This window comes from Poecile atricapillus, chromosome Z (assembly GCF_030490865.1).
Source record: "Poecile atricapillus isolate bPoeAtr1 chromosome Z, bPoeAtr1.hap1, whole genome shotgun sequence".
NCBI classification, from domain to species: Eukaryota; Metazoa; Chordata; class Aves; order Passeriformes; family Paridae; genus Poecile; species Poecile atricapillus.
This window is the reverse complement of record NC_081289.1, coordinates 66,549,961-66,694,139: the sequence shown is the minus strand read 5'-3', so window position 1 is coordinate 66,694,139 and position 144,179 is coordinate 66,549,961. Positions and strand designations below refer to the sequence as shown.

General features: G+C 43.5%; 3 protein-coding genes across 3 annotated transcripts; 1 reads left to right on the top strand and 2 right to left on the bottom strand.

Moving 5' to 3' along the window:
• Positions 1 to 46,523: 46,523 nt before the first annotated feature.
• Positions 46,524 to 59,092, bottom strand: LOC131573356 (V-type proton ATPase subunit S1-like protein). Its single transcript, XM_058827248.1, has 7 exons — positions 58,987 to 59,092; positions 54,050 to 54,090; positions 53,194 to 53,249; positions 50,713 to 50,954; positions 49,629 to 49,679; positions 48,538 to 48,781; positions 46,524 to 46,973 (listed from the first exon to the last, which is right to left on the bottom strand). Exons 1-7 carry the CDS (start codon positions 59,085 to 59,087, stop codon positions 46,671 to 46,673), a joined length of 1,038 nt encoding a protein of 345 aa, XP_058683231.1. The 5' UTR covers positions 59,088 to 59,092; the 3' UTR covers positions 46,524 to 46,670.
• Positions 59,093 to 65,315: 6,223 nt separating this feature from the next.
• On the top strand, positions 65,316 to 67,136 carry RPS23 (ribosomal protein S23). Its single transcript, XM_058827115.1, has 4 exons — positions 65,316 to 65,463; positions 65,710 to 65,869; positions 66,671 to 66,791; positions 66,944 to 67,136. The coding sequence occupies exons 1-4, from the start codon at positions 65,460 to 65,462 to the stop codon at positions 67,088 to 67,090; spliced, it is 432 nt and encodes a 143-aa protein (XP_058683098.1). The 5' UTR covers positions 65,316 to 65,459; the 3' UTR covers positions 67,091 to 67,136.
• Positions 67,137 to 70,503: 3,367 nt separating this feature from the next.
• On the bottom strand, positions 70,504 to 131,256 carry ATG10 (autophagy related 10). Its single transcript, XM_058827114.1, has 8 exons — positions 131,170 to 131,256; positions 129,067 to 129,192; positions 123,343 to 123,462; positions 92,059 to 92,185; positions 85,553 to 85,650; positions 72,713 to 72,810; positions 72,322 to 72,435; positions 70,504 to 71,997 (listed from the first exon to the last, which is right to left on the bottom strand). Exons 2-8 carry the CDS (start codon positions 129,178 to 129,180, stop codon positions 71,985 to 71,987), a joined length of 684 nt encoding a protein of 227 aa, XP_058683097.1. The 5' UTR covers positions 129,181 to 129,192; positions 131,170 to 131,256; the 3' UTR covers positions 70,504 to 71,984.
• Between the last annotated feature and the right edge of the window lie 12,923 nt (positions 131,257 to 144,179).

The window sequence follows — 144,179 nt, the reverse complement described above, 5'->3', positions numbered from 1 at the left end:
TCCTGAGGAGAGGACAGAGATAAAACTGAGAGTCCAACACCTCCCTGGCTCCTGCAGCGGTGCCTGCACCTGTTCTGAGCACACCTGTCAGCACAACAGGTGTTTTCTGCCCTTGCAACACCTTCCCCCTGATACAGGCGAGCTTTTGCACAGGTAAACCTTCCTGCTTTCTTTTCCACTGCTTCCATTCACTGCTTTCTGCTCATATTTAATCTCAGTTCCATGACAGACTCTTTCCTTTAAGCAACATCATTCATAAAAGCACAGAAGGTGTGCTAACGTTTCCTGAAGTTCATCAGGCTTTTTTAGCACTCACATTTTAGAGTTTGTATTTACACTCCAGTTATTTCTCTTTCTTTACCATTTTTTCCCCAATGTTATATGAAAGGAGCTTCTTATTTTCAACTTTAAGTTTCAAAGAGGGAAAAAAAAAAAAAAGAAATTACTAAGGGTTCATTCACATCTAAGTTCCCAGCTACCTCATGTAACCACATTTTATGGAATGTCACTTGAGGAACTCGAGGGATGAGCAGATTAGGCAGTCACTCAGGGATCAAATCAGAAGGCTCATAAACTGCTCCTCCTGACATCCAAATGAACCTGTTACTCAACTTTTCTGACAAAAGGAGATTTTATCTTACTGAAGTCAGGGGGAAAAGAGCAATAGGGCAGAGTAATTATGTCAACTATTCTTTCCAAGCAGCATTACAATGAAGTTGACTTCTGTTGTTGTTCTTGTGACTCATTCTTGGGATGTTTGAACCAAAACAGTGCTGACCTGCATCAAGAGAATCGGCAATTAGAAACAGGAACAAACATATTGCAACTCTGGCAGTTACTGAGAAAGGCACAGTTTTTTTACTTTGAAGTAGAAATTCTGCACATTTATAATCTGCTTTACAGAAATAAAAAGCAAACAAACACAGGAAGTAATAGAAAAATAGACAGAGAGCAAATTCAAATGCTCAGCTGAGATGTACCAAGCAGACAAATTTAATTAGGCACACAAATATTGCTGAACTAATATTTTAGTTTATCAAGCCAAGAAGACAACAGTAATACATGTACATAATGTGGAAAAAAAATAAAATAATTATTACTAAAATGATTCTATCCCTCTATTTCCAGGGCCAGGTGCCTTGTGCTTTAACATGGAGTTAGCCATTACCTGAAAACAAAGATAATGGAAACTTTGTGGAAAATGTGATTGATTTGAAGAGTAAAGCTGAGCCCAGGGAGCAGAAGAGGATAAATATAGGAATGTCTGACAATACCCAGAGCAGGACATCGTGTTCCCTGTTTTTGCACCAATGATTCAGCCACTTATGATCATTGGTAGAGGCAAAGAGGTGTCCCAGAAGCAGAGTTTCCTGACCTTGGTTCGGGGAAAAACCCCATCACACGACGTGTCTGAACTCAGCAATGACCAAAACGTTTTCTCCTGTTAAGACATAAAGGAGAGAGTGGTAAAAGTGGGAAAATCAGGGAGAGAAAAGCCCTCCTGGTGTTTGGTAGGTATCAGAAGAGAACCAGCAGGACGTGGCACGTGAGTGCCAAGCTCTACCCCATCCAGTTATTTTGGGAGAATTTTAAAGAGCCTGATGACAGCCCACAAGTGGTTTATGTCACCTCAGCCATGTGCACTGAGGTTTGAAGCCTCTGTTCTCAACCAGCTCACCTGCCTTGCACCTGGAGGGGTGTCACCCCTGTCACCACTGCTTTGGGAGTGGGACAATTGTTATTTTTCACACACCAAACCAGGGCAGCCAGTCTGGCTTGTGCTGGTGCTTGGGAAAGGGGGAAAACTGGACCAGAACCAAAGTAAGGGTGCAGAATGCCCTTTTTGCAGGGATTAAAGCACTCCCAAATTCATGTTGTAATACTGTGATATCCTTTTACAGACCACATCCCAACCCTGGCTGCTCACTCACAGCACAAGCCTATCTCTCCATCAGGGAACACCTTCCATTATAAATAACCTCCTACTTCAAAGGCTAACAAATTACTTTGATGCACTTTTAAAGTCAATTCTCCAGCGTTTTTGCCTGATGGGAAATCATTAAATAGCTCAGAGCACCTTGTTTGCATTTCCAGCTGGTGCCTCTGTGAGGAGGCTGTGGCCCCTTTGCCCTCTGAGGAACCACTGACAGTAGCATCCACATCAAACAACCCCAGAGTAAACTAGAGGTCCAAACACTGCACGTGCCTGTATTTTTCCAGGGAAGGCTGGGATTCTGCTGTGGACATCACCAAATCAATGAAAAATCGTGGCTAGGAGTGCTTTGTAATCAGCAGAGCAGAAGTGTCACGAAAGCACAGTAACCAGCTATTAATCACGTCTCTTTGATAACCCTGACCCTGCTAAAGCACAGCATCTGTCTGGTGTTTTTTGTGGCTGGGAGCCAAACCCAGGATCAGGAAACAACTATTTCACTGGTCAGATGTTAACATAGCACAGCATGTTGACTTTTTAACCACCCTATGAGCTCAGAGAATTTAATGGAACTGTCTTTTATTTGGCTCAGCCCCATTTATTAATACTACTGGGGTGAGTAACTCATATGATCACACATGCACTTGAGAGAGACATGTCTAGACAGACCCAGAAGTGCCCACTCTGTGTTCCACAACCAGGAAAAACCTGAAGCTTACAGCCAGGAAAGCTGGGATAGCTGTTTGAGCTCACACCAAAGGCACTCCCGTCGTTTGCTGTCAAGGTAGATACATGTGAACAGTAGCAGGCAAGGCCTTTCAACCGAGAACCAGATGGTAAAAATTAGTGGCATTTATGCCAGCTGAATGCTTAGGGGGAGAGAGAAGTGATGATCAAAGTAGTCACATCACCAGAGGGGGAAAAAAAATAATAAAATAAAATTAATTATTACAGTACTTGAAAGTGGAATTAGCTAGTAGCTATTAATCCATCTAGGTTCACAAAGCCAGCTGCCACTTCTAGATAGCACTGTGGCTGCTGTTGAGCCAGCCCTGGTCTGCAACCTTTATAACACAGCCAAGACCTGGTTGTGAGATCCAGAGAGATCCAGAGCTTGTGCTCCACCAGCAGCTCCTCCTTGTCCCGTGTGGGATTCCTTCTTGCACCATTCTTGCTGTTTTTGGCATTTGGTGCTGCAGGAACAAACTTTGAGTGCCCAGCCTGGGCAGGGTGGCAGCAGCTGCCAGGGCTCCAGCACCAGTGGAGATGAAGGGATGTGAGGAAAGATGATGAACAAAAGAGGCTCCTGACGGGCACCCAAGCCCCTGGTGATCCTGTTCCTCAGCCTTTCCAACACCCTGTGAGGCTCCCCAGGCTGAGCTTTCACCTGTCTGTGCTCTGCACTCACCTGGGCTCATGCAAAGGGAGGGCACAGGGAGAAGCAAAAGGAAAATTCTCAGGTTGGCTGTGAGAAGAGTTTCAATTAAAGATCTGTCCTCGTTAAATCACGCTCTGTGCAAAGGCTAATTGCACAGCCCATGCATTATGGGTTTTGGTTTTTTATTTCACATTTAGTTGTTCATGCTTGAATATAATATGCCCATTAGAGTAAAATTGGAGATTAGAGAAAACAAAAACATCTTGCAAACACTTGAACCCCTGCCAACTCTTTCACCCACGATGCCTAACACAGCCTGCTAAATTCCCCTGAATAGTCCTGTCCTTGTCTGACAGAGGCATTTCTCTGATTGTCTTGTCTCTCTTTTCCATTCAACAACCTTCACTTCATGATTTAAATAACACAGGTGCAACCTTGCATTGTTTTGCACAGGAGCAAACACCTGGGAGCCTTGTGCTGCCAACCCTGCCCTGTGCAGTTACTTCCATATGCTGCCAATTCCCAGACCAGAATTACCCTCCCAAATCACAGTTACCCTCCTTTAAACATGCAAAACATTTAAACATGTGATTAATTGGAAGCATTAGAGGTGAGTGAGCACTAAAGCATTCTCCTGGGCCCCTGCTGGATGACAACTTTGGTTACTGGAGTGAGGAAATCATTCTGCTTCAGCAGTCTATTGCTTTGGGGCCTGATCCTTCCTTCTAATTGCAGGATAAATCCACAGGGCGAGGGAAGGGAAGGAGCTGATACCCCACACACACCACAAAAAAAAGGAAACCAATCCAGTCCATCATCTCAAGAAGTACTTGTGTCACTTTGTACCACAAAAATGTTTTCTGTGGAATCTACCAACTCCTTTTGATGGTGTTTCCCAAACATTTAAGGTCCTGAAGGATCTAGTACAAATTAGAAGTCTCAAGGTAACCATTATTTCTATTTAATACAATAGGGTTAAGAGCATTTTTCCTTCCTTCTGCAGCTCCACTCAGCTCCCCACACAGCACCTGCAGCAGGACAAATACCTGGAAAGTAAAAACACGTGCCAGGAGGGTATTTAGATAAAATCTGCAGTGTGTGAGCCACAGCTGATGCTGTCTGTCAGCACTCAGGTGTGCACCTCACCTGCCACCCCTCCCATGGCCAGACAACCTGTCAGCAGAAGCTGGCAGCCAGGAGAGTGGGAATCAGAAAGCAGCTGGGCTCTTTTTTTTATATATATATTTTTCCTCTTTTTTTTTTTTTTTTTTTCTTTTGAGACAAGGGTATAATTATCCAGATGTTCACTGCTGGAATTTGTTGTGGGCTTTTTTTCCTCCCTCAGCAGAACTGAATTCCTTATAAATCCGAGTGGAAAAGGGGATCTGGAGTGGAAGAACAAACACACACACAAAAAAAACTCCACCCAAAAAAAACCCCAACAAACCAAAACCAACCAAACAAACAAAAACCAAAAAAAACCCAAACAAAAACAAAAAAAAAAACCCAAAAAACCACCACCTCTGGCCACACTGAAGGATCCCTATTCAAAATTAGCGGAGTGCAATCAGCTGAAAGAAAATCAGGCAGGTAAAATTGACTGTTTGGTTATTTTAAACATTCCAGGATTTATTTTCTAGCATTCATTGGTACAGGAAATCTTCAGTGTTTGTCTAACCCACATTAGAGCAGGTACTGAAACACTAAAGGCTTTTTTGAGGTAGAGCAGCCATCTCCTGGGTACATGTAGCAGGGACAGAGACCTTAGGGCAGCGAGGAAAGTGTCAGAGCTGGGGAGAACATAAACCCCTGCTTGTAAAACCAGAGAATCATTAAGGTTGGAAAAGACCTCTGAGTTCCCTGAGACCAGCAAAGAACAGAAGAGGGGCAGGAGGCCACTTGTGAGACCATAATGCATGGGCTGTGCAATTAGCCTTAACAAGGACAGATCTTTAATTTAAACTCTTCTCACAGCCAACCTGAGAATTTTCCTTTTGCTTCTCCCTGTGCCCTCCCTTTGCTTGAGCCCAGGTGAGTGCAGAGCACAGGCAGGTGAAAGCTCAGCCTAGGGAGCCTCACAGGGTGTTGGAAAGGCTGAGGAACAGGATCACCAGGGGCTTGGGTGCCCCTCAGGTGCCTCTCTTGTCTAATTTGACTCCATTATTTTGGGTGGGATGCTCCCAAGCAAGCAGCCAACCCCTGGGCTGGCCAGTGCAAGGAGGAGTGTATTTTAGTGATACACCAAGTCCTTGAAGTGAGGAGTTTCCCAACGAGAAAATCAGTTCAGGATCCATCTGCCCTAAAGTGTATGGTTGCTCCTGTTTTTTTAAAAGACAGACAATGTTGAGGGTTAGGTGGGAATTTTTACCCATTATGTGCTGGGAAACCTAACTACCGGTACTTAAGGGTGCTCACAAAGGACAAAGAGTAGCCGGGCCCAGGGTGGCAGGGGAAGGGGGCAGAAAAAGGAGGGTGGGGACAGTTTTTAGCTGTTTTTTTCCTCGGCTTCGGGGAAGAAGGACGTTCGTGCGCTGGGTCGCGGAGCTGCTTCATCTCCTTCTCCCCTCTTGGTTGGTGGCCTCGCACTCCCTGTCCTGCCAGGCATCGCCGTGGAGCTGCTGATACACCTCATCCACCAGCCCAGGATCTCAGCTCATCCCTGCTGTTCCAGCTGACTGTTTCCTCGGAGCCCTGCAGGAGCACCGGGACTGCCCGCCCGAGGGGTTTGTGAAAACAAAGCCTCTCCTCCATCCCGTCTCAGCCGAGAAAGCTGTCCCGGGGTCCCTGGTTCTGTTTTCTTGTTATTGCTGTAGTTATTGTTTGTTTGTTTACTTGGTTATACTAGTAAAGAACTGTTATTCCTATCCCCAGATCTCTGCCTGAAAGCCCCTTGATTTCAAAATTATAATAATTCGGAGGGAGGGGGTCTACATTCTTTCATCCCAAGGGAGGCTCCTGCTCTCCCTAGCAGACACCTGTCTTCTGGAACCAAGACAGATTTTGGCCGCCCATCGTGGGGCACTGAGAGAAAAAGGGCAAAAAAGGAATAACAGTTCTTAAATAACCTAACTTTTGTGTGCTGGATTTAGAAACCTTGTTAGGTAGAACCATGTTGTTTAGCTTACCCAGGTTCGGGGGGCATGTGGTCACAGCTATATTTCTCCCATTTGCTGCGCCTTACCTAAATATGGGTCCTATAACTAAGGCTACTGTGGCTGTTATCCAGTTTGTTTTGTGGGTTGATAAGGTGAGGAATTCATGGATGTTTAATGTCCTCTGGACGGCAGGCTCATGGATTCAGAGCTGTCACACACTAACTGGATGGTTTTCAGGTTACTTTAATAATGGTACCTACTGGGAGAAAAAGACAGCTGGGGAAATTTTCTCCCAACCTTTCACCCAGTTCCTTGGGCCTACCCCGCCAGTTTTCAAAGGGTTAAAATCTTCTCTGGATGCTAATGACATCATACAGTGGCTGGTGTTGCTGATAGGCCTGTTCTACTTAGCCTTCAGAGACAAAGGGAAAGAGACCGGAGGTGCTGCTCCAGAGCCTGGCACAGCCCCAGAGCGAGGGGGTGCTGCCCCAGAGCCTGCCCCTGCCCCAGAGACAGGGAGTGGTGCTCCAGAGCCTGCCCCTGCCCCAGGGAGTGCTGCTCCAGAGCCTGCCCCTGCCCCACAGCCCACCTCAGAAATGAACCACCCAGGGTGGGTGGGGGTGCTGGTGAAGGAGATACGTGAGATGGGCCAGATGCTAAAGGAGTGCATTTCCTCAGCTGCTGGGAAACCCTTCCCCTGCCCCAAAGAGGGAGAGTCTGATGGTGCAGCAGTGGAACCCACAGATGTTACAACCATCCAGGTTCCAGCTGAACCACAAGGGCAGTCACAGCCAGCAGCTGTTGCCCCTGTGGAAACGAGGAAGTCTAAGATGAAGTCACAGCACCCTGCTGATAAGGATAAGAAGGGAGGGTCCTCACAACCCACAGGGGAGCCAGAAGTTGAAATCATCACTGAGTCTCTGACATATGACAGTCTCCGTAAGTTACAAAAAGACATTGTGAGGCGGGGGCGTGAGCCTTATACCACCTGGTTACTTCGGGTCTGGGACCTTATGGGTACAGGCGTGCAGCTGGATGGTGGTGAGGCAAGGAATGTGGGACCCTTGACCCAGGACTCAGGTGTGAATCAGATATTTGTCAGGGAGCAAGGGCCCCTTTCCCTCTGGGAGCGGCTTTTGATGAGTGTAAGAGAAAGGTTTGTCCATAGAGAGAGAATGGAGGAGCACTATCATAGAAGGGAATGGAAAACCATTGAGGAAGGGATCCAACAGCTGAGAGAGGTGGCGATATTAGAGGTCCTTTTTGGAAGGGGTGGACAGCATGATAATGACCCCGACAAAGTCAGGTGCACTGGGCAGATGTTGTGGAGTCTGGCAAATCTAGGGCCACGTGACTACACCACCTATATTGCAACGATTAATGCCGATAACGGCTGAGAGACGGTGGGTTCTGTTGCCACCAGGCTTAGAAATTATGACAGTATGGTCCATGGCCCACATCAGGCTAAGATTTCTGCTGTGATTAAGGAACTCAAAGAGGAGATGAGGGAAATGAGGGAAGAGATGAGGAAGAGCAGTTCCCATATGGCACCAGTGCGGGTCACAAGCCCAAAACTCCAAGCCCCACGTCCCCCAGCTAGAGAGAGAGGGTACACCTCACGAACTGAGCTGTGATTCTTTCTACGTGACCATGGGGAAGACATGGGAAAGTGGGATGGGAAACCCACTTCTGCCCTGGCAGCACGAGTACATCAACTCAGGCAGGGAACCAGTAACCAGAAAGGTTCCACTAAAGTGAAGGTAGCCTCAGCCTCCCGTGACGAAACTGCCAGATATTACAGAAAAGAGGATGATCCCCTTGAAGGAACCTCTAGCATGTATGCCCAGGGAGGAGAGGATGACCAGTGCTAGAGGGGCCCTGCCTCTAGCCAGGAAGAGGCATGGGAAAACCGGGTCTTTTGGACGGTGTGGATCCGATGGCCTGGCACATCAGAGCCACAAAAATACGAAGCTTTAGTTGATACTGGTGCACAGTGTACCCTAATGCCATCAGGACATGTGGGGGCAGAACCTGTTTCCATTGCTGGGGTGACGGGGGGATCGCAGCAGTTGACTCTGTTGGAAGCTGAGGTGAGCCTGACTGGGAAGGAGTGGCAGAAACATCCCATTGTGACTGGCCCAGAGGTGTTCTGGGCATAGACTTCCTTCAGAATGGCTATTACAGAGACCCAAAGGGACTCAGGTGGGCTTTTGGAATAGCTGCTGTGGAGGCAGAGGACATTAAGCAATCGAACACCTTGCCTGGACTGTCAGAGAACCCATCTGCAGTAGGACTCCTGAAGGTGGAAGAACAGCGAGTGCCAATTGCCACCTCGACGGTGCACCGCCGACAGTATAGGACAAATCGAGATGCTGTGATCCCCATCCACAAGATGATCCGAGAACTGGAGAGCCAAGGGGTGGTCAGCAAAACCCACTCACCCTTCAACAGCCCCATCTGGCCTGTGCGCAAGTCTGACAGAGAATGGAGATTGACTGTGGACTATTGTGCATTGAATGAAGTGACTCCACCGCTGAGCGCTGCCGTGCCGGACATGCTGGAGCTCCAGTACGAGCTGGAGTCCAAAGCAGTGAAGTGGTACGCCACTATCGACATTGCTAATGCATTTTTCTCCATTCCCTTGGCAGCAGAATGCAGGCCTCAGTTTGCCTTCACGTGGAGGGGAGTGCAGTACACCTGGAACCGACTGCTCCAGGGGTGGAAGCACAGCCCCACCATCTGCCATGGACTGATCCAGGCTGCCCTGGAAAAGGGTGAGGCTCCAGAACATCTGCAGTACATTGATGACATCATTGTCTGGGGGAACACAGCAGTGGAAGTATTTGAGAAAGGAGAAAAGATCATCCAGATTCTGCTAGAAGCCGGCTTTGCCATCAAGAAGAACAAAGTCAAAGGACCTGCTCGAGAGATCCAGTTCCTGGGAGTAAAGTGGCAAGATGGGCGGCGTCAGATTCCCACTGAGGTCGTCAATAAGATCACTGCAATGTCTCCACCCACCAGCAAGAAGGAAACACAAGCTTTCCTAGGTGCCATAGGTTTTTGGAGGATGCATATTCCTGAGTACAGCCAGATCGTGAGCCCTCTCTACCTGGTTACCCGAAAAAAGAATGATTTCCACTGGGGCCCTGAACAGCAGCAAGCCTTTGCTCAGATCAAACAGGAGATTGCTCATGCAGTAGCCCTTGGCCCAGTCAGGACAGGACCAGACGTGAAGAACGTGCTCTACTCTGCAGCTGGGAACAATGGTTTGTCCTGGAGCCTTTGGCAGAAAGTGCCTGGGGAGACTCGAGGCTGACCACTGGGATTCTGGAGCCGAAGCTACAGAGGGTCCGAAGCCAATTACACTCCCACAGAGAAAGAAATCTTAGCTGCCTATGAAGGAGTCCAAGCTGCCTCAGAAGTGATTGGCACAGAAGCACAACTCCTCCTGGCACCCCGACTGCCAGTGCTGGGGTGGATGTTCAAAGGAAAAGTTCCTGCTACTCACCACGCCACCGACGCTACATGGAGCAAGTGGATCGCCCTCATCACGCAGCGCGCCCGTATTGGAAACCCAAATCGCCCTGGGATTTTGGAGATAATTACAAACTGGCCTGAAGGTGAAAACTTTGGTCTCACTGATGAAGAGGAGCAGGAACAAGTGACATGGGCTGAAGAAGCTCCACCATACAACCAGCTGCCAGCAGAAGAAACATGCTATGCTCTGTTCACTGATGGTTCCTGTCGCATCGTAGGGATGAACCGAAAGTGGAAAGCAGCCGTATGGAGCCCCACACGACAGGTCGCAGAGGCCACTGAAGGAGAAGGTGGATCAAGCCAACTTGCTGAACTCAAAGCTGTTCAACTGGCCCTGGACATTGCTGAAAGAGAGATGTGGCCAAAGCTCTACCTCTACACTGATTCATGGATGGTAGCCAATGCTCTGTGGGGATGGTTGGAAAGGTGGAAAAAGGCCAACTGGCAACGCAGAGGAAAGCCAATCTGGGCTGCTGATGAGTGGAAAGACATCACCACCAGGGTAGAGAAACTGTCTGTGAGGGTCCGTCATGTAGATGCCCATGTCCCCAAGAGTAGGGCTAATGAAGAGCACCAAAACAATGAGCAAGTGGATCAGGCTGCAAAGATAGAGGTGTCAAAGATAGACTTAGATTGGCAACACAAGGGAGAGTTGTTCCTAGCTCGATGGGCCCATGACGCCTCAGGTAATCAGGGTAGAGATGCCACCTATAAGTGGGCACGAGACCGAGGGGTGGATCTAACCATGGACAGTATTTCTCAGGTTATCCATGACTGTGAGACGTGTGCCACGATCAAGCAGGCCAAGCGGTTGAAGCCCCTCTGGTACGGTGGGCGGTGGTCCAGATACAAGTATGGGGAAGCCTGGCAGATCAACTACATCACACTGCCCCAAACCCGCCAAGGAAAGCGCTACGTGCTCACAATGGTAGAAGCCACCACTGGATGGTTGGAAACCTACCCTGTGCCTCATGCCACTGCCCGGAACACCATCCTGGGACTTGAAAAGCAGGTCCTTTGGAGGCATGGCACCCCTGAGAGGATTGAGTCAGACAATGGGACTCATTTCAAGAACAGCCTTATAAACAGCTGGGCTAGGGAACATGGCATTGAGTGGGTGTATCATATCCCCTACCATGCACCTGCTGCTGGAAAAGTTGAACGGTGCAATGGCCTGCTTAAAACCAGCTTGAAGGCACTGGGCGGGGGAACTTTCAAGAACTGGGAGATTAATTTAGCAAAAGCCACATGGTTAGTGAACACCCGAGGTTCCACTAACCGAGCAGGCCCTGCCCAATCTGAGCCCTTTAGAACGACAGATGGAGATAAGGTTCCAGTGGTACATATGAGAGGTATGCTGGGAAAAACTGTTTGGGTTAATTCTTCCTCCAGCAAAGACAATCCAATCCGTGGGGTTGTCTTTGCTCAGGGACCAGGTTGCACTTGGTGGGTGATGCAAAAAGATGGAGAGACCCGGTGCATACCTCAAGGGGACCTGGTTTTAGGGTGAAGTACCTATGACACTGTGCTTGTATCTGTATCTGCATGTACATATGTATATAGTTAAAGTAGTATGTGTTAGTGTATAATTTAAAGGTTTAATATTTGATGTAACAATTTGGTATGGGAAAAAATTCGGGGTGGATAGTGTTGAGGGTTAGGTGGGAATTTTTACCCATTATGTGCTGGGAAACCTAACTACCGGTACTTAAGGGTGCTCACAAAGGACAAAGAGTAGCCGGGCCCAGGGTGGCGGGGAAGGGGGCAGAAAAAGGAGGGTGGGGACAGTTTTTAGCTGTTTTTTTCCTCGGCTTCGGGGAAGAAGGACTTTCGTGCGCTGGGTCGCGGAGCTGCTTCATCTCCTTCTCCCCTCTTGGTTGGTGGCCTCGCACCCGCTGTCCTGCCAGGCATCGCCGTGGAGCTGCTGATACACCTCATCCACCAGCCCAGGATCTCAGCTCATCCCTGCTGTTCCAGCTGACTGTTCCTCAGAGCCCTGCAGGAGCACCGGGACTGACCGCCCGAGGGGTTTGTGAAAACAAAGCCTCTCCTCCATCCCGTCTCAGCCGAGAAAGCTGTCCCGGGGTCCCTGGTTCTGTTTTCTTGTTATTGCTGTAGTTATTGTTTGTTTGTTTACTTGGTTATACTAGTAAAGAACTGTTATTCCTATCCCCAGATCTCTGCCTGAAAGCCCCTTGATTTCAAAATTATAATAATTCGGAGGGAGAGGGTCTACATTCTTTCATCCCAAGGGAGGCTCCTGCTCTCCCTAGCAGACACCTGTCTTCTGGAACCAAGACAGACAATTAATTTTTCATTATTATTTAACTCATTATATTCATTAATATTTCATATTAGCACAAGACACTGACATTTTAGGTTTAAAATGAAGTGCCCTTCCACAGCACAAGGCTTTGTTTGCCCACTGTATCCCTTCAGCACACGGATTCAAATGCTGATGGACAAGCAAAATGAACATAAGGGCCTTCAAACTCTGCAATTCCCACCTCACATCCACTTCCCCACAGTCAACCCTCTCGACAGCTAGCAACAAAAGACATATAAATGCAGAGGCAGTGGATCTGGGGGTATCTCTGTTAAAGCTGGCACAGCCTGGGTGTTTGGGCAGCACAGCTGCTTCCAGCTGATAACTCTGTGCCTCCGATCACCACCGTGCAGCCCCATCCCTTGGGGGAACATCTGCCATCCCAAACGTGGTAAGAGTGTCCTGCCTGGTTCATTAGTTCATTAGTTTATTTATTGGTTTATTATTTATGAGTTCATTATTATTATTATTATTGTTATTATTATTGTCCTAGGCATCTCCAAGGACCACTTGGACGTTCCAGACTCGCTGTGTACTCAAGGAAAGCTGCGGGGCCTTGAGGCAGCAGCGGATTTCAGAGATGTCCTGTAATATTTCCAGGTGAGATTGCCATCCTTTCTGCAGGGATGCAATAAAAAATGCAATAAAAAATGCAATAAAAAATGCAATAAAGCCCAGCCAGGAGGCGGTGAGGAGTGACTGTCAGTCCCCAGCCACACACAGGGAGGACAGGTAAATTAACACACAGGCAGGTAGATACACACACACATACTCAGTGGCTCAGAGATGCAGGAGGAATTGTGAGGAAGGATAATTTACAAGCCATCAGAAGCATCTGGCAGCCCACAGAAAGGTTTCTTTTTCTTCCCCTCTCTCTCACAGGAGCCCAAACCTGTTGGAAAAACTCTTCACCAGCAGTGAAACAGAGGCTGGGTCCTTCTCTTGTCACCTTGGTTCATTTGCAGGAGTCAGGGGATGGAGCCAAGAGTGTGAAAAACCGAGATGAATCCACTCCAGAGGTGTCCATTCCCTGCAGGAATGCAGGAAGAGCCAGGGCAGGGGAGATGGTGTTGTGAAGAAACTCTGCTTGCCTGCTCCTGGAGGGCAGAGGGTCCCGAATCTGAAGTGAGACTGCAGGGCTGATCCACAGCATCTCTGCATCGTCCCACCAGGCACACTGCTGATGCCACAGTACTGGATAAACTAAAAAAGGAAAATTCCAAAAAATGCCCCAGATTCTTCCTGCCATCCTTTCCTACTTTTGAAAAGGGTGGCAGCTGCCTGTGTGTGAGCCCCAGTGAATATTGCATTGATGTGGAGCTCAGGAGACACATCCTGGAGGTAATTCATCTGTGCAGGAGCACGCAGTGAGCTCCTGATGTGTTGCTTGCACATATTGTCTTCTCAGATGCTGACATTTCGTCTTTTTTCCACAATAAATCATCTTCTGAGTCGAACTGAGGATTTTCTTCTAAATAACAGAGCTGACAGTGATACATTTCAACACAACTGGATTATGAAGCTGTCAGCCCCAGCCCTGCTCCCAGCCCCTATCCCTGTCAGCAGTGGCTGGATGTGGAAGTTTCAGCCTGAAAACCACTCTGTTCTTGAGCAGGTTTCTGCAGATCTGCAAAGGGAAGGGGAGAGAAGAGCATCCCCTTTTCTCTGTGGTCAGTCTGGAGGCACAGACCAGGGCAATCAGACAAATTGGAATTACTAATTACCCTCCACAACATAAATGGCATTTTTGTACACCTTGGCAGGCTGAGTGTTGGGCGGGTGCTGGTGCATCATTAATCCCCACCAGATAGATTTAATCACCATCCTGGATGGCTGCTGGGCTTGCCCTACCGAGGCAGTGGCACTGCTGTTGTGTTTGCCTTTTTTAATTGCAGGGGAAGCCGTAAAATCCGCTGCACAGGAGGAAATTGTTCCTCCAGCTGCCCCCCAGCCAGCCAACCCCTGTGTGCAGTCAAACCACAGCCACCAGCAGCCTGTGGAACTCCAGCCCCACCCCAAAAACCCAGCTGAACAGCCTAAAAAATGAAGTCTGGGAGGGGTGGACATGGACCCAAGCCACCCTCTGCAGCCACACAAACTCATCCCAGCCCAGAGCAGGGAGTGGGATCTTACCACAGACATAAACACATCTCCCTCAGCCATGGGAGACTGCAGAACAAAGCAGGGGACAATGTCCAAGCTGTTTAAAAACCATTATTAAATGAACTAGAATCCAATTAAACCCTTTTTCCACTGAAGTAAAAGTCCCAAAGAGGACAGTGAAGCCAGGAGCACGCAGGAACTTATAAAGAAATTTTCATGCTACAAGGGGTCTGACAAGCACCAAATGCTTAAAATGAGGATTTACAATCTGTTACACAGAGCCAGGATGGGTGATTTGCTGACTAAAAGTCTCTTACTCATTGCAAGATATTAGAGATTAATTTAAAACCTCAAGAGACTTTGTAGCCAAGTCAGAAGCATCTCTCTCCAAATGTTCTTTTTACAGGTGTGACCTTGGATTTTTCCTTATTTTTTAGACTTAGGAGCATCCCTAGGCAGTGAGTCCACAGGTGTGACATGCTACTGGATAAAGTATTTATTTTTTGTGTTAAAATCTTGCAGATTCAAAATTTAACACCTTCCCTCCTCTCTGTTACACAAAGGAGAGAAATGCTCTCATCCCTTCTGAACATCCTTCTCCAAATTGCTGGTCCTGTTAAGACCTTTTACCATTTATTTATTCCTCTCCTGCTGTCACAAACCACTTCAACCTCTTCAGCCTCTCATCAGAGGAACAATTTTCCGAGTTCCCAAGCATTCTTGTCACTTTCTCCTCAACCACTTGTAATGTATAAAATGAAGTCATTTGTCCCAGAGCAGTGACCAGACTCTAAGACACAAGAAAAAGTATGTTGAAGGCTTCATGAATCACAGTTTTTTTACTGTGTCCAGGTTTGCTTGCACCTCCTTCAATAAATTTATTTGTCCTCTTCAGAAAATGTCAATTTTTTTCATCAGCAGAAGTTTTTCCGCTGCAATGAACTGCAGGAATGTAGAGTTCCAGTATTTCTTTTTGTTAAGTTTGGGGATCTGATCCCTGGGAAAGAGTTCTATTTATCTTTGTACATCAATACCATTCCATAGTTATTTCATATTAATCCTTCCTCGGAGAGAAAAAAAAAAAAAAAAAAAAAAAGAAAGAAAAGAAGGATACATTCCTCTCAATTATGCATGTGGGGTTAAAAATATGTCAGCATGTAAAAAATAATTATTGATTTTAGCAAGCTGTTTAGCAGGTGAAGTCCAGCTGGAAAAAACCAAGCACATACCCATGTAAGAAGAGTGTTTCCTGGAAATCACAGAATGGTTTGGGCTGGAAGGGACCTTGAAGATCATCCAGCTCCCTCATCCTCCCTTCTCTTTGCTGAACCAACTCCTTCTCTGACTGTCTGATACCCCCTCTCCTGAGCCCAGGATGTGTCACCAAAAGGCAAAGCTACTCCAGACAGAAAAAGGAAAAATGTTTTGTTCACTCCTGCTGTGTAATATGGGGGTTTTTTTTTTAAGCCCCTCCAAACAATTCAAGAGAATCTGTATCCCCAGCCCAGGCCCTGCTCCAGGGGTCTGCCAGCATCACCAGACCAGCTCCACAGTGGCTTTGGTCACCCACTTCTTGTCCACCCCCATGGGAGGAGATTCCTCTGGGTAACCCAGAACAATTCTGAAAGACCCTCCTGGAGGAGAAAAAACCTTCCTGAACCCTGCCCAGGGTGTTTGAAAAGGAAGAAGAAAGGCTTCCAAAAACCAGGGTGTTCTCTCCCTCTTTTCTCCTCCTCCAGGGCTGCACCTTCAGGTTCACCCTCAGGAAACATCTTCATTTGCACCCCAGTTTTCCCAGGGGTGCCTGGACACCTCTCATCACCTGAGGGGCTGCTGCCTTTTTCCCAGCCTGGAAATGAAACTGGAGGTAATTTCAGTGGGGAGGCAATATAAGAGTGGATCTTTATTTGGAGGCTTTGGGGGCAGTTATGGAAGGATGACCACCAAAGCCCACCCACACAGGGGTGAGTACATTTTTACAGGCTTTAGGAAATGGGTATCATTGATAAAAAAGCACCAGTTAGGAGGACAAGTGGTGATGCAATTCCCTCCCGGGCCAAGCCCCTTCTCTGGAGTCTTCCTCTCGGTCCTGGCTGGGCTTTGTCCATGAAATGCATCTCCAAGAGCTGCTCTCAACCTTGGCAGCCAGCAAGGACTAAGATGGGACAGGGGCTTTGTACCTTCTGGGGCTTGGAGCTGTGGAATTTGTTTTGTCTTTCTCCCTAGGGAAAGGGAATGGAAAGTGACTGGGAAAGCCAGCCACTAATACAACAGGACTACAAATGTATGTGTGAAGAATGCAGAGAACAGGGAAAGAAAAAAAGCAAAACCCAAACTCAAGACCAAAACAAAACTCAGGACCAGCTCTGGTCTGGAGCTGAGGTGAAGCCACCAAGAGTCACAGCTGGTGCCTTGACAGCACCAGTCCTCACTCTGGTGATTGTTAATGAGAGAAGTTGGGCTCTTAATTGCAGCCTCTCCAGATGTGACATCACTGCACTTTCCAGTGTCATTTCTTCCTCCCTCAACAAGCAGCACAACAGTTCCTGAGCTAAAGTATTCACTGCAGCTACAAAAACAAAATACTGACAAGTAAAAGCACTAAAATAGATGTGCAACCACATAGACGGATTTTCCCATGAAAGATGAAGCAGAAAAACAAATCTGGAAAAGGGTTTGGAAGAAAACTCCTGTGATTTTTGTTTCTTTTTTTTTTCTTTCTTTCTTTACTACCCCCCGTTTTTCTAATGACAATAAATTTTCCACACGATCCAACCACGTGAAAAGTCTCTAGGCAAGCTCACCAAATAGAATAGTCCCTGAAGTCCTGAGGGGAAAAAAAAAGGAAGAAAACAAAAACCCTTAAAACTCAATGGGCACCCATTATTACATTTTGCTTAGCAGCCAAAGCAGCTCCTAATGGGGGGTGGGGGGGGAAAAAATAAAAAAAAATTGTTTTTCATTGCTGGAGGCTGGAAGCAGCCATGCTCATGCATCTCTTGCTCCCTGTAGTCAGATCAGAGTGACATGTCTGTGTGTCTCCACGGTGGATGCACCAGCGGTTCCTGCTCTGCCTTTTGCTGCTTTACGACCCCGCAGCTCCTAAACCCCCTCAGCCACCTCCTCCTCTGCAAAGAGAAACAAACCCACCGCTCCTCCTGCCTGGGTGATCCACCCTCCACGGCTGGGGGGGCTCTCCAAAGCCACCAGGGGTGACCCAGCTGTGCCAGCTGCTGTCTGGGGCTTAGCGAGAGCGCTGGTGATCTCAGCCGTGACCTCGTGTTGGGAGTTCCAGAGACGCCAAATGTTCCCCTTGCTCCCCTGGCAGTTGTGGTTTATTGTTCTTGCATTAATAGGATGTAACCCCGGCTCTGAATGACACAAATATTCTAGATTTCAGTGCTTACAGGTGGATGGCACCACCACAGCCACCTCCACGTTCCCTTTTGCACCCTGTTCCTCTCAGTTCCATCGCAAACGTGTTCCGTGTGGAGAACCATGGAAGGTGACTGGATTTTACTCTCAGCTCTAGCAGTGGCTGGGGGGGAGGCAGGGCCAGCCAACATCAGCATGTAATTGGCAGATTTAAGCTATTCTTGATGTCAGTTGGGTTTACCTCACCAGCAAAATAGCACCCCACTTAAGGAAAGATTGCTGCTCTCCTCTTTACTTAAACTCTTTTTTATTATTTTAGCATGAAAGTCAACTGCAGAAGAAAGCATTTAAATGTGCTATTAAAGAAACTGCCTTCAATTTTCGCTGCCACTCCTAGCCACCAAAGTGAAACAAAATGCCCAGTTCTGGTTTCATGTATATTTTTCATTTTCACGACTCAATTGCAGCGTTTTTTATGATTTAACTTTCGTGCCTCAGTTGAAGCCCTTTTTTTATATTTAGCTTAGAAATTAAAAATTACTCCCAAGGGCACAAAAAGTCACAAGGGAAAGCTCAAAGGATGGGTAAGGACAGCACCTCTAATTGAAGGACTTATCATCACAGCCCAGCTCCTATTAAAGAGCAGATGAAAAACACCAAGGTCACGCAGACAGAGAAGATTTAGGTACAGCCATCCCACCACCTTCCCCACAACCACCTTTATTCCATGCTCTGATAGTCATTTAGTTTGCAAAAGACAGAAATGTTGCTAGCTATTAATCCTGAGGATAGGAATTCATTGACATTTCCAACACATTTTAAATAGGAACAGAATATGGAAACAGATTTCGCTGTCAGTTACAATCTTTGAGTTCAGAGCCGGAGAAGCTACTGTCATCTATTTCAGCTTCAGCCCAAGCAGGAGCAGAAACTCGTCCAAAATAATGTGCAAAGTATTATTTTTGACGTTCAGTATCATCTCACTTCACCACCAGTTTCAATCTAATTAATTCAGACCAGCAGAAAACAAAAGAATGGGACAGCTACAGAGGTTGTGCCACAAGACAAAAGCCATGACCCTCAACACTTACTATTTGTTGTTACTGCTACCCATAAATGGCCTTTTGTTCACTAAAGCTGTTGATAATCACACTAATACACACAATTGTGTGAAGTAAAGGAATTAATTAATTCCTCTACATGTTGTCCTTCATTTGCTGTCAACATTTTTTTGTTTGAAGCAGAAATCAGTGCCCTGTGATCCAGGATCCATCAATACAGGGGAACTGTGGAGATCTACTTCCATCAGCATGGAAACAATTGGCTAAACACAGTCAAATAAACAACTTTAGGTTATAATTATTATTTAAACAGAGATAAGAGCTCTGTTTTCTTAGGCACTGAAAAAGCACGTAGCAGTCCTCCTCCTAAAAGCTCTATTATTCCAGTCAAGGAAGGACTATTTATTGACTTAACATTTATTTCTGATTTAACATGTGCCAAAAGACAGCAAATGTAAACCAATTTAAAGAGGGTCCACAAAAGGCAATTGAATTAAGATCAGTACCCTCTGACTGAGGATTGCTTCAGCTTGAACACCCTGAAAGGTGTCACAGCAGCCACTTCCTGAGCACATTAAAATTAACTGCAGACCTGCTTAGAGCACCCAAGTTCTGCATTTATTCACAGGAACACTCAAGAAAGCCCCAAGCACTGAGTTTCTTATCTTTTTGGATGAATTTTGTCACAGAATCATGGGGCATCCCAAGTTGGAAGGGACCTCAAAGCGTCACTTAGTCCAACTTCTGTGGGACAAGGGCCCTCCATGAGATTATCCAGCATCCTGCCCAGTCACACCTCAAAAACACCCAGGGAGGAGGTGCCTCTCCAGAGATGAGAGATTTCCCCCCCAGAAACAGAGATTTCCCCCCCAGAAACAGAGATTTCCCTCCCTCCTCCATTCAGAGTCCAGCCCCCAGGGAGAAGATGCAGTGATGGGTTCCTGCAGTCTCTCCTGCCAGGCATCCCTTTCCCCGGAGCCACGGAGCTGGGGAAAGCTTTGTGGAGCTGCTTTTTGTCCACCCAGAAAATCAGGTTTGAGAGCAACCCAAAGGGATGTGGGAGATACACCTGGAGCCAGTGCTGGGAACTGGGCTCAAACCCCAGGTGAGCACCCAGCTGCCCTTGGTCTGGCACTTCTGTTGTTGCTTTTCTCTGTATTTGGAGACAAAACTGCCTGAAAACAGAATGTGCTGGGCTGCAGCCTGGAGTTTATGTGCCTGGCCATGGGATTTTGGGGTTTTTTTAGATTTATTTTGTACAGAGCGGGCTCTTTCTGGCAGGAGACAATGAAAGAAACCCACTGTGAATAACCAACAGCGCAGCCATCAGAGCATCTACCAGGGACTCACCCCAACGCTCCCTGAAAGCCAGGGAAAAACAGAGGGACCAGGAATGGTCACTCCCATTGATGTCTAAACACTGGGATCTTCCCAGGGCAGTCCCACCGTGGAGGAGTAAGCATGTTTTGAATATTTATATATGTATATTTATAGATATGAATATAAACAGAGAGTTATTCCTGGAAGAGCGAGGAGAACCTGCTTAAATCACCCCGATCCAAAGGGATTGCTGCTGTCCCCAGGGTGGGTGTGTGATGGGAACCGGGGTGTTTGTGGGGTTAAGTGGCATCCCACTGAGGTGTTAAAGGGTGCCTGAGGCTCCTCCCGATGGATTGGAGTGCCTGGGAAAACGGAAAAGGGCCAAAAAGGATGAGAAAAGGGGAAGGGAAGGGAAGGGAAGGGAAGGGAAGGGAAGGGAAGGGAAGGGAAGGGAAGGGAAGGGAAGGGAAGGGAAGGGAAGGGAAGGGAAGGGAAGGGAAGGGAAGGGAAGGGAAGGGAAGGGAAGGGAAGGGAAGGGAAGGGAAGGGAAGGGAAGGGAAGGGAAGGGAAGGGAAGGGAAGGGAAGGGAAGGGAAGGGAAGGGAAGGGAAGGGAAGGGAAGGGAAGGGAAGGGAAGGGAAGGGAAGGGAACAGGAATTCTGCTCCACCTCAGGGTACAGCTGGAAGCCTCGTGCCCTCTGCACAGACCAGCAGAGCTCCACAGGGGCAGGTGAAGCCAGGGATACAGGGATATCCTTTGCCTCCTTCTGGCCCTTTGTGCAGTCTGGCAAAACCACCCTCCTGAGTCCCACCTCTCTGACAATGAGCTCTGGAAAAGGAGGGGATTTTTAATATCAACTTCCTTCCTTGCAAAGCTGCTCAGGCTGGTGTCTCACTTCCCTGGCTTCCCACTGGCTCTTTCGAGCCTGAGCAGGACATTCAATCTCACACCCTGAATAAAATCCTAGCAGTCATCTGGAGACTTTCCCACTCTCATATGGGAAGCCCTTTCCATCCAAGGACATGGTTATTGACTGGTGCGTTTACTTGAGAATTTAAAACTTCTTGTAACACACTCAATTAGCTTTGAAACACTTGTGTGGTGCTTTTTTGGGGTTTGTTTTTGGTTTTTGGTTTTTGAGTTGTTTGGTTGTTTTTTTGCTACAATGACAAACTACTTCCTGAACAAAACAATGAGATGTCAGCATATTCAAAATATTTCAACATCATGTGCTAATCCATTTGTATCCACAATGACGCTTCTAAAAAAAAAAAAAATAGTAGGCCAGCATAGTGCCAAGGCTACTCTGACTTGGGTTTTTATTTTTCCTTTTTTTCCTTTCTTCTTTTTTCTTTAATTTTTTTTTTCTTTTTTTCTTGTTCAAAATATTCCAGGCCCGCCTCATTCTTGGTAATTGAATAAGAAATTAAACCAATTTGCTTCTCAGGATGGGCAGTCTAAATAAACAAAGATAATATCTGTCAGTTCTAAAAAGCACTGCCCTTTTTCTGAGAGGAGAACAACCTCATCAGAGCTAAGGATGTAAATATTGCCTTTCCTTCTCTGTTCCAGACTCTTATCACCTCCCAGTTATTGCTCTGGAGCCTAAATCCTGGAGGCAGATTTATTTTCTCCAAAGTTTAGGAGGCATCCATATTCTTCAATTATCTTCTGATTTGGCTAGTTACATTAAAACATGAAATTCATCATGAAAATATATTGAAAACTGTCTTTTTCTACTTGGTATCTTACCTAGCACAAAAGAAACAAACCCTGCTAACCAACCCACTAGAAAATTGGGCCCATAAGCCAAGAAGAATTATTCACTTTTGAAGATCTCCATTTGGGAAAACCTTTCCTGAGATTCTTTTAAAAAAATGTGTCTGGGAGAAGGTAATCATGAAAAGAAGAAAGAAGACTCAGCTCAACAATAGGAGCTGGATGATTCCCACAAAAGTGATTACTGATCCTTGCTTCCAGGAAAAAAAAATAAATCCCCTCTGGAGAAATTCAGCTTTCTGGAAAAGGGTTTAAACTTAACACTTCCATTTTACTGGTGTTTTGCTTTCCAGAAGAGATAAAAGATAATGAGTGACTGAATGGCATGAAATCTTCACGCTTATCCACACCTCTGGAAAATATGCTGGGCTCCACTTCCTTCCCTTCCCACATTTTCATCCTGACATAATCTTTCCCATGTGTTCAGAAAAACTGAAGGGTTCTTTGTATCTGGAGAGCAACCGAGCACTCACATGCCCTGGTGATGCAAAAGCCAATTTGAGTCCAGGGAAGTTCTGCTGGAATTTAGGAGCAGAACCCCTGTCGGGAGTTGTCTGTGCCTCTCCTGGCGAAACACCCCAAAAAGCCTCGGAAATCCTGGCACAGGGGCAGCCCCTCAAACCCTCCTCTCCCCTCTGTCACCTGGGGCAGGTCCTGGCAGCCCAAAACGGGTGAGATGATGCTGGAGGTCAGGTGAAGGCTGGGAAGGGAGGGAGTTTCTTGTAGTGCCACGGGAGCCTTGGTGTGAGAGCACCAAAGTCAGCTGCAGTTGGCATCTTCTGGGAAAGAGCCTGGGCGTGGGGGTCTTGTTTGGTGTGATCCTGAGCTTGTTATCGCACCTCAGGATTTTAGTTTTTTTATGTTTCAGCTGCTGCAGTGCGTTGGTGCCCAGCTCTGAGCTGCATGCAGAGTGTCAGCCACTGTCCTCACACTTTGCTCACACACAACAATCCCTCTGGGCCCGGAGCTCAAGGACACCCCACAGCCTCAGGCCCCAAAAGCACAAACAAAAGTGACTTGGGGGGAGCAAACTGGGGCTAAATGACTTCATTAGCTGAAGCTGTAATTGCAGGATTAACCCTGAGATGTGAATGGACCCAAATTAGAATTGTCTGAAACACTCTCATCCATTTTGGGTGTAGCCCTTGGGAGGTTCTGCCTGTCCAAGGTGCATCTGTTGAAGGCCTTTAATAAACATATTTATATAGATTTATGTATATATCCTTCAATAAGTATCAATCTCCCAACAGGTTCTCTTAAAAAAATCTCTTCCATGAGCAGTTTTTACTTCCTTCCTTTAATGCCAATTAATGTTAAACTACCTACAACCCACCCATCCTTTTATTTCTGTGCGGGCAAGGCAGCACTGTCACACCTGTGGCAGCCCCAGGACGGGGATGGATGTGCTCTGTGCTTGCCAGGAGGAGCGATGCACTCCAGGACAGGTTCCCACAGCCCTCTGCTCCCCACAGATCCTGGGAAAGCAGCCCCCAGCCCGGCTGGAAACTGAGCTGGTGACAAATGAGACCCTGGGACAGGAAATGTGAGGGCAGTGCCTGTGCCTCTGCGAGCTCCTCTGAACTGTGGAGACATTTAGTTCGCATTTCAGGCACCATTTATTTCACTGGCATGTGTGGTTTTGTCTTCATTTGCTTTTCCTCGCTGAGCATCACCCTTGTAGTTAAAGTATCAGTTGCTGGGGGATTTAGAATCAGAGGAAATGCAAACATCTCTAAAGAAAAAAAAAAAAAAAAGATGCTAAAACTTGTGTATTTTTACACTGGGTTTGATATTCTAGCAGTCCTCCTATTCCTCTGCTCCACTCTGAAATGCAGGAGGAAGAAAGGCAAAGAAGAAACTGCCTCATATCCCTATGAGAAGAGTAAATCCATCACAACAAAGGGTCATGGCCACCACTTTCACTTCTTGAAGCGGAATTTCATTGCCTAGCCCGTGCAAACCGAGGTTTTTCATCTCTTTTTGTATTGACAAAAAAAAACAAACCCTTGCCCTCAGGCTGCAGGAGCACTGCTGCTCACCCTGGGGGAACACGGGGTGCTGAAAAGGTCTGGTTTTATCCTCATTTAGGGGATGCGAAATGCAAGGAGAGGCGTTTGCAGCACAGGAATGATCCAGGGCTCTTTGTTTCTCTTTTCCCCAGACTCCCTGCTCAGAGCTAGACAGGCAGGGCAGATTTCTGAATGTCTGTGGCTGCAGCCATCTTACAAACCTCCATTTGTGACAAAACCCTTTAAAGGAAAGAGCAAAGGCCACAGCGTGAGGGAAGCTTGGCACCATCCCCTGTTGCTCCATCCGCTGGTCCAAGAACCTTCCCAAAAATCTGCATCCAATTTCCAGGATGCTGAATGGTGACAATGCACCAGCAGCTCCATAAGCTTTTTATTTTCCGTCAAGAAAGCGATTGCCTGGGATTTTGGAGGAGGATTCCAGCCAGCTCCCTCTCGCTGCTTGCTCATTGTTCAGGGGCTGTTCCCCATTTGCCCAGCCATTGTTCTGCCAGCATAAACTCGAACCAGATTGCAAACAGCACAGAATTAAAGAAATGTCTTTGTTCAAAGCCCCCGGGGGCTGCAGGGTGACCTGTCCCGTTCATCTCCCCGCGATGTGCCGGGGCACCGTGCGCTCGCTGCCCATCCACCCCCGAGGATGCTGCAGCCCTTAAAACCTCCCTGGGGCTGACTTTATCGGGGTTTGGGGGTGCTCCGAGGGTTTCCACGCTCTGCAGAAGGCAGCATTGTCCTGCTAAGCGCTGGCAGAGAGCGCTCCTCTCAAACGCAGGCTGTGGATGCCCTCTGCTGCTGCTCCGCTGTCACTTTAGGGGTTTCTTCTCGCTCCTCCTGCAGATACCCTGTTCTTCCCGCAAGGATTAACCTTCTGGGTATCGTTTCCATCCCGAGTAAACCCGTCAGCAGGCCCTGGCAGCTCCAGAAATCTGCTGGCAGGCAGAAGAGCAAGCTGCTGGTCGCGGTTGGAATTGCAGGTTTTCTGTTTTGGAGGGGTGAGGCGCTGCGCTGGTGTTTCAGCGGCCCCTACAGTACCATGGAAAAGGAGAGGAAGGCCATCACGGTAAAAATAAAAGTAGAAAAAAGTAGAAAAAAGTAGAAAAAAGTAGAAAAAAGTAGATAAAAAGTAGATAAAAAGTAGATAAAAAGTATATAAAAAGTAGATAAAAAGTAGATAAAAAGTAGATAAAAATAGAAATAGAGCTTGTCAGATGCTCTAATTCCACCAGCTTTTACAGACACCACCCTGGGCTGGGAGCAGTGAGGATCCCGGTGAGTGCTCTGATGGAGAGAGGGAGCCCACGGCATCCAGGGGTCCCCCAGCCAGGGGAGCAACCTGCTCTGAGCCCCGAGGAAGGGCAGCAATGGGGAGAGAGTGTTCAAAAAATTAACTTCTCTCTCCTGTGTGGACAAGCACAGAGCATGGGGAGAGCATCCCTGGGCTGCAGCAGGGGGAGGTTGGCTCTGCTGATCCCACAGCACTGCCACCCTTGGCAATTCCAGCAGCTAGCCAGAATTTCGGGACAGACATGCTGTTTCCATTAGGAGAAGTAATTGATGAAGAAATCAGATACTTTGCCTGATGCACTGCTATTTTTCTGCAGTGAATGTACAAAGCCCCATCTCCCTTCCCCCATTGTGTTCCAGCAGCGGGAGACGAGACTTTTCCGCTCAAAACCCCAAAACTCTTCCCAGCCAGGACCCTTCCTGAGTGCTGCTTTTTTGCCCTTCTCCTCAGGGATGCTTTGCAAATGCGGCTCTGGCTGTCTGTGGCCTCCCTGTCGCTGGGTTTTGCACAGCTCCCAGTGCTGTGTCCCACAAGGTTTGTGGGATCATCCCAAGATCTGCATTTCTGCCCCCAGTGCCTGGCTCCTGACCAGCCCCACACCTGGCCTGCACCTTCCTCCCACCTGCTGCAGTGGAAAAGAGCTCCCTCGGGGGCTGTTTTCCTCTTTCCCCACCCAAAGGGTGCCTCTCCACCTCCTGGCTGTGAGATCTCTCTCCAACACCAAGCCTGAAGAAGAATTTTCTGTCAGGGCTTGGTCCTTGAAATACAGATTTCCCCCTGCTAGCAGGTACTAAATTAAAAGGCAACAACCAGGTGAAGAGAGCAGCATAGGGGGAGATGATTTCTCCCTGCAGGTATAAAGAAATCTTCTGCTGCAGGACAAAAAAAAAAAAAAAAAAAAAAAAAGGGGAAACAAAGTCTTAGAGCAAAACAGATTAAATAAACCTTCCTTCACTTCTGCACCCTACACACAGCTGTAACTTCAGAGCTTTCTGGAGAAGGTCATGGAGTCCATCTGCTAATGGGTTTCCTGCCTGAGGGTATTTACAGGGAGAGCAGGTTTGATGGACAGGGGCCATCACGGGTGAAAACAATCTGACAGCGCAGAAGATGAAAGCAGAGAGTGACCAGAGCAGCTGAGAGCGGTGTCCTTCGAGGACACGGCACAGAAACAGCTCGGACACCGCGCCCTGCTGGCTTCTGGACAGGGAAGGATGCTGAAGAGACGCATGTGACAAGAGCTGTCATGAAATCTGCAGCTCTGAGCAGGGGAGGGACAGGGGGAGGGAGGAAGGAGCCGGCATACGTGGAGCCATGCCTGTGTCATGGGGAGGAATTCAGCTCAGGAGATGCTTTTCAGGTGAATGAAAGGTAGATATGCAAGGAAACAAGGCAAAATAAAGCAATAAAATGAAAATAAATAAAACAAAGCAATAAATAATTGATCAAGCTTTTATCAATAATGACATGATAAACCTATTATTATTATTATTGTTATTGTTATTATTATTGTTGTTGTTGTCATTGTTGTTATTGTTATTATATGAATTGCTTCATTATTATACAACATTTATATGTTGCAAAATGTTCAGAGCTGGGGAAATTGGCCACACAGGAACAGTGCACATGGTCGGGTTTTTGTCCTCCAGAACACAGGAGCTGCACGCTCTGACCATCACCCCCTGGCTCTCAATATTCATGTTTTCTACCCCTTCAGTTGCCAGCCACCTGAAATTGCTCTGGCCACCCTCCTTCGTCCTGTGCCCCTGCACCTCCTTCTCCTGCTGTGGCATGAGCAGCTCCAAAATCCAAATTCCAGCGAGCATCAGGACTCCACCTGACAATTCCCGACTCTTCCCTGCTCCCTGTGAGGGTACAGCCAGTGGTTTCTGTCCAGAAGAGGTTTTGAAGCCCCCATCACTCAGCCCTGCCAGCAAGCCTCATCCTTGGCCACCCGTGGTCACAGGAGCTGCTCTCCTGCAGAGCTCACCCACTCTAATTCTGCTTTTAATTCAAATTCTGCTTTTAAACCCCATCCAGCTGTCAGCCAAGCCGCTGCCAGGTGTGGAGCTGGCCTGCCTGAGCATGATTCCATGCAAACCTTGAGCTGGGCAAGCCAGCTCTTGGCTTTGCTCCTCCAGCTCCAGCCCAGTGGGAAGCAGTGAAAACCATATTGTCCAAGGAGATGTCACTGTCACTCTCCACTTGGCTCGTACTTCCAGCCTTTTTCTGTCATTGTTTGCAAAATGGTTTGGTTTGGGCTTTTTTCCATCCCCCTTGCAATAAACTCCTGCAGCTGGCAGTTTATTTGCCTTTCTCATGTTTCCCCCCATAGTAGAGGCATTGTTTCTCCTTTCCTCTCAGGCCACTCTGGTTCTCATTAGCCTGTGTTTGTCTCTTGTTTTATACGTGACAACCAAGCTCCGTTATTATTACACTTTCAGCTTTCATCATCAATTCTTTCCTGCTCTGCTGCCGCCGAGGGCAGGATCTCTCGTGTGCATCACCTCTCTGTCCACAGCAGCCAGCAGAAGGGGGATTCAGAATTTCCTGAGGGAGTACCAGCCTGATAATTCAGGCAGAGATAAAAATCCAGATTCCTGGATCAAGGTTTCTCCAGGAACTTGGGCCCTGTGAGAGGGCAGCAGCTCGGGCTGTGAGATCGTGTCTCATTTTCTGAGGTGCAGAATGGGAGTGCCCCGAGATCAGAGGTGTCTCAGGGCACAAAGGGGAGAGTTGGAATGCTGGAACCATGACTGTTATAAACATAATTCAGCCAAATTTATCAATAACAATTTTACTGAAAATTTTGCAAAATCGAATTTTGGAGAACAACCACAATCACGGTCAGTGTCGAGCCCGGGGTCGGCGTTGGGTGAACCCTGAATCAGCTTCTGTCACACTGATTCCCCCAAGTTCACAAACTGTCTTTTGAAGTGTTTTATACAGGTTTTTTCAGCTTGAGGCTATGCAGCTTCGGTTTATTTCTTTTTCTTGTGTTGTTACATATTCATATTTCTGCTGCTGGACTGCTGATGAGTTTTCTGAGAGGGAGATGAAGTTTGAGTGGTTTTTTGGGAAGCAGCCTTTGAGATGTAGAATCGTGGTGAGTTTTTTTCTCAGTCTGTGTAGTTTTTTTTGGGAAACCAACATTGAGATGTATGTTCCTGGAGAATCAGATCAGGTCGGTATCAGGCGTTAATCACCGGGTTGTTAGGACGTTTATCTTGCTTGGGTGGACCCAGCTCTTCTCAGTCTTATCTTAATTGCTGGGTCATTCCTTTGCAAATTCCTGGTTTTCCAGCAGCTGCTTTTGCAATCTCAGATTGCTTGTGTTTTTTGGGGTTTTTTACATAAAACACGCTTTTATATTGATTTTATATGTGTACAATAAAACATGAATGATAAGAACATATATTACGATGACCACAGGGGGAAAACATCTGTGTGGGAGTGAATGTGAGAGAGGGGCTCTGATTAATGACTCAAACTCGGGAGCCAGGGCTCATGAGATGTCCCTGATCCAGTGGCACACCACCCAGGTGTCCCAGGTGACATCTCACATCTCACCTGTGGAGATCCCTGGCTGAACACAAACCCAGCAGAGGTTGTGCTCCCTGGTTCTCCCTCCACCACTCGGTGGATGCGGTCTGCAGACACCAAGACTAGAGGAAGAGGGTCTGCAGGACTCCACCAGAATCTAGAGTGCTGGTATTTTTTCTACTCAGTCAGCTTCTGTCGTTTTCTTTCTCTTCCAGCCCACTCCCTCCCTGCCATTTTCTTATCTCCCTCTGAGGTTCACATTTACTGCCAAATAATAATCCATATTATTGACTTCACCATGCAGTCTCACTTGCACCTTACCTGGGGGCAGAGTAATCTCTCTGATAATTTTAACAGCCAGATCTTAACAGTGAAGGGCCAGGCAAAATGCCCAGCAGAAGACTGATCAGCAGGGAAGTCCCCCAGGAGAGAGGAGGTCTTTTCCCTCTGTCACTTTTCAGGCCACCCTGAACCTGGGGGAACCAAGAGCTGAATTGGCCTGACGGGCATTTCACCCACACATCTTCTCCTCATCACCAAAACCACACTGAGGAACTGAGGAACAGGGCTCCAGGCACCTGTCAACACCTGCTCTGTCACACAAATGTCTCAGGTTAAGCAGGATTGATGGATTTGGAGTGTTTCACATCAGCACAAGCTGCTACTGGGCAATATCATTTTTTGCACAGGGGAAAAATAATTTTTTTTTACATGAGAAAAGAAAAATATATAATATAATATAATATAATATAATATAATATAATATAATATCATATCATATCATATCATATCATATCATATCATATCATATCATATCATATCATATCATATCATATCATATCATATCATATCATATCATATCATATCATATCATATCATATTTCTATTATTTAAATTATATATATTATTTATAATATATACAGAATTATTATGTATATTATATGTATATAATATATACATAATATAAATTATTTTTAATTATGTATATAATATAGTTATATTATATTATATTATATTATATTATATTATATTATATTATATTATATTATATTATATTATATTATATTATATTATATTATATTATATTATATTATATTATAGTATAGGATGCTCTATTATTACATAATTTTATTATAATATTATATATTTTTAATTTATAGATTTATTAAAATACATAAATAAATACATAAATAAATAAATACAATTTTTCAAAGTTTTCAGGAGAATAAAGGTTGTGTGTGATTTATTAACGTTGCTTAGCCATTTATGTGCTTTAAAAACGAAAGCCCACCAGCTGATCTTGACATCCCAGGCACAAATCAAACCCTGCCCCCTGGCACTGAATCTACCCAAAGCACAGTGGCTGTGAAGGTGTTTCCCACTGAGAATCTCATTTGTCTAGTGAACAATTAAATCATCATTCTGAATTTATTCCCCATCTATTCCTCAATACAAAAGAAATCAACTCCTGTCACACCTGCTTGATTAGGAAACTGAAATCATTCAAATTTTTTCTAAAATTTAAATTCCTCACATTTTTGGATGTTGCTGAGACATGACAAAAAGCTGTGCAAAGAATTAATTAGGGGGAAAGAAGAAACAAGAAAACATGTCAGGTGGCTGCTCTCTCTGGGGTTTGGTTTTTCTTTGCAAACCTGTGCTCCCATGTTTACAGAGTCACAGAATCATCAAGGCTGGAAGAGACTTTCAGGATCCCCCAAACCCCTGTCAGCCCTAAAACCTGTCCCCAGGTGCCACATCTGGACACCCCCTCAGACAACGACTCCACCACCTCCCTGGGCAACTCATTCCAAGGCCTGATCTCTCCTTCAGTAAAAAAAAAAATATATCAAATTCCTAATATCTAATCTGAACCTCCCCTGGTGAAGCTGAACCTCACCTGGCTAAGGAGGAACATCCTGATGGAATTCTGCAGCCCTGGTCCTGTGGGATGTCAGCTCCTGAGCAAGGGCTCACAGATCCAAAGGGGTAAAATGAACCTCAGCTCTGGCCCCTCTCTGTGTGCCCCAGGGATGGGAAAACCCTCAGGCTTCTAAATTAATGTCCACTGCTTGGTCCTTGAAATACAGATTTCCCCCTGTTAGCAGGTACTAAATTAAAAGGCAACAACCAGGTGAAGAGAGCAACGTGGGGAGATGATTCCTCCCTCCAGGTACAAAGAAATCTTCTGCTGCAGGACAAAAAAAATAACAATTTAAGAAATCTGACAGCAAAGCAGAATGAAAAACAAGCCTGCCCTCACTTGTACACACTACACAGAGCCGTAATTCAGCGCTTCCTGCAGAAGCCCACGGAGCCCATCTGCTAATGGGCAATACCACAGCAAACTGAGGAGCAAACCTGCCCAAACACCAGCAGCTGCTGGATGCATTCCAGCTCGGGTTCCTGAGCTCCTGGATCTCAGGAACAACCAGCAGCACCACCTGGGGGCAAAGGAGAAGAGGAGGTGTCCGTGCCACCCTTGTGAGCACCCCATCCCCGGTGGGCACCGTGGGCAGTGAGCAGCCACCCAAACCCTGCTGGGCTGCTGTGGCTGGAGGAAAAAGCCTCCTGTGGCGAGCCCTAGGTGTCCATGGTTGTTTCTGTTTGAAGGAGGGCTCTTAGTGGGATGCTCAGTGAGGGAACAGCCACTTTTGCCACCCTGTCCCACGGACTGCTCAGTCTTGGAAAGCATTTGCAGCTTGAAATCCAAAAATAGCTCCAGCTCAATGATTCCTTTGTACCTCGCGGAGTTAATAACTGAAAGTTAATAAAGGCTAACTCAATTTTCCTTCAAACAAGAGCGTCAGGTCTGGTTTTAATCATGACTGCAGTCTAGACCAGGAATATTGTCTAATTAGAACCCGGATGCAGACAGCGCCGGGGTCGCGCTCGCAGGTGAACTTGGAACCACAATTTCCGCTCCTCTTCCCTCCCCCAGTTTTTAACCAGCCTGAGATGAAGGTTTCATTGTAAAATTATAAATCCTTCAGCCATCCTGCCCCAAAATTAAGCCAGCAGGAATGGTTTACAGCTTTCTGATCACAGTCTTTTCCCTTTGCCCGTGCAGAGAGGGAGCTGCATTTGCCGTGTTTTTGATTGACCCAACGCTTGTTTTCACCAAATTTCCCCAAATCAAATGCTCAAAGCCATTTTTAAGAAGGACAGAATTGCCCAGAATGGACAGAAGGGTGGTGTTAACACGAGTGTACATCATCTGTATATAAAAATATATTATAAATTGGCTTATAAATATTTTTAATCTTCTATAAGAAGATCCCAGCCCAGCACAAAACTTTAACTTAAGTGGAGTTCAACCAAGTGCAGACTTAAACCCAAAAATCGTGCTGGTTTTTAGCCCACCACCACTTCTGCTTCATAAAATCACCATCCACTCCTTCAGGGCAAGAAATGTGTGAAATCATAAATAATTTTCCCACCTTTTTGCTTCTTTTAATGTGAGATAAACAATCAGATTATACATCATGAGATAAACATTTCAGATTATACATCTGAAATTACATATGACAGAAATTTTTTTGCAGCTATGAGCAGATGAAGGGGACCTTGTGTTTTGTTGGGTATTTTTTTCCAAAGCAAATTACTAATTTTCCAATGGTCATCAGACATTCTTAATTTAAAAAAAACAAAACAAAAAAACTCAAAAAACCCACAAAAACCTGAGCTTTAAATAGAGCTAGCATTAAATTAAAAGCATGACTCAGAAGAACTCAGAGGAGATAATGTGTGCTGCTTGACCTGGTTCACTTGTCAGAACTCATCCTTCATCAAAAGTGGTTTTCATGCAGGCTTTACCTAGAATCCTTTCTCCTTTTTTCATTTTTTTGGTTTGTTTGTTTTGGGTTTTTTTGGAAGGAGGAGGGAATTGTTTTTTTGGGGGTGTTTTGTTTTTTTGTTGTGGGGCTGTTTGTTTTGTGTTGTTGTTGTTGTTGTTGTTGAATAAATATGATCCAGAATTCTTAATCTGAGAAAAATACTGATTTTAACAAAATCAAATTTCTTTTTTTTTGCTTCCCTATATGCATATAACAATAGTTTCTTTGTCTCTAACATAACATAAAATAAAGCAAATACTTCTGTCAACACGGCAGAACTAGAAACCAGAACTGGGAAATATTTATGTTTTTATCAATGCAGTGCTGTCACTGGGGAAAAAAAAGAAAAAGGTGAATTTGCTGATGAATCTGCCCAAAGTTTTCCCTCCTCAGTTGCACAAATAACATAGACAGAAACAAGACAGCAAACCACACCTGTGACTGGAACAGGTAAAGAATTCAGGGAATTCAAGAGTGAAGTGAAAAATTGCATATTGAGTTTGCATGCTGAATTATGTATATTTCTGCCAAATATTCTCCTCTCACAGAGCCCCCAGGCTCTGAATCTGCTGGTGGAACTCATTGACACAGTGGTGCAACCAGGTATTGAAACTGGAGCAACTGATGGTGAAACAGAGTGATTGAAACTCTGAGTTTATGTTTGTGTGAAATTACATCTGCCCCTTTGAAATTCCTGAAATTTCCTTGGGCATGGATGTGCATGAGGAGAAGGGGAAAAGGGGAAAAGGAGAAGGGGAAAAGGGGAAAAGGAGAAGGTCAGGAGGAGGAGGAGGAGGAGGAGGAGGAGGAGAAGGAGAAGGAGAAGGAGGAGGAGGAGGAGGAGGAGGAGGAGGAGGAGGAGGAGGAGGAGGAGGAGAAGGAGGAGAAGGAGAAGGATTCTTCTAGAGAAAAATCAGAGTGACAATCTTTCCAGAGTAAAGAAGAACCCCTCCTAATTCAGTTTTCAGCCCCTGGAGGTTCAAACATGGTAACATTCACCCTTATCCTCCTCCTGCTCCTCCTGCCTTGGCCACTGTGCTGTCTCTTTCCCTGGGTTCTGGCACAAAGTCGTTCCACCTGTGGCCACATCTCCTTAATCCTTAAATTCACCACATTAAATTCTGCCCTTGGACTTGTCCCACTCCTTTTCTTCTTATTTTTGGTCTCTACAGTTTAAGGACAGGTGTAACACCACCCTGGTTTAATCAACATTGACACAATGCATTCATTTGAATTGAAATTACTGCAGACTCTTTTCAATTCCTCATTAACTCTGCTTTCCCTGCATTTCTTCATGAAAGGAGGGGTCATCCAAGCAGATTCAACCCTTTCCTTGCAAGTACTTACCCTTTGCAGGTTTGGGAGCTCTGCAGTGGGCAGCAGCTCAGGTTTAAGTCTCCAGAATTTTCTCTGTTCCAGTTCTCCACCTCCTCCCCTCACCTCTGAGTGCCTTACAGCTCCCAGTGCTCGAAACTTCAAATCTCTCCTCAGCACCCAATTTTTGTCAAAGGGACAGTCACACCCAGTCCCAGGCACTGGAAAAAATTCTCCACCTCCTACAGGACCTGAGCTACACCCCCCAAGCCATTATTTGGGCAATCTGTAAACACTGGCCTCTCCTGTGGCCAGTTCCTCGTGTGCTCTGCTTATCCTGGTCAGATACAGGTGTTCCTCCCCCTTTTACCCTCAAATGTCTCTCTACTCCTTACTTTCCATCCCAGATGCCACCAGTTGTGTGGATGGTGTGCCTCCCATCACACTCCCACCAGCAAGGACCAAAGCCCACACTCCTGCAGTGCTCAGGAGCCCAGAACACCAGGACTGCCTCTCTAATCCCAAGATTTCAGTAAAACTCTGCAGTTTGTGTGCATTCCAGAGCCGTGGGGCCTGGCTGGAGCCGAGCAAACACCAGCTGGGGTCTCTTGCTCCAGCTGCACTGATGAGCACACCAGACCCTCCTCACCATCAAAGCCAGGGAAATGCATCCTCTGGCTGATCAGGCCAGGGATCCGGGAGACAGGTAAGCCATTAATGCTCTTTCATTAAACAGGGATGAACCCTCATCTGAAACAGCCTTTGCTGCTGAGCCATCTGGGCTCAAAGAGGAGCTGAGGCTGGAAGTGGAGCTGGCTGGATTGCTGGGACAACTGGGGAGGAGCCAGGGCCAGCACTGAGGATATGGGAAAGGCTTTCTTAGCATATCAAAGTGAGGGAGCGTGATTGATCTCTAAAAATACACCAGTGGGTAAACCCTGGGGAGGAAGAAAGGCTGTCAGGCTAAATAACAGCACTGGCACAGCAACAAAAGGGTGTCGAGCTCGTGGTGTTGTACAGCCTCCTTCTGAGGGGCAGGGACAGCTCCCATCTCTGCTCCCTGGGACAGGAGCCAGGGAAGGGCTGGAGCTGGGCCAGGGATTTGGGGTGGATTTTGGGAAAGGTTCTTCCCCCAGAGGTGCTGGCACTGCCCAGGCTCCCCAGGGAACAGGCACAGCCCCGAGGCTGCCAGAGCTCCAGGAGAGCTTGGACAGAGGTCCAGGGATGTCCAGGGTGGGGTTTTGGGGTGTCTGTGCAGGGCCAGGCGCTGCAATGATGATCCCTGTGGGTCCCTTCTAGCTCAGGATATTATATTCTATTCTATTCTATTCTATTCTATTCTATTCTATTCTATTCTATTCTATTCTATTCTATTCTATTCTATTCTAATTTCTATTTCTATTTCTATTCTATTCCTATTTATATTCTGTTCTGTTCCATTCCATCCCACTCCACTTAAAATCTGATGGCTTACACACCAGAAATGGCAGAGCCAGTGAGGGGCAGAAATCAGTGACTTTTCAACAAGCATTTGATTCTTAATTAGACCATGATAATGGCCTGGCCTTGGCAGGGTAGTCCACCATAGCCTCTATTTATTTTTTTTTTACCTTACCACTGACTCCCATTACCCCTGTTATTTCTAAACCTTTCATTTATTCAGGACTTGTTCAGACTAAGTGTGTATGGTTTTGCCTGACTGGTAGTGTGGGACATTATTTTATAATTCTCTAAGTTCCTGCATATCAGTCATCAGCCTTACACCTCCTGTAAAACTGGGGAGGCTGAGAAGCAAATTCTGCAAGGCAAAAGTGTACAAAGTAGCATTCTTCTCAAAAAGCTAAATAAATTAATTTTAAAAAGGAATTATTTTGCATCTCAGCTTATTGAGTACAGTATCACAAATGCCTTTATGATTTAGGAAATCCTTAATTTCCTTTAAATGGCATTTTGCTACCAGAGTATTGCTGGACAGAAATTTTCAGTGTTCCAGTCTGAAAAAAACCCTAAATTATTCTTTTTGGAATTCTAAAATTTGCCTGAACCTAAGCTCTTTATTGAATTAATCATAAGTTCACACAGTCTTTGGGTCAAGAGAAAAACTTAACTGTCAAATAGGCAAAACATTTCAGTCAATCTAATAATGCAATGATATACAAACACTTCTACATGACACAGAGCACGCCAATAAAAAGCAAAAAGAAAAGAAAATAACCCACATGTGGCATACATTAAAGGGCAGATTTCTAAGTGTAATTGTAAACAGAAAACCGAAAAACAAGTTGGGCTTTTACTGTGACTGTAGAAATTAGTTATTGGGCCTGTGCCATGCAGCATTTTGTGAATGACCCAGGGTAAATATTTAAAACTGTTAGTGCTGAACTTGGCAGGTGACAGAAAACGGGGGCAGCAATAAACAAGGAGGCAGGACAGAACTCTGCAGACCCCCAGTGCTGAGGGAAGAATAGGAGAGCCTTTATGGTCCCTCTAACCCAAACCACCCCATGATTCTGTGGGGATTTTGTGGGATTCTGTGTAACCACCAGCCCCACCTGAGACACAGGCTGGAGGCTCTCTGCTCCCCCAGACGGCAATTTCCAGGGAAGGGAGACAAATTCCTCCCCATCTCAGCAGTCCCTGAGCTCTCACTGTGCTCCAGGGGCAGGAAAATGGGACAGAGTGAGAACCATTCTGTGATCTTCTTCATTCCACTCCTGAGGGCAATGTGTGTTTGACTATTTCCACAATTTGCTAAAAAAATACCTTAAAAAAAATTCTATTTGTAGTCATGGTAAGGAATTCATAGAAATAAACTTTTTTTTTTAAATTAGTTTCTTGATTATTCCTTTTCAGATGAGGCAGACAGCGCTGTCCATAAGTCTTTTCTCTAGAAGATTCAGCTGCTTAGACCTTGGAACTGGTTAAAAGGAGTCTGTGCCAGGTTTCTGTTTGATCTGGTCCAAAGAGAAGAGCAAAGTTCTCCCTGAATCCACAGTAAAAAAAAATAAAAGCCTCTGTAGGTGGTGGCACGGAGGAAATTGGATTAACTGGAAATGGCCTTGACACAAATTTGAACTCACATCTTTACATCTGCAGCTGAACCTCTAAAACAGTGTTGCTCCTCAGCCCTGGCACAGCATTATTTAAACCAGATTGATTAAGATGAAGGTAGAGGTACCTAGGTAAAAATCAATATAACTAAAAAATAATATAACTAAAAATCAAACATGCTCTAAAGTAAAACTTCTTTTGTTCAGAAGGCTGCAGAAGCTTTGATTTTACTAAGCCCATGCAAACAAGTTTGTCCCTGAAGACCTAACACTGGCTAATTTTGACTCAAGAAAAGTCCATGAATTAACCAGAAAAATCAGTTTTCTGATGTCCAAGTTTACCCTTGAGATCAGCAAGCACCAAAATCACCTGGGCAGTGAGGTGTTAGTTAGTGACCTCTTGAGAAATTCAAGAAACGCTGATTTGTACCTAAAGAAGGAGGCAGAAAGAGAAGAAAGAGCAGATGAAGCTGTTGCTTTTCAGTGTCATTGTTCTTTTGGCACTGATGCTGCAATGTTTTAATTCCATGTAGGGGCTCCAGTTTGTCAAAAGAACACACATTTTTTAATTTGCTTTGATGTAGAGGTAGCATGAGCCTTCTCAGCTGCCTAAAGGGGCAAAGTAGAAATTCTGTAATCATTTAGATTTTATTAATTTTTTGTTCCAGCTTCTCTCTGGACCAAATGAAAAGTTAAAAGTTATCTGGCAGATGCCTCTCAATCTTCCCTGGAGTCCTGGGAAAAGTCATAGGGGAATATAATTAAGATACAGAGAGGGAAATTGATGCAAAATGTGGCAGATGATCCTGATGAAGTACATTCTGAATTTCAGGCCCCATGTGCCAGCAAGGGCAAGGCTGGTCCACAGCTGCAAAATATATTATTATTACTATTATTATTATTATTATTATTATTATTATTATTATTATTATTAATAATAATATCTATATCTATATCTATATCTATATCTATATCTATAATATTAATATCCTTAACAATAATACATATCTCTTTTATATATAGTATATAATATATAAATATATAAATATATAATATATAATATATTATATATAATATATAATATAATATATTATAATATTTAAAATATTATATATTATATTAATATTTATATTTTTTATGATTTTAATTATTATTCTATTTTATTGTATATTATTATCATAATTTATTGTATAAAATTATTCTGTAATATAGAAATTATAAATCCTATATTATACATAATTATATATAATATATATAATAAATTACATATAACTTATTATATATAATTCATATATAATAATATTATTATTGTGCAATGTATATTTTATATAATATATTATTGTAATTATTATATAATACTGTTATAATAATTCTAAATTAATTATAATTAATTTTTAATTATAATAATTAATATAATAATTATAATAATTATTATTAATTATTATAATTAATATATAATAATTATAATAATGTTTTAATTAGGCCAGAAATAATCCATCTCCTGCTCAGCACACTGCCAGCCAGGAGTGGAATCAGACCTGCAATTTGCAGAATTCTCCATAAAACATCACACAGAGCAAAACGGGGTCGGTGTCAGACTCAGTCCTGAAGGAAGGACCCATCTTCACATCACTCTGAGGTGGAAAATGCAGCAACACCCCCTGGCATCCTTCTGGCCACCCTCTGGATAAAAGGTCTGGATTTGCCACTCCCAAGGTCTGTCTCCTCCTGCTCCCATATCCCTGGAGGACACCTGGCTGCCCCTGTCCCCACACTGGACACGGGCAGGGGGCACAGGGTCCCCAGGGCCCCAGGCTGAGGGGTTCTGAGCTGTTTGGCAGCTCTGGCACCCCAGGAAGGGTGCCCAGAGTCCTTGTCTGGTGCTGCCTTTGATACCTCATGAAACTGCTGCTCATGGAACCCCGTGGGGGCTGCTCTCAGAGCAGCCTGTGAACCAAGCTCTGCTGTAAAACAGTGTTTTTCGCATGCAAAGGATGTGGTTCAGCAGATCCTGAGGTTTCTGGGGGGTTCCCAAAGCGCAGGGAAGGCTGTGTTTGCAGGGGATGCTCAGGGTCTGGCATCAGGGGGAAGCTGCAGGAGTGTGGGTTTGCAGGGATGGTGGATCCGTCTGTGACAAAACTGCCCACGGGGTTTCTCTTGCAGTGCTGGAGTGCCCATCCTGGAGGTGTCCAGGGAATTCCTGGAGGCTCTGGGCTGGGAACAAGGTGGGGATGGGGCACAGCTGGGACTCCAAGGGCTGGGAGGGCTTTTCCAGCCTCAGGGATGCTGTGATTTGGGCAGCTGCCATCTGCCAGAGGGAGCTTTCAGCATGGAGCCTCTTGGAATCTGGCACGGGACCCAGATCAGATATTTGCAGCTGTAGAAGTAAAACTCCCAACCAGAGTCTCCTTACTCTGGGGGAACCATGTCCTGCAGCTGCCCAAGCACAACCAGGAGGTCCCTGCACAGACAGCCAGGCCCAGGGACGCTGTGCTCTCCTGCCTTCCCCTGCTGGAGCTGTGTCTGTGGGCTGGTGGAGAGGCAGAGGGGATCTGTGGTTCTGCAGGGGGGATGCTCCACCTGGAAAGGGCCTTCTGCTCCCCTGTCTGCACATGAGCTCAGCACAGGCCCATGCAAGAGGAGCTGGACCCCAGGGCAGCTGGAGGATCTCAGTTCTGCAGCTGGAGGATCCCAGTCCCTGCAGCTGGAGGATCCCAATTCCTGCAGCTGCATGATTCCAGTTCTGCAGCTGGATGATCCCAGTTTTGCAGCTGGAGGATCCCAATTCCTGCAGCTGGAGGATCCCAATTCCTGCAGCTGGAGAATCACAATTCCTGCAGCTGGAGGATCCCAGTTCCTGTAGCTGGAGAGTCGCAATTCCTGCAGCTGGAAGTTCCCAATTCCTGCAGCTGGAGGATCCCAATTCCTGCAGCTGGATGATCCCAGTTCCTGCAGGTGAGGCCAGGCAGAGCAGCCCCATCCCTCTGCCCCTGGGACTTCCTTGTGCCGTCCTGAACCCCAGGTGTGCATGGCACAAATAAATTCAGCTGACAGATGCAACCCTGCAAAGTGACCCTCATCTCCTCAGATTAACGGGTTTATCTGAGAAAATACCTCCTGTTTGGCTGCTTTTACACCTATGAATTAATTTCTTTGTGCCCTCGTGTTTCCTCCTCCTGCTCAGATTTCCGTGTGTTTAAATTTTGATGTATATTCTCGGATTTTGGTGTATTTAAAGTTCTCCTCCTGTGGCTTGCCCTGGTTCCACTGCCACACTCCAGACCCTTTCTGCCACTCCTCTAATCTCTCCTCCAGTGACAAACTCGTCTGCCACGAGGATTTCAGGATGCAAGGACGGGAAAAATTTCCCACCTCTTAAATTGGGATCAAGTCAGGACTGAGGGAGAGCTGCCTTCCAACTTCCCCTGTGAAAAGATTGTAAGAATGGAAGTCAGTTAACAAAATAACAACTTTTACCAAGAGAACTGTTCACACCTGAAGAAACAAGAAATCTGCCCCGTGAGAATCAGTGAAATATATAATAATAATTATATATATATATATATTTTATATATAAAAATTATATATATAATATATATTGCTATATATAGCTCTATATATTTTAATATATAATGTAATTATATATATAATTTATATATAGAAATAAATTATATTTAAATATATATTTATTTATAAATATAATATATATTTATATTTTATATATAAATTAAATTAAATTTATATTTTATATATAAATAATAATTTATCTTTACTAATAATAATTAATATAATTAATATAATATTAATAGTTGTTATCATTAATAATTTTATATTGTTAATAATAATTTATATTTTATATATAAATTAAGTTATATTAAATTTATATATAATTTTTATATACTATATATAATATTTTATATAAAAATTATATATATTATATATAGTATATATAATATTTTATATATAATTTATATATATAAAATATATATCACTATATATAATATATAATTTATATATATAAATAATATATATGATATTTTATATATATAAATTATATATAGAAATATATATCACTATATATATTTTTATATATACTTTTATATATATATCACTTATATATATATATATAGCAATATATATATATATCTATATCTATATATCTATATATATATATATATCTTATATAACAATAAGCTAACCAAAATTAAAGAAGTTTAATTGATATGGAATCATGATTGATATGCAGCAAGGTTCCATTCTCCATAATTCACCTTTTTCCATTATTACCCACGTTTCCTTCAAAATTCCCAGATGTTCTCCCCAGCATGTCCTGGCAGCAATGAGATCTTATTCATAGTAAATCAGACATTATTAGAATAACTGGAGCCTCTTAAAGGACCACCAAAAAAAACCCCAACAAACCTCTAATAATCACAACCATTTACTCACTTCAGAGTTTGGAAGGATAAAAGAAATTAGTGATGTTCCAGTGTCAAGCCCAGACATCTTGTACATAAAGTGAGAGTTCCCCCTGAAAATTTGCTCTGTAGAACAAAGAACAACAAAAAGAAAATATTAGAATGTGGGCTAGAAAAGTCTTCCTAGCAGTTAGCCAAAGGAACAGAACCAAACATTTTCAGGCACTACTGGAGAATGACACTCCAGCTACTTCCACACAATTTGCTGCCAGGGATTTATGTAATTCACTAAGCAGATTTTCAGGAGAACTGAAGATTTCCTGATCACTTTAATGACATGAAGAACCTGCCTTTGGATGGGTTTATGCTATCATTTCCCCTCTGCTGGTGACCCATGAATCCTCCCAATGCTGCAGCAAGATTATACGTGTAATTCTGCACCTTTTTGAAATTCCCTGCAGAGTTCTGCAAAATTCCAGGGTCTGCATGGCATATCCTGTGGACTACAACCCCAAGGGACTTTGGCAGACCGTGAGTTTTACTGTAAATGTGTTTATGCAAACCATTTCAACCCTTAAAAATTCCCAGGTGGCACCACAGGCAACAGCCCTGATACAAAAGGGATTTTAAGATTCTTTCTTGCGTTGTACGAGGATCCAAGTCACCTCAAGCCAATTGAAACAAATCTGAAAAGGGAGGACATTAGCAGTGAGGATCTGCTGATTTGGGAAGAGGTTTGACTTTAAATTCCACCAAATTAATTTTGCTGATTAGGGGCAGGATTTTCCAGGGTCCCACACTCCATTTCACAGGCCGTGTTTGAGGAGTGGTTGAACGATGGGGTTTGTCAAGAAGTGAAGTTAAAACTGTCCCTTTCTCTCAGCCTTCACATCTGTGCAGTTATGGGTGTAACTGGAACAGAGCTTTTCAGTCTCTTGAAGAGCCTTGATTGATATTTTGTGACAGGGAACTGCAGCTGGGAGTGAAAAACCTGCTCATTGTTGATACGACAAAATGCAGCAAATTCCTTTTCACTGGAAAGACCAGCTTTAGCTTGAAGGAAACAATGGGAAATGATGTCCAGAGCTGAAAAACTCGGATTTGTTTTCTTTATGTGTGTGGTTTTGGTCTGGGGAGAGGAGGGGTTTGATTTCTGATTTATGACGAGTTATCAGCTTGAAGGAAAAAAAGTGCAAATATATGTATATATACATGATTAAGCACTTTCTTCTGATTTCATACAGGTTTTGCCCTTGTCCTGGGTTGATTATGATGTTAAATTGTATCCTCATTCGTCCACCTAACCCAGAGACAGGTTTTATATTCTTAAAATTCCATCTGAGACTAAAAGTGAGTGGAAAAGAAGCACCGAGACTGTTATCAGAGACTGTACTTGCTCCCCCCACATCGAGAGTTTTGACTACAGCACAGACAGACAACAAGACACAGATCGCCTTGGCTTTCCAACTAGCCGGAGCAGAGAGGTCTTCCTGGACTGTTTTCTTTCCCTTTTTCTGAAACAAATCGAACCTGCTCTGGACTGGGGACTCGGGGGAGCACCGGGAGCTTGCACCCGTGGACTACCGGGAGCCCAGCCTGGGCAGCGGCATTTTCCAGCGCCAGAGGGACTGACAACAGAGCAAACACCCACAGGAGAGACCCTCTGAAGTTTGTCATCTTTTCTGAAGGGCGAGAGGTTTTGTAACTTGATATCATTCATTTTTGTGCTGGGTGGTGCTGTGCCTGTGAAATAAACAGGGTTTTTCCACTTCTCTCAGAGAAAAATCTCTTCCCGAACCGGTTGGGGTGTGGAGGAAAAGGGCCACGTGGGTTTGCTTCCCGGGGGGAGCCCCACTGGAAGTTTTCTTCTAAATTTGCCCTAAACCAGGACAAATACAGCCCTATAACATTAAATTTTGTATTGATTTACTGTAATGTTGCAGCAAACAAATTAAGGGGTGGTCTAGGAATTAAACCAGATTTCAGGCCTATCACACACCAGTTAAATGCTTAAAGGCTTACTGGATATGGAGAACACCTCAGGAGGTGTTCAATCACGGTAAATTGAAAATCTTATAAACAATAAACTGAAAATACCTCCTGATCTTCTGGGAAAAGTTTCTGAAATCAGAGGTTGCACCCAGGTTTTTGGAAATTCTTGATTTAAAATAAAAACAACAGAAATACCAGAGCTGCTCTGGTATTAGTGTTTTAAGGGTAGGAGTCAGAAAAAAACCTTGAAGGAAAGAAATAAAGATATTTCTTCTGGCTCCCTGGAACTCAGTGAAACTTACCAGCTAGTGCCTTGTCTCCCTGCCTTTACAGAGACATTGGCTGTGATTATTCCTTGTGCAATTTTAATTAATACTAAGCCAAACCCCACCACTTCAGTTCAAACAACAGCACTTAATGTGCTGCCTGAAAAATCTAGCTTCCTGCTGATGTAAAATTGCCAAATATTGGGGTGAGGGGAAATTGTACAACGTTTTAGCTACTGCAGATGAAATGTGTGAGGAACAAATGAATTCATTTGCTCCATTCAACGTTGTCACAGTCTATGAAATTTATCCTGTTAAAGGAAGTGAGACTCTCCCTTTTAGCTCTGAGTGGGAGTGGATGGGGACCCTGAATTTGAAGCACTGAATGGGTTTTGAAAAGATGCTGTAAGGTTTTTGTTTCAGTGAACACACAAACGTTGGAAAGCCTGAGGTGTTCTCATGCAGAAATGGAATTATGCACGTGGGAAAAAAAGCTTGAATTTTATACATTAGTCTGTTAATGCCACTGCATCTTATTTCTGTAGCACAAAAATAATTTTAACTTGAATTTTCCTGTTTCAGGAACAAGGCAGTAGAATGTCTCTGTTGTTCCAAAATGTGCATTTTGATAAGGATTGTTTGGCTCACAGCTTACTGGGAATGTAAGAATACACATTTCTGTGTTTTTCAGCCATGGGTGCTTGCTTTTATACATGGCACCAGGAGAAAGAAACTGCAATTGGGCATTTTTTATTTTTATTTTTTATTCTATTTTGTTTCTGGTGCATTTTCCACCAAATCATCATTAACTCCCTACAAATGTATGGCTGTGACGAACAATGTATTTCCTGTCTAATGCAATTAGTGTATATCCCAGTCATGCCATGGTTTAGAAAAAGCTCATAAGCTGAAGGGATTTCATTTTTTTTTTTTTTCTCTTAGGGTTTTTGTTTTGTTTTCATTTTTATCTGCATTCTCTTTTAATTCTGAAGTTTTCCTTGTAAACTATCAGGTACTAATTGTTGTCTCTTGTTCAGGAGGGGCTGGGAATGACACACACACACACACCAAATATGCACCAAAATATGGTAAATATTGGCATGTGCTGGAGATTTGCAGTGCTGAGCATCTGGAGCACTAAGCCAGCAGATATTCATCCTGAAAAACCAAGGAAAAGCAAAGGGAACAGAGCTGGGTTGGGAAAGGGCGTGAGGAGTGAGGGACAGGATGAGAGGGAAATCCCCTTATTCCCAATCTCAGTCCTGTAGAACCTCTCGCAGCAACAGGTGTTGATTTTCCCATTTAAACCACCCAAGAGGACGAATTATCAGGTCAGAATTATCCAGGCAGCACCATCAGACACCAGCCAGGAGGAGAAATGACCTCTGTGGGAGGAAGAGGCTCCCTGTGCCTCCAGAACCAGGGGTTTGGGAAGCTCAGCCCAGCCAAGTGAGGATTTCAGTCGGGGACTCAGGGTGAATCTGACAGCCAGGCTGCCACTGAGCAGCACCAGGTTTTTATTTCCTCAGCCCCAGGCAGGACAGCCTGGCTCTCCAGACCACCAGGAACATCTCCTGTCTAGCACTGGCACCCTGAGCTCTGCCCAGCACCTGTGAGCAGGACAGGACCAGCCTGGGCAGTCTTTAATTCTCACCTTCCCATGCCAGCCCCGCTCAGGTTCCCAGGAATTCACACTTTTGCCTGCTCCTTCATGGAACAGATAAAAGTTTGGCAGCAACTGGCCACAAGCAGCCTTGGCAAGTCCTCAAAAGCTTGTCTATTTCATGTGTCAAAAATATATATATTTTTTTTCCCTCTGAAGCACCTTCCTAGATCTCTTAGGCCTCCACATCTAGTCTGTGCGTCACCTGTACAAACAAACAGGATATATGTGGACATCTCTCAAGGTGTTTAAACACCAGTGCAGTACCATTTGCAAAGGCTAAAAAAAACCCTAATTAATTCTGTAATCTAGAATAAAAAAGGCATTTGCTCACAAATCCAGTTTTGATTGATTTTTCTATGATGCTGGGGTTTCCATTATTTGTAACACAAAAGCACTACAGTGCTAAGAACACAGCTGTGCTCCTACTTGCAAGAAATCAGGGTCAAATTATGGCTAATTCCTAAACTTAGCCTCTTCTACATGGGCTGAGCGGGATGGCAGCGTCCTAAACTCTCAGAAGCAGCGCTGAAAATCATATCACAATATCTTTTTCACTGCTGGCAGCTTCCACCTCTCTGTTTATGTATGTTTTCCACCTAGCAATTTCCATTCAGGTGCGAGTCCCGAGGGAGACTGATGGGATTTGGTAGAAAAGAAATTAACCTGGAATTACAGGACATAATGCCCATAATCCATCTCCTGGCACGGAGCTGAGGCGGGGAGCTGAGGGTAAGCCTTTGTGAGCAGATGTCTGGTGTTTTCCCATCAGGTCCTCAGGATAAACCTCCAGCTTAGACACAGGGAAGCAGCAGGGTGCTGCTGTCCTGCAGCCACTGTTTCATCTGTGCACTGGATAAAAACACACCTCACGTGGCCCTGAAGACTCCAGAGCAGGAAAAGAAGTTTATGGGGACAAAAAGAAGGGGATGTGACTTGGGAAATTAAAAATTAAAAACCTGGTGATGCTCTATCAGGACAGGAAGTGAATAAAATGAGGGAAAACCTTGCCTTCTGAAAGAATAAGCAAAGAGTTTAGTTTAGTTTTGTTTTTTAAACCTTTATTTAATTTCAAAGTGTCCATTACAGATCCTCTCTTCAAGACTTGGTAAACTAGATGAAGAGCTATGCATTTTGGCTTTTTGCTACAGGAATAAAGTCCCACAACATGAATACCTTTAACTCACAAAGGAAATTTTTTTTTCTCACCTTCTTTCCCAAGGCATCTTTGAGATGATTACCAGTGAATAACTGGCTAAACAATCTGTTACCTGCTTTTCCTCTCACCAGCTGGTAAGAAAATCTCCACAGACCACATAGTGCCAGCAGAAGAAAGCAGCTCTTGTTTCACTGAGACAGATACAGGCTGCTAAATATATATTTTACCAAACTGTTGGTTCCTGAGTTCATAGGACTCATTTCCACTGTTTCTCAGTGGCTCCTTCTCATCCCCCATGTCACTGTCTTTCATCTGTGCAAAATAGCCAGGAGAAGCTTTGCTTTCATAGTGCCTGTCGAGAGATTTCAGGTGGATGAGCATGTGCAGAGCATAGGCCAGGACCAGCAGCAGAACCAGGGACATCACCAACCCCATCAGGATGGCTGGGGAGAGGAAGGATGCACAGTCTCTGGCGTAGGCAAAATGTCCTTCTTGAACGTTAAAACCCTGAATCTACACAGAGAACAAGAGGGACCACGTTAAATAAAGTTAATTGCTCCTGATGGCAGTTAAGAATTTCTGAATTAACACCTGCACATTGCAAATTTGTGCCTCCCCCTGGTAGCTGGAGCTAATGCTCAGAGTTTATCCAGCTCAGTCTTCTGAAACTGCACTCTGCTGCCCCAGGGATTTGCTGCTGTGCTTCAAACAAAATCTTCCACACTCCCTCTTGGTGTCCCAGCAGTATTTAATTGCAAGTGTGGCATCTTTCCTGTTAGCTGTGCATCTCCAGCATCACCTGGAGCATCTCCAGAGCCTCTGCTTCAGACTGCACAAACTCCAACGTGACAAAACAGGAAATTACTCTCAAGTGCCTGCCCTAGGACAAGGCTTTTCTCACCAGTTCCACATGGGTGGTATGCAAACCAGCTAAACTACAGGAAGCTGCACCCAGCTGTGGAAAACACCAACAAGTTTTATTCGTGGCCTCAGGTCTAATACGGATTTTGGTGCTCTGGCACGCTGGGAATTGACTGACTGCTCCACTAAATCAGTCCATGGATGTTTTTCACACGGTGACAAAAGGGGATCAGCTTTTTCATTCCCTCTTTCAGCTCCTCTTGCCCTCTGAATCAGGTATCCAAATGCAAGACACCCTAGTCCTGCCTGTCTTAGGCTCCCTCACTGCCAAACGCAGAAGAATTGGCACTTTCAGAAGATTATTAATCTCATCCTAAAATAAGGACTTAAGATGGGTCAGGGGAATTATCCAGGGGCTTTAGAGGCAGGCTGGGGTGACTATAGTCAGGGCACAAGGTTAAAATGCTTAGGCATCAAAAGTGAAGTGAGATGAATCTCATGCCTGGGTGTGTGGTGCTGTTATCGGTGCCCGAGTGTGAGAGCTGAGCTCAGAACGATGTAATGACAGGAAATTAAATTCACTCACCACTAGAGGGAACACAAGCAGAAAGACTACAGAAAACCTAATTTCCTCAGACAAGAAAAGTCTTAGTTTCTGTTTGGTGCTGCATGTGATGCCTTAGGATTTCAGCTTTTATATTTCTCATGCATTTGTAACCCTGCAGTTCTTTGGGGTAGAACTCCAAAGCCCATGTGCAGGGTCAGCTGCTGCTTCCCCATTTGGGTCAGAGCCAGCAATTCCCCTCCAGGCCTGGCAATCCAGGACACCTCAGTGCCTCAGGCCCCAGAAATGCAAACAAAAGGGAGCTGGGGGCAGCAAACTGGGGCTGAATGGCTTCATCAATTCCTGCAGCTGCAATTGGGAGATCAAGCCCCAGTGTGCAAATGGAGCAGACTTAGAAAAGTGGGGAACCCGTGAGCCCTGCTCCATTTTGGGTGCAGCCCTGGGGGGCTTTGTCTGCCCTAAATGTACCTGAAGGCCCTTCAGCAAATACAGCTGCTTTTTATTCCCTTCACTTGGCCTGGACCCTGATTATAGGTAAACCCAAAAAGACACCCCATGTAAGGCACAACTGTGAAATGGACGGTCACAGAAGGGCAAAACCTGCCCTCAATCTACCCAGGGGATCCATCTGGCTGGAACCCATGCCATCACCTGGAAGTCGATGAAGGTGACCTCCCAGAGGTGTGAGAGGTCATCTGCAGAGCTGGGGACGAGCAGAGCATCGTATCTGTGCAGGCTGCTGACGTGCTCGCAGTGGAAGGAGTAGGCGGCCGGCGCGCGGATCCCCGTGGCGTTGAAGCTGGCCTGCAGCGAGTGGTTGTACAGCAGCTGCAGCCTGTGCAAGCTGAACCAGCTCTGCACAGACAGCTGGTAGGAGCTGGTGGTTAACAGGAGCCTGGGAACGCCGTGTCAGAAAAGAGATGAGCGAGAAAATGAGTCAGGGGATCGCCGCTGTTGAACAACCTTGAATTCATGCCTTGAACAACCTTGTAAGATCAATGTTCACAACCAGCTGGTACCAGAATGAGCTCTGCTCCTTTCCATGGGGTCTGGAAAGGGAGGGTTTGCACAGAGAGGGGCAGAGGCCTGGAAGAGCTGCCCAGGGAGGGCCTGGAGTGTCCCTGTGTGGAGCCATGGCAGCCCCAGCTGGGCACGGCCTGGGGCACTGCTGCAGGGGACACTGCTGGGCACGGCGTGAGCTCCACAGGAACCTTCCAACCCTAAATACCCTGGGATTCTGGGATTTGAGGCTGTTACCCGTGGAAGTTGAAGGAGTTTGGTTTCTCCCACAAAGCAAGAGGAATATGAGGGGATTTTGCCTAATTACTGGGAGAAATATGAGTGTGACACTGGAATTGTACCTCCACCCAGTGTGTGGGAAGTCAATTATCAAGAAATGCTGTTCTCCTCTACCACCAAGAAGCAAACACAAAGTAGGTCACAGTCTGATGTCTGTAGTGAATTACCAATGTTTAGCTAAAATCTCAGACACGGGAAGATTTTACCCAAAAGAGATGACCCAAACGTTTCCACAAGTAGAAAAGTCAATGTCGAAGAAAAAAATGTCTTAATAAAACAAGGCAGGTGGCAGACAGACAGGCTGAATGTAGGTGTTTCAGTTATAAAAGTTTCTCTCACATTATTGTTGCTTAAAAAAATTCTCTTTAATTCCCCAGAGCAACCGCATAACAATGTATGTTACCATGTTATTACCTGGTAAGGATTTTATGGTATAAACTTACCTGATAACAAGTCCCTTTAGGTTGCCAATATCACCAAACTTCAGGGAAAGCCTAGGTCAAAAAGGAAGTAACATCAGACTAGGAAAATATTCAGAAACCTTCAGGGGAAAAAGCAGCACAAAATATTAAGCTCAGTTGCACAAAAGATTAAGCTCAGTTATACATGGAATTTTTTTTTTTCCCAGTCTACCCTTAATGTCAGTGGGGAACAAAAACTGAAAGGATTAAGTCTTCCTCCAGTGAAATATTATACTCATTGAGCTGAAGTTCAGTAAAGTGAAATGCCCCCAGCCCAAAAGGCATCACTGGCACACACCCCATGAAGGGATAATTACCGTGCACAGCACCTAAGCCCTACATTCAGCACAGGATCCCTCTCCAACCCCACAAGCAGCTGTGTCAAACAGCTGGAGGTGGAACAGACCCACAGCTTCAGCCCCATGGGCAGTGAGAGCAAAGCCGGCTGCCCCAAGGAGGGATCCAGCACTGCAGCAGCTGAGTGTGTGCGTCCACAAAAGGCTGGGATTAAACTAAATCACCAGCACACCGTCAGGACAGCCTGGGGCTCTGCAGGGGCTGCTCTCCTCATGCCTTGGAGCAGGCACCTACACCAGAGGCCAGACAAGACTGAGAGAATAAAGTGTTTCTTTATTAAAGGCCTTCAGTAGCTGCACCTTGGGCAGGCAGGAGCCTCCCTGGGCCTACACCAAGCTGGACAATGGTCATGAGTGTTTCAGACAATTCTAATTTGGGTCCATTCACATACCAGGGTTAATCCTGCAATTACAGCTTCAGCTAATGAAGTCATTTAGCCCCAGTTTGCTCCCCCCAAGTCACTTTTGTTTGTGCTTTTGGGGCCTGAGGCTGTGGGGTGTCCTTGAGCTCCGGGCCCAGAGGGATTGTTGTGTGTGAGCAAAGTGTGAGGACAGTGGCTGACACTCTGCATGCAGCTCAGAGCTGGGCACCAATGCACTGCAGGAGCTGAAACATAAAAAAACTAAAATCCCGAGGCATCACTCCCATATGCCCTCCCCAGAGTGGCTGTCTGGGCCCAGTTCCACCAGCAGAGCAGAATTCCCCTCACGTGGCGCTGTCCTCGCTGCAGTTTGAGTCCCCAACGTCCACGGTGGCATGGACACCGAAGGTCCTCTCTGTCAAATCCAGCTGGGTGTGGTTCTCCAGCCTGATGATGATCCTCTTGGCCCAGAACAGGATGCAGGGGGTGCCATTGATGGTGACATTCAGGGGGCTGGAGTGGCCATGGGGGAACGGCCTCCGGGGCGCTGCTCCCCACTGTCCTGCCCTGCTCGAGTTGTAGCTGACAGCCTGAGGGACCACACAGAGGAATTCTGTCAGAAGATGTGGTTTCAGGAGTTACCATCTCACCAGAATACACAAGCCAGCCCTGGGCTGAGGGAGCAGAGCGATACCTGGCTGTATCCCCACCCAGCACAAGGATGGCACCTCACAGGACGTCAGCCCCAGCACAGAAGGTGTTCCCTTCGGCTGAAGACTCTCTAGAGCACCTCTAGGAATTGCTTCAGACCCCTGGGAAGGACTCAGGTTGTGCCAAGGACACAGCTCAACATGCTGGAACACACGGGGCAGCCATCCAGGTGGGATTAATGTGAGTTTACATTTACAGCAGGCAGCCCACCATATATCTGTGTAGGGTTTCATTCCCTACCTGAATGGGTGCTGTTCCCACTTGGACTGCATATGGCCTCCTATACAGTGTTTCAAAAGGGCTTAATTTCCATTTTGCCCTTGGTTTTGTCCGAATTTGTCTAAGTGCCAGTGGGAGAGCCTGGGGCAGAGATAACTTTGCTTCTTGTCCCAATCTAACAATTTTTTGTTTGATCAAGTGGTTGATCTTTTCCAGCTGGCCACTTGACTGAGGATGGTATGGAGTATTCCAGTTCATACCCAGGGGGGTGGCTAATGCGCTGCACAACTCTTGAAATAAAGAGTTCTATCTGAAGATATGGTGGCTGGGACACCAAGATCAAAAAAGCGCTGGGAGAAGAAAAACTTTTATCGTGGGGGCAAGTGAGAGTAAAGAAATTCCTAAAAACAGCCCCTTGGGATGTACTTTGACACACTGGAAGGAGCTGGCAGGTTATGGTGGCATGGAAACTAGAAGGGAACGTGTTAAGTTTTGTACTCAATGGTGGCCATTCTATAGGCTTGAGGAGGGTGTCAAGTGGAACCTTAAAGCTGGAACCCTAAATTGTGAGGCCCTATTCCAGCTAATGCTCTTTCTTAGGAGGGAACAGAAACAGCAGGACGTGGCTCATGCTGATATGTTTTTCACCCTTCAGAGTCACCCTGAGTGGCAAAGAGACTGTGGGATTAGGCCACCCTCTGACCCCCTGGTGCTGGCTCTTGAAAAAGAAAATAAAGCTAACAGGGGAAAGCCCAAGTGGTGTGGCAGGGCTTGGTGGCTTTAAATCAGGGAAGCACCTGCTGCAGAATGGGATGGATGAAGCAGGGATCCCTGCTTTTACAACATCAGCTGCAGGACTAAAACCCAGGGACCCGCAGTGTCATCAGACACCAGGAACCTGCTATCCCTTATAAGCCAGATTTCACAGCAAAAAGACAATCTGGCTGTCAGGCAAGACAATCTGACTTAGGGCTGAGAAAGAACTGAAGAATTCAACTGCCATTCTCAGATTTCACACTCAGATTTCCAGTCACCATCTCTGTCCTATCTAGACAGGATAACACACCCAGTATCTGTTTTTAACATGTCATTATGATTGGAAGCTCAAATTAAAACAAGAAAGCTTTTCTGAGTCCCAGTCATAAACAGCATCTCACCAGGCTCCAGGAGGGACACAATTAAGGTTTTGTCTTGGCTTAAAGAGAGATATTTTTGTGTGTGTGTGTGTGCTGTTTAGATTAGCAAATTATAACTCTCAGCTCAGACCCTGAAAGATCCTTTTTGGTACTGGACCTTACGTATGGCACAAGGATGTTTCAGGATTAAAATTAGCAGGGACTGCCAGCAACAAGCTGAAAGCAAGGCAAGATCATGGTCAGGAAATGTGCTGAGTGGCTATGAGTGTATTTAAATAAATGACAAGGCTGTCTCCTCAGAAGTCCATATGATTTATTCAACATGTTACTAACATTGGAATGCATCACTTTTGCTAAGGAAGCCTTTTATGCTCAGTTTTGGACAAGACCTACAGCCTGGTCTCAGGAAAAAACCTCCCACTGAAAATCTGAGGTTTTGCTTCAGCTCTTCCTTCAGTACCAACTGATATGAGAACAAGACTGGTCACAGCAGCCAAATTCCACTGTACAGAATATGGATATAAGGATTTTGTCCTTCCAAAAATATCCTGTGCCCCAACCCAGCCAGCACCAGCACCTCACTCCTAAGCAAAGCAGAGAGTATTTGGGTAAGTGGTGAGGCAGGACTAAATCTAAAACAGTGTTTTAGATGGGTTTTTTTAGCCATTTCTCGTAAACAAAATAAAACAAATTTAATTCAGCAATGTCAGCTGAAAGACCTAAATGTGCTGTGAAAAGAGTTCACAGACCCTCCAGACATTACCTGTGCAATTGCCACCTGACTGATGTTTGGCTTCACATGACCACTGTAATGCTGACCTGCAGAAGAAGGAGTGTTATTTCATCATTAGCATATCATAAACATCCATTTATAAACACATTTGTAACTGTTTGCACGTTCTTATGCAAACAATAATAATCTCTGCACAAAATGTGTATGTCAGAATTACTGCTCTTGCCTTGGAAAATACTTGACTGGCAGCAAATACTGCCTTCACTACATGTATTTTCTAATTTACCTTTCTTGTTCACCAAGATTCCTCTTGTTTTCACTGGACACCTTGTCACCCTCACTGTGAGGAACTCCAGTGCCCCAAAAATATTCAGTCTATATCTGTATTTATTCATCCTAAACACAACAAAAGCTGCTTTTATCTTCATGCAGCAAATTCATCCAAGGGTATGTGAGAAACTGCCTGGCAAAAGTGTGATAACTGTGCTGGGAACTTTCTCCCTGCACTGCCAGAGGCAGGAAGCTGTGACAAATGCCCTGACATCCCAATCCTCCATGCCAGGAGGGTGACGTTTCACAAGCAGAGATCATTTCATGGGCACTGTCACAGCTCCATCCTTCTAACATTTAACTCTGTTTTTATTTGGTTAAAAAAAGGTGAAAGTTTTTTCCTTCCACAGCCTCACTGCACCTCAGAGTTGGACAGTAAATTATTATTTTACCAGGCAAATCCTTTTAAAGGGTATTTTTTAAGAGGGTCAAGCTCTAACAAAACATGTGACAGAAGAGTCTCCGATGCCAAGAGAAGCATCATTTGGGGATGAAATCTTCTACAGCCACACTAACAGAGCCAGCACCCAGGGATCCAGCCCACTGAAAGCCTTACCATCTCTCTGGAGAGATTCTTGGTCTGAAAATCCATGTGAACTAGGAGAGAGGAGAAAAATATTTATTGTGCCGCATCTGAATTCAAAGTTTGCAGCTTTTTTTTGCAGTTTAGTGGGGAAAGCTCCTGTTGCTGCCTCACTCCACAGAACATTCCAAAGGTAGTTCAGCTCCTCGGCTGGTGAAAGCCACAGGAAAAGGGCAAATTACCCCAAAGCTGCTGTAGCCTGGCTAAAAAATGTCTCATTTTCAGAGATCACTCAGCTGGACCAGCCCAGACAGGCACTCCAGTGTCCTTACCACGCTGACAAAAGGCTTTGTTACCCCTCTTGTCCCATCCCATGGGATGTCATCTTTGGCTTGGGGACAGAGCCACTCCCAGTGCACAAGCAGGGGAACCAAGGAGAGCCCAGTGCCACCCTCATTCCCCAGGGTGGATCACTTTGGATTTAGAGCAGAAGCAGGGGCTTGGCACGCCTTGGGCACAGATTTACACCACGTGAAGACAGCTCTGGGATGGTTCCAGGCAATAACAAATCCCATGGAAGTCACTGAAAGGCTGGGCTCGGGTGAAGCACATCTCAAGTGACAACTACCAGGCTCACGCAGCTTCCAGCATTTGATTTTCTTCTTAGGCATGAGTCTTCAGCTGGTGTCAGCACAATCAGCTTTCCTGAGCTCAAGACCCAAGCCTAGTGGATTCACAAACACCAAAAGATCAAAGTCCAAGAAACCAGGACTCCCCCAAGGAGCAGACTCCTCTCCGTGAGTCCCATGAACACCTTCCACATTACAGCAGCTTCCTTGGGACCTGCATCCCCCTTCAGTGGATTGATTCACCCCTGTGATGGCATCTGTCCCCTTCCCAAGACTTCCACCAGAATTCCCACTCTCCCAGCTGAGCACCAGCCCTCAGACCCTGCACGTGCCCCTGCAGAGCTGTCTCACCTTCCACTGCACATGTAAATACACTTCCATCTTCCCCTGCCCCCTTCCTTACCATCTTTCCAAATCACCACAGCAGAAAAAACTGTGGAAATACTCACACAGAAGCCGGCATATAAATATTAGGAATCAGAGCAGTTTTCAGAGTTTACATGTAAATTTCACCATAAGTTGTTGGAATTGCAAAGTCAGGGCTCAGTGCTCCTGGGGAGTGCTTGGGCAGCAGGGTGAGCCCTCCCTGGTGGGTTCTGGGCAGGGGGATCTCTGTGACCCGCTGGCACACACAGAAGAAGTGATCCCAACCTAATTTCCACCACAGCATCCTCAAGAGCAGATAAATACGAGTCCCAAGCAACAGCGGGGCAGCCTAAAGCCCACCCTGCCTGCTGCCAGGCTGAAAGAACTTTATAAAGATCTTACATTCAGAAAAGTTCAACCCCGTTCAAATTTTATCTGGCAGTTTTATTTACATATGGAGAGGCCAACTTTGTCCTTGGTTTCAGCTCTGAGACCCCAGTGGCTTCAAGAAGCACTTTCAGAGTGGGTCCTCTTTCTCCCACTGCTTTTTTGGGTGCAAAAAGCAAAAAAACCTGGCCTGGGGTCTCCAGGAGGCTTGAGGCTGCTCATGACAACTGCAGATTTTAGAGATGGGTGGAAACATTCAGATTTTGACAGGCAGGTAACAAAAGATGTGGCTACAATGGACCAAAACTTGTTTTCTTGCTCAAACAAAACCCCCTCTCGGGCTGTTTTATGGCTAGGAACATGGGTCTTGTAATTTGATGCAGCTTTTTTTAACTCTTCCAGCCTTTCTTCATGACAGGTTGTGCCCTCAGGCTGAAAAAGGTGATTTGGGGGGGCAAGTTTTTCCACAATGATAGCTACAAAACCAGGGCATGCCAAGAAGACACGAACATACATTATTTAGTTATTCTGACTTTAGTTGTACTTAGTTGCAGCTATACATACACATATCTAGTTATACTTTAACTCCTCTCCATGTGCATAACTAAACACTATCTTCATATATGCATAATTAAGTACTCATAGCCATTTACTCCAGCTTGGAAATCACCATACTGGACTAAAACATTGGGGCTAGAAGAATGGTGTAAAATTGTGCAATTCATTCCATTCCTGGACAGGTTTTTATGCTGTTTATGGAAGAGGAAAGGTCAATTCTGTGACTCTCCATTAAGAAAAATGAATCCTGGCTCCTCCACGCCCCATGCAGGCACAGCCACTCCTGAGGAGATGTCACATCTCTGCTTTCAGCATGAGGACACTCAAACGCAGACGAATGTGTGCAGCTGATGAAACATTCATGTTTTCATGAGGAATGCAGAGCAGAGAGTGACCCACGTGAGGGGGCTGCCTGCAGCCAGGCCCTCCTGCTAATTACTGCGCTAATTAGCAGTGCTGGCTGCCTGCTCTCCTCCTGCAGAAGGCATGCAGTGCCACCAGAAGGGAAATCCATCACCCCACATCGCTGTGGCACAGCGGATGGGGACGATCCCGTCCCAGTTTTGGGGCAGGCACGAGTGGACCTTGATCATCAACTCTGTCACCTGCCTCTGACACTCAGCCGTGAGGTGTGATCCATGGGCTGTCCACAGCATCCTGCTGCCAAAATAGCAGCTTTTCCACCCAAAAAGTGAGCTGGGGGATCCCCAGGCACCAGCGCCCTGCTGTCCTCAGCTGGAGCACATCCCATGGAAGCAAAAGTACTGAAAGTGAGAAAAGGGAAAATAGCTACACACTAAAAAATATGTATTCCCTTTGGATTATAAAAATGGTAATTACATGTGTAAGAGAAGAGAAAATGGGCAGCATTAGAGCATTCTCCACAGGAAATAATTTCTAGCACACTGAGTTAGAGACCCTTTTATCAGCCTGTCTTACCCTGAAATTTCAAATTCATTTGATGACAAGTGGTGTATGTTTTGATCAGCCATATTTTCACTTCCCAGCTGGTAAACAGCTCTCCCAGATGCACCCAGGCACGTATGTTGTACGTTGAATTTACCACACCAAGCATGTTAGGAACCCACATGAAATTGGATTAGCCCTAATACAAAGCACTGGAAGGGCTAATCACTATGTAAAACCCAATTAAATAAGATTATAAGTATAAAGAAGTGTAAATTTCCTCTTATCAGATGACATTATCCATCTACATAAGATAACTGAGTCTGGCTTGTTTGCCTGCAGAAGTTGATAAACACTCCAGCTCCTGAGGACTTCCACGTAAATAGCATTTTCTGCACTCAAATAACCACATGAATAATCCTGGCACTCAGCAGGGGTTGAGTGTGGAGGCCAGAGGCAGTTTTCATGCCATGTCCACACTTCTGCTCTTCATATCACTGCTCTGATAAACTGCACCAGATGGAAAAACACACTCTACATCTACAGAAACAGTATTGCTTATTTCCATTAGTTCAGCGTCATCTCACCAAGACTGACCAGCTCCAGCTGCACAACTCCCCACTGGCTGCTGAACTGGTTACAGCCAACTGGAAAATAACATGTGACCTCTCAAATGCACTAAAAATAAAATTTGGGAAGGTGAGGAGCACCTGGGGGCAGTGCACTGCTTGCAGTCCTAGGGACACTCAGAATAAGGAATTTCAGTGAAGTTATGAACGCTACAAATGTGTAAGTTTGGAGAGACCAGATTCAAGGAAAGAGCTGGTTCCTCCTAAGAAACATCCTGACAAAAAACATCACTGACTTCTAAATTTTTCTGTGTAAGTTCTACCAATAGGAAATACCTACAAACCCCAAAACTCTTCTTTATTTTTAATGTGTGATTCAACACAGGGAGACAGATTTCCATAAATATTTTGCAAAGCACTGATTACTAAGGCTGATTTGCAGTTTAATGGATGTCCAACAAGGTCTGGATCAGAACAAGGTAATACTCAAGCTTCCATTTTTAATACAAAAAGAGAGACTGAGCTCATAAAACTTCTAGCAAATTAACATTGTGCAGGCACAGTCCCACCCCTAATGAGGAAAAATTCCCATTTGATTCACTGCCATCAAGATCATGATTTCATCTGTTAATATTTACTGCAATAAAGCACTGCTTGCTCTCTGTCAGATTTTGGTCTGATTGATAAAAAAAACCCTGAAATTACGCTAAGAAGAGCAGTAAGAAAATTGAGAACTGGCAGAGGAGAGCAGCAAGTAAGCTATTTAATGAAAACATATTGTAGTATTTATCAGCAACTGATTACCAGATCTCTTAATACAAGCTTAAGCAAATCACCACATGTGCCTCTTGCCTCAAATACACAGATTTTACTGACAGCTGCGACCCTCATCAGCATGTTTGCTCCGGGTGTTTTTGGTGACTTTGGGCATCATTCAACTCATCCAGCTCAGGCTGTTTTCACTTTCCCAATGCTTGGCTCCACAATAAAGTCCCCTCTTCTCCCTGCTATGATCCGGGCTCACTGTGCTTCATTAGAGAGTGAAACTAATATAATACAATAGCATATAACAATATAATATAATAGCACTACTAATAATAAGCCCAAGTCTCCAGTAAAGTTTTAAGTTCAATACTCACTTGCAATATTGAATTCACACTTCACATATTCTACACAGGCAGGATATTTTCTTGCCTTTGTTTCTTGCAGTAGTTTTTTCACACCCTCGCCGTTTCACTATTTATAATTCCCATTTCCCGGGGACCAGGGAAAGTCAGAGGCGGAGTCATTAAACCGTGAAGGAAAGGTGGGGCGGATTCACAGAAAACACCCGATTTTCATCAACGCGCGCTAAATTGTTTCAAAGTTACATCTCCAACGCACCGCCTGCTTCAGCATTAACAAATTAATTAATTTCTGCATTAGCGCGGGGTGTTTTCCAACCGGGAGAGGGAACCTCGGGCACGTCCTCGCACTCTGCAGGCGGCACGAAGGGCGGCGGTACCGACCCGTTCCTGTTCCCCCCGGTACCTGTCCCTGTTCCCCCGGTACCGACCCGTTCCCGGCGGTGCTGCTGTCGGTGCAGGTGAGCTGCAGCAGCTGCAGGAGCTGCAGCAGCAGATGCAGGAGCCGCAGGGCAGCCCCGCTCCGCTCCATCGGAGCCCCGCAGCCGCCGCACGCCCGGCACAGCAGCGCCGCTCCGGGGGCGGGACAGCGGGTGGAGCCCGGGACAGCCCGAACCGAGCCCGAACCGGCCCCACCCCAGCGGCTCCGGGGAAACTGTACCCGGCTGAGAGCTGCTTGCTAAGGGGGAAGAAGGGATCGGGCCAGCCCGGCCCTAAAATCACACTGCGGTTCACAGCTCATCTGCGCTTAACCCTAGCCTTAAAGGGAGGTGTGGGTGATGCTCACAAGCAGTTCTGGAATTTCTCCCTCTGTTGACAGAAAGAACTGCACGTATTCTGAAGTCTTGTAATATCCTACGCCATCTGTATATTATATAGATCAGATAGATATATATATATGTTAAATAGTACTTAACTGATGTGAAAGCAAGACACTGCAAGCTTTGGAACCAAGTATTTGGAAGCAGTTTCCTTTCTTCAGCACTAATTCAGTTTGTGCATGTCCAGCTTTCTGGATTGATTGTTTTGGCGCTTTGAATTCTAAAATTACTGAGCGGTTTGGGTTGGAAGGAATCTTAAAACTCATCCATTCCCACCCCAGCCACGGCAGGGCCAGCTCCCAGTGTCCCAGGAGCTGCCAGCCCCAATGTCCAGCCTGGCCTTGGGCACTGCCAGGGATCCAGGGGCAGCCCCAGCTGCTCTGGGCACCCTGTGCCAGGGCCTGCCCACCCTGCCAGGGAACAATTCCTGCCCAAGATCCCATCCCCTGGCAGTGGGAAGCTCTAGGCCAGGCTACAGTGGTGAAATGCCCAGAGAATCGCAGTGTCTGTGTTTCTGGGCTGCCAGGTGGGGACACCGAAGCCCCCACACACCGCTGTGACTACAAGGGCTGGCTCTGGGTCATCCCCAAGGGATTTGTGGGTCAGACACACTGGTACCCCTAAGAATCACAGAGTCACAGAATGGTTTGGACTGGAAGGGACCTTTGGGATCATCTAGTTCCAAAACCCTTAAATATCAGGCAGGACACAGCCATACAACAATCTGCAGGCATCAGACACCCAGTCCTGTCCTGCTCCCTGCTGATGGCACCATCAGTGGAGCTTCACTTTGCTGATTAGGAGCTCCTGCCTGTTGCATTCCAGATATTAGAGGAGGATTAGGGCTTTAGCATTGTAACCATTAAAAAGGATTTGCCATCTTAAGTAATTTCTCCTTCTGGGATGCAGAGGGTATCTGCCCATCTGAGAAATCCCCCAGCAGCTTGTCCTCAGTTGAGCGGCTTCTATCCAATTTGAGGAGTAGTAAAGATACTTATGTGAGAATCCCAGATTGAAAAATGAGATGAGGGAATGTAGGATTAAGCAAAAACCGCTTGAAGATAAACCCTAAATTTTCTGAGAAGCACCAGCAATGCATGATGCTAAAGTCAGAGCAATTACACCAGAACAGACACATGGCTCAGTTAAAAAATTTAAGCAGCCCTGGGAAGGGACAGAAGTGTCACACACTTTCCTGAGCACTGTGAGGTCACTAATGTCACTGTTCAATGCCTCAGCACCCCTGGCTCCTAAATAAACAGAGGGAAAGGCACAGAGAGACCTTCTGGTGGTTCCTGGAGATTTCATCCACATGCATCCATTTCCCAAGCATCCCTCACCCACTTGGGAGTAAAAGCTAAAAATAAAAACTCTGAAAAACAAACCAGTAGGGGCCAAAAGAAGGAAAAATGTGTCCTTTGAGGGCAGCAAAGTGCAAGAAAGTAGCATAAACAATACATGGCCGCAGATGAAGTCAGCACAGGCTGAACCCCAGATGATGCTCTGTGACAAATGAATGCACCTTTTAGCTGCACTTCTACCCACCGTGTTTCCATTCATCAATTTATCAATACCTGCTTTCTTGGGCCACCGTTTCACCTCAGAAAAAGTACTGCCAAATTGCTCAGAAAAAATGGGCAGGTTGCAGACAGCCCAGAAAACACCAAACTGCCGGCATAGGTTAAACCAGAATAAATCAGTGAAAATATCCTGACTTCCTCGCTATATATTAATGCTAGGGGTACTGATAGGAAATCCTTAATCAGCAATCAGCTGAAATATTGGTGAAGAAAAGAGCAAGAATAAAAGCCTTTCTTTGCCTCATGACTCTCACTGATAATAACAACAATACAACATTTCCTAAAAATACTGCTTTTTTATGAGGTTCACACATAAACAAACACACTTGGTACCTGAAAAGAAATTAGATCCTCGTTCTGGTGCAGAATGATGACAAAATCAGCATCTCTGAATTACTGGGCTTTGTAAGAAATTCTGAATATAGCCTTGCATGCAGCAGTCCTGACAAGGGCATGGTTAGGGGAGCTCTTGTGATTCCTTTTCCGAATTTCTGTTGTATTTTTGTCTGGTTTATGTTGAAATCAACCAGAAAAATCTTCATCCTTGAACTTTTTGTGGCCACAAAAATGAAGAAATGAACCACCTGTAGGGAAAAGTCAGTGGGAAGTCAGCAGAATCCCAGAACCACTGAGGCTGGAAAATCCCTCCCAGCCTATGGAGTCCCAGCTGTGCCCCATCCCCACCTCGTCCCCAGCCCAGAGCCCTGAGTGCCACCTCCAGGAATTCCTGGGACACCTCCAGGGATGGGCACTGCAAACCTCCCTGGGCAGTTCCAGTGCCTGAGCTCCCTTTCCATGGGGAAATTCCTGCTGCTGTCCACCCTGAGCCTCCCCTGGCCCAGCTGAGGCCGTTCCCTCTTTCCCCTTTGTTTGCAGCCCGCAAGATGGGCTCTGCCAGGCTGAAAGTGTCTGGTATTCCAAGTGAAAGAGTTAAGACTGCTGCTTATCATCTCTTCCCCCCTCATTTGGAGATGAGGTGTGTGTTTTTGCTTACTCTGGATGCAGAACTCCTCCTCTGATGACCAGGCAGCAAGGTGACACTTGTCTGTTCCCCATCTCCTACCGATGCAGCCCAGACATTCCCACCCCCAGGAAGGAGGAAATGCAGCTCTTATTGCACTTCAAACGATGTTTTGGAGTTTTTTTGGGTTGTTTTTTTTTCAGTCTACCTCACATGAAAGGTAATTATACTCAGTTCAAATCAGTGCAGAGGCTCACAATTCTGCCAGGGCAGTGAAGCAGTCAGAGAGGGACAGGTAGGACGTGGCACCCTGCCCACCCTGGTGTGTCACCACTGTCCAGCCACCCCCTGTCACACAGAGTGACCAGGTGGACACTCCTGGAGACCCTGGGATGACAGCTGTGCTGCACCCATTGTGCACAGGCTGGGTTTGCATGCCACAAAGATGGATAATTTACCCCTGTGGCTGCATCACACACAGCACAAATCATTTCCAGCTGTTTGCAGTCACCTCCCAGTGCCATATCAGGTCACCATGAAACTTCCTAAATCAGCCAAAGTGTGAGCCACTTTACAGGTATCAGCACTGAACACATCACTTTTTAATCTAATATATCACTGCTGCTCTGATCCACAGAGCACTGACAATGCTACGGAAGCACAGACAGAAAACTGGCCTTAAAATACACAAAAATCTTAGTTCCCACACAGTCCTCCCTCTGGGAGACTAACAGGGCCAAAAAGCCCTTCTGCATCCTCCTGGGTTAGGATACAAAAATTAATCCTTTTACAACTCTTTACTTCTTCCCTGGCAGGGTGGGCAGGCCCTGGCACAGGGTGCCCAGAGCAGCTGGGGCTGCCCCTGGATCCCTGGCAGTGCCCAAGGCCAGGCTGGACATTGGGGCTGGGAGCTCCTGGGACACTGGGAGCTGGCCCTGACATGGCTGGGTGTGAAGCAGGATGGGATTTAGGGTTCCATCCAACCCAAAATAATCTGGGATTCTGGGATTACCTTTTTGGGTCCCACATCCCCAAAGGATTCCATCCCTGAGAAATCCCCATGCAGACCCCAGGCTTTCCTCCACCTTCAGGGAAGGGTCAGGGGGGAAACTACCCCCAAAAAAACCCCACAAAAATCCCAGTGTGTGTCACAGCCCAGCTGTCCCTGGTTGTGCAGCACCACGGGACACCAGCACCAGAGATCAGATTATACCGGGAGTTTCAGGATAAGTGGTGGGATTTTGGGTGGATTTGTCTGCTTGGCCAACCGAGACATTTAATTTTAGAAGCGCTTATCTGGCAGCACTCTCCAAAGAGAACAGCTGCCCACAGTGCCCTGAGGGCTGTGCCCAGGAGGGGAGTTCTGCAAAAAGGAAGAGACCCTCAGACCCTCTGCAGGTCCCAGAATCACAGAATGGTTTGGGTTGGATACTGATGGTCATCTTGCTCCAACCCCCTGCCATGGGATACCTTCCAGGGACACGCCTGGAGGCCACCTGTGCCTGCACAATCTCATTCATTTAAATAAAATTTATTTATTCATAAATAAATATGTTTATTTAATAAATATTCACTAATAGGTCCAGTAAATGCTGGTTTGTTATGGTATATTTATGTTGTGTTCACCAAATGCCGTCCTAGTCAGCTTTAGCATATTCCTAATATTCCTAACTTCATAATTTTCACAAAGACAAAATGGATTTGAAATCACCAAACAACAACTGCATTCCATCATCAGAACTGCATCTTCAAAAGCTGTCTTCTGTAACAGCAATGTTTTCTCCTCAAAGTGTTGATGGGGTTTATGGTTTTGTTTGGGATTGCTTCTTTTGCAGGGGGAGGTTGGATTTTTATAATATTTCAAATTTTTTAAATTAGTTATTTTATAAAGATTGACTGTAAAACCAGCCCTACGCAAACACACAAAATATATATTTTCCACTTAAGCCCTGAGCACAGGCTGTGTTAAAAAAGATGTGTTTATATCTAATTACTGCCTCTTCAGAGCCTTTCCCAAAAGGGAAGGGAACGCTCATGATTTGGATGGATGCAGTTTGGCAGCTTTCAAAAAGGAGAAATACAAGCTTGTTTCTGTGGCAGGACTTTGCTCTGTGCAGATCTGCTCAGGGGCAGTGCAGGAATTGAAGTCACAATGTCCCTGGGTGCCTGGCAGTGTCCCTGCCATGGCTGGAGTGGGGCTGGACGCGACTCAAGGCCCCTCCCAACTCAAACCATTTCACAGAGCCATTGAGGCTGGAAATGTTATAAATGAAATTACAATTTTGACAACTAGGTCCCTTGGCTTAATGGCAGTTTAATTAAAAATGAATACAATTTAGTAAATAGTAATAGTAATTTGGTATAAAAGAATACAGTTCACTAAAAGAATATAATTTAGCAAAAAAATTACAATTTATATATATAATTTGCCAGTAATTAAGTATGATTAAAGCATAAGCAAAACCAACCAGGGTATGGAGGGGGTTCCCCACCCTGCCTCATGTTCAAAAACAAAGCACTTCAAGCTAATATATTGTGCGCTTATACATATTCATTCATGTCTCCCATGAGTTTCCTCCTATTTCTGATTTCTGACTTTATGTCACTTTCCTTCACAGTGAATGCCTCACTTGTTGTTAGGGGATCTTCAGTCTTCTTTTGGGGTCTTTTGGGGAAGGCTTCTCCTCTTCCTCATTGTCCTTTGGATAACCTTACAGGTTTGCATGTGCGTACTGTTGTGTTATGTTACTCTACTAATTAGTCTGATATTTACTGATTTTTAGGCCCAATGCCTAGAGTCGTTCTAATTTTGTCCATCTCATGGCCATTTTGGTCTTGGGACATCACTGATCTTCCAAACTACATCCTGTACCTCAATTTAAACATGTAACATCTGTGAAGGGGTGCATCTGCCTTGAAACACTGATTCTTTTGGTTCCTTCTAATAATAACTCTAATAACAGTTACAAATTTAGTTAGCATGAATTAATTCCATTTATTACACTGGACATCAGCTGGTCCCAGTGGCCAGTTGAGGGTGAAAGGGCACTTGTGTGCATGTGCAGTAAGAAGGAGCTGTGACATCGATTAGCGTGTGCCGAAGGCTTTCTGGAAACGGGTGTCAAGTTTTTGGAAGATAAAAACACACTTGTGCAACAAACTGTAATCTACAGAAGTGAGCACCTCGGTGCGGGTGACAGAGAGACACCCCCAAGCCCGCTGCGAGGCAATAAATCAGTGTCCGTTTTCTGTGTCTAGCTCTGGTTCCAAAACTTTCCTCCCCAGTTTTCTGCGAGGCCAGAACGAACCCGCGGCACGAGGACTCGAACCCGGGGCTACAAGCGGGCGGGGGTCCTGCCTGCAGCGCCCTGCCGGGGCTCGAACCGGCGACCTCCAAGCTCGCCGGGCTGTCCGTCGCGGTGCCGGTCGATATTTGGGTCAGGCGCGGCGCGGGCAGCCCGCGGGGTCCTGTCGGGCGCGGCTATAGGCGGCGGGCGCGGATTCTCCTCCCTCTTTTCTCGCTCGGCAGCCGCGCGGAGAAGATGGGTGAGCGGCGCGCCGCGCCGGGGCCGGGAGTGGGGCCGGGGCTGGGGCTGCGGGATCCCCGGCGGTGCTCTCCGCCTTCCGAAGCCGCTGGGGGCCCGCCCGCAGCTGGCTCGGTGCGGTGCGGGCAGCGCTGCAGGCCGTGAGGCCGCGGCCGCCATTACCCGCCGCATGCCCGCCATGGCCTCAGGCCGCCTTCCCCCTCATGGCTCCTTCCCCTCCTCACGCCGGCCCCGTCTCGTCCTGCAGGGAAGTGCCGAGGCCTCCGCACCGCTCGGAAGCTGCGCAGCCACCGCCGGGACCAGAAGTGGCACGACAAGCAGTACAAGAAGGCGCACTTGGGCACGGCGCTGAAGGCCAACCCCTTCGGGGGCGCTTCCCACGCCAAGGGCATCGTCCTGGAGAAAGTGTGGGTGCTCCTCCCGCTTGGAATGGGCGTCCCCGAGCCCACCTGGGGTGCAGCTCGACCACGGATGCTGGGGGGGAAAATAGGGATTTGAGGTGGTTTTTTTCCGTTCTCCTACAAATTGGAGAAAAAAAAACAAACCAAGGAATTTCTTCCAGAAATGGTGGGAAAAATAAAGATCTTGGGCAAAAAATAGTTTAAAAGAAATGGGAGAAGGGGTTGGCACGAGTTACAGCAAAATGAGAAATGTGTGGGGTATTTAAAAAAACGAGGGAAAACGGGGATTTTTGACAGGAATTAGAGAAAATAAATTTTGGAAAATATGAAAAAATAGGGAAGTTAAAAATAAGGGAAAAAGCAAGATTTTTTTTGCATAAGGGATAATCAGGATTTTGACCACAAATGGAAGGAAAATTGTGTTTGTCTGTTATACATCCTTCCTACTTCTGCTTTATTTTCCCCTCAATAATTTATAAATTAGGCTGCCAAGGCTCTGGTTTTGGGACACTTTTCTGTGATTTCGGTTGTTTTAGGCTTTTACAATTTTACTGAATTAGTCTGGAGGTCATTTAAGTTTCTGTTTGGCTTAGAAAGTGGTATTTTAAGGATTCATACATACATTTAGATTAATATATATTGTGTAATACTAATGGAGTATTAAGTCAGTACTTCTAAACAGCTCAGAGTTGTTGAAATACAGATAGAATTTACACTGAATACAAGGTTAAAAAGTGGATTTTGTGGTAATTAATGCCCCTCCTGGTCTGCCACGCTGATTTCTTTGCCGGTTGGTTTCCCTTGCAGGGGGGTCGAAGCCAAGCAGCCCAACTCTGCCATCAGGAAATGTGTCAGGGTGCAGCTTATTAAGAACGGCAAAAAAATCACAGCTTTTGTGCCCAACGATGGCTGCCTGAACTTCATCGAGGTAATTTCCCAGGATGTGGTGAGGGGAAGGTGTGAATGACGGCATCACGGTGTGACTCACGGGATGGGGTTGGGTTTCTGGGTTTGGGTCAGGCACAGCGTGTTGGCAGCCCTGGGGAGGTGTTGGGGGCTCACTCGCTGTCCCTGCCACAGGAGAACGACGAGGTGCTGGTGGCCGGCTTTGGGCGCAAGGGGCACGCCGTGGGGGACATCCCAGGCGTGCGCTTCAAGGTGGTCAAGGTGGCCAACGTGTCCCTGCTGGCCCTCTACAAGGGCAAGAAGGAGAGACCCAGGTCGTAAATCGTCACCACTCTGACAAGAACACCAATAAAATACTTTTAAAGGAGTTCTGTGCTTCTTTTTCAGGGGATGCTGCAGGAGGAGGTGGGGTGGTCACAGTGATCTTGCCATAGGAGAATTAAGATTTCCTATAAAATTAAATTTCTCCCTAGATCTGGCCAGAGAAAAAGCCCAAACCCTAATGTTCCTTTGGGATTACTAATCAGGAATTGGAATACTCCCTCAGGGGACAAGGAGCAGCATGAATTTTAATGTATAATTGTGACAAAGAGCCTGCCTCACATCAGAAATGGTGGCTGGAGTGCTGGGGATGGCGTTTGTGGCAGCACTTTTCTCATCTGTGAGCACAGGCACAGAATTCACGGGGTTTGGGCCCTGATGGGGTGGCTGCACCCAACCCAGAGAGCTGAGTGTAATTAGTGTTGGGTACAAATTAACTGTGGCTGTTTTGGGGCAGTTTGCCCAGTTTGAAGACCCCTGTTTGTAGTACACCAACACCCTGCACTGACTGGGCTGTCTCTGAATTTCTCCAGTGCATCCTTCAGGGGTTTCTTAACGCAGTAAAACCTCAAAACGTGTCGAGTCTGAGTGAACAATTCCCTTGTTACAACTGCAGTTGGTCTGCGTGGTGAGGGAAAGCCTCTGATTCAAGGAATTCACTGATTTGTATAGGAACTTACATATTTATAAATACAGACAATTCTCTAAGAATACATTGAGAATCTTCCCCCAAGTTCTGTGCAGTCAAACTCCAGGGGGAGGCGGAAGGGCAGGGGACTGTCTCCCCTGGCAGTTCTGGAGCTCCAGATTCCACAGGATTGAGCGGGCGCTGTCGTGAGGCCGTGTCGCCACCAGATGTCGCGACAGGAGCGGGGAGCTGAAGCGGAAATGTTCCGGCCAAGAACTCGCGTGTGTTCTGACAAAGGAAATGGAAATTCGGGCAAACGGGAGCTCGGGAGGGGCAGGAGAGCAGAGCCTGTGCTGGGCTGGGCAAAGGAGCAGCCCTGGAGGAGCCCTGGGAGCCCAAAGGTGCTGGGCTGAGCCCCAGCGTGGGCAGCAGGGCAGGGGGGATTGTGCCCCTCTGCCCCTCAGCTGAGACCCCACCTGCAGAGCTGCCCCAGCCCGGGCCCGGCACAGGGAGCAGCTGGAGCTGCTGCAGCCAGCCCAGAGGAGGCTCCAGGATGAGCAGAGGGACGGAGCAGCTCTGCTGCCAGGAAAGGCTGCCACAGCTGCCATTGCTCAGCCCGGACAGGAGAAGCTTTGGCCTCAGCTCCCTGTGGCCTCGCAGGGCCCGAAGGAGCTGCAGGAAAGGTGGAGAGAGACAATTGCCAAGGGCTGCAGGAATTGCCAGGAGCCAGGGAATGGCTGCCAGTGGCAGAGGGCAGGGCTGGATGGGATCTTGGGCAGGAATTGTTCCCTGGCAGGGTGGGCAGGCCCTGGCACAGGGTGCCCAGAGCAGCTGGGGCTGCCCCTGGATCCCTGGCAGTGCCCAAGGCCAGGCTGGACATTGGGGCTGGGAGCTCCTGGGACACTGGGAGCTGGCCCTGCCGTGCCTGGGATGGGAATGGGTGGGCTCTGAGATCTCCTCCCACTCACCTGTGATTCTGTGATTGTGCCAGTGCCCAGGAATAGCTTGTCATTCCTGGGCACTGCCGGAAGAACTCGAGCCAAACATCACCAAAGTGCTACCAGAGGGGTTTTAAGCCTAATAAACGTGTTACGTAACCCAAAATGCTCCAAAACAGAGGAGAATCCAGGACTGGTCATGTTTTCCATCTCATCACCAAAGCTAATTAATATTTTCACTTACTAAAGCAGTTGGCCAACCACCTGTCACCAGCAATACCTGACTGAATAAGAACGCTGCCACAAGAGAAGATTTTGTTTTGTAACACACTTGAGGAAGGCATTAAGAGGGTGCTCTGTAAATCCATTCTCTGTTCAAACACAGCAGTGAAATCCCCTCTGCCTTAAGGTGAATTTGTCTTCAGGAGGTGACAGCTACAACAAGCTCTCAGGTGAAGAACTGAAAGCTTCCTTGTGGCACAGGGTTTTTTAAGATTTTAATGAAATCCAAGAGATAACAACTTGTGTGACACCTTCCTAATCCTGAGCACTCAATACAGGGTTGCTTTTGCAGCTCTCAGCTTCAGGCTTTTTTTTCTTTTTTTTTTTTTTTTTTTTTATTCTAGGTGGTAATAATTTACTGCTCAAAAATGCACTAAATTCCTTGAAACACTTTTAAAAGCGTACATGCTACTAAAAATAGGTATAAATACCCATACCCACGCTGTTCTCTAGAAGAGAGTATTTTTGAGGAAATAATTGTAACTCCACCATTCAGAGGGAAGAGCAATCGTCCTTCCTTTGTGCTGGGACTGAATTTGTATCTCTGCAATATAAATACAGATGTCCAAACAGACTCATGAAACCCGCAAAGAGGTGGGGGGGGAAAAAAAGTTATTGAGAAAGTTTTCACTAAAATTCATGGAGATGCAGCAAGAATTGATGACTTGACTGGATTTAGCTGTAATTAAGTAGCTCCACATTTCCTGTGTGGAAAAGAATGCTCCTGTTAGTAACCAAAGCCAGGCAACCTCAAATCTCCTGGCAGGGTGTTAAATTCTTACCTGATCATGCTGACACAAATGAGGGATTATGTATGTGGCTACCGACTGCATCCTGCAGAAAAACACATTTTTTGGCTTAGGTGAACACATAAAATTAATTCCTCCTGATGATTCTGGCAGCCCAGGGCAGGTATGAGACTGTTCTCTCTTACCAGAAACCCCCAGAAGTGAAGAACCTCCCTTGATGTGTCTTCCCAGATTAGCAGAGATGAACAACTGAGCGAATTTACAAATCTAAACTGGAAATTTTCTCCTTGCTAGGAGTTCAGACAATGCATGTAGACAAAACCGAAGCTCAGGTCTAAGGATCTTCAACAGTTTTACTAAATAATGAATTCCAAAATAAAATATAATCACAAAACAGTGCTGCAATACCCTTGTTTTAAGTATATATATATATATGTGTGTATATATATATATATATGTATGTATGTATGTATATATGTGTATATATATATATATGTGTATATATATATATATATACACACACACATAATTTTCTCATTAAGGCATAAATGTAAATAGGAAATTGGGTGCCTATCTCCCACCCCAGCCATTAAAAAGGAGATATCCAAATGGGCTTACTTATCTCCTTGGTCACAAATATTTTTGTTAGCCTGTATTTGTTTCTCTATCTAAACTCCATGTATTTGTACAAGCCAAGCTGAATTTGGGTTTTCCAGCCAAATTTCAGGGAAACATTGATACTGATGAGACACTGTGCTGTCACCTCGTTGTTTGAGCCCAGTACAATGTGTAATGCCCTGGTCAAATGATCCTCTTCTCTGTTTGCAAATACTAAATTAAGGTAGAAACCAAGGGTGTTGAGACTTTTTCCATGTAAAATGAAACTATTTATTTTTTTTACAATAAATTCCACATTTTGAAGGCTGAGTGCTTCTATTCTTCTGTTGCAGGGTATCACAAGAGAAGATCACAGAGCAGGGGTGAACATTCAACAGCTCCTGAACCTGCTGTTACCTCTTTTTGTTGATTCTTCCTCCTATCTAAGTCTCACTTAAATTTTCAAATGAACTGTGGATGCAAATTTCAAGCATGTGTTACCAAAAGTGTTAAAAAAAAATAATGTAGCTGCAGGCCATATTTTGTAAATCTTACATGGGAAAAATAGCTTTTCAGAAAGGTTGTTAGGGTGCAGAACAAAATAAACAATGTGCTTTCATTATTAATTCCAAATGGCTGGCAAACAAACTCCCCAGCAATGGAATTTGAAGGACTGCACTCTGTATTCCACATCCACCAATGACAAGTAAGTTAAAAACATAATCTGAAAAACCAGGATCTGGATGCACTTCACACTCCCAGCTCTGACGTGGCACTCACTAGGCTCTGTGTGCAAGTGACAATTGCTGCATGTGCAAAGTAAAATCTGTGTTTCAATGTCAGCTGCTCCGTTTTACACTGCAAATAAAATGGGGAGAGAAGCCAGGATGGGTGGTAGGGAAGTTCCTCATAACCCGGTTCTCAGTGGCAGCACCGCCAGGCAATTCCCCAAAAGCCAACAGCTGTCAGGGGAGGCTGCAGAAGCAGTGCAGGGTAGGGAGCAAACCTGTGAGCAACCACAACTACAAGGAGAAACACTAATTGGGAAGAGCAGCAGCTCCCAGGGGGCACGGAGAGCTTCCCTGGCAGGCAGCGGAGCACGACAGAGCCAGATGTTCCCACACGGCTGCTCCAGGCTCCTGAGCTCCAGAGCTGGACGTGCTCATTGCACTCAGGCTCCAAGGGCTCTGCCTGTCACAGTCCTGACCCCGCTGGCTCCCTAAGGAGGTGTGACATGTGGGATATTCCCAGGATGAGGATGTTCTGTGGGCTGGTTCCTCACCAGGCTCTGGTGGAGAAGGTGGCTCTCAGGTGAAGCAGTCTCAGCCCATACCCTGGCTGCCACAAGCTCACACCACATCCCATGGGAATTTTTCTGTGTTTATATTGAATTTTCTGCCCCACAGACGGTGCAGATCTTCTAGGGGTAAGTTCAGTACATCCAACAACTCGGCTTGTGCATCTGTGTGCAGCCTCACCAAGGGCACAGGAGGCAGGTGATGAGGTCTGGGTGGTGCTGGGGAGGTGTTTCCACAGCAGCAGCCAATTCCCACCATCATCAGTGGCGAGTCCTGGCCCGGGAAAGAGCCATCAGCAATCATTTCCACTCTGGCATGGCTAACCAGCCAGGAAGGATCCTCCAGCTTCATCCCTAGGGAAGTCTGCAGCAGCTTTATCACAGCCTAACCACTCCCAGTCCTTCAGCTCTGGGCTCTGGAGAGGCGACAGCAAACACAAAGGAGTTAAAATAGAATCCTTGCAGCAGTTCTGCCAGACCCCCAACCCTGTGCTGGGGGAACCAATATAAAACACTTCTCCACACCAGAGAGAGACCCCAGGACACCAGGGACCTGAAGGGTGTCAGCAATGGGCTGAGCACCTCTCTCTGCATAAATTCTCATTGCAAAGCACTGAAAGTGAGTCCTAAATTAACTGAACCAAGAGCTTCAAAGGAGGAGGTAATGGTTCTGCCATTTATCCACCTGACCTTTGGAACAGGGGGATGGGAGAGGAAAGGATGCCTTCCTTTTCTCTTACCTTTCAGCCAAATCTGTGCTCTGCTCAGATGCCGCTTTTGCGTAACTCAAAGGCAGATTCAGGCCCACAACTGGGCCTACGGTACTGAGCCACAGAATGATGTAATTTGTATGTCTAGGGGGAAAAAAAGACAAAAAAAAAGCACCATAAATATATTATCCCAGCCTTTTCTGAAACACAGACAGACTCAACAGTCACAAAACCACTTCAGATGGGGCTATTCCTTCATTTTTCCTATCACAAATGTATTTTAATTTTCCAGCCTCAAGTGACAATACAGAAATGTTATTCTGCCTGGACCAAGGGAGTAGCTTTGGTCATTTCCATCCTGCAGCTGACTGACTTTACCTGTGTTGCATGAAGCCTTGCAAGGCCCAGCAGTGCCCCTCACCTGTGGTGCTCCTGTGAGCTCCCCAGCACAGCAGAGATGAATTCATTGGTTCGACAGGGGTGCAGGACAAAGAAAGGCTGCCCAAGGATGGGGTGCTCCTAAGAGGGAACAAAATTTGCTTTGTCATAGAAGAGAAAACCAGAAAAACCATCATGTGCATGTGGAAAAGACAAGGCAGGGTACAATCAGCCCCTGATGCAACTTTCCTCACTTCAGAATCTTATCTCAGATTGCTCTTCCTATCACAGTCATGACAAATTAATATATACTGTATATATTACACATCATTAATATATATTCTCCTCTGTTGAATGGGAAATAAGATCAGCAATGAGGCTATGCTACTATTTGAGTTAAAATCTAATGGTTTGTGAAAGTAACTCAAGTTACTGTATCAGCATTAACCGGTTGTGGAGAGTCAAAGCTGCTGTGTAAACCACATTCTGATCAAATGGAACACATAAAACCCCTTCCCCTCAGAAAAAAGGGTTTTCAAGGACCCTGAGCCCTGCTATCTCCTCAGGCTGGTGTTGGGAAATAGACATGGTTCTGTTTTGGAAGGAAGGGAGGAGAATGAAGTGCTCCCAAGGTGGCTTTAACTTCCACTTGGTTCTGATGCTGAAAATGTTCTCACGAGGATCAATCCCTTTAAGTCTAAGAGAACTTTAAAAAACTCCCAGAAGCTTCAGAATATACAAAAAAGAGTGTTCAGAAAGCTTTGTGTCACACTGCAAACAGATAACTTGCATAAGAATGCTACCATCTGCTGTTGTCAAAAGTGAATTGATGCAGTTTTTCCTTTGAGAAAGAGCAGTATTTTGAATTAACCCCCCCCCCCTTTAATATCTGCTCAAATTAACTTAAGCCTCCAAATAATTCCAGAAAATACATGCATCATGTCAATGGAATACCTTAAAGACAGGAAAAAATAAATAGTTAATAATATTTACAAAATTATTACGCAAAATAAAAAAAATTTTAAAAGTAAATTGTGAAAAAAATTTCAGCAATTTCTCTTACATGGGAGATGAGTGTGAGAGGCAGCACAAACCCCCAGAAAGAAGAGAGAAGTAACCTGGGTTTAAGTGACTCAGCTGTCTGAACAAGGCATGAAGGTAATTCCAAAGCTGAATATTCAGCCTGAAGTTATTCCCAACCATCCTGACCCCCAGGATTTGATTTTGCTCTGCATTTCTTGCTTCAGCAAACTACCAGTGAGCGATACACAAAGGCCAGACTTGATTTTTAAAATAGTCTATTACTTTTACATTCTACATCTTCTTTTAGTCCTTCCTCTTCTTACAATATGACAACAGAGTGGCACTGAAAACATTCCCAAACACAGGAATTCCATGCTACTCAAAAGACAGGAATGTGTCACACACTGGCAGGAAAACCACAAAGGTACAAGAGGCCAAGAGAAATCCTGAGCCAAGAGCCATTAAGGAGCTGCCTTTAGAAAGGGAAAAGGCTGAGGTGGGGATGAGAAGCTTGTGGAGCATCAGGGAAAATACTCTGAGAGCATCAGCTCTGGTTCAAATGCTGCATTCCAAATCCTGTAGACAATGGCATCCTGTGAGGCTCTGCTGTACACTCAAGGTTAAACCCTGACACAGCAGCTCTGAGCAGGCGGCCTGGGGATGCTGCCAATAAAAATGCAGGAGTTATCAAAGCCCTGGATGATTTCAGAATTGGTAATGGGCTACAGAGACTCTCACTGCCAGGCCCCCAGCCTGCCCTGAGAGAGGGTGGGGTGTGGGTGTGTGCGTGTGTGTGGTGGAATGAACCCCAAGTCCTTCTCAAACACTGTCAAAAGGGTGAAAATGAGTCAAAGTTTGTGCTGCATCAGCTTCATTAGCATCAGTTCACTGCCTGCTGCACTTACCTGGCAGAACGATGACATTCCACATGCACTGAAATGTATCCTGAGCAAAATACTAGGGCAGCAATTCTACCCTTCATCTAGTCTTGCCTGGTGCCAGCTACACCAAAAAAAATATAGAGTCCTACTGGGGCTTCATGAAGAAAAAAACCCGAAACAGTTTTGAGAAACAATATATAAGAATCATCCCACGTCTTGTTTACAATTAATCTTTTTCCAGTCAGTCATGCACCAGGGCGGTGTGAGAGTTGCAAGTCAATTCCCACAAGCACTCGCTGGCATTGTACTGAAAGAACCCATTTGCAGGTTGCCCACAACTCTTCTGGGCAGCAATACTCTGACACACAGTTTATTTGAAATCAACAGCATTATTTTCTTGGATCTGTCTATGATTTTGGATCTATCTAGCTATGAGGCTGATTTACAGCAGTGCCTGTCCAGCACCACACGCTGCAATCCATCACACATCTGCATATCCCTGTGAGTCCGACCCATCTGGGATGGGGAAGGACTACTTTCACAGGCAGGCCCCAGCTCTGCTGAATCTGGAAGCTCAAAATGTTGCTTCATTTATTTTCTGTAAAGACCTCTCTCACAGGTGATGCAGGAAAAATGTGTGAGGATGTTCTGTGCCTGCTGCTGTACTGCTGCCCCAACTCCTCCCATTAAAAAAATGTGGGGGAGAGAGATGGATGAAAGACATGAAATGCTCCCTGGGGTAGACTGAATATTAATCACAAAGTCCTGGAATGGTTTGGGTTGGAAGGGACCCCAAAGCCCCCCCATTCCCACCCCAGGCACGGCAGGGCCAGCTCCCAGTGTCCCAGGAGCTCCCAGCCCCAATGTCCAGCCTGGCCTTGGGCACTGCCAGGGATCCAGGGGCAGCCCCAGCTGCTCTGGGCACCCTGTGCCAGGGCCTGCCCACCCTGCCAGCGAACAATTCCTGCCCAAGATCCCATCCAGCCCTGCCCTCTGCCACTGGCAGCCATTCCCTGGCTCCTGAACCTGGTTTACTCAGGAATGCCATCCCAGGCTGGGTGTGAACGAGCAGAGCTCTCTGTTCAGTGCCTGTGCAGGTACAGCCCTCCACACACAGCTGCTGAGCAGGGAAATGTCACAACACTGATCTGAGCAGTGGCAAACACTGGGCAGTTCCCAAGCACAAGTATAATTAAGACTAAACTTCCATCAGATTGGATTAAGTCATTTTATCAAGCAGTCTCCATGTCGGATTTAAACCAAAAATAAACATTACTTCGATAACGGGTAATTGTCTGTAGGTTTCTGTACCATGCTCTGCTGCTCTCCTCCCCAGCCAGCAGGAATTTTGTTGTCAGTACATCTCTTGTAACAGCACCATTTATTTTCTCTGTCATAACTGGAGCTCTTCCAGAGGTAATGGCTTCTATTTTCTCCAGTGCTACATTAAAATGCCTTCAAGCATCCATCACAACATTTATGGTCTCTCCATTGATGATAGTCCAGGGGATTTGTGCCTGAAGCTGTCTCTTCCCCCACCTGGTTTGCATGATGTTGCTTTGCAAAAATAAATTCACACAGGGGTGTCAAAAATTTTGTGCAGGATCCTACCAGCGAACACCATAGCTGGTGTCAACTATTCCAGACATTTTCCCAGCAGTGTTCAAAACCCCAACCACCAGGCCAGAAAAAGAAGGCAGAATTAATAAAACATGGCCCCCATAATCTCCTCCATTTAGGAAAAGGAAATAGTGATGCAATTAATAAAGAGGATACAAGTTTTCCCCTTCCTCCCAATTTCTGACCAAACTTACTGAAACAAATGGCTGGGTTTAAGTAAAAATTCTTCACTCAAGATTATACCACAAGTAATTTATGTTTTGGAATTCATGGTCAATCTTCTTTTTCATTCCTTATTTTCTCACACACATCAATAATAACTTCCTTGTTAATATAATCCAACCCTACACACTCAGAAAGAAGGCAGGGATATTCCTCTCTTCAGACTGACCCTGAGTCCCACAGCCAGAACAGTAACTGCAGACATGGAACTTCAAACGTGTGGAACCTGAGGTCAAAGGGATTTTCCTCTAATAATGGGATTGCCACAATGGAAACTCTATTACTATGGAATCACTATGTTGCAAGCACAACATTAAGGAGCTGTAAGGACATGGGGAATTTTTACAATCCTGACAGAAGGTGTAAATCACAGTAATAAAGCTGTTGGTAGCACAGTAATTTGTACAGGGCTTCTCCATCTCCATGACTTAGGTTTATGCTGGATCTTGGGCAGGAATTGTTCCCTGGCAGGGTGGACAGGGGCTGGGATAGAATTCCCAGAGCAGCTGGGGCTGCCCCTGGATCCCTGGCAGTGCCCAAGGCCAGGCTGGACATTGGGGCTGGGAGCTCCTGGGACACTGGGAGCTGGCCCTGCCATGGCTGGGGTGGGATGGGATCAACTTTCAGGTCCCTCCCAACCCAAACCAGTCTGGGGTTCTGTGACTTGGGACAGATAATGTATTTATGGTCACTGACCTCAATTCACAGCCAGACAAGTCATCCTACTGGCATAACTGAGGCAAGTTTCCCCAGACCCTGAGGAGACAAAGTGCAAACCAGCCCCAAAAAGGAGGTTCCTGTGGCTACTGAGCCTGTCCATGTGGGAGGAGGCTGCAGAGGGCTTTGATTTACACTCCAGCTCTTTGCAGGTGAGCAGTTGCAGTTGCCCCCGTGATTTAATGTCCCTGTTCCCCGTGTGCTGCCAGAGACCCACAACCAACTTCAGAGATGATATTTTTATTAACACTTTCACTACTTCCAACACCACGCCCCCAATTAAGCTGGATCCCATCCTTCTTCCATCAAATACCAAGTCCAGGCTGAAAAGGCAATTAAATGGCTACGTTTTCCCAAGGAAAGCAGAGATGCTTTGGCAGATCCTACAGCACAGAAATACAAGGACCCGTAACACAGCCAGAATTTCTCTGAGATGAACCACGCCTACCACTTTGCATCTGCTGCTTCAAATCCATCATGGATCCCAACGAGGGTGCCTTCCAAACCAAACCATTCTGTGATTCTGTAATTTATATTTTATGCCCCAATTCTGCCCGATTCTAGAGTATTTACAGTTTTGAAGAGGTGGTGATTACTTTTTACATTTTATAACTTTATTATTACATTAAAGGTATTAAATAGCTAACACAAGGTCCCTGAAAGGAGAGGTAATTCAGGACAAGCAAAACAGTCATCAAGAATAGCCAACACTGCTAATCTATAATCACATATTTTATATATGTAAAAAATAATGTTTGAATTATTAATTTTAAGAACAGGCGGAATCAAAGCACTAAGTGACACTTAGGCCTGTTTCTAAAGCTTAACAAGCTTCTTTTAAGGCTTTAAAGCTCCTCACAAGCACGTAACTTATGCATTTGGGATTTTTCAAGAAAACTTTATACTTAAAAATTGGCAGGTCCATACTTATATTGTCAAGAAATGGCATCTCAGCCATTTTCCTAAGAAAATAAACAGATGATTCTTCTTCCATGCTTGCCAAAAGTAGATTAATTCAGTTGTCACCATTTTAGTTATGTAGCATATACTCTTAATTAATTACTATTTAAAATCTGTTCTTAAGTTATGAGATTCATCTAAGGTGCAAAACTAACGATCCAACAAGCTGTGGAAGTATGGAAAAGACTCTGGAGACAGATTTCCTACCCTGATTAAAAAATTATAAGGGGGGAAAAAAAAACCAACCCAACCCCAAACCCACTGGGATTTGACACAAGTGGCCTGAAAGGGTTCATCCCATAGTCCCAGGGATTCCAGCAGTGGCTCCTGCTGGAATGGCACAAACCTGGGCTCACTCTGTGCTTCACTCCCCCTGCACTGCTCCAGCAGATCTGCTCCATGGGCACTGGAGAACACACTCCTGCCAGGTAATTTTGCATCCATTTATGGACAAGTGGCCTCATGAATTTGTCTAAATGCTTTTGAACTGCTGACACCATCTGCTGCCACCACTCGAGAGTGCAGGTGCTTAGGTATAAACTGCTTTCTGTTAGCACAGATACCTAACTCCCATTTCAGCAGCACTTAAAATGCTTTTTTTTATTAATAAAGTAAGAAAATAATATGGTTTACAATGCCTGTTGGCCACTCCAGTGGCCTTTCAAATGTACCAGAGTGCATCACACATGATCCTCACTTCTTTCACACTGTGCAGTCAATGCTGTTGTGTAATTTAGGATTTTTCCACAAGGGGAGAATATTCAGTAGGCATTTTCATTCCAGAATTGAATGGCCAGAGGTCATGGTGGGGGGAAGACAGAAGAGAACTCACCTCACTTACAAGGAGAAATGCCAGACCAGGCAGGGAACATGCTTTTACAACTTACTCCACAAATCCCTGCTTGGGAAGCTCTCTGGAAGCAGAACCACTGCTAGATAAATTATCCATAAATGCAGTGCACAGCACTGAAACAGATTTTTCCAAGGAAATAGAAAATAATCAAGAGAATCAATACTATTACACTGTAATTTGTTTGATTAATTACGAGTCTACATGGAAAATATTATTGAATTGTCATTTCAGAACAACTCAAATAACAAGAGTACTGGGACTTGAAAGTCTGTCCTGAATAATGCCCAAGAAACTGACAGGGAACTTCATATTGCTTTTTATCTCTGCATGTAAATTATTATAGAATCCTGGAATGGTTTGGGTTGGAAGAGACCTGGAAGTTGATCCCATCCCACCCCAGCCATGGCAGGGCCAGCTCCCAGTGTCCCAGGAGCTCCAAGCTCCAATGTCCAGCCTGGCCTTGGGCACTGCCAGGGATCCAGGGGCAGCCCCAGCTGCTCTGGGCACCCTGTGCCAGGGCCTGCCCACCCTGCCAGGGAACAATTCCTGCCCAAGATCCCATCCAGCCCTGCCCTCTGCCACTGGCAGCCATTCCCTGGCTCCTGGCAATTCCTGCAGCCCTTGGCAATTGTCTCTCTCCACCTTTCCTGCAGCTCCTTCGGGCCCTGCGAGGCCACAGGGAGCTGAGGCCAAAGCTTCTCCTGTCCGGGCTGAGCAATGGCAGCTGTGGCAGCCTTTCCTGGCAGCAGAGCTGCTCCGTCCCTCTGCTCATCCTGGAGCCTCCTCTGGGCTGGCTGCAGCAGCTCCAGCTGCTCCCTGTGCCGGGCCCGGGCTGGGGCAGCTCTGCAGGTGGGGTCTCAGCTGAGGGGCAGAGGGGCACAATCCCCCCTGCCCTGCTGCCCACGCTGGGGCTCAGCCCAGCACCTTTGGGCTCCCAGGGCTCCTCCAGGGCTGCTCCTTCTGCCCAGCCCAGCCCATGCTGGTGCCTGGGACTGCCCTGACCCAGGCCCTGCTCAGCTCCATGAGCTCCCCATGGTCCCACCTCTCATCCCTGGTCTCCACCTGGACATCGACTCACTGACCCCAAGTGTGACCACCCAGCCCCATCCCACCCAGGGGTTCATCCACCAAACCCATGGCTCTGCAACTCACAGACAAGGATGCCACATCAGACAGTGTCAAATGCCTCCCACAAGTCCTAGGTGCCATCAGCTGCACATCTGTCAGCTGCTTAGCCATTAAATTCTGTATTTACTCTGCTTTTAGTACTAGTTCATTATTTGGTGTTCCCCCTCTATGAAATTAGTTGGATTAGATTATTGTCCATGAAATCTCATGGGGAAAAGCATGACTAAACTGTAGGGCAGGTGAACATTATTAATCAGTGGCTAGTTTTAAAATAAAACCTCCTTGGTAGCTTGTACAATACTACAGGTTCATTTAAACCCCAGGAGTTCAACACATTGCAGAGGATTTCAGTGGGAAATACCCACCCATCTCTGCCATCCTTGTCACTTCCCCCTGTCAAATAGCATTCCAGCCTCTACTGGTAAGACTCCCTTTTCTCAGGAAGTTGTACTAATAATTTTCCAAAAATATTAGCAGGGGATCCATAGCAACTGTTGATGCAACTCAAATTCGTTAGGAGCGATCCTAGCAACCTTCTGTTAAGAAATACTGTATACAGCCTCCCCCACTTAGCAAAATCCCACAATATGGCAAGAAAGATTTGTATGTCTAAGAATAGCTACCTTACCACATTTTTCAAAATGACTGAGCTGTAATGATTTAAATCCTCCCTATCACATTTTCAGCAAGATGTGCCTCTACAACACTATATCAACGTGTTCTGTTCAGAGTTTTGACTCTTTCTCCTTTTTTAAATCACACTATTAACATCCCTGACATTTTAGAAATAATGTTTATTGATTTTTCTGTTAACACTGCTATAAATTAAGTGATGTAATGGACAGGATTATTGAGGTACTATAAAGAATGTGTCCTCCAGATTCCTAACTCCTGGTTGAAAAAGACTGGATTAACTCAGAAATAAGTGCTGTGATTTTCATAGTTTAGGTTTGATAGAACAATTTTGATATGACAGAAATATGACACAAATATTAAAACTACCTGCTAAGTATGTAATGACAGAAGAAAAACACCTTGTTTAAATGAAACTGAGAAGTGAACAGTTGAGAAAAAAACAGATGAAAAATTCTTGATCACAGAAACATAGGATACAGTCAGTATCAGAGTGGTCTGAGTTACTTTATCTGCAGCAATAGTAAATGGCTAAACCAGGAAAATGGTGAGTTATTGTTGGCAAATCCAGCATCAAAGTGTCACAAATGAAACGTGTCCCCTCCCATGGCTGGGAGCACTTTGGTAGCAGAAGTAATTGCATCTGAACAGAGTTGGTTAAAAAGGAGGGGAGCCATGCATGGACACATGTGCTCCACAGCTTCCAGAGTCCTTTGGAATCCTGACTCACAGATTAATTTTTAAGACTATTTCTGCAGGCTCTTCAAGCCACCAAGTTTTGTTCTTGTTTTATGGGGTAGTTTCTCAACCCCTGAGCCTCCTGTAATAATGCAATTCGATTTCTATCCTTGGATGTTTGGTTTTACATTCCATCATCACTAAGCATTGATTAAGCCTTAGCACATATACTTGATTGTGTTTACGACTTTGTTTCCTCAGGGGAAGGTCAGGCTTTATGACAACATCACTCTGTTAAAATCAAAATTGTTGGTGATGCTACTGACTGTGATCAGCTTCATTCATCACATTAAAAAATTCTCTTGCTACTTTCCACACAAAAAAAAAATTAATGGAAGGCATGGATTAGGAGCAGTAACAAGAATCAAAAGTGGAGTTGGGCACCTATGTTCATAGAATTAATTACATTAATACTCAGTTTCATCTTAGAAACACATTTGTCAGAGTGCTGTCTCTCCCCCTGCTGAAGTCCTTCTGCTTTGTCTACACTTCTATAAATATCCATCAGGGTAAAAAAAAAAATACGAAGAATCAGTAGTGTCTTTACCCATTTTTTTTTTCAATCCCTTATTCCAGTGTTGTTAAATTTCAAAAGGTGCCTGAGAAATCAGCAGGGGTCAGTTTACCTCCTAACAGGTGACTGTATCCATCAACCCAGCATCAGTCCACACTCTCTGGAAAATTCCTGGATGTGAAGGCTGCAGCAGTGTCCTGGATCTTGGTGAAGACACTTCAAAAGAGGCGTGGAGCCCTCAGCCAGAGCCAGGATGAAAATCCACGCCCTGACAATGCCTATCCCACACCTATCCTAACAAAAAAAAGCCTTTCAGTCTCGTGCTTCCAGCTCCACAGAGAGGACCCAACCAAGGCCACACAGCCTGAAGTTCTGCCCATAACCACAGGGTCATTCTCTGCTGCTTCACATCTCCCACTCATCTTCACAGAGGTTTCTAAAATGATAAAAGGTCAAATGCAACCTCTACAGATTAACCCAGTATTAGTTATCCTTTTCTGGTTTTTTTAATTCCGGGTTCTTACACCACGCACTACCATGTGATAAAATTTATTCACTTTCATATTTGGGAAGATTTCTCCCCATTTGTCTCATTTCTGTTCTCCACTCTCTGTTTTGTTTTTGTTTTGTTTTTTTTAACTTTTTTCCTGTTCTTGTGAGGTTTTATTCTCTCAATTTCCCTCACCACTTAGCATTTGACTGTGGCACTTTTGGGCTGCTGCCTTCTTAACTGGGACATTACACCATTTATTACATCTATTACACACAGAAGACCCAATAAGTTTGAGCTGTTTAGGCAGTGCCACTATCTGTGTATATCTGTATCTGTGTATAGCTAATATAAATAACTAATATAAATATTATACCTCATACATATATGTTTATATGGTATTTAAATTAATAATATATATAAATAACAGCAAAAAGCATCCACCAAGTTACAAGTAAGCAATTCAGGAGATAGGGCTGCAATATCTGTAATTCCACTTCTGAATACTCCTAAAAAGAAGCTGAAAATCACAGTTGGCAACATTTTTGGAAGGCAACAGCAATCCATAAATACTCCTTAATTTTCCTGTCATTGCAGAATTAAGCCACTTCCAGCTCACACAGATCTTACCAGGTGTGCTAAATTGATGTCATTATAAGTCATCAGGAAATACCCACAGAGACCTGTAGCAACATTTGGAAGTTTTGTTAAACAGCTGTGTGCTCTAATTGATTTGTATTATTTAAAACAGCTAAAGCAAGTTATCGCCGGATGTAGAGAAGGGATGACTGAAGACCCCAGGGAGATTTAACTCACAAGAAAGCCAATCACAGGAACTTCATTTGAGCATTTTAAGATTATTACTAGAGGAAGTGCAATTAAATCATCACCATTTATCAATTATCATTATAAAATACTATGCAACCTTATCATGTTAATTTATTTATGAGAAGGTAACTAGTTGGCTTCTGCTTTTTGCACTAATCTAGTCTGGAAAAATATTTCAAGATGCTTTCTCTGGAAATGAGCATAACTTTCCACTGTAATCAAAAGTAACTAAAAAAAAATCTAAATTTTACCTAAAATTTGCAAATGTCAAATGTCTCCACTCTTTGCAGCTTGTCTCAGTTCCTGAGATGTATTTTTTTATGGATGTATTTTACCACAGAGAGTATACACCAAAATATAGCTGTATCAGGAATGTGCAGAGGCCTGGCACCCTCATTTCATAAAATACCTGGGGAAAAAAGTCCCAAAAAGTCACCAAGCCTTTCTTTTCCTGGTCTGCAAATCACACTGCAGATCAGCCCCAGTTAAAATGTAAGTAAAAATTTAGTTAAAATTTAAGTAACATGCATGGACCCTTGGCAAGCTCTATTTTTCTTCCCAGTGGTGGAGTGCTTGTAGCATCTAAAATTTGTATCTCTTTTGGATTAAAATCCTAAACCTTTTTACTCTGCTGCTCGTGTGTACCGAGTGCTCAAGCCTGATTTGATGAGCTTGCCCAGTGACTTGCATTATAGGATCTGTGTCCCTGCAGGCAAAGCCTAACCCACATAACAAAATGGGTCAGCAGAAAAGCAGCTAGGCAAGACAAAACTCCCTATTTCAGTTCTGAACCCCGATTCATTTGACAGAGAAAAGCAGTTTTTTTGCTTGTAGACCTGACTCTTGCTTTGATCTGAGGCTTGCAGGCTAGTTTTCATTATCTTCCATAATCTCCTTATTTAACAGAAAGTCACATTTTGCAGCTGTTAACTCTGCTAATTTCTTCAAAATGTTCTTCCTGTGTTTGTCACTGCACTCATAGTTGGCTGTACCACCTCTGGAGAGTGTCCCAGAAACAGACTCATCACTCCACACATTCTGCCACCCAAAACTCCTGGTTTTTGCAGGAATTTGTGTGTATTTATCCCCCACACACCTCCAGTTATTAGACGCAGGACAGTTTTTACTTTACTGTCCCTTAAGAAGCAAAAATAATCCCTGTGTGGGAGTGACCTGATTTTCCTTTTAGCTTCCACCACTCTGATTTCACACATTCCAAACATCCCATTTATGCTTTATTCTCAGTAGTGTCACATTATTACATTATGTTATTAAAACCCAATTTCCTCGTCTTCACTCACAGACGAGCCAGGTAATTAATGCTCCATGTGAAAAGTGTGTATTGTAAGAACCTGCCAGCTCACAACTGGAACTCAGACATGCACAAGCAATCACCAGGACACCCATGGCTTGGTAGGTTCTCAGGAAGCTGTTACAAGATAAATAATAGTCTGTGGCTGCAAAAACAAGAATGCTGCTCGTGTTCCCATGGCTGAGCACCATCTCCAAACAGGCATCTTGTAATTAAACTGTGTTATTTGAATTAAGGGAGCACCTGTAGGACTCGGTGGATGTTACATCCTTGTCATGCTGCTGTGGCATGGAAACAGCTAAAATCAAAAAAAAAAGGGAGGAAGGGGAAAAAAAAACCAAGAGAGGACACTTTGGTGTCTTGGTCTGATGGGGAAAGAAACTAACACCTGGAGAGTCTCAATTCTCCATCAGATTTGCTCCTGAGACCTGGAGCAAAGGGAAGACACCAGAGCAAGTAGCTCAGCTCTGAGCCATGTGGCACTATTAGACAGCACCAACTTATTTTTGGATAGGAAACCAATTTTCCCTTGTTCAGTCCTGAAGACCACAAGCCTATTTAAAACTGAAAATTACACACAGTCTTTTTTGGTAATTTCATTACCAGACAATCCGTGAAATGCTACATTGATATGTTTTATTTACGTAAATAAGTCTGCTTTTGTGTTTACCCAAATTCACAATTACTCAGAAACTGCCTGAATTTCTGAGGACTGGCTTTGGAAAAGTATTTTAAATATGAGGTACTGTCAAAGCAAGCCTTAAATCATAAACACTTATACATCCATCAAGATCCAGGACTGAAACTGTTGCTGGTAAATGGTTCAGCACAACATGATACAGACATATGTACATATTTTATTATTTTAATTTTTTTTCCTTCTGTCCAAGAGAGGAGTAAGGCCACTGAGGATCCAGGCTTATATTGCATTTGGCAGTTTCCTGAAGGAGCAGAGGATTCTCACCTGCTGTGTAATAGTGTCCCAGGGCCCCTCCTGCAGACGAGCCTGGTAGGATGCATGAACACTTCCCCATATTTCATCCAGACTTAAAGGCCTTCCATCTGGGGGAAGAAACAACCACCTTCAGCCAAAGCTCTTAAGCATGCTGTATTTTTAATACAGAACAGCAAAATTAGAACCAAAAACTGTTCAAATCCTGACAGAAGGTGCACCCTAAATTCCCTGTACAGTTTTCTGCTCTGTCACCTGAGAGTAACAACTCACTGTGCTGATTGTAAGGTGTGAAGTGTAACCAGTTCTGTAAAACAAAGTTTTGATTAGGTGGATTTAAAATCACAAAATAACATCACTGTACTACTGTAAACATATGCAACTTGTAGTGAGAGAGTGGAGAAAATCTAAGGAGCAAAATTCTGCAGATAAAAGCTTACTGAATTTTGGTGTGTCCACAATGTTTTCTTGAGCTGCATTTAGCATTGTTGCGTCAGGTTCTCAGCTGCAATGCTAGAATTATGCCAAGATATTAGTGTCAACCTCTTAGAAAATAAGCATGTCTATTTTTAATGAATATTTGTTTATGGCAAACAGAGGATTTCGATAGACTTTCAATAAGTAGCTTCATCTTGGCATTTATCAAGTGTCAGAAACCATCATCCTCTGATAATCAGTTTTATTCTACTGACATTTGTATGTCTGTAAAATGAAAAAGATTTATTCACACAATTAACATTTGAATGCCATGTTTAGACAGAAGTTCAAACCAGCTGCCTACAGCCTCTGTTTTATTTTCTGCACATATTTATAAAAAAGCACGAAGTTCTGATATATATGCACCATATAGCAGAATCATGTGGCAAATGAAGTATCTGAGGGGTAACAGCATATTAATCAGCTTTTCCATGCTATCCTCACAAAGTCTTGTTAGACCATCACATCCACTGAATTGTGATGACAGATACCAGAGCTGTGCTGGAGACAGTCTAACATTCACAAAGAAATTTGCTACAACAGCATAAATTTATTTTTGAAGCATGTATTTACACTCAGATCTGTGTGCAGGTGACATGAAATGCCATGCATATCTGCAATTTTGTTCTCAATGGAGAAAGTCCAAGTGTAAAATCTACAATAACACACGTTCTAGTGCAACATCTGATTTGCCACCCTAGGCTGTGCTCTGTACACTTTTCTCTGAGAATTTTTATAATAACACTGAGCAGATTCACGTACATGTGGAATGGGTTACTCTGACTCTGTTAATCACATTTTTAGAAATGATCAGAAGTTGTTGAAATATTAACCATGTTATAGTGAAAAACGAGTTTTGTCTTTACCACATGGTGAGTTCATTCTATTCACGAGCTCCCAGACTTGCTCTAAACACACATCTGTATTCTTTGGGCACTCTTACCCCCTTTTTCCAGCACCCTCACGTGTCTAGCAGCCCTGCTACACATTCTTGCAACCCACTGAGACCTCAGACATCCAGCTGGTCTGACAGAGCAGTCGGTAATTGTTGCTGCTGGCAACAAGGGCCCACTGTGGCACCTGGTGAGCCGAGCAGCCTCTTGCCTTCCTGCCTCCTTTTTACCCTGGGATGGAGCTGAACTGGGAAGTTCAGCCACAACGAGAAGGAAACAGCAGCGCCAAGCCAAGAGGAGAGGCAGGAGAGGAGGGTGAAGGCTCCAGATTCACCCATCTATGCATTTATTTAGTCACCATTCACCCACAAGGACACAGCTTGCTGTGTGTCCCAAGGTTTATCCCCAAAACCAGCTGGGATAGCTTTATTACTGAAACTGTTTAGCCTACAACAAATTTTTCTGAGAAAAGCTTCTTGACTGCCCAGCTGGGGTTAACTTGGTCATGTCACCACAAATAAGAAATAGTTAAAAGGCAGAATGCTGAGGGCCCTCTCACAGCAGCAAGGTGAGGCTGTCAGACCACACAGGAGCTGCAGTTCTCAGCTGGACCTTAATTTCTGCAAAGAGCAGAAATTCTTTAGGCAGACAAAATTGCCTATTTATTTTCAGAGAAAATTCTCAGGCTCCCCAAGTTGCTGTATTCTATTTTCTTCATGTTTGGCGAATAAACTTTCAGGAATTTCAGAGATTCCCAATTAAAAGGTTTTAACAATTTCTAAGATTTTCAATTAAAGGTTATTTGACATTTTGGCTGAATGGTGCACAAATTGTTTTGAGGCTTTGTTCTGATGTATTTTATAAAGAAATAATCTTAAGAAACCCCTGCCAAAAGAGAAAAACACACTGGTATGGCTTAAGAGAATACATGATCATAAAAATTAATCCATTTCAGTTATGTCCAAAGCCACAATAAAACCAGTTCTTACAGGATATGGTCTTTAGAGCAGCTGTGCTTCTGAGAAAGGACATGGTGGTTACATGTTTTGGAGCTCAGGAAGTAAATCTGTATTCTGGAAAGCACTTCAGTCAGGCCCAGTGTGGTTGTGCATACAGAAAGTCATGCCTTCAGGGCTGGAGGAAGTTGCCCTATCTCAGAAGCTCCCTCTCTCTAACCACTGATTAGCATGGTTTTTATTGGCAGGGATTTAGCTGTCACTGAGCTGAGAGAGTATTGGGAGCAGGTCAGCCTGAAAACCTCATTCCTTTTCTCCTCTCTAGAGGAGTGAGGGTGCAGTCCTTGTTGACTCCCATTAGTCCTGCTCTTTCTTTTTTCAGTGTTTAGCCAGCTTTCATGCTGCTTCCTCTGCCTTTGCAGGAAAAAGGAGAAGTGTGAGACGAGCCACTATTATCTCCACACACGGGGTGATTCCTGAATGCTGCCTGTGCTCACCTGTGCTGCTGATACCTCGCTGTGGCTTTTCTAATGTACGGCAAGAGGGTTCTGAATGCCTGGCTTCAGAAGGGGATGGTTCAGGGAAAGACCAAAGCTCCTTGACATCTTAAAGACTAGGAAAAGAGGAAAATACTCTGCTGATTAAAGAAAGCTTACTGGACCTAGCTCAGCCCATCTGGCTGATGCCAGCATTGAAGGGGAAGGATAATTGCCTATACCATCTGTCTCCAAGAGGGCTAATTGCTGACATCAGATATCAGCAGGGGTTCATGCATTTCTTCAACTACCTATTTGGTAGTCTCAGAAGCCAGGGAAAGAAAGAAGGGCTTCGTTTCTGGTCGGTATGGCAGGCACAGGGCTGATTTTGGAGAAATTAGCCTCTGCCCTGAGCTCCTGACACTTCACTGTGACTTCAGCAAGTCTGAAATTAGGAATATATGCCACATGGAAAGCATCATGAGGCAGTGAAAAAATGTTTCTTATGTATATACACACTGCCTAAAAATATCCTCTTGTACCCTTTAATGTTCCCAAACACCTTTCCAGACAGTCTCATCGTGCTTAATCACTGTTTTCACTGAACTGAAGTATTTGTCCTTGCACAGAACAAGATCTTGCCTGTAAATCCATCCCCTGAGACTACAAAAAAGTTTAGATGTCTCTCAAAATGTTTTAGTTCTGTTGCAATCAAAATTTCAAACCTTACCTTACACCACCTTATGCAGCAAACTTCATCTCACAAACAACAAAAAAAGGTCTAAAGATGAGTTCAAGAAAGTAAGATATTTCATCCAATTTAGACAGCAGCAAGGACAAGGATACCAGGCAACTTTTTCCTTTCTGCAGGAAGAAGTGATCTGTAATGCTTGAACATAACTTCTAGCAGAGAGGAGTGAAAACTGGATCTCTCACTGGCACAAGCTCCTGAGGATGCCAACCAAGTAGGAGATCATGGGAAAATCCCCCAGCAACTCTGCGGGGAGCCTTTTTCTTAGGAGGGACTGAGAGACCAGGTAAATGGAAGCTGCACTCACATGCAGTGGGAGAAAGGCAGGATTTCATTGATTTCATCACTCAAGAGAAGTCTGTAAAGTGTCTGCTGGAGTGCAGATTTGGACAGGCTGGCATCAGCTGCTGTTATACAAAGGAATGAAGTGAACACTGCAAAAGCCCTCAGCCAGGCTGAACAGAAGAATTATTGTTTCCCCGGTGTGATGGGCACTGCAGACACTGCCAGGGAGGAAGCAGAGCTCTGAATTCCAGCTCTGTGCCCTGTGCTGGGGAAGGCAAGACAGGGCAATCCATGGAAGGATTACAGCTCACCTCCACCTCCCACAGCCAGCTATAATTAGCACTGGGATCAGTACGGGCAGGATCCCAGGGGAACCAGGAGCTGCTCACGGGAGAGTGGTGAGGAACCCCTCCTGTTACTGAGTCTACAAATAATGGTAGGAGTTTAGACTGGGAAACTGAGGTAAATCTTGGGGAGATTGCTCCTAGATTAGCTCGGGTGAGGAATGTGGTGAGTATTGTTGATTGTCTGACAAAGTGAGGAGCCCATCACATGGACTATTACCTCAAAAAAAAAAAAAAAAAACCAAAAAAAAACACCTCAGGGCATTTCCCAGAGTTTTCCTCACAGCAGGTTTGTGACAAGACAAAGCTCTGGTATCTCAAGTGATTGTGAGCACATGCCAGCTGTACATTTCCCAAAATCCCACTTTGGGACCTTCAGACAGCACAGCACAGGCAGACCAACAACGTGCAGGGAAGACAGAATTCTTCATTTTCAAAAGTAAGCTGCCCATAATTAAAATCAGAGAATACCAGCTGGTAACACTGTAGGAAACACACTTACTGCCAGCATTTTGTATCCTGCTCCCTTCAAGAGTCAGATTTTGTTATAATTTAAAAGAGAATGTAAAACGCTGAAGAGAACCCAGGTGACCTTCGGAGGCATCTAAAAAAAGCCCTTGTTTTCCATTGTGAAAGGTTCCCAAGAAGTGTTTTAAAAGATAATTGTACTTGTAGGAGCAATTACAGCTCTGTACTGCAAGGGGAGCTGTTGGCACATGATACCATGATTGTGCATTAGATCATCCACTGGCTCCTGTAATACCCACTTCCAGCTATAAGGAGTCATGTTTCAACACCTCCGATTCCCCGGTGCTGACAAGCTAAACAACTTGTTTTGTCTCTGTGAGCTCTTCTCTGGTGATTAACTGCTTATGGTGAATACTAATTATATGGAAGTACAGTACAGTAGAGATACTGTCCTACTTCCTCTACCTGCAGCATCTCCGTCCTCTTCTGTAGGGGCACTGCACTATAAATTCAGCAAAAATCAAGAAGATGACATTTTTCAGGACCACAAATAGGCTAACCCGTCTCTCACAGCAAAACTACCTTCATCTTCCTGTCTGCACAATAAGTTCAAAGCCAAAACACTGCATGTTTGTAAATGCCTGCAATAATGCTGGAAATAAATTTGCAACAGGATGTGTGCAAATGAGTTTTGGTGGTGGTAAAGGCAGAGCAATGTCCCCAGTTCCCCATGTCCCACTCTGATAATTTACCCCAAATTGTCTATTCCTGAAACTGTACCTCAGACTAAAATCTTTCCACCAGGGAGCCTACGAGAATTTGTTCTTCAGTTTTGAATCTGAAGTGCTTTTTGAAACGCTAACACTGCAAAATTAGAAACCATTAAACAATATAAGGCAGAGAGTGATTAAATCTACCAAACACATTCAAAGCAGCTTAAGCTACTTTTTAATTAAAAAGGAAAAGATATCACTGGCAACATTCAGACATCTTTATCTAGATAAAGTTAAGATATTATTCAAAACACAAAAGATGCTGATCATAGAATCATTTAGGTTGGAAAAGAGCTCTAAAATGATCGAGTTGAAGCCTTAACCCAATACAGCCATGCTCACCACTAAACACTGTCCCCAGGTGCCCACAAGCTGGTCCTGCTGGCCACACCACTGCAGGAACAAGCCACTGGAGCACAGGCACTCTGGCTTGGGGCAGTGAGGAACAGAGCACAGCCAGTGCTGCAGTGTGATCACTCCGTGCCTGATGATTAAATGAGTGACACCAACAGTGGCCTCCGTGGGAGGCTGAGCGTTCCTCCTTCCTCCCCTGGCAGGATGGGGCCTGAAATCACAGTGACCACAGACCAGTGGGTAACAAGATGTACATGCCAGGGAAGGAGACACAATCTGACTGTTTCAAGAGCCAGCTCCAATACAAAAAAAAAGTCAATATCATATTAGTACTATTTTATTTTCCCTTAAGCAGCAAATTTAAACAGCTTATATTTTAAAAGACATATTTAGACCCCAGTCATTGGCTCAAACTGGCTCAAGCACTGTGGTTATGTCCGCTGATTGCCCAGCCCAGTCTAAACCTGCAGCACTTACTTTCTGTAGTCATTTTCAAGAAAAGAACAAGAAAAATGACCAGCAGTTTCAGTCAACCACAGGCAAGATGCCAGGAGCCAAAGATCAGCCTCCCTCAGGCTGAGATGATATCATCTTCTCCACGGTCCTGGAGCTCTGAGTCCAGAGCACTGAAAAATTCACCGGTGAGCAGCCTCATCTCTCAGTTTCTTATTACATCTCCTCCTCAATACAAAATTTTCAACATTTTCAGCACCCAGCACGTTGAGTCTAGGCTGGCCTTACCCAAAAAGCACGCTCTGAAATACAGCACAGGCACTTGGTAGCTGCTGGAGTACAGGACGTGGTACTCATAGCGAACCACTTCTTCTGTGCCGCAAACACCGGCGGCCTGAGAGTCATCCCAGGGCTCCTGCAACGACACACGTGAGTACAGCAACGCATCAACCATTTGTACCCAGGGAAATTCTCACAGATTCCATAAACGCACACAACAGAAATAATGCCAACCACCCCTTTCACTGCACTACCCGTGCAAACTCACAAGGGAATTTTTCAATGCTAGCAAGAAAATCAGAGAAGTCCAAAAGCTACGAAGACATCTTACACACTTCCTTCCACAAACTGTGAACTATTTGCAAGCCTTTCCAGAACTGAGATCTTTCTAAGCTGCACCAAGGCTGTCTCTAAAATCTTCATGGCACAGTAACTGGCACAATAAGGGGGACTACAGTTGTACCTCTCCTCATTACGTTCAGTATAGACCATTTTAGAAGTGTATCCTTAAATAATCTGGTTTTGCTTGCCAAAAGACAAATCAAATGTATCCACCAAAAATCCTCTGATCTACATTCTTTAAAGGCTTTTTGCCAGGAGTTGCTTTTGCTAATAATATAAAATATATCATATAGCGTAATTATAATAATAACATAAAATGTAACAATAAAACTGAGAGTTGTTTTTTTTTCCCTGTTAGTGTATATTCCAGGTGTAAAGTACTAAAGTTTATGGCAGATTTGAAACAAATCAAAATAGATGAAACTAACTGCATTGAGATATACCCCAGCTGCAGCACAAATTTCACAACATTTCAAATTAATATTCCAACAGTGCTAAGCGCCCAGTTGTTTGGACTTTTCTAAAAGCTGTCATAACTCAATGTCTCTGAAAATGGAACCATTAGATTAATAATGCCATTAAGATTAAACATAAGAACAAACTTTCCAAGAAGACACTCTGGGTGTGGACTTGTTCAGTGCTCAAACCCCTAAATTTACATGCATGAACTAAGCAACCATAATGCCCCACAGGTTGGGTGTGCATTTCATGACTTGGCTATTGCCAAGCAACCCTGAATATTGCCTTATGGTATGTGTCCAAGCAAAACAGTAAAAGACTGAGCAGAAAAGAAGAACCAGCATCCTCTGAACAGTATGTTCATACAACACACCAGAAATTTAAAGCTATTTTGCATTTTTATCTCACATCCTTAGTCAAGTCAGCAATGGATGAATCAATACATGAAGGAATCTAAAAACTGATTACAAAGTTTAACAGTGATGACACCCAAGATATTTTCAGTTTGGTTTTTTTTTTCCCTGATGTGACTTTCCCCAAATTTAGTGTATTCGACACACAGATGCTGCTGAGGCAGAGGGACAGAAGTTCACAAATGACAGCCCAGACCTTGGGAAGCTGCAGAGCAAGGTACTGCCCACACATTTCTGGACACAAAGTTAGAAGATCACAGATGGCCACAGGGCAGAGGTTTCCTGGTGAATCTCAGAAGTCTGCAGGAAAATGGTTGATTTTTGCTTCTGGGGAAACAAGTGCCTGAAGTGCTGAATGGGAATTCAACTAAGAATTTTGAATGTTTGAAAGCATGCTCTCTGGGTTAACCTGGTTGTAAAAACTGTATGGGAGGAGATCCTAAAGTCATGCTGCCAAAAGGACAGCGATGATTGCTGTTGTGATGTCCCAGGCCAGATAAAGACAGGCATGGTATGCCCAGTTCCCTCATACATCAGTGACAGACCAAGAAGGGGAGTTCTCTTCCTCCTCACACAAGTCATACTCAGTAGTTATAAGTAAAATATAGGTTTAAAAAAAAAAAAAAAAAAAATTATTCTCTATATGATGCTGAACCTTCTTTAAAATCGATTCGGTAAGAATAGCGAAAGAGACCATCAGCAGCCTGTGGGAAAAGAAAACAAACCAAACCCAGCTACAGACTGGTTTTCATGTGTGTAGGGGTGGGGAAGAGAAAGAGTCTGTGCTCAGAACTGAGCCTACATGGTGCTTCTCAGGCATTAATGTTTCATCAGATACCACAGCCTTGCCTCCTGCTTAGTCACCAGCTTACCCTGCCCTAAAAGATACTTCTGGAAATGGCAAGACTACCTGTTCCTGTGTTAAATACCACTGCTCTAGGAAAAAAAACTGTCTGCATACACTGCATTCTGCATATAATGGTAAAATGACTAATTTGTGACTATTTCAGACCTGCACACAAAGGCAAATAGCTGAATCCTTCTCAGGGCTACTCTAATCCCCCTTCCTCTCAGTAAACAGCAATTTCACGTTTTCTGATTTAAAAAGACACATCATTGATGTGCAATCGTGCTCTTTACAGTCTCTGCAAGTACAGCCCACAGTATTTTTGCAGAGAAAGTACATTTTATAGCCTACAAGTTTTGATGTTATCTCTGTAGCTGATGAGATGAACTTTCCTGATGAGATGAATAAAACTACTTCAGTCATTTTAGGTGATCTTTGAGACATCTAAAAATCTACAAATGGCTCACTAGAACCAAGGAGCCTCAGACAGTTTTATATCAGCCCACAAGACTTCATTTACACTCTTTAACCAGCTACTGATAAAGCCATAAATACAAAACACAGATATAACTTATATTAAAAAAGCAAAACTGACACTTTATTTTTACATATGTCATGATAGCCTATTTTAACTCTGTCTTTAAATAATTGTTCTAGTTTCCTTTTCCTATTTATATTTTTCTGACTCTTTCTGAGCTAATGCTGAATTTCAGTTACTGCACTAAACAACACTGAAATCACATTTAAATTTGGATGTTAATTGCTGCAAATACGTCCACATATGAACAGACACCACAAAACAAAAGACAAAACACAAACATTAGCCTTAAAAGATGTCATATACAACACTAACCAAAAAAAGGATTTTAACCAAACTGCAATCATTAAAAATGGTACGAAGAGATTTGTTCCTCAAATATTTTGTTTCTGATTTTCAAATTTTCTTGCGTGCCTGCCGTGCTTCAAGTTGAAACTGTGAATCCAGGACTGACTGGCTGCTTCCTAAACAAACTGGGAAGCTGTCATCAGGAAGCATCTGCTCCTCTATTGCTCTCAGGTAAAATCACTCCTGTGCTATCATAATGGCCTATTGAGCAGATGTTTAAAAGCAATGTATGTATTAGAAAGAAGATAAGCAGCAACAATCTAATTAATTACATTAGTTCCGTCATAAACGAATTAGCACTGATTTTAGTTGATATAAAATTGTCCTCAACCTTTAAGTATCCCCAAAACAAATTAAGTCCATTTGTTCCTTTTAAAATGCTAAATTATTTAAATCAATGGATAAGAAACACTGTCAGGTATCATTCTGAAGGAAAAATAACATATTTGTACTATTTCTATTCCTCTTGATGAGGAAGGCAAGTTTAAAATCTGTGGTAACAAGTTAATTTGACAGCAGGAGAGTGTTAATTGTGGTTTGGGGTAGTTTAGTGGCACCAGGCAGCAGGGAGGTGTGGGTTAAGGTACTTTTGGAGGGAGACCATGAAGGAAAGGCAAGGCAGACAGGGTAAACTGGGCAGGTGACAGAATTACCTAAAAAAAACTGTGTTTCCTTACTTGCCATCAAACATTTTCCTATCTCCACCTCACCTGCAGAGGCCCACTGAGCCAGACTTTCTTGCTCAGCCTAAATTCCCTTTGAAACTAAGAAGCATGTCCCCTTTGGGGGAAAAGGTAAGAGAACTGGTGCAAATAAACATTTCTCCTGGTTGTCCAGACACTGTTGCTTTTCTCCCAGTTCCCATTTCCCTCATATCTCCCTTCTTGCTGCCTTGGCCTCTATTTACTCCTGCCTTGTCCAGGCTCCTGGGAGATGCTCCTGCAGGACTGGGAAGAGGTGACACAGGCACAGGTATGGGTAATGCTACTTTCAGTGTGAGGAGGGGAAAAAGGAGATGCAACCCACATTAGGAAGCAAATTTTCCTTCATTGCTTGGAATGAATTTACATCCCATTTCATTTCAGCCTCTGAGGTTGAAAATGTATCGCTCTTCCTCTTCAGAGGTGCAGAGCCACCCCTGAAACAACAAGGGCTTTCAGGAGCAGCTCTTCCAACACTTTCCCCCTGGCAAAAAGGGAGATTTGAGCGTGGAAAGTGAATGGTGGGACAGTGCTCCCCAGGGAGAATTAAAGCAGAGGCTGAGGAGCAGGGCGTGGCCGTGTGGTGAGATCCTATCTCTGTCTCCTGACGGGTGCTCTCCCAAGCATTCAGACCGTGCCCCACGTTCTTGCTGCAGCCCTGCGGGTCCAGTCTCTGCAGGACATTTTCCTGCAGGTTTTGGTCCCTCCTGTGCTGGGTGTCAACTCACCTCATGGCCTGACACAGCCCTGAGACCTCCAGACCTTGGCCGCCGTCAGTGACCGCGCAGTCAGCGAGGTGACCCTGCCTGGGGAGGGGGAGACCGAGTGCATTTACTGATTGTCACTGTTTTTCATCACTGCTAAATATTCACACTGTGCTCAAATCTACAGGCTCTAATCAAATTTTCCCACTCTACCACAGCCTGTAAAAATGCAGAGATCTCCCTGAAGAATTTCAGTGTAATATGAATGCTGCACAAAACCCTTTCCCCACCAGTTGCACCATTTTTATGTACATTGATAAACTGCTCTCTTATGTGAAGAAGACATGGGGGATCCAACCACCTCCAGGTGCTTTCTAGTGCTGAAATCACTAGCGACAGATGAGGAGAACACTAGGATAACAGAAGTGGTCTGAAGCATAACAAAGTTATCTTATGGATTTATTTTCTGTGTGCAGCTACAAAATCCTCGCCACTGTCTTGGACTTCTTACAGTTTAGTCACCCAAGTGAAGGACCTGGTTAAATACTCAATAACAGAGAAAGAAAGTGGCTCTTAAATCATTTGGTGATGCTTGAAATACCGTGTTGCAAGGAGCTTGCTTTCTCAAGACACAGCTGCCCTGAAAAGGCACTATGCCACCAATGGAGTCAAGGTGAGCAGGTAGTGGATCCCTGAAACATGTCATTTTCCAAAGGGAAATCTTAGGACTGAACTCAGCACTCTGGCCATGACACTATGTAAGCATCCACTCATTTTCAAAATAACTATTTCCCAAAAAAAGTCTACCCCCCACTAAGCTTTTTGGTATTTTTCCAAAACACCAAAACCCCGACTTCCATCCCAAAAAGACATGGCACATAAAACTGCAGTAGCTCATCATGCATGAACAATCATTTCTAGCAGCTGGAAATTAGATTTGTCTTTTGATTGCTTCAAAACCACTATCACAAGTGAAAGCAAAGCCTTTTCAAGCAAAAGAAGCAACGGACCGTGAAAACAGAACAGTTGTGAATTTTGTCTTCACATAAAGGTGGGGAACTGTTACAAAATCACTCCTCATTCTTCCCGAGTTGTCACATATAAAATGCAGAATTTGGTGGCTTTTCTCCTCCCACAGAAGAAACATTTCCTCCTGTTTTAATGTAGAGAGTACAAAGCTGTCTGCACAGGGCTGAAACAGAGGCAGTGGTATGCTAGGAAACCTCTTCTGGTGGGAATGACAGGAAATCTGGGAAATGAGACAAAGAAATCCAAGGAGACAGAAGGACACAGCTCATCTGCTGTGAAGATGGACCAACCCAAACCACCTATAACCCCTGAAAGAAAGGTGCCCCTGAAGCTACAGACACAGACCTTACAGAGGATCAGAGCAGCTCCACCTGGAGCCACTTCCACTGCCCCCTACCAGTGCTCCATGCCAATGTTATTCCTCAGACTAAGGAACTCACAGCAGCTTTCTTTCCATGGAAGTATGGTGGGATAAGGACCAATCGGAGATGGTGGTGCCTGCACCCACTCATTTTTGCCACCTGCTTTTCAGTAACAATCACAGAATCCCAGGATCACTTAGGCTGGAAAATCCTTCCCAGATCCTTGAGTCCCAGCCCGTGACTGATCCCCACCTCGTCCCCAGCCCAGAGCCCTGAGTGCCACATCCAGGAATTCCTGGGGCACCTCCAGGGATGGGCACTGCAAACCTCCCTGGGCAGTTCCAAGGCCTGAGCTCCCTTTCCATGGGGAAATTCCTGCTGCTGTCCACCCTGAGCCTGCCCTGGCCCAGCCTGAGGCCGTTCCTTCTCCTCCTGTCCCTGTTCCTGGGAGCAGAGCCCGACCCCCCCGGCTGTCCCCTCCTGCCAGGGACTGGTGCAGAGCCACAGGGTCCCCCCGGAGCCTCCTTCTGTAGGATCTTCCCATCATTTTTGTCATTATCTTCCATTTGCACAAATTGGAGTAAGCTACTACTTTGAGGTTAAGTACTGTTCCACAAGATTATTGCTTCTTTAGAACTGAAGTGCTTCCAGGACTGGGCTTTGTGCTTTACAACAGGCGAAAAAAGGGGGAAAAAACTGCTACACTAGAAGACAACAGTAGCAGTTCAGCTGTATTTTAGGTCAGCTTTATTTTTTTAGAACAAGGATTATTATTTCTGCTTTGTGAATCACAGCAGCAACCCAGTTTTGGCCACACTTAATTCAACAGGGAGACTGACAGCAAATGCCTACAAACCTTTACTTTTTAGAAGACAAACTCAAATCCTCATTAATTTCTCAGATGGGAAACTGTATGAAAACGATGCCAAGACTGACAGACAGTGTTTAACAGTAATTCTGGTGAAAAAGTTACAGACAGAAATGCTCAAATTATCACAAAATCTGGCACTGTAAAAACAAGAAATTTGAAATAAAGGGTTGCAATTAGAAGTAGCTGCACTGCTGCCCACCCAGAACACTCCAAGGGAACAGCTGTGACAGAGGGACAGTGACTTACTGCAAGAAATAGAATAGCTTGGATGCTGCCCACATGAAAAAGGAAAGGGCATCTGATTAAGTTAATATCTGACAAAATGATACATCTTGAAAGTTACCTGACATGCTAACCTAAGCTTGGCCATAGACTGTATTAGATAAGCACAACCATTACAAACAATAATCATAAACAATGAGGTTTAATTAGAACTGTCTTATTTGGATGTGAGAGATTCAACCATATTAACTGTATGTTAGGGCTAAAACACGTGTGTTATTCTCTTACTAAGAAAACAGGAAGATGATATTAAATTATAATTATCTACTTCACATTTAAAATAGCCTGAATTCAAAAATTTTAGCTATCACTAAAAATAATTAAGAAATTTCTCAGAATAGTTGGGAAGTTGCTCCTGAAATCCCCAAAAGAAAACATGAATTTGTTCCTACACTTAGACAAAAAATGATAGCATGTTAGGATTCATTTATTGTTTGCATTTGGAAACACCCAAGTATAATCACTAACTATTTAAATGGAACAGGGGCAGACCCTACCAAGTCAAGTATGTTCAGCTTTTGCCCACTCTGAAAAGCTGTTGATTGTATTCATTACTGATACAATACAGATCCACTTACCTTCAACTCTGTAATCACTGTTACAAGGGAAATGCAAAGCTCTGAACTCAGACTGGGGCAGGTCAAAAGCCCTTCAGTTCATTTTCAAACAAGATACTCTGCAAGAATATTCTAAATAGCAACAAACACGAAGTGATCAAATGTCATTGATCACAAACACACCAAAAGTATATTGGAGACATTCATAGCGGCTGGAGAGAAGTACTGAATTACTTCCTTTATTAGTCTGATCTCAAATGAAAACTGCCATGGAGTGTTACATGGTATTTTCAAGTTCTAGAAATGTGGTACATAATAAGTCTTGATGCAAACTTAACCACTTGAATTTGCTTTAAAATTCTTTAAAGCCAAGAAGAAAATCTGCATGAATTATTGACAATGCTTTTGTCTGGAATGACTCTTCTAACAGTCTCCATTCAAGCTGTGTTTTATTTGACAAGAAAGCCTGGTACAGAATTAAGAATACCCAAGTAATTCCACAACAGAATGTGGTGGAAAACATGGGGTCAACAACAACCACAATGACCAGACGACACCACTGTGGCAGAAGGGTTAAAAACACCAAGAAATGGCACAGATGTACATAACTGCACTTGGCCAAGCTCATGGATTCTTACAAAAATACTACACATTTGAACAGTCAGCATAATGGCTGAATTGTTAAATAAATTAATCTGATTTCAAGGAGTTATTGTTGTAGTTGAATTGCTCAGAACTAGGTGGAGGGACCTCAAGAAACTGTTCTGGATACAACTGTTCAATAACCATATCAAATTTTCCCTTCAAACGTTATAAATAACCTACATAAGATACTTTAAGCAATTAGCATGTTGTTCCAAAAAATGTTCAAACATTTATCCCACAGGATGGGAAACAAGAAGCAAGGAAAGAGCCACTAATTGTACACATGTGCAGAGAAAGAGCCAGAACGTGGCTCTGACTGTTGGGACATTTTATCTGCTCTCATTTCCCTCAAAAGCTGCTCTATAATTTATTCCTTCAATTTGATTAAGGTATCTCAGGGGTTATTCCACATCTTTATCCCTATTTGCAACTAACTGAAATCATAGCTAAGACAATGAAGTACAGACTTGGTTAAATTGCTCTTGCTTCTCAAAACTGAGATATTCCAATTGTCCTGAAGGCATTCAATTCCAAAACAGGAAGCCAGAGAGGAGAGCACTCAGTAATTCTAATCATGTGCAGATCTCTTGGAAAGTATTTTCCTAAACATTTGCTGAAAGAACCTTTTATTGTACTGCATGCTGCTGCTTGTACCCCAAACAGGGTCCACAGCAAGATATTTACTACTTAAATTGTCGCTGGTTATGTAAAGGAATCAATCTGGAGACAACCAAGACCACGCTTCTCTGAAAACTAAACTTCAGACAAGTGCAAAACCAGGGACTTTGGGGGAGAAAAAGCACCTAAAAATATGTTAATATATTTTTAACATCCCAAACAATGGCTTCATTCATAAGGCAGAGGCTACAAATGGTAGAGTTGCACCAAAATCAAGGACAAGTTAATTGATTTTTTTTCTTCACTTCAGGTTATAGGTTTCTGCAACTCAACTGCAATCCCTGAAGGAATAATTTTAGAATAAAGGCCTGGTGTCCATATGATATTTCACACAGTACTGTTGAGGTCCCTATTCCATCATGTTCCAGGCAAAAGAAGAGTTTCTGACGTAGTTTCTACATGAGTCTGCAATTAACATGTGAGCGGATCAGGAATTAATGACTGCAGAAACAAACTCCCAGGGTCTTTCTTAGGCTGAATTCAAGAGGGCTCCACCCCTTTACAGAGAAAAGGCTAATAATGTGCTTTTTTAATCAATTTGCCTGTCTTCACAAATGTCTACACACCTATGAAGAGGATGAGAGCAGATATGTGGAACTCTTTTTTACAACTCTTTTTTGACTTCTTTCCCAGAGGACTCTGCCTTGGATTTTGTGGAATCATGGAATCGTTGAGGCTGGCAAAGACCTCTAAGACCATCAAATCCAAATGCTGACAGGCATCCACACAAAACTGAGCTCTCTCAATAGAAAGACACCGTGGCCACTCATATTTACAGGATCCTGTACAGTCAGGGTTTAAAACCAGGGAAAGTGTTGCAAGAGATTTGCCTGTTACCCAAACAGAGAATAAAAGAACAGATGAAGAAATAGCAAAACATAAATACAATTTGTCAAAAAAAAACCTGCAGGAAATTATGTTTCTAGTATTTTTGGATGCAATGTTGGTATTGTTTCCTCACCTAAATTTCCTGAATTAGTAAACTAAAGTATTTTTATGTGGATTAACAAAGTTCTAAGATGATTACAGGATAGCTGCTTGCATAAAATAAATCCGACTCAAAGATCACAATTACATACAAGTAAGACTACATGAGGATAGGTGCACACATGGTATTAAGTTTGTTTGACTGTTGGGTCTTGCCCAATCTCTTAAAAACAGCCAACTGCAAGACACCAAGTCAGGTGGGAATCTCATCTGCCATCAGACTGGCAAAGATTATTGAAATTTTAATGTCTTGAGTGGAAAAACCAAGACAGTGCTCTGCTTTCTAGGATCAGACAGGAGTTTTACAAGTTCAAGAAGCGGCGGTCAGGATTTTGTAACAGATCTTTGTATGGTGGGCAGGGAAATGTGTTCTGGCCACAGAATCACAGAACAGGCATTTCACGGGTCCTCCTGAACTCAGCATCTGCTCTCAAACTGCCCATGGTAAGCCTTCTAAATCTAGCTTTAGATTTTTTTAAAATATTTGAGAAATATGTGAGACCATGAAAAGCAGAAAAATTTAAACGGGGAGGCACTAGAATTTGGAAGAGGCTTAAATTTATTTAAATGAGAGACAAAAAACTTCCTAAAATTTACACCGTGAACTACTGAAAACAAAAGAAAGGATAAAACTGCAGATCTGAGTGAATAATCACCTAACAAAGGATACCAAGACTATGAAAAGAAAACCGCTACAGAGAACAAAATAAGAGGTATGGCAAGCAAAAAAACCCAAACTATTTCTTGAAGCCTAAGTTTAAAGGAGAAAGTAAGAACTGCCAAAATTCAAGTGGTACTTACAAATGGCAAAAGGGATTAGAACCATTTTTGAAGGAAAGAATAATTAATCACACAGAGCTATGTAGAAACTGGATTAAAATTTAACATTGGTTTGTCAAAGAGAGAGTAAGCCCAAGGAACCTGATACCTTCCCCTGATAAGATAACTGAATTAGTGGACAAGGAAATGCAGGAGATTCAATCTGGCTGGATGCAGTAAAATATTTGGTACCAGGCCAAATGAGAAGCAGTTCTTTAAAGTGGAGAAGATGGGGATTATGTTCAAAATGTAATACAAAAGAAAGTGGAAAAGGGGAGAGAATAATGTGAAAAGCTAAAACGAGAATTATTGACCAGGAGACAGTCGACTAACAAAGCACCTCCACAGCTGGACTGCAAAGTAATCTTAGTTACAATATTCCTCCACAACCTGAGCACAAAAGCAGGAGATTGTTGACAAATTCTGCTGATGATACAAAGCTGGGCAGCACAGTCAATAGAGCAGGAGATGGAAACCGTGGCAGGAAATGGAGTTTATAACACCAGCACTGCCACGCTGAGATTGCCCACGAGCTGATCTCAGCTCTGCTCTCCCCCTGTCACACCAGTATTGACAGGGCCAACAAATCACAAGACGAATGCCCCTCATTCCCCGCTGCCACCAGGGATCCCACACACACTCCACAGACCTCATTGCCTCAGCCCTGATTTACACCCAGAGCAGAGAACCACAAGTGCTGAGATTCGACCAAATCCTGCCATTTCCACTCCGCGACAAAAGCCGGTGTTTTAACATTTGTCTTTTTCTTTAATCAATACAGAAGTTAAATATGAGCACTTTTCACAGGGCAAAAACCTTCTGGTCCGAGATGGTAAATATTAAAATAGAAAATGTCAGAATTTCCAAATTAAAGTGTGCCATATAAACCTGAACTGGCTCACTTGGAATCAGCTGGACATTCAGTTTTGTAATCCTGGTAGTGTGCATTAGGGCATTAGTGGGAAAAGATTTTAAAAATACAGCTCTGCTGGGCAATGCAGCAGATTATTGAACTTGCTAAAGAAAAATTTCCAGAAAAGTTTAAAACCGTATCACATTTTCAGTAGGATTAATCTGACCCTAGATGAACTACTTCATTTGTCTAATTAGAAAACTAAGTTCCTGAAACAAAAAAAAAATCTGAGTTTGAAGAAAACGGATTTTCTACTCAGAAATTCTCTTGACGCCTTCACCGGTACTGCAGTATCCACACAGCACTAAGGAAAAAGAAAAGTGAATGTTCATTAAAACTGCTGCAACTCTGAAAAAAGAGGGAAAATAAAGCCACTTCATAGTCAAAGAAAATCCATTTTTATTTCATATCAGTACATTAAAACATGTAAAATTAAGCTAGACAGAAATTTCACCCCATACTTCCTGGTTTTATTATCAACCAATTTTAGGACAGAAGAGGAATGCAGATCACTACACTAAGTACTGATTATACACAGCTCTGATGTGACAAAGTTTATTCTAACTTTCAAGGACAGTTGACCATCTGTAACATAAATATCAAACAGCTCTCTCCTGAGGTTTTTTATCCTCAAAAACAATCTCTAATGCTATGACTTTTTATTGAGCTGCATCATGCTTGCTTATCCTACAGCTCCACCCTTAAAAAAAGTTAGGCAAAATTTTCAGCAATAAACCCAAGAAGACGAGGATGTAACAGGAAAGGCAAAGCTCTAAACAGACTTTTTTGTTGTTTAACCAGGAATAGTTGAAAGGAAAGTAAACATTGCAATGCAGTGATGGATTAATTCAAGGTAAAGCTCTTGCCCTCATGGTTTCATTGAATATTTTAAGAAGGTTTTCCAATACAAATTGATAATACAGAGCTCACTGAATATTCTGTATCAAGGTTATTTTTACAAAGTTATTTTGTTCTATTTGCTTCTACCCCATATAAGCAAGAGCTACTCTGAAAACAGAGACAAAGAAGTGAAAAGCTTCAATCAAACACACATTTCAAATTCACAACAGAACACAGTATAATTCAGTATAATTTAGTTATCCTGATCCCTACCGCCAAATTTCTAAGTATTTCCAAACATTCAAAAAAAAAAAAAAACCCCAAACAAAAAACCTAAAATAGGCAAAACAAAACAAAAAAAAGCCCACAGAAAAATAAGCTCAGCACTACTGTGTTTATGTCACTTTACAGCTCTCTATTTTAGTAAAATAACTTCAAAACTGGTTCTGTTTATGAACATTAGAAACCTTTAAAACAAGTGATAGCAGTACTCAATACATATTTTAGATACCTGTGTTTTCAAATCCAAACATTCCAAAATTAAGATCCGATATGACCAGGCTGTAACCATTCAGTGGTAAAATACCTATTTTAAAAGTCCTTTTGGCAACTGTTTAATTTTACAATTGAAAATGTTAAAAAACATGCTTGATGGTTCACCACAGGTGAGGAGAACTTCTAATTACAGGACAACATTATCATGTCTCAGAAAACCTTGGAGTACACCCTGGCACCTTCACAGCTTTACCAACTGTAAAAACCGTGCTTTGAAATAATCTTACAAATGACTTTCTGAAGAATAACAACTTCCCGTGCTAAACACCTATTTAAAAACAAAGTCATTGCCAAATAGTTCTGTGAACTATCAAGACATATTTTCAGAGGATGGACACCCTCATATCAGCATTGAAATGAATTCCATTTCCAGCAATCTTGAGGAACAGAATGTAATAATACCTAAAGTTGCAAACACCAATATTTAATAATTTCTTCAGGTGGTGGAAGACTTTCACCAAATATAACCCAGGAAAATACTACAACTGTGTCTGTAGAATTAATAATATTACCATGCTAGTAATGTAAACCCAGGGTGCCAGAGAAGCAACAGTAAATGCAAGATTTGTTGGTATCTTTAACTTAAAAACATAATTTAAACACTAGGAGGGTTAACACTTTTGAAAATTTTGTCTTCTATTCAAGAAAGCATTAATCACAGAAATAGGTGCCAAAAGCATACTTAAAACACATCTGAACATATTCTTTTCCCACATTTTCCTCTGTAGAAGAAAATACCAGTTCTTTATATAGTCTTTGGAGGAGAGATGAACACAGGAAAGGAAAAAAACAAAAAAATTTATAACCTAAAAATAGATATGTTTCTTTAAAATTATGAAGGATGATGAGTGTGTAAGAAGACAGGGCTGGAATCAGCTTTCCAAAACTGACTGACCAGCTGTGATGTATTTCCTTTGATCCCTTTTGCCATGGTTCAACAGAACTTCTGTGTCTTTCATCCCTTTAATATTAGATGCTCTCAAAATAACTAATTTTTTTTGGTTTATCTCTTAACCACACAGGCATTAAAGGAATTGTTGATACTGCAGATATTAAGCAACAGACGTAGAACCAAGCCAAATCTGGAATGGGCAAAGGTAAAAATCAGATGCTGGATAGAAATATGTAACTTTGCTAACCAAAAATAGAAAAAAAGAACTAGTGATACTGAATTCTTAGTTATGGAGATAAGCCTCAAGAAAAAGCATATGCCATGTTGAGAAGTGAAAAAAAAGTTATTACAGATTTTAATTTGGTTTTAAGGTACGAGGTTAGAATCTGTTGAGTTGCCAATGTTTAGCATGACTTACTTAATGCCTGCTCTGTTTTATATTTACATTTCCCTCCACGTAAGCGTTTGTCTCCAATTTTTACACAACAACTTCTTTAGTCCCATGAACTCATTCCTTTGAATAAAAGCAGTGCAATCACATTGGTACCTGTGCAGAAAAGCAAACAATTATTCTGTCTGCTCTGAGCCCTGTCATTTCCATGAGGAGACATGACAGTGTTCATATCATTGCTATTGATTGCCAATCACTACTGGGAGCTGTCTGAGTCACTCACACAAAACTAACCTAAAAAGAGCATATTAATATTAGATTTTATTACAAAAAATTATAATTCTGTCATCAGGGTTACCTTCTCTTTTTTTCACTGTAAACCTCAACTAAGGCACTCCGTACAGATGCTGCCAGGGTGTTTTCCTACCACCTGGGAGATTCAGAGCGCTCAAGGACCCCTCCAGCTGGCAGGACTCCTGCAGAGCTCCAGAAAATCCCAAACTTATCTCAGGTTCTACATCCCTGCTGCTTTCCTGTTACACATCCTCCTTGGAGAAGACTGTCTGTCAGTCCTGATCCTTTTCAACACCAAATTACTGGCAAATGAAAACAAATTCCACCCAGAAAAGGAAAATACTATGTTCTTGGTAACAAAGCTGGAAACAAGATTTCCAAGAAAAAGGTAAAAATCTAAAGCTATGAATAATCTAAAACTGTGTGTCATTAAAAATGGCATTTTTAAAGACCTTTTAAAGACAATTTTCTCTGCCTCAAGACAAAGCTTGGCTACAAAGGTGAAATAAATGGCTAACCTTGCAGCACTCTCCTTCTTTAATCCATCAGGACATAAAAGAAGAAATTCCTAGCTGAACTTCACATGAAAACAGAACTTGGGAGACAACTTTTTAAAAGAATAAAACTGGAGGGATTTTGAGAATCACACACTCCCAAAATCAAGATCCCAGGCTTTCAGGACCCCTTATCTAGGCCAAAAGTGAAAATCCCTTTTACAGAGCTATGTGAAGATGAGGGTCCTGTTTCACACAGGGAAAATATTCAGTCTTGTGCAATCTCTGCTTTGATTTCCTTGCTCTCCAAGCAGCCTTGCAGGATCTGATTTTACATATAAACAAAGGCATTAACTCTAAATGTGCATCTTGCAGTGCAGCCACGGATAACACAAATGAACAGTGATCTATGAAACAGGAGGCCAAGGGATGCTGAGATACTGATGAAGTTCAGTATCTCATTATCACAGGTATCAAACATCACAGAATGCCTTTTTATAGATTTATATAGTTTTATCTGCAAACTAACTGACTTCAGGATACTATTGCTCCTTTTGGAAAGTTATGTCAGCATCTCACTTCCCTGGTTCTAGTGCATATTTATCCAAGTTCAGTTTATAACTAAATTCTCATGCCAACATGATAGTTTAGTTTAAGGAGCTTGTTTTCATTCCTTGGCACTTCAAACATTTTTTCCCCAATGTATTAACAGAGATAGATCATATTTTCTTGCAGCTTTCTTTTTTTTAATGCTAAACAAGAATTCTTTTGCCTATTCTCTTTTCCCAACCTGATTTTTCCAATCAACATAAAAATTCTATTTTTTGTTTCAGTGGGAGTAGCTGTAATTAAGCATACAACATGAAAGCCAAGTTCTCAACATCCTTGTTTAATACCAATTCCATCAGAGAGCAGCAGCCAGACAGAACCTAAACCTGTCTTGACTTCATTCATGCCCATGAGCAGTTCACAGTAATCCTATGATCAACTAAAACATCCATTTATTTCTCCTCCTCAGTCATTTCCAACTAATGAGCCACAAGCTTCTGAAGCAGCATAACCTTACCCGTACTCCCCAAGTACATGACCTTATATTTTGCACCACTAAATTTCATCCTGGTTCTGTTGTGCCAGTCCTCCAGCTCCTCTGGCTCTCTCCACAGGAATTTCTTACCTTCTGCTGTATTGACAATGCTTCCAGATATTCCGCCATCAGCAAATTTCATTAACCCTCTCCGATTCCCTGTCCTGCAATTACAGCTTAAAATACAAGATTTCTCTGTGGCTGAATTTTTGTGGTACTACCACACAGCTTTGCTTTCCTGTGGGCCATGATAAAAAGTTTTACTAAATTCTACATGGATTAAGAGCACTGAATTGTCTTTGTCAAGTCACTCAGTTGGCCAGATCATAGATAATGGCTCAATACATCCACTACCTTTTGTAACATCATCTTGCATTCCATCCTCTTTCCATATTCAACCTTTACTTGAATCTTCTGTAAGAATTTCTTCAAAAACTTTGAATACCACTGATGCCAGACTAATAAATATATAGCTTTTTGCCTTTTGAAATAGGAAAAAGCCCCAAAACCCAACAGATTTCTGACACCTGACAGAAATTGTAGGGTGAAAATTACTGCTTACTTTCTTCTTCATGATCTCTCAAAAATTGCTTCCCCCTTGACTGAAGCATCTACTATCGACAGTAGTTAGTCATCAGACATCCTGCCTTGTCTGAAATAATCTTTACTGGAAATAGGAATTTATTTCTGTTTACCTGGTGAACAGAGTAAAATAAAATTTTCTCTGCAATTTTTTCCCTGGACTTGGTTATCTTTCTTTAATATTACTATATGCAGAGTTCAATAACCTTCTGGTACTTGTCTATTTTCCATATATAAAGCAGGTTCTCTTTCTGAAAAGCTAAGCTATACCTTTGTGCCATTCCTAAATGTTGGGATTTTTTTCATAATGACCTGGGTACAATGGCTGCTTCTCAGACAATCTTACACATTTGACTGAGGAAAGGTGAAACATGCTCCAGTCAAAACCATCAAACCTCTTCCAGAAATTAAAATCTGCCCTTTGGAAAATAAGAAACATAAACACTCAAGTTGTCCATCTATTTTAAACAGAATCAATTAATGATACATCCTTTTGAGCCTGTTTTCTCAGGCCAGCTGTTCCATAATTCTTACTACATGCTAAAACCAAGTCTGAAGGAATTTCAGGTTTTGCTCATTAAGAAACACAACTGCTGAGAGAAATACATCAGCTGTTACATACCAAAGACTCTTGCCATTGTTAGCAATAATAACCAGAATAGTAATTAAATCTAATAATGCCGTAGTTATCAACAAGCCACTTGCAATAGACTAGTGCGGAAAAATAATTCTACAAGTCTGACTTCAAATCCAATTAGTGACATACTCAAAACTTGTTTCAAATGTTCTTTTAAACTAAAAAGTTGTAAATCCTCTCAAAATGACTTACAATCCCACAACAAGTATTTTCCCTAGCCTGTTTTTTGATAGAAGTGTTGAAGAAGCTTTCTGTATTTTTCTTATTATTTAAGAACAAATATCTTACTTCAGAACCAACTGAATACAGCTGTATCTACTCTACAGAGAAAGCAAATTTTTTAATATCTAGGGGTTTTTTTTGTGCTAGTAGCAGAAAGTTTAAGTAAAGGAATTAAAAAAAAAGAATGGGGAAAAATAAAAAAAGAAGGGAAAACCCACCCTTCTGTTCTCCTGCTGGAGAAAATTGAACTATTTGCAATCTCAGTTCTAGCATTATGAAGCTACAATAAAAAAAGTCTGTAAAATAGTAGAATGGGCACATCCCCTTCCTTACCAAAGTATTCCATTAGCTCACTTCCCTCCTACTCTTCACACTTCTTTCTATTCATCCATTCACTCCCTCCCTCTATGACTACAAATTATTAATAAGTTCAGCTCAAAGTGTCAAGTGTTCAGTTCTTAATAATTATTGTCTTAAAATCTTTGAGGCGCTTGAATTCTGATTTGATTTGCTTAAGCACTTTGTTGTATTACTCACACATGGCCATTTAATGTTCTTCAATTGTGAAAGAAAACAGATTATCCTTTTTAATTACATCTTATTTACACCTTTGAGGAGGGCTGTCCTTTATGAAAGTCTTCACACCTGTAAGGGAAGAGCTCATCACAGGGAGATTCCCAGACCTGACTGAAAAAAGAGATGATGGAACACCTGCTACAGCTGTTTACACATGGTAACAAGGTCTGTGATCCAGAGCTGACTTTGAGAAACAACAGGTAAAAGTGAATTCTCAGAAACAGTTTAAAATACCAATGGACAAAATCTGAAAGTACCAGCTAATTGAAATAGCGCAAAAACACCTTGAAGAAAAATAAGTGTACCAGAACAGGGATTGTGTTTGCAGGAAATTAAGTACATTAACTGACAAACATCACCAACCACCCCACTCATGTTATTTTTCTATACATGTAGTCACAGTATTATCTCAGCAGTTTTCAGAAAGACTTTTTTAAAAAAGGACATTAAAGTCTAGTTATTTTTAGAGGTATTTCTAGAGATGGGTTTCAAATAATATTCTGAGACGCTACTGTGGCAGCTCTTTTCCTGCAGAGACAAAGAAAATCAGTAGAGCTGGTAGGTGAGGTAAAAAACCTGGCGCAGGAAATAAAGTCCAATACCAAAAATCTGGTTAACAGTGGGGAAAAAGAATTCCTTGCCAAGGTATTCTCACTGTTCATAGGCAGTCAAATCTGCCACTTACAGGGACAAATGTTGTATCAGATACAGTTAGGCTGGGCTTCCCCAAAGAATTCAATGTTTTAATATCCGTGTACTTTGCATATTGTTCCAGGAATTTAAGGGTGCCTTTACTCACATTCCATCAAATGCCCTGTCTTCCCAAAGCACAGGCACTTGAGGAAAGTGGGGGGAAAAAATCAATAGCAAAAAAGCAGTGTCTTTTTTAATGCAAGCATAGTTCTTTAATCAATTCATATTTATCTTTTTTGTATTCCTTCAAATTCGGATGACAAAATATTTTGAAATTGTTTATCAAGCTGCTTGCTAAATACTGTAAGCCCAGAATTACCTGGAATTACTTTGAAATGTTTAGTCTGGCTGATTTTTCTATCTTTCAGATCTCCATCAAGTGTTAGGCCCAAGGAAGGAGAGGGCTTTTGCCCCAGCTGGGACATTTACAAATGTGGATTCTCTGGCACACAGTAAGTTACCTCAGGCAGAGAACTTCCATGGCCTGTCCTCCACTCAGCCACTTACATCCATAAAACTTGCAGGAGCTTCGTTTTCTTTAAAAACCTTTATTTTGCTCAAATGTGGTTAGCAACACTCCACAGAAAGAAGAATTTCTGAGAAGGAGTAAGGGCAGAGACTGAAGCACACATCACAGAAAAACAGATCAAAACAGGTTTTCTAACATAATCCAAAGGAAAGTGTTATACCTTGCTAACCATGGTATAGCAGACCTTTTGCAGTCTCATCTTTCAAATGTTTAACAATCTTCCCAGAATTCAAATTTGTGCAGTTATGGTTTACACAAAAACAACACCTGATGTTAAGCAGCAAATGTGTTTCTATCCTTCTAAAAAATAGGACAAAATATGGAATATGGGGAATATGGAATTTAAGCATCTAACAACAATCAGCAATTAGAAATATTTTAAAAATCAGAAACCCATGAGACAGTCTGCCATTTATATTTGTATTTAAATGGACAGTAGTAAAAATAGCAGTAGCAGTCTTTTTTTTTCTTTTTTTTTTTCTGAGTTTTAAGTATTTCTAGCTTGTAGCTTATACCAGACCATGGGATCAAACTTTTGATTCAGTGTTCTCTTCAATTTTTAACTACACTTCAGCATCTTAAACACTGGACTAATTAAACATACATTAAACATGTATTAGAACACATGCTGTAATACATGTCTTGTCACATGCTGAAAGACAAGAATCCTGCAAAGGAGATGCTTAAATACATTCCATGCATCCGACTTGGCTTCAGGATTTCCTACTGGAAGCTTTTCCTAGCTCCTGTGCTCTTTCTTGCAAACCTGTGCAGTTACTCAAGACACTTAACTTGGCCTTATCTTCTAAATCTTAGACAACACCTTCAAAATCAGAGATTCTGATTTGGAGTGGCACTGCTCTCTTTAAGTGTCTATGTGGTCTGACTTCCCCAAACACCTTGTGCTCAGAAGCTTCTGCTGAAGAGAGGCAAAGGACCAGTTCAGACACTGCCACAGCTTCCTGCTGGAAATTGTATGGCCCAGATAACAACATTTAATTCTTCTGACACACCTCCCTCCCAAAAAGATCAGTGTTACGTACCAACACCCCTAAAGTATGGATTTCACCGAGTACAAAGGAGGGAATACAAGTTTCACAAGCACTAACTGAAGTACTAATGAAGCTGGAAGATGGAATTTAGTTTGCTTAAGCTAGACACTTAATTCAGATTAAATCATATTCAGGGCTAAAGTTCCAAGTTAGTTGGTGAAGAAATAACTACTTTTGAAGGTCAGCAAGACCATCTACCCACATCTGCACTCCTGCTGCCTGAACTCAAGCAGATAAGATCTTTATTTAGAGATACTCAACAGCACAAAAAACTGGCAAACAATCTCAAGAGTACACTGTGGTGACAAACAGAATCTTAAGTGATCTCCAGAGCATTTCCAAAGGAATTGAGTCAAAAACAGGAACAACCACTGGCTCCCACATACATGCCTGTGAGAGCCAAGCTTTCATCCTAAAAGCCCTGAGGTCCTCAAGAGCAGATCTGGTGGCTGGTATTTCAGACACTGCACCTGCAGCCCTTGGAAATACAGCAGTTCCACAGCCCACACAGCTACCATGGTCACATCAGCACAGGCAGCACCAAATCCTTCCAGAAAAGAAAGCTGAAAAGGACAGAGGCACGTCGTACAGCACCTGAAAACGTACATATACTGAAATGAATGTTTCCAAGGTCATCTCAATGCACCCCAATACTGCTCACCATTTCTGAAATCAACACAAGATTTACATAAATGTACATCATTACATAACATTCAATTAAGACAGGCAGAAGGCTGGGAATTCCTGTAATACTTTCAGGAAAACTATTAGTAGGTTAATCTACCTGCTCAATACCGACGGACTGAAGAGACTAATTTAAATTCTGAGATAGGATCACATGTGACAGGTGATGGCTAAACCCTGCTACGAACCCACCACCAAAAACTATTGCTGTATGAACACAGTGACTTCAGATGTTCAGGCATGACCAAGAGTTGAACATTTCTATGTGGTTTGTGCTCAGAAACTACATATGAATTCCTTTATCTCATGGTCTGACAACAAGAAATGTGTCTTCACTTGCTTTACTTCCTTAAACCATTCCTCCCTCTCAGAGTGACACCTTCCACTCAGTTGCTATCTCACCTTCCCGAAAATTAGCCAGTCCAGATGCAACAAAGAAAATAACCATCAAGATCCCAAGAAAAGAAGGAAAACCAAGGCTGTAATGTTAGCTAACACAAGCCAGGAAATTTAAAGCGGAAATTGAAATTTGAGCCTGAGATAGACATTTTGGCACAGACATTGCATGATTTTCCTTTGAGTATTGTCAGTCAAGATCCTCACTCCTGGGACTACACCTTCACAGCACATTCCAAATATACACAACATGCGGAGAGGCTTTGAGAGTTGATGGTATTTGCATTTGGACTGACATCTCCTTGTAATATGTTTGACACTGAGCACTTCTGTAACAAAGAACCGAGCCGCTTTCAACCCAAGTCTTTTCCAAAGAATAACGGGCAACTACACAAGAATGAATAAGTGAACAGTTTGCTACAGCAGTGAATGCCTCCGAAAACAGCAAGTTTGCAGGCACCAGATGGAAGGGAACATTACTGCAATTCCTGCATCCCATCGTGTAACAGCCAACAGAGCCGTTAACGCTTTCGGGTGATTTCTAAGCTTTTTAATGTGCTTTCCTTTGAAGGTGGGGGTTTTTTTGTGCCCTGTCAGTCTGCAAGCTAGGTTCGGCTGTCTGGGAAAGAAATTTTATTGGCAAGCTATCAAATGGGGAAAAACACAAAATACAGATGGAAACACTAATGATCATATTACAAAAATGACTAGATGGACACAAAGCTTATGTTGTAAAGTATGACCTACAGCACAAGTCTTTTGTCTCTCAGCTCTCCCTCTCCCATACTAGACACGTCTGCCTTTCCACAACTTCATTGATCACTTATCCCAGAAAAACATCTATCTCATGATCACAACGAGTTCTTACACTTTATTGTTTTCCTCTTCAAACAGCAAACTTAAATCTTATTTAGTGTACAACATTATATCTTCCTCAGAACTCAGAGCAAAATAGTGGTAATAGATGTTTGCGTCAACTCAAATAACTCATTTTCATTGCTACCACCACAGATCATCATAAGAAAGCCACCCATTAAGTGAAATACTCCCAGTTACTTCCATTTATGCCAAGAAGTGTATTTTCCATTCCCAATGGAAAGGTCCTGCGCTCAGGATGTGCTCTCAGTATCCTGCACTCCATAGAACTGAGTGTCTCATTGGAAAAGTCAGTGAGCATGTACAAGCGCTGCCTGAACTAGTCCCTGGCAAACCAAGGCAGAAAAATTACACAACCTTAACAATCCCTGCTCTGTATTAAAAATCTACTGTCTTGCTCATTCAGGAAAACACCTGTCTCATATAAGTTGACAGAATCAAATTAATATCTGCCATACACGAGAATACAAATTTTAAAATTGGGGCATTCATAATCACATTAGCACCAAATTTTAAAACTCTGCATTGGCAGCATCACGTTGAGTACCAGTGCAGTACAAAAAAAGTCTTATGTTATACACACACTTTATATATAGACATGTTTTTAAAGCATATATATTAAGTCGACTCCTACAAGGCAAAAAAGCAGTGTCTCCTCTCTGTGTGTTGGTCTATATGGGGAAAAGTAAGATATTTTTATGATTCATGAAAAATAATTTGTAACTCTAGAACACATTTTCCTAAGTTTCAGTGAACTTCAATGCTCTTTAGTTATAGCTAGAAAGGACCTGACCTCAGAATCACACACTGATTACACAATGTGAGTCTATGTTCTCAAGAAACACCACATTCTGACCTCAAGAGAAAAAGCTAAATTGCTTTAGTTACAATATTAACACAAACCCAGCAGTGGCTGCTTCTTAATTAATACGGCTAACAAAAAGATTTATGGTAAAGAAAACCTTCTCATGCAGGGGGGAAAAGAAAGTATGAGACTGCATTTTTTTCCAGAGTAGAAAATCACAACCATCCTTTGTAACAAAGGGGAGAAAAGCATTTTTCCATGTATCTTGAGAGTTCAGAGACAATGACAGAGATGGTGTTAGGAAGGAAACAAAACTCACAGTTGGACCTCACAGCTAAAAGGACGATAGCCATGAATTTTACACAAAGCAGCAACATATGGAAGTTTGGCCATTTAGCCTGGTTCTCAGGAAGCCACTCTGAGGCCCTAAATCTGCAATATTCACTCTGAGCCAACACGACCTGTGTGCTGCAGGCGAGCAATCCAAACACACTGAAAGACAATCATATGACACTGCTAAAAACACAGGCACTTGGCCAAAATAAAAGCATTGTTCCAATACAGATGAGCATCATCATCCCCAGAAAATTAGAGCATAACATTCAACCAGTACAATTTAATTTAAGAGAAACAAAAGCAGGCATATATGCAAGGCTGGAAACATGAAGTGTTTTGAGGTTCACCATTAAAAGTAAAATGCTAACAATTGACCAGATTGTGATTGTGTTTCCACTGTGGTAAAACAGTATTGACAAACACTACAGTGTCGTGTCTCTCATTTGTGAATTAATGTCATTAAGTATTTGAAAATGTGTCTTTATCTACAAAATTTATCTACACCTGGCATGGGCAGGTTGCTACAAACACACTGGAGATTTGCTTTCAGGAACACAAGAATGTTAACATTAATCTTTCTGTGATATTTAATATCACATTTCAATGCATGTGCCTGGAGAAAAAAACCTTCTGCAATGTATCTCAGTTCAGAAACAATTCTGAACAACTATGACCAATGTGAATCGTGTTCTACTGCACCCCAAAGTGTGTCTTGATATCAAAATGCATAAAAGTTGGGGAATTTAGATCCCTCCCAAACTCTTCATTGCCATTATCCCCAGGCACACAGTGCTGCTTAGGAAATGTCATAGAGGTACTGTTCCACAACATGCATTAGTTTCAATATTTTAAATAAAAGGAAGCCAAAGTGTGGCCAAATGTGTCAACATAGGCACTGATGGTACAGCCATCACCATCAGTACCTCCTTCCTTCACAGCAGCTCATTTTGAACTTTTTTTGGAGGAGAAAAAAGAGAGGGAGAGAGAGGGTGAACAATACAACAAAGGAAAAATGTCTTTTTTTCAGAATTGTCTCTCCTATGAAGACCACAGCAGTAATGTTTTTTAAATTGGAAACAGAAAAACAGATTTTAATTTCTCACAAGCCATTCCATTGATAAAACTGCAGAGCCTGGGATCTCTTGATGTTTTGCCCAGCTGTCAAGGCATGCCAGGCATCAAGACATTTGATGGAAGAGTCACCAAGACTTGTAAAAAATTGTATTAACCCAGCAAGTTGAGAGGGGAAGCACACAGTCCATATAGGTGAGTGACTGTGTGGTCTATGTATCTCTGATACTGCTGCTGTATATGCAATTACACACTGTTCTAACATAAATTAACACAATTTACTGTGTGAAAACAACCACAGTTCAAGTCCACCCTGGCACAATTTTTAAAAACTGGTTTTTACAACCTCATAATAATGACTTGCTGTACAAAGAAACCCCAACAGAATGTAAATTTACGACATTAAAGCAAACTAGAATTATTTAATTGAATTTTAACTCGAAGAATTAAAAAAGTGTAAATACTTTACTCTGATTTTGATCTTGTCTAGATGTTCTAAAAGCACCGTACAGATTTTTCAAAACGCCATGAGAAAATGAACTAAATGGAAACAAAACAACAATACCCCTTTTTAATATCTAAAACACAGGATCACCAGAACAAAAGGGTGAGCTTATAAATAGTTTTGTCACTGGCATTACTGCTCTCTCAAAGCTCAGATTCTTGGAAAATCACCTACACTTCCCACAGCCTCAGTACGTGCTCCACAGGAAATGTGTATTTACTGCAGAAGAAAGACATTCTGCTGGAATGACATCATGCCTTCAACCAGGGTAACTCCAACTAAACTGTCACATTCAGTTACCAAACCTGAATTGGAGCATCTCTTCCTGTGTCTGATGCAGCATTTATTTGCTAATATTAAGTGACAGTTCTGAATACCAAGATGTCAGATAAAAAGTTGAAATCACTCCATGCGAACATCTAAACAGAAAATTAATCACTTTTGGAGGTGAGACAAAGTGTTCCTTCAGTTCTCCCAAAAGCATCATAATTAGTTTATATACTTGCTTTTGATATATTTCCTAAGATTTGTGGAAAGTTATTAGTGGGTAAAACAGAACAGCAATCAAAGAATGTGCAAGATAAGAGAGTTCAGATTAGGGTCCCACCACCCTCAACGACAGTCAAGCCAACAGCATGTCATCAAAGCTGTTGGAAACTAAATGTAACTACTGCTAACAAGATTTGCCAGGATTCCAACGTGACACACAGTAAATGATGCACAAAGGTCTGTGTGTGGGAGACAAAAACTTCCTGTGCCTCCAGAACTTTACAGGAGCAGAAGCGTTTAAAACTCCTCCTTGAAGACTCAGGCATCCCATCACCGAAGGAGCCACAAAGCAGGACAGAGACTCAGGTGGCTTCTGTCTGAGGCATTCTGCTTTTTATGAGGGCTCTCCCACTCAAGGAAGGGGTGTAATTTCACCAAAGTTCCTTCCAGCCTTGATATTTCTAAACAATGACATTATTTTGCCAAGCCTTTCCATGCAGACAACAGCTAATAAAATCCACACTGGAATATTTTCCTGTGGTTTAATAAAGGCTAATTCCACTCTCAGATTAATAGATTTTTAAGCAAAATCACGAGGATCTTCACTGCATTTTGCAATACCCTTTAGAACTCTTCAGCATAAGTGGTTTCTTCATTTATTTTTTACAGGTCTGCATTTGGGTTTCATTTCTGTGATGTGGCATTTGAAAACGGTGATGGTACATGAGCAACTTCACTGCTCTTGAGCCCGACATATTTACTACAAACTGATGTTTTAGGTATGCAATACTTGATTTTCTCCCTCTTTACTAAGGTACTTCCATTACTCCATACAGTGAATGCTGGATTCTATTAAATGTATTTACATTTTTTCTCCTTAAGCACTGTTTGCTGGGTTTTCACTTAACCATCCAACAAATACTGTGGTTATGCAAATGTTTACACTGTGTTCATCTTAGTTATTTTTGTAAAAAAGAAAAAAGTAAAAGGATCTGTTCCTAATTGCAACAATATTAGATTTTTTTTAGAGAAAAAATTATTAATAATTGCTAAAAATTGTAGTTTTCTATTTCCTACAAACTTAAAAGTAAAGCTGAACAGCAAATTATGGTATTACAACATTTAAGAAAGATGTCAGATTCATTCCCACATCCCCCATCAGGCAGATCACACTCGTGAGCAGCTGCCAGCAAAGGTGGAGCCCACAATACAGCAAATGCATAACTTCATCAGCGTGTGTGCTGGGGCTCAGTGCTCGTTTTCCAAAGGCAGTATCAGGTATGAACAGACCTTCAGCATTCCCAACCTGCCCACTCCTTTATAAAGTGGCAGTGGCTCCAGCTCCAGGAATGGTTCCATGCTGACTCACTTCTGCAATACCCAGAGGAGCTGAGACACACCACACACTGAGAATTATTACTCCAAGTTATTGCTTCCCTTGGGCTATTTGAATAACAAACAAAAAGAATGCATAAAGTGAATCCAGATTTTTCCCATTTTACTCGTTTACAGTATAAGCTCTTTGAGACAGGAGAACTACCCTCACTTTGAATCTTGCACAGTGTTTTTCACCTTTTCAACAATTCATGCAATAATGTATGCAACTGTTCTGTCCTTGCTAGAAAAGAAGACACAGTCCCATGTTCACTGATAAAGACCCTGACAGATGTCCTGGGAGGACAGATTTGATTTGGATCAAGAAAGAATACATACTGAAGATTGTTGTTGAATTAGCCAGAACGCTTTATGGTGGTTACACAAGATTTATGCTGTCTGTGGAAAAGTACAGATGACACTCAGCTGGCATAAAGTCAGAACAGCTCAGAAAGACAACAACTGATTCAATAAAAATTTAACCAGAACAAAATGGCAACTTAAAAATTTTCAAATGGCGCCCCTGTGTTCCTGTCTGTCCCTTGCTTTACATCTCAGGATATTTTTATTCTTTCGGAAGAGACTCTAAAAGATTTCTGACTCTTCAGCTCATATCCAAGGGACTGAATCTGATCTCACTGGTCAGAAGGGCATCCTCCACCAACATGGCCTAAAGTTTATCATCAGTCACAATGTCATTAGTAGTTTCTGTTTACCAATCAGAATGTCGAAATAAACATCTTGATTAAACTAAAACCACAAAAAACAGAGGATGGCATACCAGAAGAACAGTGTGAATCCTCTTCTAGGAGGATGGAAAAATAGGGCCTGCTTAAGACAGGATCCCCAGGCACCTCATTAAGATAAACAGCTTGACAACGGAGACACTGCCAAGTACAAAAAAAAAAAAAAAAAACTTCCTTAAACTGTCTTTAAGTTGCTACTTTACAAAACACAATCCTCAGCTAAGTATGAGCTCCACCACCCAAGTGAAATCTCGGTCCTAGTGAAGTCACCAGCACAAATTCCCAGTGCTTTAAGGAGTCCAGAGCCACCTTTTGTTGTATGGGGCTGACATGAAAACGTGTAGGTATCACAGCCATGTAGCTTAACCCTGACCACCTCTTAGGAGAAACACACACTTTCAGACTCATCATCTTTTAGAGGAGACACCTAAAATAGGTCAACTGATTTATACCCAAAAATGCTTTTTTACCTCCTCAGGCAGAAACAAAGATTTAAGTGACAAGCTCTATATTGCAGATATCTAAAATAAGCAGAAAGAAACCCACATAGAATTTTATTCTTGGTTTTCAGATGAAAACACAACTTGTATATAAGGAACCAGCACATAATACAGACTGCTCTGTGGAAAAGATCAGAATACAAAGTTATTCATCATTCCTTCACCAAGAAGGCCCCTGATATTTAGACAAAACCAATGACACAGAAAGTTGGAAACGTTAACCATCCATGCTAATCAATGAAGTGAAACAAACTCCAAGTAAATTGGTCAGGTTTCCAGAAGATCCCCTAAGATTAGCACATTCTGACACTGTGATAACTGATAGTTAATTTTCTATTTTAATAAAGTTACTTCAGGCTATTTGTGTATTTTCTTTATCATATCATTAGGTTTCAGTGTCTCTTCAAAGACTAAAAATGAGTAGAACAATAATAATTTTGCATCTCTGCAGTGTTAACATCCTAACTGTACCCCACTACAACAGGATATATTTATGGTTTATTCTACATCACCTCCTCCCTGATGTGTCTTGGGTTCAATCCCTTACATAGGAATGAAATCCTGTCTCATAACTTCACCCAACCTCAAAAATCTGTCTTCTGATTTTCCTCCAAATTTTCACCTTCTCTGCCAAAACTAACCTTCTATTTCTAACCTTTGAACTGGATTTCCAGGATGACAGGAGGAAAATCTTCTGGCCTCTTATGCCCTGGCATATTCCACAGCATAGGTTTTTTTTTTTCGGGTTTTTTTTTTTTTTGATTGTTCCTAACAACAAATGTTGATTACTCGGATCTTAATTTCCGTATTTTTCATTTCTTACTGTTCCTGGTTAATTATATTATTACATGCACATGCATCATCTCTATCACACTTTGGAGGAGATCAGATTAGACAGATGGAAATATTCCAATAAGATACAAGTAATAGAGATACAATATAGAAAAATCAAGATCATAACAGTAATTCTGGAACGGAAAATTGTGAAACATAAAACTAACAGTCAATGGCCATTTTTTTACAAAATAAAATTAATTTCTTATTTAGAACTTCTTTACGCTCCAAATATATAAAAATTAAAACTGTTAATTTTCTAACAAAAAAAAAAATAAATTTAATGCATAAAGCCAGAAGAAACTTTCCAATTTCCACCAAGACCACAACTTTTGCTTTTCATCAGAATGTATTTCAATAACTTATTCAAGCAGATTGCAGTAATTCCATAATACCATGTGATTTACGGGTACAACATATATTAAAACTAAAAAAACCTCAAAACCTAACACCTATTTTAAATAACAGATTGATATTAGAGTGGAATTGGTCTCTAGCACTCAATATCTGTGAAAAAGAACATGTGTCTTACACAGGAACTACTGTGCCTAAGAAAATGTAACCTCTCTACAGTCACCATTTTCATCTTTCTTAGCGTTAAACACACAGCTTTACTCTACATATCCATAGCAAATTTAATTTTCCTATTTGATAGATTAAATAATTTTAACAGTCTGGTTACCCTTCGACTCAATGAAGAATGTAAATCTGACATCATCTCTATTAGGAATTTAGTATTTTGGGGAAGAAATTAATTCTTTTTCTTACAGTCTTATAACCTCCACAATTTTCTGAGACCTTTCTCTTGCTTCACTCTTCATCTTTACTGCTCCTATATAACAGGTAAAAAGGCTCCTTCCAACCTGCACATCACTGTGATTCAAAACAAAGAAATCTTCTAAAATATCTTGAGGACTACTCACTTCAGTATCTTGATAAACCACAAAGCTTGGCCTGGAATCTTATTTCACTGTATTATTTATCATAACATTTCAGTGTATTTAACATTTCAGTATGTTAGAGACTCAGAAGTCTTTTTGGTTGTATGATGTTTTCTGTAACTGACACCTCCTTTCCAGAAGAAGGACTCAATAGCTTTTTACAGATGTTCTTTAAAAATGCACTTTATAATAAAGACTTGAATCATTATTTAAAAAAAAAAAAAGTCACAAACATCAAAAGCAATTTTCAGTATAAACAGTAATCTGTTGTTACCAGTCAGGACTGAAGTATACAAACAGTGTTGTTAATGACAATTAAATAACAAACCCTGTAGCATTGATATCTGTCTTTTTTTTTACAAAATACTGGAATACAATTTAAAGAAAAACTTGAAAAATGCCTCAGCTCTTTGTTAAATGACTTGGATATCTATCCTTCTTTAAAATGCAGCTGAAACCTGTGAGTGAGCTCAAAAATCAGTAGAAATGACTGTATCACAGACTAATAGCACAATTGTTTTAAGTGCCATTTCCTTCAGAAACCAGGCCAAAAGAATACTCATTTCAGACCAAAAATGTCTTAAATGTACCAGAGTCTCAGTGGGGAAAAAAAAGCAATCAGAGTGCTGATGAAAAAAGGAAAGGAATTGCAGAAAAAGGTAACTTCAAAGTATACCACATCCACCTATTCAACAGCTTACAGAATACATTGCTTTCAGTCTATTATAATACAAGATTTATTTTCTTTTTTATGGTAACAACATAACAAGGGAGGAAATCCCTGTCATTTATATCCTGATTAGTCAATAATCTGGAGGTCTAATGCAGACTCAAGCAAGCAAATAATTATTCAGATCAGTCCAACCAGAGCTTAATGAACAGTTTTAATTTTCTGGAAGAAAGACACTTATTCTCCTTCAGGAACATCTCATTGCCACCAGTTTCAAAAAATTGCTCAGTCTTTAAGTCAGCTCCACAGCAGAAAAGTAGTCTTATTCAATAAATATCACTTCAAATGAGTATTAACCTCAAAGTTTCCTTTATTCTTTTAACTAGCATTTACCTCTAAGATAAATAAACCTTAATGATTAATCTTTTTCCAAATACACATACACACAAAAAAAAGTTTCCTTAATGTTAGTGAATGAAAATGCTAAAGAAGTATTATCCTGTGAGAACACCTACATAAAGGATGCTGGAATCTTATCCATTTCTTCCCAATTTTTATCACCAATACAGCTGTACACCTCAATGAGATGCATTAATTAGTTTCTCCATAACTAATTAAAAGCCACTGGTAACTTCAGATCTGAAGTCTTGTTGGAAGGACCTACTAGCACAGTAGTTTTTAATTTTATTACTTATTTTATAAACACGTAAGTTCAAAAATCTGTACTTACTTCTACATGTGCAAGTAACATCTCTTCAGTGTTATCACTGTTTTTCTCCTTGAGGTCTGGTGGGATGTGTCTGTTTCTTACTTGGAAGTGTGTCTTACTAAGATAACCATCACCAAGGTCCTGTGTTCAGAAAAAGAAAAAAGAAATTTTCTGTAACCAAAATGGTAAATGCCTTCACTGTTCTAGAAAATAAACAGAGCATGGTATTTAGGCACAGGCTCCAAGTCTTTTTATAGGCACCGATGACTGCAGTGCTCCTCAGCACCTTCTCACAGATAGTTTACACCAGTTCTTGGTGTTGAAGGAAGTCAAAGACCTGAACAGCAAAAAATAAATTTTAATACAGCTATTAATGGAATAAGATAACTGCACCCTGGGGATCAGGATAAGTGCCAAAGAACAGGAAGGCAGTGCACCAAAATGATGAAGAGATGAGGAGTTATTAACAATTTTGACCTATTTTAATGCATTCATGCCAGGATTAACTTCCCAACTCTTGCGAGCCTGGTTTGGTTTTGCTCTGTTTCCCCCTCTAACTTTACGAAGTTCTGAAAAACAAAACAAAACAAAACCTCAGAATTTATGTATGCAGAGTCACAACTTGTTTCCTCCTCTTGATCACCTTTGAGGTCAAACCTGAGAGGAAACAGACGAAGCTGTGCCTTCTCCCAGCTCCCATTTTATCATTCTGCTTCCCAGGCCACACAGCCCACAGCTGTTAAGTGCCCTAGCACAATCCCAGAGTGGCGGAAGAAAGCTTTAGGAGCTTTCCTGCATGTGCCTACCTGCACATTTTATTTTTGCTAATTAGAAGCAAGAGGAGAGAAAGCGTTTAATAACAGGTACACTCTGAAAGGGAGAAAGCATGTACAGAAGACAAAGAACAGTAGTTGCATGTTGAGGATTTATTTCTCAAAGGAAACAAATAAATTGGGGGTTTATTAGCTGTTTCATTACATTTTATTTTAGACAAACAGAGAGCATATGCACAACATCTGATGGAAAAGGATTCTATTCAAAACAGTCTCACTACAAAATTCATTAACATAGCATTAAATTACTTGACAAGACTGCAAATTTAGTTGTGATTTAACTCTTTGGTTAGTTTGTCATTGCTGACACAGTTTATGCCATTTATTTTGACCTTTAAACCAGCACAGCTTTTGTACTGACACACTAATTCTCTCTTTCCAAAGACACTGTAGATTACATGTACCTCCAAAATCTGTGATCTATTTGTTTACTTCGCTCTGATCAAGTTTCACACATTAAAAAAAAAAGGATAATGCTCTCTACATGTATTTTTTCCATTGATTTTTAAGCATGAAGAACAGTATAGGCAATTACATTGCTCACTCCTCATAGTGTATGCCTTACTTTCTCAGTAAATCTCATTAAGAGCATGAACCCACCAAACTTTCCTGCATGTCCTGGCTGCAGAGCCAAGTGCAGCCTGAGCAGGGAGGAACCCAGTGCGCAGAGAATTGATGAAAGGACAGCTAAGCCTAAATTGGTGATAGAAAATCCACTTCCTTCGCTCTCAACACCCTCTCAAGGGTCTCCTTGTTCCTCTGGAGTGTCTCCTCAAGGAGCTTCCCAACAGTGCCAGCAGGAGGAAAGATACCTGCACAGGTATTTGTCGCACTAAGAGCAGCAGCAGAAGTGCTGCAGCCACCCACAGAGGTGACATGCCCCACGGCACAGCGAGCTGAGCCAGAACAGGGCTGGAGAGAGCCTCTGCCTCCCTGAACCAGTTCTTACCCCCAAAAGAGTCAAACCTCACAGCCTTTGCACCCTGTGAGTGCCACGAGAACATGGGAGGGAGGGAGGGAGGGAGGGAGGGAGGGAGGGAGGGAGGGAGGGAGGGAGGGAGGGAGGGAGGGAGGGAGGGAGGGAGGGAGGGAGGGAGGGAGGGAGGGAGGGAGGGAGGGAGGGAGGGAGGGAGGGAGGGAGGGAGGGAGGGAGGGAGGGAGGGAGGGAGGGAGGGAGGGAGGGAGGGAGGGAGGGAGGGAGGGATGATGGATGGATGGATGATGGATGGATGGATGATGGATGGATGGATGATGGATGGATGGATGGATGGATGATGGATGGATGATGGCTGATGGATGATGGCTGATGGATGGATGATGGATGGATGATGGATGGATGATGGATGATGGATGATGGATGATGGATGATGGATGGATGGATGATGGATGGATGGATGGATGGATGATGGATGGATGGATGGATGGATGGATGGATGGATGATGGATGGATGATGGATGGATGGATGATGGATGGATGGATGATGGATGATGGATGGATGATGGATGATGGATGGATGGATGGATGATGGATGGATGATGGATGGATGATGGATGGATGATGGATGGATGATGGATGGATGATGGATGATGGATGGATGGATGATGGATGGATGGATGATGGATGGATGATGGATGGATGGATGATGGATGGATGATGGATGGATGATGGATGGATGATGGATGATGGATGATGGATGATGGATGATGGATGGATGGATGATGGATGGATGGATGGATGGGTGGATGGATGGATGGATGATGGATGGATGGGTGGATGGATGGATGATGGATGGATGATGGATGATGGATGATGGATGATGGATGGATGGATGATGGATGGATGGATGGATGGGTGGATGGATGGATGATGGATGGATGGGTGGATGGATGGATGGATGGATGGATGATGGATGGATGGGTGGATGGATGATGGATGGATGATGGATGGATGATGGATGATGGATGGATGATGGATGATGGATGGATGATGGATGGATGGATGATGGATGGATGGATGATGGATGGATGATGGATGGATGATGGATGGATGATGGATGGATGATGGATGGATGATGGATGATGGATGGATGATGGATGGATGATGGATGGATGATGGATGGATGATGGATGGATGATGGATGATGGATGATGGATGGATGATGGATGGATGATGGATGATGGATGATGGATGATGGATGGATGATGGATGATGGATGGATGGAGGATGGATGGATGGATGGATGGATGGATGGATGGATGGATGGATGGATGGATGGATGGATGATGGATGGATGATGGATGGATGATGGATGGAGGATGGATGGAGGATGGATGGAGGATGGATGGATGGATGGATGGATGGATGGATGGATGGATGGATGGATGGATGGATGGATGGATGGATGGATGATGGATGGATGGAGCCAGCAGTCTCTGTGTTTGGTAGCTGTGTCTCAGGGCAGGAAGGAAAGAGGAGCATCCCTCCTGCTGCACTCTGTAGTGTTTTGTACTCTGCACATTTCTATACCCCTATAAATCAAAGCTGTAGCTTTGTAGAACCTTGATCCCACTAATTTGCAACGGGAGTACCTTCCTACCGCAGCTGTATCAAAAGCCAAAAGGAACTAATGCAGCTTTTGGTATGATTACCTGGATTAACCTCTCCAAATATGAAACAAACATAAAGCAGAGAGCAAACAGGGCCTTGTTTGCTTCAGTTAAATCTCCATCTCCACAGAAGATTTAACCAGTCATCCCTAACAGCAGCACCCGAGTTCAGCTCCACCAGCTCCTGCACTAGAGGTGCTCTTGGCTTTTTTACAGCTTTCTTCCAGTGGGAAAAAAACCCAAACCAAGAAAACACATTATAAAAATAACATCATTTGGAACATTTCACTTACAGCTATAAATACAGGGTTCTGCTTGGGCCATGTGAGCTTACGCACCAAGAGCCAGCTCCACGAGAACAATGAGTATTTCATCATCTAAATTTAATCTCCACAGAAAAACATGGGAACACAGGAACACAGTTCTACCAGCCTGCTTCACTTGTGTGGTCTCACTGCTATCAATGGCTCTATTCACGTGAGCCAGGAATGAGGAATGGGATCCAAGTGCATTACATCAGCAAAATTAAGAGTGCCCCAAACTACCCACAACACATATACTGGGTAAAAAAAAAAGAAAAAAAGAAAAAGAAAAAAAAAGGTAAAAAGACAATGAGACATCTTGTTGAGGAAAAGCTTTCTTCCCAGACTGCACACTATAAATGGATGGTCTCCATGGCCAGGTTTTTATCACACGCTGAAATCACAGAGTCGCCAACTTGGCCCATTAAAAAAAGAAAACAACCCTCTTAGAATTTTTTTATATGAGAACAAAAATCTATCTCATTCTGCTATTTCCAGCAAAGCTTCTTATTTCACAGAAAGTTCAGACTTTGACCCATGTATTAAATTCCCAGTAGAGGAGGCTCAGAGCATCTTTCTTTGTTGAATAAATCCTCACAAATATAGCCTTGGACTGAAATCTAAAGTTTCAAATGGTGTGCTGTAAGAAAGGGTGCATTGTAACACTTGGCTAATATTTACACTCTTTTAAAAATTCCTAAACAGAAAAAATCTAAAGTCCAAAGTCCTCCCTCTTACTGAAATTCTGATTGTCTGTGATGAAAGGGTTACAAACATTAATGTAAAACTACATATGTAAAAATGATGGCACACATTGGAAAAGGCATGGACTTTTTTCAAAAAATTCACGAAAGCATGGGAAACCACTAAAGCCATTAAACCCTAAAAAACCAGAAAGAAAAAAAAAAAAAAAGCTAGAGCAGCAAATTTTCTACAATAGAAAGAACACACAAAAAAGAGAACATGAAAACCTACATGTCAGAAAAAGCCAGCATTTATCAATACATCTTCATACACTCTAACAATACATTTTTATATACCGTATCAATATGTATTTATACACTATAATACATATATTGGCTAATTTGTGTACCTACATACATATTAGTTTGACATTATCCTGAGCAAAATAACAAAAGTCATCAAGTTTAGTAACTGAAAAAAAATTGTATAGTAAAAGCATTTTTCTTAAAGAAAACAGAATTTCTCAGTGTAATTTCAGGAGACATGTTTGGTTGATAAACATACAAGTAGGAATAATACTTGCTCAGAATTCCCTAAAATATCTGTGGATTCCACAAGTGTAAATTTGAAAAAATTGAAATAATCCCACACTAATCTTACACATGCTATAGGATGAAAATTTATTAATTCACAGATCTTAAATGTAACTTAAAAAATGGGGAAATCATCATAAGAGAAGTGATTTTAATAGGGTCCTTTGGGACTAATCTTAGCCCTGTGCTATTTAAAATTTTGATTAATGACCTAGAAACAATATGTAATTATTATTGTAGAGGTTTGAAAGTTATGGAGAAGCAGAAAATAATGAGAATTGATCATTAATACTGGCAGATATTTCTGGTTCCTGTATGCAACTGACAGGTACTGTAATGAAAATACTAAGCCAAGAATCTAGAACAAAGGCTATGTGGCATTTCAACCTAAAGGGTTAAAGAAAACCTTGGATATAAAACCACAGGCAGTTGCCCAGAGTAGGAGGGATTGAATTTCACAGTGACACCACATTCATTGTCTGGTCCTACCCACAGCTGAAAAGGGTTTTGATAGATTGGCCAGGATTCAGAGATCCACAGATCCAATACGTGCACCAGCCTAAACCCTCACGACAACTTGACACCTAGGCACTGCTACAGCCTTGGACCAGCTGTGTGAAAAATTTGCTTCCTGTGTTGCTAAAGGATGTTCCAGCTTGTGGTGGTTGTCAACAGCTCAGGAAGTCCACCAAGAGATTCAAAAAGTGAACGCTGTGATTGTTTTACCTTGCTGGCTCTCCACTCCCAACCATCTCCTATCTGCTGCGAATGTTTAACAAAGTCTTCACAGCACTGCTTGAATCTTTTCTCCTCCAAAAAGAAGCCCTCTTCACCTGCCATGCCATAGCGTACCTGCAGAGCAAACTGAAGGTTAGTGCTGGCAGATAAAAAGAACACCAAGAAATTTCACTAATTTATAGCAACTGAACAGTAAAATAAAAAAGCATAGGAAAAAAAAAAAACTCTTGCTTTAAATAAAACAAAGACTTTTCTTCAGTTCCAACAGGGCATTGTGGATCTGCAGAAAAGCTGAGGCTGGAAGAGACCTTTGGAGACCTCTTGCCCACAGCAGTGTCAACTGCAGCAGGCTGCTCAGGATTGTTTCCATTTGGGTTTTGATTATCTCCAAGGATGGATATGCCACAGCCTCTCTACAGGGAACCTGTTCCAGTGCTCAATCATCATAGCAGGGAATACTTTTGTTTTTGTTTAACTGGAAGCATTTACCTATCAGTTTGTGCTTGTTGCCTCTTGTGTCATCTTGACTCAAGAAAGTCTAGCTCCACCTTCTTTATTCCCTCCCACCATGTCTTTATGGTTAAATACATTTAGGAGAGCCCACTGACCTTTCTCTTCTCTAGGCTGATCCATCTCTCAGCCTTGCCTCATACACCAAACACCCTTAATCATCTCTGGGGCTCTGCTGGGCTGGTTCCAGCATGGTGGTGTCTTTCCTGTACCGGGCAGCCCAGAGCTGCACTTTTAAAATTTATTTCCTTAAGAGTGCAGTGCAGCTCTCCATGGCCCAAAATATGGCTTCAAAACCTTCCCTATCCCTCAAAGGGTTTCCTCACATGGTTTTGAAAATAAGATTTTTCTCAGAGAATTTGGTCATTTTTACTTGTCCCCCCTCTCCCGCTGCCCATTTCGATGAGGTTGTGTCATAAATAGGGTTGGTTCTACGTGTTTGTGGACATCAGGCAGCAGGCAGCACCACAAACAAATCACTGAATGGTTTGGATGGAAGGAACCATAAAACTCATCTTGATCCATGGCCAGGGACCTTCCACTGTCCCAGGCTGCACCAAGCCCCATCCAGCCTGGCTTTGGACACTTCCAGGGATCCAGGAGCAGCCACTGCTTCACAGGGAAGAATTTCTTCCCATTATCTACTCTAAAACTATTCTTTCAGTTTAAAGCCATTCTCCTTGTCCTGTCAGTGGCTATCACAACAATAACCTGTAACTATTACAACCGGATCACACCTCTCCTTAACAAGAAATACAAGTCTCACAGCACCTCATGCAATGCTCATTATTTTTCAGTACCTGACCCTGAGTCACATCATCATCCTGTCTGCTCACGACAAAAATTATTTATTAGCACTTGAAACACATTACTCTCAACAGCAGTTAACCCAAGGCTTTGCTGCTCTGTGCCTCTTGGATGCCAGGAAAGGGGAAAAGCAGGAAACAGAGAGCGCAAGTGTTTCTGCAATTCCCCAAGTGCCCCAGCCCTGATGACGGGCTGCAAATTGCCCTCATTGAAAAACGTGAGGAGAGCACAGTTCCCTCACAGGGTTGAAGCAGAGCTGTGCGCTTCTGGAAATCGGCAGCTGTGAAAAATCACCGAATCCCTGAATAGTTTGTGTTTGGAAGGTTCCTGTGGAGCTCCCTCAGCCCAGGCCGTGCCCAGCTGGGGCTGCCATGGCTCCACATAGGGACACTGCAAGGCCCTCCCTGGGCAGCTCTTCCAGGCCTCTGCCCCTCCATGGACACAAGTTCTTCCTCCTGCAGGGCTGCCGCTCGCTGGGGTTTATTTTATTATGGGCAGCGCCCAGCAGAGCCCGGCCCCATCCTCTGGCAGCCCTTGGAGATGTTGGTGTGGATCCACGGGATCCCCACTCAGTGTTCCCTTCTGCAGACTCTGTGAAAGAGCCCTGAGCCGACCCGCACGGGCCGGTCCCGCTCGGACACGGGCCTGGCCGGCTGCCGGCGGCGAGCCCTGCACAGGTTGCTCCTTTTCCTCCTCTCCTCGGTCCTCCCGGCCCCGGCGGACAGGGTCGGGGAGAGCGGGAGGGACCAGCCCCGCTCACCGCCCCTCACGTACCGTGCGCTCCTCCTCCTTTTTCCTTTTCCTCCTCTTTTTCCTCCTTCTCCTCCTCCTCCTCCTCCCGCCGCTCCGGGCGCGCGCCCGCCCCGCCCCGACGCGCATGCGCGGCCCCGCCGCTCCGGGCGCGCGACGGGGAGGGAGCGAGGGCCGGGTGCGCGTGCGCGAGGGCTGGGGAGGGGGCGGGAATGTGAGCCTGAGGGAGTGAGGGGGGTGAGAGGGAATGGGAGAATGAAGGAGTGAGGAAATGGGCGGATGAGGGGGATGAAGTAGTGAGGGAATGAAGGACTCAGGGAATGAGAGGGATGAGGGAATGGCGAGATACAGGGAATGAAACGCATGAGGGCAATAAGGGATATGAGGGGAATGAGGGAGGTGAAGGAATGAGGGGTTGTAGGGGATGAAGGCTGAGGTGGTTGCAGGGTTGAGGGGGACAAGCAGGGTGTGAACCGGGAGGGTGAGGGTGGCAGAGATGAGGGGCGGTGGGGAATGAGGGGTGAGGGGCTGAAGGGGAGAAGAGAATGAGGGATGGGGGCTGAAGGGGAGTGGGGAATGAGGGATGGGGGCTGAAGGGGAGAAGGGAATGAGGGGTGAGGGGCTGAAGGGTAGAAGGGAATGAAGGATGGAGGCTGAAGGGAATGAGGGATGGGGGCTGAAGGGGAGAAGGGAATGAGGGGTGAGGGGCTGAAGGGTAGAAGGGAATGAAGGATGGAGGCTGAAGGGAATGAGGGATGGGGGCTGAAGGGGAGAAGGGAATGAGGGATGGGGGCTGAAGGGGAGAAGGGAATGAGGGATGGGGGCTGAAGGGGAGAAGGGAATGAGGGATGGAGGCTGAAGGGGAGAAGGGAATGAGGGATGGGGGCTGAAGGGGAGAAGGGAATGAGGGATGGGGGCTGAAGGGGAGAAGGGAATGAGGGATGGGGGCTGAAGGGGAGAAGGGAATGAGGGATGGGGGCTGAAGGGGAGAAGGGAATGAGGGATGGGGGCTGAAGGGGAGAAGGGAATGAGGGATGGGGGCTGAAGGGGAGAAGGGAATGAGGGATGGGGGCTGAAGGGGAGAAGGGAATGAGGGATGGAGGCTGAAGGGGAGAAGGGAATGAGGGATGGGGGCTGAAGGGGAGAAGGGAATGAGGGATGGGGGCTGAAGGGGAGAAGGGAATGAGGGATGGGGGCTGAAGGGGAGCGGTGAACAAGGGATGAGGGGCTGAGAGTGGTGAGGGAGTGATGGGGCAGAGATGGGTCCCGAGGGGGATGAGGGATCCTGAGGGCTGCCCAGTGAGAGGTGTGGGCCCCCAACCAGCCCTGGAGGAGCCCTCCATGCATCCAGCGCTGCCATCAGCCTCCTCCTGCCTGCCACAAGCTTCACCCAGCCCAGGTTGTTCTTCCTTCAAGTGCTCAGCAATAGCAGGCCTAGTCACCTTCTTCTCCGTGCTGTATAAATATGTAATGTTACTTTTTGAGGAGGAGGTGGTGTGGAGTTAAGATGACCACGGGGGTCACCTGAGCACTGTCCCTCCTAGGCCACTTCCAGGAGGTGCCAGCATGTATTCCAGTGTTCCATCCATTACTCAGTTTCTGTAATTGTCTGGAGGTCTGAGAATTTGGGAGGAGCATCTAAGTTGTTCTGCTACGCAAATGCTTGGGGAATTATTTTTAAATTAAAGAGTCCATTAGACCATATATTTTTCAGTGGTAAAGTCTTGTCTGGTATAGCTAAGCAGACCAAGGTAGTGCATGCAGAATGCACCACAACAAGATACACAGAAAATCTTTGGTTTACCATTTTAGTTATAAACTGCCATTTTAAATAGTTCTAGGATTGTTGTGTTTATAGTAAACCAGAGCTACCCCACCAATCTGGCGACCACACTATTCAGGGAGAGCTTCTGTATGCAAATGGTGTACTGTGATGTGACATTTTCCCAACTGTGCACCTCCTAATTTCCTTGTAATTTGCTAGGTGTAGAGAGCTTAGGACGGCCAAAGCTTTTTTTTTTTTTTTTTTTTTTTTTTTTTTTTTTTTTTTCTGAAATATTCCTGAGGTAAAGCGTTTCTCTTTGTTCTTAAAATTCCTGTTAGCAGTCAAGTTGTTCAAATAAATACCAGAGTTCATGTGTAAAGGTGTTTTTCACCACTTGTGATCAATGAAACGTTCCTCCTAAGTTTTGAGTTTTCAACGTAAGGTATATATATATATTTAAGTGAAGTTTTACTTCATTCATTTATTCTGGAGAATTAATAATTGTGTTATGTGCTTTGAACAGATTAGGGTGCCTTTTCAGATTAGTTTTCTCACAGCATACGTCATTTTTAAAATCAGCTGCGTAGTTTGGGTGATGCCGTTATAGCTATGGGCTGTGATGCTATAGCCCTTATTTAATCATCAGAATTAATTATTTATATAATCATTTACTGTTTCTTTTAAATGTTGGGTTTTTTAATAAAATTTGGTGAGTAAAACACTGTGTTTTCACTCACCCCTGAGTTCTGGGGGAGGATTTTTGCACTGTGGAGTGTTCTCTCTAGGCCTTTTTTGCTAACAGTAAATGCATGTGGTAATGAAAAAACGTCACGTAATGTGCATTTCCTCGGAAGCTACAGCTCCTGATTTCTAATTTTAGCTTTGTTACAGTCTCTCTGGATTATCTTAGGGAAGAATCGTTGGGTTTGAGACATGGCTCATGTGAAAAGTGGCTGATAGGACCCTGATTTTGCATCAGAGTTGGCAAAGGAGTTGCCATGGCTGAAAAAATAAGGCTGAGCAGAGTGAAATTCTGTTCTTGCAGCACCTGGTATCAGCTTGGTCATCTCCAGTCCCGTTGCCAGGGCACTGCAGTGGATTGCAGTGTGTGCCTCTTTATCAAGGGAAATGCATCTGCTACGGCTCAGAACTTCCTGGACAAGACATCCCAAACTGGGGGGTTCTCTCCTCTTTCTCCCTCCTTTTGCCTGAAAAAAATGCCTCAGGTTTCCATCTCATCTCTGCCATGCAAGAGCATTAATAGCCCTGTTCTTTGTGTCCCTGCTTAGATGTTTATATACTTAAATGCATTAAAAGGTCATTAGACTATTTAATTTTCTTCTAAATATATTATCATGCATTTAGAACATATGTATTTTTCACATATTATCATTGATCATGATGATGATGATGAATGACCAAAGTCATTGATACAAATACCATGTTTTTATCAAGTATCAAAAAGAAAAGATTTTCAGAGTAAATTGTGATGGTCGTAGGAACTTTGTTGATTGGGAATTTTAGAACTAAAATAAAGATGGTGGAGAATAATCCTTTATCAGCCAGACTGAATGACCTCTGAAAGGTCTTTTTCATCTCTTCATCCTGCTCTTTTGTCCCAGGAAACACAGCTCCAGCCCTAACCCCTTGATCAGTCGAGCAGTTCATGCAGCACTCCACTCTTCAAAGGAGAAAAGGTGACATTACAGCTCTCAGACTGACAGAATTAACACCATGTACATTTCATTCCATGAATCTTCCTCAGTGTGCTTCATCTCCTGACAAAGTAATTCTTCACAGTAATTCTAATGCTACATCTTACACTTTGTTCTTTGATTACTCTTAATTTCTGACACTGAGTGATGTTGCTAGGACAAAAAGAGATAATAATTTGTTATTGCCAGTGCCTGGCAGTACCCATGTTGCAAAGTTTTATAAAAAAAAGTATATTGCCAGGTGGGCCAAATATGAAATAATGATGTAGACAAACCAAAATGCTTCTGAGAATGTCCTGTGAGGCTGCTCAAACCATTTCACTTGTGCTATAACTCAAAGTTTCTTTGTTTTCTGTACTAATATGTAACAGGTATTATAAATAAGATAATTCTGCATTTTTCTGCTGTGTTTGTTCAGGAGACTTAGTAGTCAAAATTCTGTCCCCTGACAGAACTCGGCAAGTGAGCATCTGCTCTTTCAAAACTGTTAGCAAACCCTATATTCCAGTAATCACTGTAATACCACTCTTCTTTTGTGAGGTACACAAGCAGTGCTATTTTTCCTTTTCCTGGCAGAAAAGGAGGAATGAAGTGGCCTGTTGAAGACTGTGGTAACTGCTGGGCTGGTGAATGGAGATGAATTTTGTCAACTTGTATTCTATGCCTTCAGCTGTTTGAGCTCTTGGGCCCTGTGACTGTGCTGAAAGTTCAAAAGGAAATAAACACAGAGGTACACAAACAGCATTCATTTTTCATGAAGGTTTTTATTCCACTCCAGTGGCAAACGTTTCAAATCAGCGCTGAAGGAAGTACAGTCACAATGCAGCAGTTGTTGCCACCTTCTCTTTTTAGCAATTTTCCCTACCTTTTTCATTTTACATAAAAGTTGAATAAATCTTTCAGAGCTCAAATTAATTTTTTTCATTTGTTTTTTTTTTCTCTCTTCCAATTACTGTTATTCATGTTCCTTTCTTGTTTACATTATTTTTTTTTGTCCCCTATTATCCCAATATATATTGAATTCAACTTGAGACAGGCTATCTAGGAAGTACTGACACCATTCATACAAGAGGTAGCAACATTTGGAGGTCTCAAAAGGGAAATTGAATTTGGGGGGAAGTTGCAGCTAATAAGAAGCATCTGCTTGATGCAGAAAGATGTTTTTAATTTTTTTTTTTTTAATTAGCTCACAAGTTCTTGGTCAGAACAACATTAAAATATCTGTGGACAGCGGAGCAAAGGCCATTATGACCCATGACATGAAATTATAGTAAGAGAATAGACTTAGATAAATATATATATATATAAATGTAAATATGTAGAATTCTAATAAATAAACAAGTTAGTCTTTCTTGTTTTATTAAACCAGCAAACTACAGCGCTAGTGTAATGTTCGCTAAAAAGTCAGAAACAAGTTCAAAGTGCAGTGTGTGAAATATTTTTGTAGGTAGGTCAGGACTAGGATTAATTTTATGCAAATAACATAAATTAAGCCTTTGCTAAACTCCAGAGTAAATTACTCTTGTGGTACAGGTCTAAATAATTCTTGTACCTAAGGAGACTGGTCCAGATTGAGAGGGAACTTCTTCACAAGTGAAAGGGTTTTATTTTTATTTTATTTTTTGTAAAATCAAGTAGTTCAACAGAACAGAAACTATCCAGAAGCCAAGCAAGAAGAAACGCAAATTATAAAGTATTTCTGTATATATATATTTTTTACAGTATTTATGTGTAGTATATGCAGTACATGTTGTGTCCCATCAGGTTGGACTTAACACATGTTCTTGATGTCGCAGCACTGCATGCACACAACACCCTGCACACCAGGGATGTGTGGGATCCTCATGTTTGACCCCAGGATTTCTGAGGATCACCACAGGCATCGTTCCAAGAGTTAGATTTGGTCTCATTTTCTTTCTTCCCGATTTTTCCCCTTGCCTGTGACACCAAAGCGACAAGCCCTGGAGCTTAAGCTCACAGTCCAGCTGAGGCCCTTCCCTGTAAGGTTGTTACCCAGGGAGTGTTATCACTCCCTGTTATTTTAGTAACAGATAAAATCTCTTATTAAAGACCATGAAATCCTCCTCTGGCTGCTCAGATCCCAGGAGAAAATGCCAGCTCCATACCCAGCAGTGGAGCAGCACAACTGCAGAGCGCTTTGGGCACGCTGGAGACACGCCAGAGCGGTGAGACTACCTCCTGATGGCAGCTGGGTGAAAACTGTGGGGCAGGGGGTAAAAAACTGTGGGTTTGGGGGGTCTGGGAGGGCTACAAGGGGGGTTGGGAGGAGGTTTGGGCGTTTCTGGGGGGGCTATGGGGGAATTATCATGCTGTAAGGGCGGTCTGGGATATTAGAGAGCTTTGGGGGAGATATTGGGAGGATAATCATGGGTTTGGGGAGGTCTGGGGGGCTGTGGAGTTTTTGGGGGTAGCTGTAGGGGGTTTTCATGGGTTTATGGGGACCTGAGGGAGGCTGGAGGGGCACAAGGGGGTCAGGGGTGCTCTGGGGTGATACAGATTTAGAGCACTGTAGGATGTCTGGTGGGGGCTGTAGAGGGACTATGTGGGCTTTTGGGGAGGTCTGGGGAGGCTATAGGGGGTAATGGGGTTTATTATTATGGGTTTGTGGTGGTCTGGGAGGGTCTGGGGGAGCTGTCAGGGAGTTATGGGGGCTTGGGGATTCTGGTGGGCCTGTAGGGGGTTTTCTTGGGGCTCTGGGGTGTTGAAGATTTGAAGGGGCTCTAGAGAGGTCTGGGGGTGCTATGTGGGGCTAGGGGGGGTTCTAGATTAACAAGGAAGTTAATAGGGTAAAATGGATTGGGGGGGCTCTGGGGGAGTTTGGAGAGGTTCTGGGAAGTTGTCATGGATTTGGGGGGGTCTGGGTGGCTCAGGAGGAGTCTGTGGGGCTATAAGGGCTTATGAATTTGGGGCAGCTCTGGAGGGGGTTCTCAGGAGGCTATAGGGCAGTTATCATGGATTTGGAGAGATTTGGGGGGCTATAGGGGGGATTGTCACGGGTTGAGGTGGTCTTTGGGAGTAATGAGGGGGTTATGATGTGACTCTGGGCTTCTGTACCCTAGAAAACATTCAACGGGCTGTGGGCGTACAATAATGAAATTGAACTGCCTTGTACTGTCAGAAGGCATGCCTATAACACTAGCATGAGTTTATGAGCAGCAAACTGGAGCTGCTTCTGTGAGAAATTTACCGGTTTACTTGGAAAAAAATTGTTATTAAGTATCTCTTAAGCACAAGCGCATAGCCTGGTGACCGTGGTCTCTCGGTGAGCATTTCAAAGCCACTTGTTAAAATGTGACTTATATGGATGCAGAAACAAAGTAACCTTAAACAAGGGATTATGCAGCTCTCCTTCAGGCCTCCCCTCCCCATGAATTCCTAACGTTTTACTACTCTCCAACATTCCTAACGCAACAGTTGTGGCACCGGAGAAAATCCCTGTGTTTTAATGTCGTCACCAACATAAGATCTCTAACTATACATTTTTTATATACCTCTTTCTCCCATTTGTTGAGGATAAGAATTATCTCTACATCACAGGAAAGACTTGCTGCCTAAAATGAAGAAGTTATAGTGTGCTAAAATACCACCTCCATGCTAGACTTCACCAAATACTCTGTTAAATAACGCAAGTTTATTTATAACATTCATGCTTTTGTTTATCATTATTTGGACAAGGCCAAGGAGTTTTTTTCTTTCTTTTGAATTACAGAGTCCAGGAATTTACCAGAACATCCAAAACTCATATCAGCGATAAAACTAGAGGTATTATCAAATAAAGTTTTGTTTGGGTTTGTTGGGTTTTTTCCCCCATAACAGCTGTATGTTTATTCAGATAAAGTTTGAAACCTGCAGCATAACTACTGCATGTATCAAGCAAGATGATCCTTTGAATGTTGCTGGAATACTTTCCTGACGCTGAAACCACTAGCAATTTCCACTGCAAAAGTGTGTGCTAAAGATGGATTTATTGGGGTCCAACCCTCCAAACCGTGTCAGCAGAATTTCAACATCAGGTTCTTGCAGTTTCAGAACTCTTGTGCCCCCCCCAATATTTACCTCTGAATTTCTCACTTTTAGTCCATGATTCCCAAACGCACTGACCCACTTGACCAAATTTACCCTGGCACAAGGGTTCACTGGAGTATTTACCTGCAGCACAGTTGTACCACACGGGGAGATTTCAAGCAGGGCAGGGGGTAGAGGTTATCCAAACCACCTCCAATCCACAGCCCCAGCCATTGTGCAGCACTTTCACCAGGTAAATACTACAGCAGGAGTCAAAGGAAGTCAGGAAGAGAAGAGTCTGAGAGCGGTCTGTCACCGAAATTTGAATGATGTATTTAATAACACTGTGAAATAGCACACTTTAGCTCCAGTAGCTCATCAGCCTTAGCTCCCCTGATCTGTGCACGGCGCTGACAGCTCCTTAACATAACAATGGGATCCACGGGCCAAACTCACCACCGGAGCAGCTCTGCTGAAGTCAGCGAGGCTATGTCAGAATTCATTCAGCCCAGCAATCACTCTGCATTATCCGCGCTGCTGGTGGGGCCGCAACACCTGAGGAATGACAAACCCGGGTAAGTCCTCTGCAGGACCCAGACTAAATCATGCTGAAGAGACAGGTTTCTCTTCCCAGGAGTTTTCATAGAAACAGCAAAATTCGAGAAACAAAGCCGAAATAAGATGTAAAATTAAACGGCGGGTCCCCGGTGTACAGTGTATACATTTGTACGTGATTTGTGGAGGGCAGAGAGGTGGTTATTCTGCATGTAAGAATAGTGGAATGTGCCCCCGAGCACCAATTCAAAGGAGACCCACCCAGCAGCAGCGATCCCAAGCACTGTTTTCCCAGCCTTTAATTTCTTTTGTCTGCCATGCCTACAGATTATCCAAATCCAGGTCACTTTCTGTTTAATCCCTTTTATCCCAACTCTTGGTAACTTTTTCTGTCCCTTCACCTGCTCACAAACACCGTGGCTTTATGAATAGGCGTATTTCGTTCGTGTAAAAATACATATCATTGTATGTTTGCAACAACACCTACAAATGTTGTCTGTCTGGTGAATTATCTTGCCTTCTTTCAGGAAAATGTTTACACACTGAGGTGGCTAAAAGCACCTTGGGAGATGACAGCTCGCTGTGGGTTTCCAGAAGCTGAGGAACAGCTGCTCTGCCCTGTTTTATCAACTGGGGAAATGCAGGGGGGCAACTGGTGAGGCTGGTGTCACCTATTTTCAGCTCTCACCTTCTTCCATCTCTGCCCCTGCTCCCTCTATTGCCCTCGGCACATCACTGGCTCCTTGCTGCTATTTTCACCTACCTGGGGGAATGAGGATGAGGACGATAATGTGAGAGGTGTTTTGAAGATCAATTCAATAGTACTTAAGGCCCTTTCAGATGCTCAACTGAGAGCATGGGTGTATAGAAAATCAAAGTATAATTATTATGAAAATGTACAGTATTGTTCAGAGTAAAAGGGAAGGGAAGGCAGAATGATGAGATAATCAGACCAATGGAACTGAAGGATTTAGAGACATGATATTAAGTAAGTAAAAAGAAGCATTTTTAATTGAGCTTAGGGAGGGTGTTCCTACCAAGAAATGTTCATTTCCTTAATTATTTTTTTTTATGTTAACCTTTGAGGTTGGGCAAGCCTCTAAGACCATGAAGTACAGCCTTTAACCCAGTACCACATGTTCACCACTAAACCGAGTTCCCAGGTGCCACAATGCTGGTGTCTGAAAGAGATATGGCTGTATGGTTGGGAGTGGGAAGCTGTGAAATGGTGTTTTAAGGCTCAAGCCTGTAACCATATTCACCAGATCAGCAAATACAACATTAAGAAGTCTAGATTTAGGTCCCTACTGTTGTGTTATTACTGGTTATATTATCAGATAAAGGCTTACTAGAGACAACATAAGTTTGCTATAATTGTTAGTCTTTTGTTAAGAACCATGTCATCAAAAAGCACCTGAAGATTTACCATGGTTTGAATTTATTAGAGATGAAAGGCCTTCAATTCCCTTGGTTGCTCCTGAGGAAGCCAATGTTACTTTTGCAAGCAGTATTCCTTTCCAGAGGAGATGAAATGGAGTACCTCCAGCTCACTCCAGAAAAGGCTAAAGGGGGTGGCATTTACAAATCTCACATTGCCACAAATCACATCAACTGTAGCTGCTCTGTACGTGATGCAAAGTCAGACGTAAATGAGATACAACACTCAGAGTGTGGAACTGGTGTTACCCTATATTTCAATTTCTTGAACTTTGTCTGCTTGTTTGGATTCCACAGTATCATGAACATTCCAGTAGCAGCCCTCTTGTTGGGGTTTCTGTTTATAGCATTCTCCCTCCTCACTGGATGCTCCTCCACGTTACTTCCAAAGAGGCAGTAATTAGGGTCTCAAAGCAGAATTCATATATCTTAAATCATTTAATTTAGATACAAAATATATTCAATATACCTTGCAAAAGACAATCAGGGTTTTTTTGTATATCTTTGCTATACTGCGAAAGAGGGTACATTTCTAAACATTCCTCTTTCACATTTTCTCCTGTTTTTCTCTTATGTGTTTGGGGGCTAACAGCCACCATCTCCACAAATTCCAGATTTCACACATGCACATATTTAGCCATAAGGCAATTCTGAACTTTCAAAATTAAGCATACAGCTAATCCCTGTAGGATACAAGATTTCTTTTGCATTCTAAATAATTTCTGTCTTCATAGCAGAACTACTTAGCTCTGTGTAGACTCAGACTTTGGCACTGAATTGGAGAGACAGGTTTGAAGGAGGGACTCTTGGATGGATAAGGACCTGGCTGGATGGCTGCCTCCAAAAAGTTACAGGAAATCACTCTGCATCCAAGTGGGAACCAGTAACCAATGGCATAATAAATTAATATCAGCACCTAAAAGGGAGCTGGAGAGGGAATTTGGGCAAGGACCTGGAGTGACAGGACAAGGGGAATGGCTGCCAGTGGCAGAGGGCAGGGCTGGATGGAATCTTGGGCAGGAATTGTTCCCTGGCAGGGTGGGCAGGCCCTGGCACAGGGTGCCCAGAGCAGCTGGGGCTGCCCCTGGATCCCTGGCAGTGCCCAAGGCCAGGCTGGACATTGGGGCTGGCAGCTCCTGGGACACTGGGAGCTGGCCCTGACATGGCAGGGGTGGCACTGGGAAGGCTTTAAGGTCCCTGCCAACCCAAACCAATCTGCAATTCCATGATTCTACCACTTTAAAGGAAAAAAAATCAGAGCCAAGAAATATTCAGCAATCTTAATCCTGAGCATGCTGCCAGTGCAGCCCTTAGTGCAGCTCCCAGTATTGCGGCCAGTGCTGTTGGAAAAACCAGCAGTGGCACTGTGGAGGAATATTTCTTCCTTCCCATCTCTTGTCGGGCATTAACTCAGGCACCAGTTAATGAACTCGGTGCTGTAGTTCTCACTCTGCAACACCCCCACACCGACCGTGCTCCTCACCAGACCCTGTCTGCCTCTGCTGTGGTGTCCCCTGCTCACAAGGGGCTCGGTAAGCTTAGAAAGGAAAGCTGCAAGTGAGGAGGGGTTTGAATAACAGAGCTGAGTGTTTCTTTCCTCTGACTATTCGAGTTATTTTTTCATTATGGAAACTTTGCTCCAAAATTACCTTTTCGGTGTGTGGGAATCAGACAGATAGCAATTTTGAGAATGTCTTGAGGGAGCAAGGTGATTTGAGTGATGAGACTCATAAGCCTTGTAATTACCGTAATTATGAGACCATACCTCTACAGGTAAGAACTCATAAGTAAAAACATTAGCATGACCATTTAAGAAGCTCAGTAATTCATTCCAGGGCATGTGGTTACAGTGCAATGCTTAACATAAACTTCATGACTCTGCTGGCGCTTGGCCTTGCCTCTGGAGGATGTATGCATCCTGCAAGTGTGGGTCCTTTTGTCCCGTGCTATTTGTGTGCAGTATTTTGAACACAAATCTGAAGCATCAGCAGTTACAGCTGGTCAGACCCTTACCCAGGGTTTTAGGCATTGTCTGAGCTGCAGCTTTATAAAGAAGTAGTGGAAACACTGGGGTGTTGTGGCTCAGATTTCACGCCGAGGAATCCATGTTCAAAAGTAACCCCAGAAACTGGACTTTTCCATCCTACGTGTGCTTTACTCCAATCCTGACCTGCTGCCTTAATGGGATGGGCGAGCAAGAAAAGCTTGGCAGTGTGAAGAAACTCTTTATTCTTGGCTAACCTGTGCTCTTTTTTGTTTGTTTGTTTATTTACTCAGGATTTCAGTGCCAGGATATGTCCTTCTGTCAGTGTGAACAATGTCACAAACCCTCTCAGTGGGAGAAGGTTGGTAAGAAGAAGAAAGTCTCTCCCTGAGCAGACATGCTGAGGCAGAGAGTGCAAAAAACACAGGGTCGTTAGATGGGATATTGTTAATATTCTTCAAAGTTTGTATCCATGAGCTATAGCGTGAACTGCCAGCCACAAAGTGATGGTATCATATGGAAACTGCAGACGATCCTTTTGATCGCAGCGAACACAATATTTCTTCAAGGTGTGTGCAGGACAAGTTTGTACGAATCAGAGCTTGTTTGGGTTTTTATTTATACTCATTTCCCTGAATTTTGTTTCATTGGGGAATACCCTGCATTGTTCACCCACTTGCATTTTCGATACTAACAAGTATATTTTATCACCCAGTGGTTTTTCCATTTCAGTGTCACAATTTTACTTGGACTTTGAGCCATTTTAGTCACACAAAGTTACTACTCCATGCTAAAATCACTTTTAGTATCAATCCGCTCCAGTTACAGCTGAAATTCATTATTTATTTAAAACTTCATCGATGAGGAACCAGTATAATACTTGCAATCCAATGAAAAACATTGCTTGGAAAGTTAAAACAAGCTACAGTTTATAATCAAATAAAAAAAAAAAAATCACCTCATCTGGCCTCCCACAATCCACCATTGGATCCACAATCCACAAAGCAAAACCAGCCTCGTAACCTTTGCATTATCTCTGTCTTTGTGCTGATCTTGCATTAAAAGGTTGCAATAGCTACTTTCCAGATAAGGAAAGAATCTGGGATTGAGACAAACATCTTTTTAAGCATTTTCTCTCTTCTGTTTTTTTTGCTGGTTTGTTTTTTTTTTTTGGTTTTTTTTTTTTTTGGTTTGGTTTGGTTTGGTTTGGTTTGGTTTGGTTTGGTCGGGTTGGGTTTGTTTGGGTTTGGTTGGTTGGGTTTGGTTGGTTGGTTGGTTGGTTGGTTGGTTGGTTGTTTTGTGGGCTTTTGGGCTTTTTTTTTGTTTGGATTTTTAGAGGGTTTTTTGAGTGGGGGGTTGATTGTTTTCTGTTTGGGGTTGGGGTTTTTTTTTTTTTTGTGTAATAAAATAACTCCCCCCAAAATTTTGCATTCCTTATCACTCCCCTGATATGTTTCCAAGGACATTGAAAAAAAAAATAAGTTCCTGAAATGCACTGTTTTGAGAACAGCCTGCAAATTCTTTTTGATTTTATTTTGACTGAAATTTTCTC

What these genes read in the sequence shown, in the direction of transcription:
- ATG10 (XM_058827114.1), bottom strand. Translation starts at nt 129,180, where the DNA reads ATGGCAGGTGAAGAGGGCTTCTTTTTGGAGGAGAAAAGATTCAAGCAG. An exon ending in TTTCAGAGCGTGCTTTTTGG is followed by an intron (nt 85,651 to 92,058) that starts GTAAGGCCAGCC and finishes TTCTTCCCCCAG; the next exon opens with ATGGAAGGCCTTTAAGTCTG. An exon ending in AGCTCACAGGAGCACCACAG is followed by an intron (nt 72,436 to 72,712) that starts GTGAGGGGCACT and finishes TTTTCCCCCTAG; the next exon opens with ACATACAAATTACATCATTC.
- RPS23 (XM_058827115.1), top strand. An exon ending in GGCATCGTCCTGGAGAAAGT is followed by an intron (nt 65,870 to 66,670) that starts GTGGGTGCTCCT and finishes TTTCCCTTGCAG; the next exon opens with GGGGGTCGAAGCCAAGCAGC. An exon ending in GCTGCCTGAACTTCATCGAG is followed by an intron (nt 66,792 to 66,943) that starts GTAATTTCCCAG and finishes TCCCTGCCACAG; the next exon opens with GAGAACGACGAGGTGCTGGT.
- LOC131573356 (XM_058827248.1), bottom strand. Translation starts at nt 59,087, where the DNA reads ATGGAGCGGAGCGGGGCTGCCCTGCGGCTCCTGCATCTGCTGCTGCAG. An exon ending in TGCAGCGAGGACAGCGCCAC is followed by an intron (nt 49,680 to 50,712) that starts GTGAGGGGAATT and finishes TTTTTGACCTAG; the next exon opens with GCTTTCCCTGAAGTTTGGTG. An exon ending in CTAAAGGGACTTGTTATCAG is followed by an intron (nt 48,782 to 49,628) that starts GTAAGTTTATAC and finishes CGGCGTTCCCAG; the next exon opens with GCTCCTGTTAACCACCAGCT.